This window comes from Phyllobates terribilis, unplaced genomic scaffold, assembly GCF_046119375.1.
Source record: "Phyllobates terribilis strain yellow unplaced genomic scaffold, ASM4611937v1 Scaffold_5__5_contigs__length_657084704, whole genome shotgun sequence".
NCBI classification, from domain to species: Eukaryota; Metazoa; Chordata; class Amphibia; order Anura; family Dendrobatidae; genus Phyllobates; species Phyllobates terribilis.
Window position 1 is genome coordinate 319395855 of NW_027362765.1, and position 144179 is coordinate 319540033.

Genomic DNA, 144179 nt, shown 5'->3' on the forward strand with positions numbered 1-144179 from the left:
ATGTTATGGTGGATTGAGAAAGATGTGGTGTGCTCGGTAAAACAAAAACAGCAGGCATATCCACTTCAGTAACACCTGACAGGCTCTCACTCACCCCGACTGTAGCAGATAAACAAGTTAGGATTCTGTGGCCAGAGACCTGTGTGAGAACACTTGACATGGTGACAGAGAAGGAAGAAGCAGCAAATGCGGTTGATGGGGCAGCCGGTGGTTGGCAAGGTCCGCTAGTCCACTTTTTATCGCAATGAGATTCCCAGACTAAAGCATGTTGATCGCGTATGTGTCAGTTTATGCATGTAGTAGTCAAATTATAGAATTTTTTGCCTTTACTGAATTGTTGGCAGATAACGTGAGTTGGGTCATCCTTTGCAGTTTCAAAAAAGGCCCAGGCTCGGCAACCCTTGCCGCCCCTGCGAACTTCAAACCTGTGATCGCTGCTGGCCACAGCCAGAGTTGTGCTTGAGGATGCAGTGCTTGTCGTGGTTGCATCACTCAGTGTCTGTGCGGGAGGCCGCAACGTAACCTCCTCGTCCCCCCCCCTCCTCTGCTGAGCTATTCAGCTGCATGCCTCTGGGTTCACATCAAGTGGGATTTACAACCTCATCTTCATCCTCTTTGTTCTCCCACTCCTCGCCCTAAGAGTCACCCTCCTCCTCTTCCTGCCCTGACAGGATCACCTACCCCCTGGGGGTTAACATCTGGTCATGAGGGCATGGACTCTGCTGGTACTCTACTTCGTCCAGCCCCAGTCCAACAGAAAAATTTTGGGCATCAGTGAAGTTGCTTTCCTCCCCTTGAGTCTGTGAATCTTTGGTGCAGACCTCTGATGCCTATGGAATAGAATGTGTGAACAGCTCTGCAGACTCGCCCATCTGTGGTTCACTACAGTCAGTTGGGCAGTTGGAGAGTTGTGATGTGGGGGGAAACAAGGGTAATTGGTCTGCCACGTCTGAGGACTGTACTGTGTGTGATGTTGAGGTGGAGGAAGAGGAGGAGAGGCCACTTGATGCAGCGCTTGCCATCCATTGGAGCACATACTCTTACTGGCCCTCATCTACAAGGCGTTCCACTGTGTGACTGCCAAAGAAAGGTAGTGGAGTAGCCCATCCAGAAACAGAAGTGGTCAGTTGTCTTTGATTAGGAGGAGACAGTGTTTGTTCAGTAGAGCTTTCACTAACATTACCACCTACCCCACATATACCTTGAAAACCAAGTCTATTCCCCCTTCCACCATGACCTCACTTTTTCCAACTAATGTTGGATGTACCCTTGCCCACTTTTAACCATCTGTTTCAGAATGATAGGCCGAGACCTGTCAGTCACCTGTCACTAAATTACCAATCAGTATTTATTTGCTCAGATAGTGTGTCTGTAGCACACTATGGCAACAAAAAATCAGATTTTTAATGTGAACTCTTGGATGGAGCAGAAGATCAGCACAAAACAATTACAATTACAAGCTCAGATGTGGCCTGGTTTATGTAGGATGGTAGTACCAGAAAAACATTAGAATTTCAAGGGTGTACTCCTGCATGGAGCACAATATCAGCACAACAGAGTTCTATGCTGAAATGTGGCCTGGTGTCTGTCTGGACCACACTATTAGCAAAAACAATTTTTCTGCTGGAAGGTCGATTTCACAGCCACACTGGATTCTATCTAAACTATCTGACTTACAAGCAACCACCTAGCTAGCTATCTCACTCTCCCACTTTGCTAACCACTGAGCAACCATGCTGCCCTACCTCTTCCACCTATACTGCCACGTCCACCTCCTCTACATGGACCTGTTCCTCCTGATTCAAGGTTCTTGCTTTTTATTTCTGTTCTGCTTCGCGTACGGACAGGAAGCAGCTGTAGTGAGGGATAGTATTTGGCTTTGTGTGTGTGCAGTTTTCCAAAAACACTCTCTATGTGTACTCTGCTCCCGTGTCTGTGAAAGTAATGTGCATGACCAAAGGTTTTTAGAATCTTCAACTTTGTCGGTGGGAGTGATGTTTGTCTAAACATATTTTTCTACTCTTATGCAACCATGTGTAGGATAGCACAGTGCCAAAAGCAGCTGTGTGTATTCTTTAACCTACATCCGTGGGAGCACTGTGCCTTTAAGCCGCTGTGTGTACTCTGCAACTCTGCCTGTGGGGGTACTGTACCCCATTGTCTGGGTGTTAAATTTTTAATCAGCTTCTCTGGGGAAAACGTGAAAACATGCTCTGGGTGTGAAATTTGTTATTAGCTTCTGTGGGGGAAATGTGAAAACATGCTCTGTGGGTGAAATTTTTAACTGGACTGCTGGTAGCAACCCTCGCAGCGGACCGCCAGCTCGATCCATGATCATACTACCAGCTTTTCATCGGCAGCATTTGTAACGTACACTATTGGAGCTGACATTTTGGTGGTGTGGGGGTACTGTACCCCATGCTCTATGAGTGGATTTTTTTAAGCTGCTTCTGTAGGGGTACCGTGTCCCATGCTCTGTGGGTGAAATTTTTAACTGGACTGGTGGTAGCAAGCCTCAGTCTCTGTGAGGGCACTGTTAAAATTTTTATGTTATTCATTTACTTCCTATTTTACCATGATTGCTATGAACCCCTTTAAGTCATTTCCCTATCCACATTTGTTTGCAGGGCAATTGTCCTGCTCTTACCCCCATTTTCTTCCTTTTACAGCCCCTTAGTCCTTACTCCGACCAATATACAGCCATTTTAGAGCACTGAAGTTCAGGTCCCCATTAACTTATATAGGGTTCGGTGTCGTGTCCGAGGTCAAGTTCGGGTCCTGAACAGGACTTTTTAAAAAGTCTTGCGAACCCGGCGAGCTTGAACATCCATGGGTTAGCTCATCACTACCGAATACTTAATGTGTGCACATACTCTAAAGGTCGTATATGCTTCTGCCTAATTGGGTATCCAATGTTCAATGATAGCAGCCAGTCTTCTTGTTATTAGGAGGCAGATAAAGAAAATGAATTTCTGGCATGTAGTAGTCTTGATTTACCATGTTATCGACACAAGATGGTCTAACAGGGACAAATATTTTAATACCTTAATGACAGATAAGGGGTACATTCATCACAAGCAGGTTCTAATTTCCACGTTATGATGGTATATTGCAGTGTAAGTAAGCTGTGTCATGGAGCTCCATTACGCTCATAAATGCTACAACTTAACATACAGTAATAAGGCCATACCATAGACATGACATAGTAGGTTGCCTGTGCAACGGGCACAGGATGTTGTGATGATGATGAGTTACTGTACTGTGTTCATGCATTTTCAGCTGTATTACTGTTACATTTTTGCCTTGGACCGAACAGAAAGATATACTCATAAAGACTTTAGATGTGGTAAGTCATGAGTGTTAGGGAGGCATCTGACATGTTAGAGGCTGTATGATAAGTAGCGAATCACTGCCATTGTTCCCACAGGTGAACACTCGATGGGCCCTTGTGCAGGAGTGAGCCTGCCACCCCACTATATAAGCAGTGGTTGGCACAATACACTTGATTCACTATATATAGACAAGGGAAGCATCTTCATCATTCTCTTAACAAACTACTTTTGTTTATTGTTGTACAGTGGGGAAAATAAGTATTTGATACACTGCCCATTTTGCAAGGTTTCCCACCTACAAAGAATGGAGAGGTCTGTCATTTTTATTGTAGGTACACAGAATCTAAAAATAAAAAAAAGAAAATCACATTGTATGATTTTTAAATAATTAAATTGCATTTTATTGCAGGAAATAAGTACTTGATCACCTACCAACCATAAAGAATTCTGTCTCTCACAAACCAGTTAGTGTTTCTTTAAGAGGCCCTCCTACTCTGCACTCATTGCCTTTATTAATTGCACCTGTTTGAATTCATTATCTGTATAAAATACACCTGTCGACACACTCAATCAATCACACTCCAACCTCTCCACCATGGCCAAGACCAAAGAGCTGTCTAAGGACAGCAGGGAAAAATCGTAGACCTGCATAAGGCTAGGGTGGGCTACAGGACAATAGGCAAGCAGCTTGTTGAGAAGGCAACAGCTGTTGGCGCAATTATTAGAAAATGAATGAAAGACAATATGACTGTCAGTCTTCCTTGGTCTGGGGCTCCATGCAAGATCTCGCCTCGTGGGATAAGGATTATTCTGAGAAAGGTCAGGAATCAGTCCAGGACTACACAGGAGGACTTGGTCAATGACCTGAAGAGAGCTGGGACCATAGTCTGAAATATTACCATTAGTAACACACTACGCTGTTGTAGCGCCCCGAGGGTTCGGTCGCTACAGAGGTATTGCATCTCACCCAGAGGTGTGATATCTCACTTCCAGGTAAGGATGGAGCGTGGCTCAGGACCCTAACACCCACATGCACTGCACCACATTTCCGGGGGGCAGGGCGACAATGCTGCCAAGAGTGAGCACAACTGCCCCTGTCCCTGGCTGGAGTGGGGGGAGGGAACACCTAGAAAGGGGGAACCCGGTAGTGTGTTGGTGGGGAGAGTAGATTCTGGGTGCACTGTAAAGTAGGAGTATATAAGGTGGGCACCATCTTGTAGTCAGGAAGTGAAAGTGGGAGAGAGAGAGAGAAGAAGACTGGGAGCAGGGGCTCTGTATGGGCTCTGCTCCGCAGGCAGGCCAAATCTCAAGGCCTGAGCCTGGAGGAGAAGAAAGGAGAGGAGAGGAACGGAGGAGGCTCCAGGAGGGAGTGAAGGGACCCCAGGGGTGCGGACCGGCCAGCCGCCACCGCACGCCCGCCGCTACCACAGTAGGGGGGTCAGGCCAAGAAAGGGAACCGGATCCCTCATCTAGTGGAGGAGAGCAACTACCCTCAGCTAGTAACCGGAGGCCGTGGCACTGCACGTGTACGGCCCCTCACTACACCCGTTACGAAGGCACCATATAGGACCCAGGGAAACGAAACAGACGTTTGCCCGCCAAGGCCCAAGGCAGCTGGACAGAAACGTGGTCAATTGTGGTTTACGACAGGCCAGAGAAAGGACACACGAAGGGGGTCCTGAAAAGCACTCCAAAGGTACCTGGGAGTTGGCCGAGCCCCTCACCTGGTGAGCACAGTACGACGTTGGCAGCCATCATCTGCAGAAGCGGCTTGGAGTGTAAAACTGTGAGTAAAGACCCTGTACTGCATCACTGGACTCAGAGTCATTACTGTTGCTCCCGCACACCATCACCCCCACCATCTGCACTCACTGCCCTGAGGCTATACTCCTCCCGTGGGGAGTTATACTACCCCCTGCTGCGCACACAACATCAGCCTCAGCGGTCTGCCCCGCAGCGGCGGTTCTCAGTGACCGCAATCCACGGGTGGCGTAGTCGTACATTTAAACATTACAAAACCAAATAAACAGATCCGCCACTGGTTTGACCGCCCTGAGCCATGGGACCGGGTCGCCGCCACGGAGACTACAATCCCTAGCATTACACAGAGAGACCCGGCTCCGGGTATTCCCCCACACACGGCCCAGGGGGCGCGTCACTGTCATGTATTAAAACCCTGCATGGCACACAAGGTCCCCTGCTCACGCCACCACATGTCCAGGCCCGTTTGAAGTTCACCAATGATCATCATGATGATCCAGAGGAGGCATGGAGAAGGTCATGTGGTCTGATGATCAACTCCACTCGCTGTGTTTGGAGGAAGATGAAGGATGAGTACAACCTAAAGAAAACCGTTCGAACCGTGAAGCATGGTAAGGGAAAAATCATATTTTGGGGTGCTTTTCGGCAAAGGGGACAGGAGGTTGGATGGGGTCATGTATCGCAAGATTTTGTCCAACAACCTCCTTCCCTCAGTAAGAGCATTGAAGATGGGTCGTGGCTAGGTCTTCCAGCATCACAATGACCCAAAACACACAGCCAGGGCAACTAAGGAGTAGCTCAATAAGAAGCATTTCACGGTCCTGGAGTGGCCTAGCCAGTCTCCAAACCTGAATCCAATAGAAAATCTGTGGAGGGAGCTGAAACTCAATGTTGCTCAGCAACAGCCCCGAAACCTGAAAAACCTGGAGAAGATCTGTATGGAGGAGTGAGCCAAAATCCCTGCTGCAGTGTGTGCAAACTTGGTCAAGAACTACAGGAAACGTCTGAACTCTGTAACTGCAAACAAAGGTTTCTGAACCAAATATTAAGTTCTGTTTTCCGATTGTATCAAATACTTATTTCATGCAATAAAATGCAGATTAATTATGTAAAAATCATACAATGTGATTTTCTGGATTTTTGTTTTAGAGTCTGCCTATAACAGTTGAAGTGTACCTACGATAAAAATTACAGATCTCTCCATTTTTTTTTATAGGTGATGTGGTAAGACGACTCACTCAGCTGCTTCCAGAAGTAGACACAGGAATGTTTTCATCTGCATGTTTATTTACAACAGCATAAAGCACTGCAGGTTCCACACAGTCTGGAGATTTCCTACTCCAAACTCACAACAGAAAAAAGCCCCTCAGTGCTAGAGATTTAACTCCTCTAGCCACACCCTTGAGATGGAGATATGGTGAGTAGGTGTCCCACCCATCTCACACCTACTCACAAAGGATCCATCCCAAAATGTCTGATTAACCTCTTTAGCACCTAACATGCTGAAGAAAAACTTCTAGGTTCAGTTCGCTGAAGCAAACAGCCGCAGTGAAACATATCTTCCCTCACATATATCACCAGTGACTCTGTGGGCTCTTTCACATGTCCGTGTTTCCAGTACGTGTGGTGACTAGTGTTGAGCGATACCTTCCGATATCAGGAAATATCGTATCGGATTGGATCGGACCGATACTCAAAAAGTATCGGATATCGCCGATTCCGATACCGGAAACCAATGCAAGTCAATGGGACACTAATATCGGAATGAAAATAAACCCTTTCTTTCCTTGTAGGTTAATTCTACATGAAGTAAAACAACTAAGAATAACGTAGAATGTATTATGCGAAAAGCCGGCAATTCAGCAGCGGCATACACAGTACTCGACAATTTACAACAGAAAGAATAGAGCATCACACATAGATTAGATAGATAGAAACATGTCAGCCACATATATATGAAGTACAGTGACAGTGTTGCTTACTGTACTTGTCATTTAGTGTAAAGGATTTATTAAAAAAAATAATAGTGTTTTCATGCACCGTCTCTTTAAAAAAGCCGGCCGGCAATTCAGCATCTGTACCCGACAATTTAGAATAGAAGGAATAGAGCTTCACACATAGATTAGATAGATAGAAACAAGTCAGTCACATATATATGAAGTACAGTGACAGTGTTGGTTACTGTACTTGTCATTTAGTGTAAAGGATTTATTTAAAAAAATAATAGTGTTTTCATGCACCGTCTCTTTAAAAAAGCCGGCCGGCAATTCAGCATCTGTACCCGACAATTTAGAATAGAAGGAATAGAGAATCATACATAGATTAGATAGATAGAAACATGTCAGTCACATATATATGAAGTACAGTGACAGTGTTGCTTACTGTACTTGTCATTTAGTGTAAAGGATTTATTTAAAAAAATAATAGTGTTTTCATGCACCGTCTCTTTAAGAAAGCTGGCCGGCAATTCAGCATCTGTACCCGACAATTTAGAATAGAAGGAATAGAGAATCATACATAGATTAGATAGATAGCAACATGTCAGTCACATATATATGAAGTACAGTGACAGTGTTGATTACTGTACTTGTCATTTAGTGTTAAAATAAAGGATTTATTTAAAAAAAAATTGGCGTGGGGTTCCCCTTAATTTTAGTCTCTAGCGGAGGTTAAGCAGACAGCTGGGGCAGATGTTTGAAGCCTGGGAAGGGGTTAATACCCACGGAGCTTCCCAGGCTACTAATATCAGCCCCCAGCTGAATACCTAGCCTTTACTAGCTATTAAAATGGGACCCCCCCCCCAAAAAAAAAAAATGACGTGGGGTCCCCCCTAATTTAATAGCTAGCAAAGGCTAGGCAGACAGCTGGGGGCTGATATTAATAGCCCAGGAAGGGTGCCATGAATATTGGCCCCCTCCCAGGCTAGAAACACCAGCCGTCAGCCGCCCCAGAAATGGCGCATCCATAGGATGCGCCAATTCTGGCACTTAGCCTCGCTCTTCCACGCTGCCCTGGTGCGGTGGCATGGGGTAATAGGGCTGGGGTTGATGTCAGCTTATAATGCCAGCTGACATCAAGCCCAGGTTAGTAATGGAGAGGCGTCTATAAGACACCCCCATTACTAACCCCATAGTGAAAGTTAAAAAAAAAACACAACACCCAGAATAAAGTCCTTTAATTGAAATAAAGACACAATTCTTTATTGTTCTAAATTAAACCATACTTACCGTCACGCCCATTCCAGCTGAAGCCAACGATCTCCTGCAATAAAAGTAAAATAATAAAGCAACCTCATCCTTACCTTTCCATGGTTCCCACGATGGCTCCAGCTCTGCTACATCGAGATGACAGGCTGGACCGCAGCAGAACGCTGCCATCCAGCCTGTCATCCCGCGGACACTGAGAAGCGCAGGAATGCTTCCGCTCCTCAGCGTCTCTCTGTGACGGCATCCAGATGAGCCGACAATGAACTCAGCTCACCTCGTGCACGTCACTGACAGCGTGGGAGAATTCTCCTGCACTCAGCGCTTCAGCGTGAGAATTCTCCCACGCTGTCAGTGACGTGCATGAGGTGAGCTGAGTTCATTGTCGGCTCATCTGGATGCCGTCACAGAGAGACGCTGAGGAGCGGAAGCATTCCTGCGCTTCTCAGTGTCCGCGGGATGACAGGCTGGATGGCAGCGTTCTGCTGCGGTCCAGCCTGTCATCTCGATGTAGCAGAGCTGGAGCCATCGTGGGAACCATGGAAAGGTAAGTATGAGGTTGCTTTATTATTTTACTTTTATTGCAGGAGATCGTTGGCTTCAGCTGGAATGGGCGTGACGGTAAGTATGGTTTAATTTAGAACAATAAAGAATTGTGTCTTTATTTCAATTAAAGGACTTTATTCTGGGTGTTGTGTTTTTTTTAAATACTTTACTAGAAATTCATGGTGGTCATGTCTAATATTGGCGTGACCCCATGAATTTCGGGCTTAGGGCCAGCTGATAATGCCAAGCTGGCCTTAACCCCTTTATTACCCAGTGAGCCACCGCACCAGGGCCCTGGATGAGTTGGGTACAGCGCCAGAAGATGGCGGTTCTATGAACGCGCCATTTTCCGGGGCGGCTGCGGACTGCAATTTGCAGCGGGTGGGGCCCAGAAAGCTTGTGCCTCCCTGCGCTGCGGATTCCAGCCCCCAGCTGCCTAGTTGTACCTGGCTGGACACAAAAATAGGGCGAAGCCCCACGTATTTTTTTTTTTAATTATTTCATGAAATTCATGAAATAATTAAGAAAAAAAGGGCTTCCCTATATTGTTGTGTCCGGCCAGGTACAAATAGGCAGCTGGTGGTTGGGGGCAGCCCGTTCCTGCCTGCTGTACCTGGCTGGACACAAATATAGGGCGAAGCCCCACATCAATTTTTTTTTAATTATTTCATGAATTTCCTGAAATAATTAAAAAAAAATTGATGTGGGGCTTCGCATTATATTTGTGTCCAGCCAGGTACAGCAGGCAGGAACGGGCTGCCCCCAACCACCAGATGCCTATTTGTACCTGGCCGGACACAACAATATAGGGAAGCCCTTTTTTCTTTATTATTTCATGAATTTCATGAAATAATTAAAAAAAAAAATACGTGGGGCTTCTCCCTATTTTTGTGTCCAGCCAGGTACAACTAGGCAGCTGGGGGATGGAATCTGCAGTGCAGGGAGACCCAAGCTTTCTGGGCCCCCCCCCCCGCTGCAAATTGCAGTCCGCAGCCACCCCGGAAAATGGCGCGTTCATAGAAGCTGGATGCTGTACCTGGCTGGCATACAAAAATATGGCAAAGCCCACGTCAAAATTTTTGGGAAAAATTAATTAAAAAATAAATAATAATTTAGGGACTGCATCTTTATTAACTCCTCAAATGTCATTTAGTGTTAAAATAAAGGATTTATTTTAAAAAAAAATTGGCGTGGGATCCCCCATAATTTTAGTCTCTAGCGGAGGTTAAGCAGACGGCTGGGGCAGATGTTTGAAGCCTGGGAAGGGGGTAATACCCACGGAGCTTCCCAGACTACTAATATCAGCCCCCAGCTGAATACCTAGCCTTTACTAGCTATTAAAATGGGGGACCCCCCCAAAAAAATGACGTGGGGTCCCCCCTATTTTAATAGCTAGCAAAGGCTAGGCAGACAGCTGGGGGCTGATATTAATAGCCCAGGAAGGGTGCCATGAATATTGGCCCCCTCCCAGGCTAGAAACACCAGCCGTCAGCCGCCCCAGAAATGGTGCATCCATATGATGCGCCAATTCTGGCACTTAGCCTCGCTCTTCCACGCTGCCCTGGTGCGGTGGCAGGGGGTAATAGGGCTGGGGTTCATGTCAGCGCCAGCTGCCATGAAGCCCAGGTTAGTAATGATGGGCGTCTATAAGACCCCCCCATTACTAACCTACAAAGTGTTAAAAAGAAAAAACACACTACACCCAGAAAAAAATAATTTATTTGAAATAAAACACACCATTTTATTTAATTCTTAGTTTACTAAAAAAAAAAAATAGTTACCTGTCCACGTTCCTGCGCTGATCTCCCATGCACAGCTGTCACATCTGGAGATGGTGACAGCTGTGCATGGCTGCTGTAAGCTCACACTGCCGGGAACACGTCCGCTCCCGGCAGCGGGAGCCACTGACTGAGGTCACCGGAGTGCATTCAGGCAGCGCAGCTCCGGAGACCTCCTTTACGGCACTGCTGTACCGTGGGAATTTCTCACGATACAGCGGGGCCGTAAAGCAGCTAACTGGAGCAGCGCTGCCTGAACTCCGGTGAACCCGCTTATGCAATGACGGGGCTGCTTTACGGCCCCATCATTCTAGCGGCGGCAGCGGTTCAGAGCGGTCACATTCTATCTGGCTGCTCTGAACTGGAGATCATCGTGGGACACTCGTGGACTACTACGGAGGGGTAAGGATAAGGTTGTGGTTTATTATTTTATATTTTATTACAGGAGATCGATGGCTTCGGGGAATTAAGTGTCTAGGTGAGTATAGGTGTAGTTTTTTATTTTTTACTTTATTTTAGGTGGCGATCGGCGGGGACAGGTAATGTATGAACTAATTTATTGCAGGCAACCACTGGCCACCAATGACATGTATTTAACATTTATTGGGGACACAGTAGGGCAATTTATATAGCAGGATCAGGCTGATGGGAACTACTGCTCCCATCGAGCTGATCCTGCTGGCACGAGTGGATGGGGGACAGACATAGGCCGATGGGAGTAGTAGTGTCACATCGGCCTATGTCTGCCTGCACGCACACACCCGCACACATCGCACAGACACCGCGCAAAACCGCAGACATCGCACACACCCGCAGACATCGCACAGACACCGCACACACCCGCACACATCGCACAGACACCCCACACACCCGCACACATCGCACAGACACCGCACACACCCGCACACATCGCACAGACATCGCACACACCCGCACACATCGCACAGACACCCACACACACCAATCAAGACGGGTCTGGGAGGTGAGGCTGACCTGTGCGACCGTGGGAAAGTTCATGTGAGTTCATGCAGTCAAGCATGAACTCACATGAACCCTCCGAGGGCACCGCGGCTACTTCAAATGAACAGCTGATCGGCATCAGCTGATACCTCAGCTGTTCATTTGAAATAACCGGCGGGAAAGCGCAGCACAGAACGGGAAAGCCGGCGGTGAAGTCTTTTCACTGCCGGCTTCCCCGCCCGGGTCCTTCGCTCCCCGCTCCTTGGTGCTGCACTCCCCGCCTGGTCCTAACTTACGATCGGGATGGGAGGTGGCGAGGGGAGCGGAGGATCGGGGTGGGAGGCTGCGGGGAAGCAGTATGGGGCTGTGTGATTGTTTAAAAGCCGGCGGCTTTTTACCGCCCGCCGGCTTTTAAACAATCAGGAGAATTCTCCCACGCTGGGATGGCATTCTGATGACAGGCTGGATCGCAGCTGAGCGCTGCCACCCTGCTTGTCATCGTTCAGAGACACTGCAGAGCGCAGGCATTATGGGAACTTCCGATTCCGGTATTCGATATTGTAAAAGTATCGGAATTAAGTATCGGAATTCCGATACCGCGAATATCGGCCGATACCAGATATTTCATTATCGGAATGCTCAACACTAGTGGTGACAGTTTCCACACGTACTGGAGACACTGACACACGCAGACCCATTCAAATCTATGGGTCTGCGCACATTTCAGTGTGTTTCCACAGACAGCGTGTCCATGTGCTCCACACGCTGACATGTCTGTTTTTTTTAAAGATGCACAGTCTGCAAAACATCCAACATGGATGACATCCATGTGTCATCCGTGTAACACGTACTGGCGCCTGGGAATCAGCGCTACAGTTAGCGCTGTTCTCAAGTGCTGGGTGCTAAACGCTGGCCTCATCATGGTTCCCTGCCGAGGCTGCGATCAGCACCAGCAGGGACAATGATGAGGGTAGTAGTAGTCTGCTCCCGCAGTGTGTCTGTGTAAAAAGATTAATATAATAAAATCCTTATACTCACCTGTCCGGAGTGTTCCCTGCTGTAATCCTCTGACCGCTGACGCCAATGAGCTGGGGAGAATGAGCCACTCCAGCAAGCGAACCCCGGAGCCGAGCTCAGGAGTGTTGTCCTGTCACTTACTAAGCGCAGCTCCGGAGCCACTCGCTGGAGCGGCTCATTCTCCCCGGCTCCTCTGCTGAGCGGTCAGAGGATTACAGTGGGGCACATCTCCAGACAGGTGATTGCAGCAACGTCAGGGAACCATGATGAGGGTAGTGTTCAGCACCCGGTGCTTGGGAACAGCGCTAACTGTACACTGAAATATACGGACGTGTGAAACCGGCCTGTCACAGTCGGAAAACTTGCAAAATCGGAAATTTCTCCACTGTAAAGAAGCATCTGTAAATTTGTGAATGAGGGTAATGTAATATTTGCATGTAGCTGTACAATGGACCCTGGAGTCAATGTTACTGTTAGGCCCTTGGCACACAGTCAGACACTGGTCGTAAGTAGAGATGAGCGTTGTTCTACTCGAACTGTTCGCCAATCTCAAATTCGAGCTGTTTTGGGCGGTGTTCGAGCCGGTCGGCGAACACGAACAATTTGAGAAAAATTCGGCTGTTCGAGGTTATGTTCGATAACTGTTCGTGCACCAAAATCATAACTGGATTTTTTCTCAGTAATGATGAAAATTAATGTTAATACGCAGTTTGAGTGTACAGCGGGGCGGGGGGAGGGGCAGGGGATGGATCTCTGCAGGAACAATGAAGATCTCCATTTTTTTTTCTCTTTCCCGCATTTGCAGTGGGGAGGTGCAATCTGTCAGCCTATCAGCAGCGCACACACGGAGCGAAGTGCTTTTTTTCACACAAGCAAGGGCATGTGTGATTGGCAGTGTATGTCACATGTCCTTGCCCTATAAGACCAAGCCATTTTCCCCGTCGCCACCATTTTCTCACTGCTGCAGCTGCGTGTTAGACGGCACCGCTGTTGCTGTGTGCGCTATACCTTGTTAATTTCAAGCCAATTTTCGCACAAATATACAGATAGCTTGGGAGTAGGGAATAGTTGTGATTGCAGTCCTTTTAAGGACTAGGTTACAGCATTTCCTACGACTTTTATCAGGCAGGTCTGTGCTCTTAAATAGATAGATTGTGGGAGTAAAGACTAATTGTAATTGGAGTCTTTTTCAGGACTAGGTTACATCAGTTCCTATCAGTTTTTGCCAGGCAGGTCTGTGCCAGTGCTGTGCAAGTTTTTTTCACAGCATTTGGCTGAATCTAGCAAAGCTAATCCTTTTTGGCCTATTGCAGAGTGTGTTAGTCAGTGGAGTAGCCTATCTGTGTTGCAAGATATACCACCTGTGTATAGAATACCAATTTTTTTACTGCACCTAGTGAAGTAAAATCTTTTGGGCATAGCATCATTCTATTAGTCCATCTATACTGACCTCCATCAGGTTGCAAACTGAATATAATTTTTTTCTGCATCTAGCTCTGAAAAAATATTTGGGCTTCTAGCGGTGTGTGGGACTTGGTCTATTAGTCCATCTATACTGACCTCCATCAGGTTGCAAATTAAAAATAATTTTTTTCTGCATCTAGCTCTGAAAAAATATTTGGGCTTCTAGCAGTGTGTGGGACTTGGTCTATTAGTCCATCTATACTGACCTCCATCAGGTTGCAAATTAAAAATAATTTTTTTCTTCATTTATCTCTGAAAAAATATTTGGGCTTCTAGCAGCGTGTGGGACTTGTTCTATTAGTCCATCTATACTGACCTCCATCAGGTTGCAAATTAAAAATAATTTTTTTCTGCATCTAGCTCTGAAAAAATATTTGGGCTTCTAGCAGTGTGTGGGACTTGGTCTATTAGTCCATCTATACTGACCTCCATCAGGTTGCAAATTAAAAATAATTTTTTTCTTCATTTAGCTCTGAAAAAATATTTGGGCTTCTAGCAGTGTGTGGGACTTGTTCTATTAGTCCTTCTATACTGACGTCCAGCAGGTTGCAAATTGAATATAATTTTTTTCTGCATCTAGCTCTGAAAAAATATTTGGGCTTCTAGCGGTGTGTGGGACTTAGTCTATTAGTCCATCTATACTGACCTCCATCAGGTTGCAAATTAAAAATAATTTTTTTCTGCATCTAGCTCTGAAAAAATATTTGGGCTTCTAGCAGTGTGTGGGACTTGGTCTATTAGTCCATCTATACTGACCTCCATCAGGTTGCAAATTGAATAAAAAAAATTTCTGCATCTAGCTCTGAAAAAATATTTGGGCTTCTAGCGGTGTGTGGGACTTGGTCTATTAGTCCATCTATACTGACCTCCATCAGGTTGCAAATTAAAAATAATTTTTTTCTTCATTTATCTCTGAAAAAATATTTGGGCTTCTAGCAGCGTGTGGGACTTGTTCTATTAGTCCATCTATACTGACCTCCATCAGGTTGCAAATTAAAAATAATTTTTTTCTGCATCTAGCTCTGAAAAAATATTTGGGCTTCTAGCAGTGTGTGGGACTTGGTCTATTAGTCCATCTATACTGACCTCCATCAGGTTGCAAATTAAAAATAATTTTTTTCTGCATCTAGCTCTGAAAAAATATTTGGGCTTCTAGCAGTGTGTGGGACTTGGTCTATTAGTCCATCTATACTGACCTCCATCAGGTTGCAAATTAAAAATAATTTTTTTCTGCATCTAGCTCTGAAAAAATATTTGGGCTTCTAGCGGTGTGTGGGACTTGGTCTATTAGTCCATCTATACTGACCTCCATCAGGTTGCAAATTAAAAATAATTTTTTTCTTCATTTATCTCTGAAAAAATATTTGGGCTTCTAGCAGCGTGTGGGACTTGTTCTATTAGTCCATCTATACTGACCTCCATCAGGTTGCAAATTAAAAATAATTTTTTTCTGCATCTAGCTCTGAAAAAATATTTGGGCTTCTAGCAGTGTGTGGGACTTGGTCTATTAGTCCATCTATACTGACCTCCATCAGGTTGCAAATTAAAAATAATTTTTTTCTTCATTTAGCTCTGAAAAAATATTTGGGCTTCTAGCAGTGTGTGGGACTTGTTCTATTAGTCCTTCTATACTGACGTCCAGCAGGTTGCAAATTGAATATAATTTTTTTCTGCATCTAGCTCTGAAAAAATATTTGGGCTTCTAGCGGTGTGTGGGACTTAGTCTATTAGTCCATCTATACTGACCTCCATCAGGTTGCAAATTAAAAATAATTTTTTTCTGCATCTAGCTCTGAAAAAATATTTGGGCTTCTAGCAGTGTGTGGGACTTGGTCTATTAGTCCATCTATACTGACCTCCATCAGGTTGCAAATTGAATAAAAAAAATTTCTGCATCTAGCTCTGAAAAAATATTTGGGCTTCTAGCGGTGTGTGGGACTTGGTCTATTAGTCCATCTATACTGACCTCCATCAGGTTGCAAATTAAAAATAATTTTTTTCTTCATTTATCTCTGAAAAAATATTTGGGCTTCTAGCAGCGTGTGGGACTTGTTCTATTAGTCCATCTATACTGACCTCCATCAGGTTGCAAATTAAAAATAATTTTTTTCTGCATCTAGCTCTGAAAAAATATTTGGGCTTCTAGCAGTGTGTGGGACTTGGTCTATTAGTCCATCTATACTGACCTCCATCAGGTTGCAAATTAAAAATAATTTTTTTCTGCATCTAGCTCTGAAAAAATATTTGGGCTTCTAGCAGTGTGTGGGACTTGGTCTATTAGTCCATCTATACTGACCTCCATCAGGTTGCAAATTAAAAATAATTTTTTTCTGCATCTAGCTCTGAAAAAATATTTGGGCTTCTAGCGGTGTGTGGGACTTGGTCTATTAGTCCATCTATACTGACCTCCATCAGGTTGCAAATTAAAAATAATTTTTTTCTTCATTTATCTCTGAAAAAATATTTGGGCTTCTAGCAGCGTGTGGGACTTGTTCTATTAGTCCATCTATACTGACCTCCATCAGGTTGCAAATTAAAAATAATTTTTTTCTGCATCTAGCTCTGAAAAAATATTTGGGCTTCTAGCAGTGTGTGGGACTTGGTCTATTAGTCCATCTATACTGACCTCCATCAGGTTGCAAATTAAAAATAATTTTTTTCTTCATTTAGCTCTGAAAAAATATTTGGGCTTCTAGCAGTGTGTGGGACTTGTTCTATTAGTCCTTCTATACTGACGTCCAGCAGGTTGCAAATTGAATATAATTTTTTTCTGCATCTAGCTCTGAAAAAATATTTGGGCTTCTAGCGGTGTGTGGGACTTAGTCTATTAGTCCATCTATACTGACCTCCATCAGGTTGCAAATTAAAAATAATTTTTTTCTGCATCTAGCTCTGAAAAAATATTTGGGCTTCTAGCAGTGTGTGGGACTTGGTCTATTAGTCCATCTATACTGACCTCCATCAGGTTGCAAATTGAATAAAAAAAATTTCTGCATCTAGCTCTGAAAAAATATTTGGGCTTCTAGCGGTGTGTGGGACTTGGTCTATTAGTCCATCTATACTGACCTCCATCAGGTTGCAAATTAAAAATAATTTTTTTCTTCATTTATCTCTGAAAAAATATTTGGGCTTCTAGCAGCGTGTGGGACTTGTTCTATTAGTCCATCTATACTGACCTCCATCAGGTTGCAAATTAAAAATAATTTTTTTCTGCATCTAGCTCTGAAAAAATATTTGGGCTTCTAGCAGTGTGTGGGACTTGGTCTATTAGTCCATCTATACTGACCTCCATCAGGTTGCAAATTAAAAATAATTTTTTTCTGCATCTAGCTCTGAAAAAATATTTGGGCTTCTAGCAGTGTGTGGGACTTGGTCTATTAGTCCATCTATACTGACCTCCATCAGGTTGCAAATTAAAAATAATTTTTTTCTGCATCTAGCTCTGAAAAAATATTTGGGCTTCTAGCGGTGTGTGGGACTTGGTCTATTAGTCCATCTATACTGACCTCCATCAGGTTGCAAATTAAAAATAATTTTTTTCTTCATTTATCTCTGAAAAAATATTTGGGCTTCTAGCAGCGTGTGGGACTTGTTCTATTAGTCCATCTATACTGACCTCCATCAGGTTGCAAATTAAAAATAATTTTTTTCTGCATCTAGCTCTGAAAAAATATTTGGGCTTCTAGCAGTGTGTGGGACTTGGTCTATTAGTCCATCTATACTGACCTCCATCAGGTTGCAAATTGAATAAAAAAAATTTCTGCATCTAGCTCTGAAAAAATATTTGGGCTTCTAGCGGTGTGTGGGACTTGGTCTATTAGTCCATCTATACTGACCTCCATCAGGTTGCAAATTAAAAATAATTTTTTTCTGCATCTAACCCAGCCAATAGTTTTGGCCTAATACCACAGTTTGGCCACTCAGCTCTGCTCGGTTACCATCCATTGTTTTTTTGTGCAAACAACTCCAGAGTTGTGAATTAGTTAACCACCAAAATGAGTGGAAAAAGGCCTGCTGCTGGTGGAAAGGGGAATAGGCGTGTTGGTAAGGGGAAAAAAGGTTGTGTCCGTGGGGTAGGTGCAGAAGAAAGACCATCTTCCAGCCAAACTAAAATGTCTACTTCTTTTAGCGGACAATGTGATAAGATCCCTTTCTTACGGCCACGCCAATCGCTACAAATTCCAGATGAGGCACAAAAACAGCAGGTGCTTCAACGGATATCAAGTGCTCCTTTAAGTGGGCTCTCCTCCACATCAACTTCAACATCACAAATACTCCAGTCCTCAAAGGTGTCACCCAAATCGCACTTGCTTCCTCACAGCTCCCAAATCTCCAGCTGCCCGTCTGAGTATGAGGTAGAACAGATGGTTGAGTCTGCAGAGCTGTTTACTCATACTATAGCCTGGGAATCAGAGGTCGACTCCAGCGCTTCTGTGAATCCAGACGAGGAAATGATCTGCACTGATGCCCAGAATCTTTATGAGTCGGATCCAGGACCAGACGCAGAAGGTTCTGACCATAATGTAGACCCTCATTCCCAAACTGTAACTCCTGTTGGTGGAGACAATGAGGAAGACGATGATAAGACTCAAATACCTGATTGGAGCGACAACTTTAGTTTTTTGTCAGGACAGGAACAGGTTGGCTCTGAGGACGACGGGTGTGATAACGCACAGGGTGATGATGATGAGGTCGGAGATCCCACTTACTGTCAACCCACAGTCAGCCAAGAGATGAGGTCAGCAGAGGAGGTGGAGGAAGATGCTAGTGACGACGAGGTCAGGTTGCGCCTTCCTGGACAGAGACGTAGTACTGGAAGCACGTCAACAACTGCATCCTCAAACACAACTCTGCCTCTCACCACAAGTCGTGGTGGCTCTTCAGGTCGCATGGGTGCTAAGCCTTGCATAGCCTGGGCATTTTTTCAGATCGATAAAGATGACCCAACTCGTGTTATCTGTAACATTTGTCAGCAAAAGCTAAGTAGAGGCCAAAAAATACATAGTTTGAGTACTTCATGCATGAACCGGCACATGGACATGAAGCATAAGTTGCAGTGGGAAGCTCAGTGTGCTACAATGCGGTCTAGCCGGCCGGGCCAACCACCGTCTGCCATATCTTGTGCATCCGCGGCCTCTTCATCCTCTGTGACTGGGTGGACAGCAGTCACACCTGTTTTGGGGCGCAGACCTGCCACCTCTTTACCCGCAACAGCCAGCGTGATTGGCAGGTCATCATTTTCTTTGGAGGTGGTAACACCAGCTGGTCTTGAGCGCTGTCCGACATCGATAGCACCACCTTTGGATCAAGGCAACCTAACATGTCCGCCTGCATCTTCCTCACAGACCGGCAGTTTGCCGGGGACACCCTTATCAACCCCGTCTAAGCACCATAGCCAGCCCTCGGTCCCTCAGATGTGGACAAGTAAAAGACCATTTCCTCCTAGCCATGAGAAAGCTAAGAGGTTGAATTTCACCATCTGCAAGCTCTTGGCTACAGAAATGCTGCCTTTCCGCCTGGTGGACACAGAGGATTTTCAAGACCTTATGTCCGTCGCAGTGCCCCAGTACCAGATGCCCAGTCGGCACTACTTCTCAAAGAAAGGTGTGCCTGCGCTCCACCAGCATGTCGCACACAACATCACCGCTTCTTTGAGAAACTCTGTGTGTGACAGGGTGCATTTCACCACAGACACTTGGACGAGTAGGCATGGACAGGGGCGTTACATGTCGCTGACTGGGCACTGGGTAACTATGGTGACAGCAGGACAAGGGGCTGCTGTCCAAGTCTTGCCGTCCCCACGAGTTGTGCGTCAATCCTCTTTATGTCATTTTTCCTCCACTGCTTCTGCCTCCTCAACCTCCTCTCGGTCTTCCACCTGCACCCAAAGCCTGTCTGGTCATGCCACAAGCTTTCTAACTGCGCAGAAGGGATCCTGCACACCTCCTTACTATGCTGGCAGTAGGGCTCAACGTCATCAGGCGGTTTTTACATTGAAATGTCTGGGAAATGTGAGTCACACAGCTGAGGAGTTGTGGTCAGCTCTGGAGAGCCAATTTCATGAATGGTTGTCTCCACTGGACCTGAAACCAGGGAAGGCCGTGTGCGACAATGCTGCAAACCTGGGTGCGGCCCTTCGCCGGGGCAATGTCACACACGTGCCTTGTATGGCTCACGTGTTGAACCTGGTTGTCCAGCAATTTTTAGCCCACTATCCCAGACTAGATGGCCTTCTGCAGAGGGCACGGTCGCTGTGTGCTCACTTCCGCCGTTCGCATCCCGCAGCTCAGCGACTTACATCTCTACAGAAGTCGTTGGGCCTGCCACTTCACCGGCTAAAATGCGATGTGCCTACCCGGTGGAATTCAACTCTGCACATGTTGCAGCGACTGTGGCAGCACCGACAAGCCCTGGTGCAATACGTTCTGACGTATAGCCTGGGCCAACGAGATTCAGAGGTGGGGCAAATCACGCTGGAGGAGTGGTCTCAGATCAGGGACCTATGCACCCTTCTGCACAGTTTTGAAATGGCGATGAAGATGTTTAGTGCTGACGATGCCATTATCAGCATGACTATTCCGGTGATTTACATGCTGGAGCACATGTTAAACAGAATTCGGAGTCAGGTGGTGGCACAAGAGGAGGTGGAGGAAGTAGAGGAGGAGGAGTTGTATGCGGAAGGGCTAACATCTGCAAGGTCCAGAAGGTCGGCAGCACCAAGGCGGCAGGCATGTGAGGGTGGGGGAGATGGTTTTACCAGGGCGCATGGTAGCAGCCAAACTAGTGAGGAAGGTGCAGGAGCCCAGGAAGAAGTGGAGGACGAACTGATGGAAGACTCATCAGATGAGGGAGACCTTGATCACATTTCTGTTGTGCGAGGTTGGGGGGAGAGGACAGAGGAAGGAAGCATGATTGTTACCTCGCCACCAACACAACAGGGACTTGGTGCTCCTGGATGCGCAACACACATGAGTGCCTTCTTGCTGCACTACCTGCAACATGACCCTCGAATTGTGAGAATTAGAAATAATCCTGACTACTGGGTTGCCACACTGTTAGATCCCCGGTACAAAAGTAAATTTGCAGAAATTATTCCTGCCATAGAAAGGGATGCACGCATGCAGGAGTATCAGCAGAGACTGTTGCAGAATCTTACATGTGCTTTTCCACAAAATACCAGTGGTGCACGTAGTGAATCTCACAGTTCCAACTTGCCAACCGTGGGACCGTCAAGTGTTCAGCACTCAAACCGTAACAGAACCACAGTATCTGCTGGTAACATCAATTTTGCGGAATCATTTCACCACTTTTTTAGCCCATCCTTTGCAAGGCCACAGGAGACAAGAAGTCTGACACATAGTCAACGCCTAGAGACGATGGTACAGGAGTATCTCCAAGTAAACATTGAAGCCACGACTGTGTCACTGGACCCTTGCTCTTTTTGGGCTTCCAATCTGGATAAATGGCCGGAGCTAGCCACTTACGCCTTGGAGATCTTGTCATGCCCCGCAGCCAGCGTTCTGTCTGAACGTGTGTTCAGCGCTGCTGGTGGTGTGCTGACAGATAAGCGCACGCGGCTCTCCACTGATAATGTAGACAGACTCACGTTCATAAAGATGAACAAATCATGGATCCGAAACGACTTTTCTACCCCTGTGTCATCCTGGGGAGAGTAAAAGCTTGATGATTGGTTAAAATCACCCTACCAACCGTTTTAAGCTTTCAAATTACTAATCATGTTTATCTGTATCTTGACTGGAAAATAATTTGGGCTTTGTAGCAGTGTGCAGCACTGATCCTATTAGGCCATCTATAATAAGCTTCACCAGATTTAAAATTAAAAATAATTTTTAGCTGCATCTAGCCCGGAAAATAATTTTGGGGCTCCGAGATGCGCAAGACACATAAGTGCCTTCTTGCTGCACTACCTGCAGCATGACCCTCATATTGTCAGAATTCGAAGTAATCATGACTACTGGGTTGCCACACTCTTAGATCCCCCAAACTTTTCGATCAACCTTTTCATTTTAATAAAGACCAAAAAAATGGTCATTTTTGAAATTATAAGCATTAGCAGGTTGTTAGAAACTGAAATCAAACAGTTTTCAACTCAAAACTTTATTCTAGGTGATGTTACATTTTCACATAGGACCCCTTGTTCGAAAGGAGCTTCTGAACTCTCTCGTCCATTGAATTTGTCAGGTTTTGGATGGTTTCTGCTTCAATTGTTTTGCATGAGGACAGAATACCCTCCCAGAGCTGTTGCTTAGATGTGAACTGCCTCCCGCCATCATAGACACTCCTTTTAATGATGCTCCAAAGGTTCTGAATGGGGTAGAGGTCAGGGGAGCATGGGGGTCACACCATAAGTTTGTCCCCTTTTATGCCTATATCAGCCAGAGATGCAGATGTTTTATGTGCAGCATGAGATGGTGCATTATCATGCAGAAAAATGATCTTGCTGTGAAATACACGGTTCTTCTTCTTGAACCATGGCAGGAAGTGCTGTTTGAGAAAATCCACATACATTATGGAGTTCATCTTTAGCGCCTTCAGGGATCCTAAAGGGGCCGACAATCTCTCTCCCCATGATTCCAGCCCAAAACATTACTCCACCTCCTCCTTGTTGGCGCTGTAGCCGTGTTTGCGTGGGGTGTCCATCAACCAGCCATCCTCCACTCCATTCATCTGGACCATCGAGCGCTGCACGGCACTCATCCGTGAACAAAACAGTTTTGAAATCAGTCTTCATGTAATGTTTGGCCCACTGGAGCCGTTTCTGCTTGTGTGAAGTGGATAGAGGAGGTCGACAGGATGGCGTATGCACAGCTGCAAACCTCTGAAGGACCCTGCATCTTGTTGTTCGGGGGACGTTGGAGGCACAAGCAGCTTCAAAAACTTGTCTGCTGCTATGACAAGGCTTTTTTGCCGCTGCTCTTTCAACCTGACGTAATTGCCTGTAGGAAAGAGTCCTCAATTTGCCCTTATCAGCACGCACACGTGTGTACTGTGAATCAGCTACATACTTCTTGATTGCCAAGACACTTCATCCTGATCATCGCACAATGTTGATTGTAGTCATGCCTTGACCTAAACACTCCACAATTTGTTGCTTCTCAGCAGCCGACACATCCTTTTTCTTTCCCATTTTGGCAGAAAATGTAGGCTGCTTAATAATGTGAGAGAGCCTTCTTAAGTAGTCTTGCCTTTATTGGACACACCTGCCAAACTAATTAGCACAGGTGTCTGCAATTGCTTACAGTGATATAAAGAGCCCTGACACACATCACCATCAATGAGTTTAACTGACAAACAAACAAATTCTTCCCTTATCACTCCTAAACACTTTTTGCATAATAATTTGGAACGCGGTGTACATGTGCTTTTCCACAAAACACCAGTGGTTCACGTAGTGAATCTTACAGTTCTAACTTGCCAACCGTGGTCTGTATGGAATTGTTCAATAAAGGGCCCAAAATTAAGATAACATAGATGGGAGAGGTCTCTATGAATAGGAATTCCTAAGTATTTGATACCCTGTGAGGGCCAGGCAAAGGGAAAGTTGGACTGGATGGAATCCTATATGGATTTAGGGAGGGAGACATCGAGGGCCTCAGACTTCGCTGCATTGATTTTAAAATTTTACCATGTAACAAAGTGATCTATTTCAGCCATAACAGCAGGGATGGATATATGTGATTGAGTGATATATACTAGGACATCATCAGCAAATAGAGAGCACTTGTACTCGGTGCCTCCCACCTCAATCCACCTAATATTGGGGTTATGACGAATTGATGAGAGCAGGTGCTCCGTCACTAGGATGTATAAGAGAGGGGACAGAGGACATCCCTGCCTTGTCCCATTGGTGATTGTGAAAGGTGATGAAAATGTTCTGACGCACCCCCTGGGCCTTGGGACACCCGGAGCCGGACCCTTTTTGGTGGATGCTGGTGGTTGTAGTCTTCGTGGCGGCGATCCGGTTCCGTGGCTCAGGGCGGTCAAACCAGTGGCGGAACTATTTATGTGGTTTTGATGTTTAAATGTCCGACTACGCCACCTGTGGATTGCGGTCAGAGTGAACCGCCGCTACAGGGCAGACCGCTAAGGCTGGTGTTGTGGGTGCAGCAGAGCGTAGCATAACTCCCCACGGGAGGAGTATAGCCTCAGGGCAGTGTATGCGGAGGATGGGGGTGATGGTGCAGGGCAGCAGCAGTAACGACACGGAGTCAGTGATGCAGTTCAGGGCCTTTACTCACAGTTCTTATTATCCAGACCACGTCTGCAGGTAACGGCTGCCCACGTCGTACTGTGCTCACCAGGTGAGGGGCTCAGACAACTCCCAGATAACTTTGGAGCGCTTCACAGGACCCCCTTTGTGTGTCCTTTGTCTGGCCTTTCTTACCAACACTTCTGTCCGGCTGCCTCGGGCCTCCTCTTGGTAAACTTGGCGCCAGTTTCCCTGACCCTATGTGGTGCCTTCCTAGCGGGTGGAGCAAGGGGCTGCGCCACATAAAATGTCAGAGCCTCCGGTTTCTAGCTGAGGGTCGTTTCCTGCCTCCACTAGTTCGGGGACTGGTCTCCCCCTTTGGCCTGACCCCTCCACGCAGGTGGATTCGGGCGTGTGGTGGCGACTCGCCCGTCCGCACCCCTGGGATCCCTTCATTCCTCGTTCCTGGAGCCTTCTCCGCTCCTCTTCCTTCCTTCTCCCTCTTGCAGGCCTGGGCCTCTGTTACTAGGCCCGCCTCCGGAGCAGAGCTCATGCAGAGCCCCTGCTCCCTGCCACTTCTGCTCAGACTTCTCTGCACTGAACTAAGATGGTGCCCACCTTTTATACTCCCTTCTCAATGCACCCAGGAACTGCTTCCTCCCTGCTCCTGCACTGCAGGGTTCCCCTTCCTCAGTGTTCCCTCCCCCCACTCCAGCCAGGGACAGGGACTGTCGTGCCCATCTCAGGGGCATATTGGTCGCCCTGCCCCACGGCAATGTGGTGTAATGCATGCAGGTGTCGGGTCCTGATCCACACTCCATCCTTATCTGAGAGTGAGATATCACACCTCTGGGTGAGGTGCAATACGTCTGTAGCAACCGAGCCCTCGGTGCTACAGTTCCATTTATCTTCAGCCTAGGTGACGTATTGTGATACAGGGCCGTGATTTTGGCTATAAAAGGGTCCCCTAGACCCCTACCCCAAGCTTTTTAAGAGAATCATATATGGCGTGCCAGGAGACTCTATGGAATGCTTTCTCAGCATCCAACGAGAGTATCTACTTACAAATTTTTAACTGCATCTAGCCCAGGAAATACTTTGTGCCTAGTAGCAGTGTCTGCTAGTCAGCGGATTATCCCGGCTGTTAAGCAAGCTACACCACCTGTAGTTTGGACACTTAATTTTTTCAAAGGAAATGCTTCGGGACCACGGGATACTTAGTGAAGAGCATCAGGAGGCACCCCAAGGCATAGGGGCTGGGACTGGCACTAGGATGCCTTGCGGTGGACAGCCGAGCTCGATCCTTATAAAAGCTTTTTAACTGCAGCAGCTTTAGTGGACGCTACTGGAGCTGGAATTACGCGGCTGCTGGCATGAGACTTGCCCTCCAATAGATCCTTGTAAATGGATTTAAAGTGTATTCATTCAAATTAGAGGGACAATTTAAATTAAAAAGCTTAGAGCTGCCTCCACCACAGGGGGGCTCTCTCGACCCACCAGCGGACAGGCACCAGTATTGGGAGAGGGGGGCTGGCCGTCAGGGTTCACCGCGGCTCTGGCACAAACCCGGCGACACGGAGGTGGCACAGGCAGGAGCGGACTGGCCGTCTCGGCTTCTCACTTTTTGGATTTTAGAAGGGCATGACATGCCTATATCTGTGTCTCCCCCTCCTTTTACTCCTCCACCTCTTTTCTTTTCGCATGACTATATGTACTTGTCACTTTTCCATGTGTTAGTTGTGTCTTCTGAGCAGTTTGTCAGCTTTTGGACACCTTTGAAGGTGTTTTCTATGTGTTTCTATGTGTTTTTGTTTGCCTGCCATTGGTTTTAACGGTGTTCGAAGGTGTTCGACGAACAGTTCGACGAACTGTTCGGCGAACACACGGGAGTTCGACGAACCGAACCGAACTCGAACACTACGGGGGTGGCTCAACACTAGTCGTAAGCCTTACAAATCTGGTACAAACTGGTAAAATCAACCCCTGCCAGAGTGAAACTCAGGCAGTTGCTCATACTGTTATTTTACCAGGTAGTGTTAGCAGCAAAAAGGACGTATTCTGTTGCTGCTTGCTGTAACTAAGTTTGACTCCGCTTGGATATTTCTGCCAACCTTTGAGCCTCATGTTAGCTAAAACCATTAGGCACCATCAGTAGCGCTACAAATAGTCACAGTGTAACCTAGACCTTAAGTGTCATTCCTCTGTGTGAAAACCATCTTTAAAGATTTTGTTAATAGGGATAAGTGAACGTGCTCGGTGATACTCGGATATCACTCGAGTATCTGGGTGCTTGGCTGTGCTTGTTACTCGGTGAGCACCGGGCGGTGCTCGATTTCAAACTCGAATTCCCACCTTGCATTTTTGGCGCCTGCTACACAGCCAATAAGAAGGTGGGGATTGCCTGTGTGTCACTATAATGCCCTGGTCATCTTGGTAGTGGCATTACTGTGATTGGCTGGCCGTATGACATCATCAGGGATTTTAAAAGAACAGGCAGTGCCAGGCTCGGAACACTGACGTCATTGTGCATGTGTGCGCACAGTATAAAGAATCTGAGCTAAGCCATCATACTAAGAGCCCTTGTCAGGGCTAATCCTTTGCTTTGATGTTTGCATCACATACATTCTGCATTTACTTTAGTGAGGGAGAGAGAGTTGTAGGAGCAGGGAGAGTGATAGAATACAGTCTATAGATAGGGATTAGGGCTGTGCAGTCCCTTGCAAAATAAATAGCTGCAGCTTTTTTAGGGGGCATGAAAAAATTGAATATAGTTTGATCCATCGAGTATTACGTGCTTTGTGGTACAATTTTGTGTTATATAACAATCCAAAAAAGTGTTAACAATTTTTGGCTGGATTAAATTGCTCACCTATAGAGTATTCCGTGGTCTGGGTACATTTCTAAGCAATATAACACTCCCAAAAAGTGTTGAAATTTCAGTGATATATATTACTCCGAAAAAGCATTAAAAAAATATTCCTTATATTCCTTGGTTAAATTTCTCACCCATACAGTATTATGTGCTTTATGATACATTTCTGTGGCATATAATATTCCCAAAAAATGTTGAATCATTTTCTGGATTGAATTTGTGATCCATACACTTTTGCGTGCTTTTCTTATGGTATTAAATTCCCCAAAACCTCTGACTGCTTCAGGTGACCATTTTTTTTCTTTTATTAAAAATAAACTTGGTTTCAAGAGACCTAGCAATTACAAAATGCGTAAGGCTTGCGGTAAGGGACGGAGAAGTTTAAGTGCTGATGATGGTGCACACAGATGCTGAATAAGTGGGGCATGCGCACCTGTTATTATTGTTATCATTTATTATTATAGCATCATGCTTTACATGTGAAAAAGGGTTCATAACCCAAAAGAAAAAACCGAACACCCAGGTCATAGTATACAGAAGATAAAGAATTAGCCAAACAATGTGGTAGACTAAAAAACCTGTATTAAACACATCAATTGGTTCTTGGTGGCACTAAAGAAAAAGTACACACACGGATCTATAGTAAACACATACTGCCTTCCTGTGAAGTACAATTATAGAAAAACAGGACCAAACTCCACCATAGTATATTAACCCCTTCGCAACCTTGGGTTTTGTTTTTTTTGCTTTTTCGTTTTTTGCTCCCCTTGTTCCCAGAGCCATAGCGTTTTTATTTTTTGGACAATATGGCCGTGTGAGGGCTTATTTTTTGCGGGACAAGTTGTACTTTTCAACGCCATTACTAGTTTTACCATATCATGTACAGGAAAACGGGAAAAAAATTCCAAGTGCGGTAAAATTGCAAAAAAAGTGCAATACCACAGTTGTTTTTTATTTATTTTTTTACCACGTTCACTGAATGCTAAAACTGACCTGCCATTCTTATTCTCCAGGTCATTACGAGTTCGTAGACACCAAACATGTATAGGTTATTTTATATTTAAGTGGTGAAAAAAAATTCCAAAATTTGGTAAAAAAAAACTAAAAAAAAATAGCGCCATTTTCCGAGACCTGTAGCGTCTCCATTTTTCGTGATCCGGGGCTGGGTGAGGGCTTATTTTTTGCGCGCTGGGCTGACGTTTTTATTGATAACATTTTGAGGTAGATCCGATGTTTTGATCGCCCGTTATTGCATTTTATTGAAATTTTGCGGCGACCAAAAAACGTAATTCTGGCGTTTAGAATTTTTTTCTCATTACACTGTTTACCGATCGGATTAATTCTTTTTTTATATTGATAGATGGGGCGATTCTGAACGCGGCAATACCAAATATGTGTATGTGGTTTTTTTTTTTATATTTTATTTTGAATGGGGCGAAAGGGGGGTGATTTAAACTTTTATATTTTTTTTATATTTTTAAAAACATTTTTTTTTCACTTACTGCATACTTCAATAGTCTCCATAGGAGACTAGAAGCAGCAGTTGTCTGATCGGCTCTGCTACATACAGGGGACCAGCAGATCCCCTGCATGCAGCAGAAATGGTCCTGTGCTATGAGCGCCGACCACTAGGTGGCGCTCATAGCAACCAGATCATGACAACCACAGGCGTCTGCTGCAGACCCTGGGTTGTCATGCCCACCCATCGGTGACCCGCGATCACGTGACGGGGTCGCCGATGGGCGGGGCTTATGATGCGCAACCCGGAAGCGCTCGTTAAATGCTGCTGTCGAAGATTGACAGCGGCATTTAACATGTTAACAGCCGCGGGTGGATCGCGATTCCACCCGCGGCTGTTGCGGGCACATGTCAGCTGTAAGAATCAGCTGACATGTGCTCGGTTCAGTGAGGGCTTAGCGCAGCAGCCCTCACTGAACCAGAGGTACGCAAATGTGCGTACTAATACGGCAAGGGTTGGAAAATATGTGATATATATTGTGTTGAATCCACATACTTAGCATATAAGAGTACAAAAATGCAGAACAGTGCAACGTAGCCCTATCAAAATTTAATTGTATATAAGGTCAATGACCAAATAAGGCTACAAATCTCATATACCTAAACCATTGCTGATGCAGGTACAATTACTCAGAGTGAAGCTAAAGTTTATACATCTTAACGAATTGGAAAATCCAAAGAGTATACATACAGACTACTAGATACATCAGCCCTCTAGTTCAATCATGCACAGCATGAAATACAGATATCTCAATACCTAGTGGTCCGTCACTCCGTGTGCTGCACGCCGACCCCGATGCGCGTTTCGGCACACCTTCGTCAGGGGGTGGCGTCCAAAACACCGGTGATCACTTAAGAAGAGGAGTGTGCCCAATGGGAAGAGACCTGGTCAAATTGACGCATCCGAGGTCAGGAGGACCTGCGCGTCAAACCACACCCCCGCGTCATGTGACCCGTGATGCACTAGCATGCTGGACCGCGTGATTATGCACCACAGGACCCATAGAGATACGGGGACTGGGAGGGCACACAGGATGCGCATGCGTGCCAGGCCGATCTCATCGCATCAGGCAGGCACGTAATTACAACATACAAACAACAAAGGGCTGTATGGTCAATTGTTTTAACTACCCCAGAAGAATATCAGTCCGGTGTACACATAAATTGCTCATGTTTTTCACCTCAACTATGCAACAATATTATCTTACTGTGTACCTCATACATCATACAGATAATTAAAATAATTACAAAAATAATAAATAGAAGATACATAAAAACTAAATTAGAAAAGTATATAGAATATACAAATCACAACGAAAGAAAAAGAGAGGAAAAGGAAAAAATAAAATAAATATGCATGTGTAGTACAGCCATATAAACAATATATATAGAATAATAAAAAAAAATAATAAATAAATATAATAAATCCATGATATGGAGCTATATGGACACCAAAAACGATATTAATATAGAAAACATAATGTAGAAAAATATGTGCATCAATGATGAAAATGTGCCAGTAACACAATACAAAAATTTTAACCATTATAATCATAAATATTAAACATACACTGAAAAAGGAAAAGAGGGGAAAAGAGGGGAGGAGGGGAAAGGAGTAGGAGGGAGAGAAGAATTGGGCGGGGAGGGTGAGAGATGGAAAAGGAGGGGGAGAGGAAAAAACGGGGAGTGAAAGGGGGGAGGAGCTTTGGTCAAGGGGGGGGGAGATTAATATAATATTCATTGGGATTATAGTGCATGTGTATAAAAGATTTTACTATATTATAATATAAAAACTAATGAAAAAACCTGGGTGACCGTGCTGAACTACTCTGAATGTGAAAAAAATGCATGAAACAAAAGAAGGGAAAGGAAGGAGGGGAGGTGGGGAAGGGGGGGGAGAAGGAGGAGGGGGGAGGGAAGAATAGGGGAGGGAGGGGAGGGAAAGAAAGAGAAGAAGGGAAAGGGGGGCAAAGGGGAAAGAGGAAGGGAGAAAAGAAGGGAGGGGAAAAGAAGGGGAGGAAAGGGGGAAGAAAGGGGAATGAATGCTCAAGGGATAATGAAAAGATAATAAAAGGAAGAAAACATGTAATACTGCAATGTGCAAAAATACTATATATATATATATACACCTAAAAAATTCAATACACTGTGCACTAATGTAGACATAACATTAATAATATCTCCACAATATATAAATGCAGCAAATTACAATAAGTATCAAAAATAAAGTGCAAACGTGCTTAATTTTATGTTTATCCACCCAAGGAGAAAAGGAAGGAGAGGGGGAGTGTGAATAAAAACATAGCAGTAATATTGTTCTTGATTGTGTTCCAAACTCCATCAAACCGAAACTTCCTCTCAGAAGGGTACCAGCCATAGACAGCCCAAACAGGATCAACCGAAACAATCACTGCAAAAAAACTACAAAGAAAATACAAATAAGTGATCACTGTACACAAAAAGGATAAAAACAATAAAACTGAATAAAACCAGAATAAAATAGGAGAACAAAGACTATGTTTAAATGAACGGAGCAAAGCTAATATTCTCATTCAACCCCAAGGGGGGAAACCGTGTTTAGTAACCATATCCAGTGTGTCTCTGGTCCGGGTGTAAAACAATGCAGAAATAGGAAGAAATCTCCAGCGATCAGGAAATAAAATGTCCAAAAATGTATTTATGAAAAGCCAATAAAACCAAAGATATGGAAATTAGCAACCACCAAATGCCCAATATTAGGATTGACGCACAACAAGCACCCACATCATTTCGACCTAGCTTCCTGTCTCACTTTCTAGGGGGCCACGGAACACCACTGGAAGCCAGACCAGTGTGAAAAGGTTGTTGGTTGGATAACAGATAATGGTTCAAGTCAGTTTGCCACCACCACCCTGCCTTCCACACGGTCAGTTCTCAGTAGCCATGAGTCTGGACCACATAATCTTCACCCTGGTCCTCCTTCCCACCATGCCAAGTGCCCAGAGACAATTGATTCCACACTTGGACACTCCGAAGAGCTGTTCACATTTCCATTTATAGATTCTGGCCTTTCGCCCTGCCCACTTCAAGCGGGACATGAGAAGGTTGCATGTAGCGATGTTTGAGCAGCCACGGTCACAAGAAGGCAACGGTGGGAAACTGCAATTACTGTCGCAAGAGGTGGATGATGATGATGAGACACAATTGCCAGAAAGTCAGGAGGAGGACCAGGGTGTGTACGTAGAATTTGAGGTGGTGGATAATGAAGTCACTGACCCAACCTGGAAAGGTGACATGCATAGCGAGGACAACAGCACAGAAGGGGAGGGAGCCGTAGCATCATAACAGGCAGGAAGAAGCAGTGGGATGGCTACAGACACAAGGCGGGCAACTGTTCACCAGACCACCAGTCTAACTGTTAGGTCTTCCCGAGTCTGGCTCTTTTTTAAAGACTGTCCAGATAATCAAAAATGGTAATTTGCAACATCTGCCATGCCAGCATCAGCAGGGGCAGCAAAACTACCAACCTGACTACCACCAGCATGCTCAGGCACATGACAGCAAAGCACCCGACTAGTTGTGCCGAACACCAGGGTCCAGAAATTGTGTCTGCGGGTGACACCACTGCCTATTTCACTGTTGCGCGTGTATGCCAATCCTATGTCCATGACGCAGGTGAAGATGCCTGCCACCCTGCACCTAGTGTTGCACATTTTCAAACACCTCCAGCAACCATGTCCACGGCCTTGTCCCAGTGCAGCATTAAGTTGTTTCTACCCCAGTCCTTGGAATGCAAGCGCAAGTACGCAGCCACCAACCCACATGCCACAACACTAAACTGCCACATTTCCAGACTGTTTGCACTGGAATGTTGCCTTTTAGGCTTGTGGAGACGGAAGCTTTCCGCAACCTCACGGTGGCAGTTGTCCCTCGGTACTCGGTCCACAGCCACCACTGTCTCCTGGTGTGCCATCCCCGCCTTACACAAGCACATGTTCCAGAACATTTCCTGTGCCCTCACCAACACAGTTACTGGGAAGGTCCACCTAACCACGAACACGTGGACGAGTGCTTGTGGCCAGAGATGCTACATTTCACTGAAGGCACACTGGATGAATATTGTGGAAGCCGGGACCCAATCAGACCCTGGGACGGAACACGTGCTATCGACACTGCGGATTGCAAGCCCTGGTTCAATCTGGGTTGCCCCCATCTTCTACAGTAGCTCCTGCACCTCCTTTTCAGCCTCCATCTCTGAAATGACCCCATCCATCGCAAGCTGGAAGCACTGAGGCTGCCTCGGCCAGGCGGCAACAGGCTCTGCTGAAGCTAATCTACTTAGGTGACAAACCGCACACTGCTGCAGAGTTGTTGAAAGCTGTAACAGAGCAGGCAGATCTGTGGCTATCACCCCTGAACCAGGCATGGTTGTGTGTGATAATGGCCGGAACCTGGTGATGGCTCTGAAGCTTGGCAACCTTGCACATGTACCATGCCTGGCCCATGTGTTCAACTTAGTGGTTCAGCGGTTTCTCAACACCTGCCCTGATCGACTTGTGAAAGTACGCCGTGTAGGCCCATTTACGAAAGTCAGCTACAGCTTCCGCCACCCTAACAGTGCTTCGGCAGCGTTTACAGCTTCCAGCTCACCGACTAGTGTGTGATGTCACCACACATTGGAACTCAATGTTGCATATATTGGGAAGGATTTGTGAGCAGCAGAGGGAAGTTGTTGAGTACCAGCTTCAACACGCCCATCTGTATTCTGGTCAGCCTCTGCACATAAGAGCTGATGAGTGGGCATGGATGTCTGACATCAGTGCGGTTCTCCAAAAATTTGAGGACTCCACCAAGATGGTGAGTGGCGATGACGCCATAATTAGCGTCACCATCCCGCTTCTCTGCCTACTGAAACGATTGCTGCTTACAATTAAAGAAGAGGCTTTGCAGGCGGAGCATGATGAGATGGAGCAAGGAACTAAACAGGGTGATGCTATACTGCCCAACCTCATTTCATCTTAACGCGGATTGGGTGATAATGAGGAGGACAAGGAGCTGGTTTCCTGCGCTACAAACGCTACTACCGACACAACATTCATACCATCTGTTCAGTGTGGATGGCCTGAAGAGGGGGAGGAGAGGGAGAACTAATGAGGACCAGGAGGAGGATGAGGAGAACATAGACAGTTGTCACTTTGGTGGGGACAGGGAATTCCTGGCTGTTGGCAGCCTGGCACACTTGGCTGAGTTTATGTTCTGCTGCCTTTCCTGTGACCCTCGCGTTGTATGCATTTTGGGCAACAGTATTTACTGGTTGATCACACTTCTAGACCCACGCTACAAGGAGAATTTTCTATCTCTCTTTCCCGTGGCGAAGAGGTCTAATAAAATGTTGCAGTACCAGAAGGCCCTTGTTGAAGAATTATTAAAAAAATTTCCCATCTGACAACGCTGGCAGCAGAGGTCACAGTTTCTTGGACAACCAAGGAGAACAGGCGAGGGAGACATAAACCAGATGCAGCAGAGGAAGAGGAACACTGTCAAAGGTCTGGGACAGTTTTCTCAGACCCTCCCAGCGCCCAGGTCCTGATGCGCAGGGTACTATGACAAGGAGGGAAACGTTTTGGAAGATGCTGAAGGAGTACCTTGGTGACAGTACCAGCGTCCTCTGTGATTCCTCTGTGCCTTACAACTATTGGGTATCCAACCTGGACACATGGCATGAACTGTTTCTCTACACTTTGGAGGTCTTGGCTTGCCCTATCAATAGCGGTTTGTCAGAGCGGGCTTTTAGTGCCGCCAGGGATATTATAACTGATAGGTGCATCCGTCTGTCAACTGAAAATGCTGACAGGCTGACTCCTATCAAAATGAACAAGGGCTGGATTGGGCCAGATTTCTCAACCACTGGATAATAGCAGTGGAACATAAATTCAAATCCAGTGTTTTTTGGGGGGTTCTATTCCCATGCACTCCTTCACACCCAGACATGGGTATACGCTTCAGGATTTCGTCTATTTTATGTCGTCCTCTTCCTTCTCCTCATCCTCCACCACCATATCAGCAGGGTGACCATCATGCAACACCCACATTATTTTTTTAAGGGTGTTTATAATGCCAGTAGGAACTATTTTTAGAGGCCTACCTCTAAAATTCTATAAAATATATATGTATCCCCCAGGGGTAAACATTTTTCAGCCCATGCACCATGTGCATGGGCACTACCAGTCTGGGAGACCCACTCCTTAACAAATTTTAATACAATTTTTCTGATGCCCTTCACTATGTCTCTTCAAAGTGCTATTGGATTGCATCCTAATTTTTAGCAGCCCTTGCACTTACTGCATAAGCATTAACAGTATAGGAGACCCACTCCTTAATAATGGGAAGGCCAATTCAAATGGATTCTATATTCTACAATATTACCTCTTATCTGCAATTCATGTATAGATGAGTTATCGCACTATGGATAGCGTATTACACACATCCAGACAGGGATTATTGCATTATACTCCTTGCTGCTGCAAGCAAACCAAAAAAAAAATTATATTCCTTATGAATACCGCTGTTAGCTGCATTTAGAATAGGGATAGGTGCTAGGTTGTAACATCAGCTGGAAATGAGTGTTCATTCTGGTCACATACATATCTTTCACAGTGCATAACTTTATTTTTTCCATGCACTCATTGACCGATTCATAACTTTTAACCGTGATCTGTACTCAGAAGTTCATCAAAGTTGACTGAAATTTATCATAGTTGACGGAAATGCAGTGAAGTTGTAGAAAGAAATTTTTCAAATGTGACAGATTAATCAACGTTAAAATTTTATGATTTAATGTGCAATTTGCCTCTTCAGAGAAAAAGAGGACTTGAACTCTATAGCGCCACCTATTGGAAGAAGCAATCCTACATGTCATTCGCAGTCTCTCTACAGATTCTGTATGTAAGAGATAGTGGTGGGAGACTTGACGCTACTGGAGCTGGAATTACCACTTCAGAACTCTACAGTGCTTTGTTTCCATCCATTTCTGGGTGCTTCTTGATGTATGTTTAGGGTCATATGACACTGGCATTACATTACGACCCAAAATCCTTTGAGAATCTTCACATTTCTTGATGGCTTGCACACAATCAAGGCACCTAGTGCCAGAGGAAGCAAATCAATCCCTAAATATCGTTGAACTTCCACCATATTTAACTGTAAGTAAGATTAAAGTAAAGTAAAGTAAAATTAAAGAACTGTAAGTTCTTTAATTTGTAGGCCTAATTCCATTTACAGTAAACAGTGGAATGATGTGCTTTACAAAAAGCTCTATCTTGGTCTCATTTGTCCCCAAAACGCCTACTGGCCCTCTAAAAATAGTGGAGGCCGCCTGCTGGCACTCTATAAATTGTGAGGGCCGCCTGCTGGACATCCAAGTTTCAAACTTTACAGAATATATAAGAAAAATAAAATTTGACCACCTCAGATGGATACGTTATATTGCATTGGCAATATACGGCTATGCAAAGCATAGCCGGTTGACAGCCCTCTAACAATAGTAAGGGCCACCTGATGGCCCTCTACGAATAGTGAGGGCCACCTGCTGGCCATGTAAAAATGGGCGTTGTGACTTTCAGATTCCCTCCTTCATGAATGAAACAGGATGTGTCTCATAATGTCTCACACGCCACATGGCCAGATAAGGTAGTAAAACGTTAAAATTACATTTACTGGTGAATGTATTTTTCAATGTTAAAAGCAATGCGAACGTGCAAAAACACTACATGTGAATATAGCCCAAGGTGTGGAGGAGCATTTTTTTCTGTTATTTATTTTGCCTTATATACAAATCATTATACTGGAAGGATGTTTCTTAACATTTTTTCCAGGAAAATCCATTTTATCTTCTTTTTTGTTTGTTTCATTGTCAGTCTGTAATACTGGCCTAATACTCTTGACAACATTGTTCACAGCAGCGACTTGTGATTCAGAGATGCTTCCAGGGGTCTTCCCCATGCTGTTCTAAGGCCATTTTAGCGCTGTTTCCATCGATTTGAACAATTTTTAGACCGTCTCTTGCCCTCCAGGGGTGGGGGAGGGGCGCTGGAAAAGTATTTTAGTGTCTTCGCTCATCACTACTTAAGTAGTAGTAAAAGCTAATCAATCAGTTCAAAATTAAATCCGTTGGTATTACTTTGTCATGATTAATGCTAAGCTATACAGAATATGATGACATTTTTTTCCTGATGAGCACTTAGTGCAATTGTGAGATATAGAGTCTGTCCTATCTTAAAGCTGAAGGTAAGGCAAATTTGATGTAGTACTCAAGAGAAATTTCCCTTTGCTGGATAGAAAGCTTTATTGTGGGTGAATGAAAAAGAAAAGCACTTCTTGAATTTGAACTCAGGATCTCTTTTTATCAAGAAAGGCACATTAACCCAGCAAGCTACAGGAACATCATGATTGATGACTTTTGTCAGGAAGGATAGTGAACACTGATTCACTAATCGGTCAGTCCAAAATGGAATCCATTGGTGTTACTTTCGCCCTGCTTAATGGCAACCTAAACAGCATATGATGACATTTTGTTCCTTACGAGTACTTAGTACAGACTCTATATCTCACAATTGCACTATGTTAAAGCCATAGATAAGGCAAAATTGATGTAGTACTCAAAGAGAAATTTCCCTTTGCTGGATATAAAGTTTTACTGTGAGTAGATGAAAAACATGAGCTCTCTGGAATCAAACTCAAAAGCTCCTGTTTACATGATAGGTGAACATCACAACAAATGACTATCGTCAGGAAGGGCAGTGAACATTGAATCACTAATAGGTAAGCTCAAAATGGAATCCATTGGTTTTACTTTGTCATGCTTAATGCTAAGTTATACAGCATAGGATGACATTTTGTTCCTTATGAGCACTTAGTACAGACTTTATATCTCACAATTACTCTATCTTTAAGCTGAAGGTAAGGCAAATTTGATGCAGAACTCAAGAGAAATTCCATTTACTGGCTATAAATCTCTATTGTGAGTAGAAGAAAAAGAAAAGCACTTCCTTGATTTGAACTCAAGATTTACTTGTTTACAAGATAGGTGCATTAACTCAGTAAGACATAAGAATATCACAAGACTGTAGTCAGGAAGGACTGTGAACATTGAATCGCTAATCGTTAAGTTCAAAATGGAATTCATTAGTTTAATTTGTCATGTTAATGCTAAGCTGTACAGCATACAATGACATTTTGTTTCTTATGAGCACTTAGTACAGACTCTGTATCTCACAATTGCACTTAAAGTCGAACACAAGGCAAATTTTATGTATTGTAGCTTCATTGTGAGATGAAAAATAGGCTCTCCTTGTATTTGAACTCAGGGTCTCTTGCTCACAAGACAGGGAATTTAACCCACTAAGCCACAGGAACATAACCACAAAACAGTGAATCGAATCGCTAATCAGATGTCGTTTTCAGTCATGACCATTAAGAAACCAAATAATTTTTTGAAAGCATTCTTAAAGCTGAAAGTAAGGCAAAGTTGATGTAGTACGCAAGAGAAATTTCCCTTTGCTGGATACAAAGCTTTATTGTGAGTGAATGAAAAGGAAAATCACTTCTTAGATTTGAACTCAGGATCTCCTCTTTTCAAGAAAGGCGCATTAACCCAGTAAGCCACAGGAACATGACAAGCGAAGACTATTGTCAGGAAGGGCAGTGAACAGTGAATCGCTAATTGGCAAGTTAAAAATGGAATCCATTGGTTTTACTTTGTCATGCTTAATGCTAAGCTATATAGCATACAATGGAAAACAAAAGCAGTTGGAGCACCAATGGTGAAGAGCCTGAGGTTTGGGGGGGGTAATGAAGGGGGAGGATGTTGTGACCACTCACCTGGTCCTGTTGTGCAAAGGAGCCCCGCACAACAAGGGAAAACACTTCCAGGTGGGAGTCTGTAAGATGACCGCAGCTTAGCAGGAACTGCTGTAGGGAGTTTCTGTCTGCTTCAGCGGTCACATGACCAGGACCGTGTGACCGAAGTGGGAGTTCCACAATGACATCACGGCAGGTCCTGTAGTAGGCTAGTTGTAAACAGAGCAGCTTCCACCGCTCTCCACAGGGGAGATTAGCAATCAAGAAAGAAGGAATTGTGCGGTGTTAGTGAAGCGCTAGAGCAACTAGACAGGGGATTAGGTTATAACACACAAACCTTTTATGGTTTAATATGCTCTCTAACGCCACGACGCGTTTCGATAGCAGAAGCTATCTTCCTCAGGTAGATTAGAGAGCAGATGAAAGAGCAACCATTATATAGGGTAGGTGCACCAATCAAAGGACACTAACAATTATGACAACACAGGAAATACAAAACAGGAAGTAAAAAAAAAAAGGAAGTAAAAGAAATGAATATCATATAAATATGAATATAAAAACTACATTAGATCAAAAGATTAAAAAAAGAGGATAAAAGATGCCACAGTATACCCAATAGTGTCATGATGTACTAAAAGCAGGGATTATAAATAAAATATAAAATGAATAAAAACTAGTAATGCGTGAATAAGAACCAAGAGAGAAATAGGGTTAATGAATCACATTCTCAATCGTTAAATTAAGGCCTTCAGGGGACAGAGTGCCCAATCTAAAAATCCAATAACTCTCACGATTAATTAAACGACCCAAGTGGTCAGTCATGGTTTCAGCAATGTGATCAATAATTTTAAGTCTTAAGTCAGTAGGATCCTTATTATGCGCCACAGAAAAATGTTTAGAAAAGCTATGTAGAAGGAAACCACTACGAATGTTAGACCTATGCTTATTCATCCGTGCATGCATGGCCTGTATCGTACGGCCCATGTATTGTAGGCCGCACGTACATTCAAGAAGATATACCACGAACATGGAGTGACAGTTTAAAAATTGTCTAATGGTATTTGTTTTGCCATTGGTATTCGAGGAGAAAGTCTTTGAACCACTCAAGATGCTCTGGCAACACATGCATTTTGGGGACCCACAAGAGAAACAACCACTGATCAAATTGCCCATACAGATAGGTTGGGTTGGAGAGGATTCACATAGCGTGTTGCTAGGAGCCACCATATTGCTTAGGTTCTTACCCCTTCTGAACACCACCCTTGGTTTATCAGGAAGGTGCCTAGAGAGGACCAGATCGCTCTTAAGGATAAACCAGAATTTGTCTAGTAACTTCTGGATGTTCCTGTGAGACTGGTTATAAGTAGTCACCAGGCTCCAGTTACTCAACTCAGTAGCGTCATCAGGGTTTTTACCACTGGCCGAAGTCATACTCTTAACAATACTGTCTTGGGAACGGAGCTGGAGTTTTTTAATACAGGACTCTTGAGATAATGCTCTACATTTCTGAAAGGGATTTAAGAACAAAGAGGAAACTTCGGATACACGTCCCAAGTATGTGAAATATGTAAACTCTTTATTGACAAAAAAGATATGGAAACATATATGGATCACTCAGAGACAATTAAAAACAATAAAAGAGCTAGGGATCAGGAACAGCATTACATGTGCAGTCATATACAAATAAATCAGATGTAAATATAATAGGAGCACTTACAGCTTAAGTGAAGAAGGGACAGCTTACACATCTATTGCATATTATAAACTCCACAATGGGAGCAAGTTAGAATTGTAGTGCCCTATACATATCAATGATAAATACATACATATTTTGAGGGCACAACACATAGTGAAACATGAAAATGACAACTCACATGTATACCACTAATCACTATGTTCAATAAGATATTATAAATGCAAGACATATGCTTAGAATTTGGTAAATGACTATTAGTGAAAACTTCATTCATCTCTGTGGAGGCTTGCCCCTAAAAAGACTCACAGGGTGATACACCCTTCTATCTGTGCTATTTAAGGAACACATGGGGCTAAAGTAGTAGGTGACCATAAAAAAGTATTTCATTGGTAGATGCTAGCCAATGGAGAGAATAACAGGGTGATTCACCCATCTGCTTATGTTGTATGGAGGAATAGCATACTCACAGTGACTGCAGCGAGAACACCAGGACCTGCTTCCTGCTGTGCCCTACGCGCATTTCGGCTTCACTTGCCTTCATCAGGGGGTGGTGCACAGAACGGAGTAGCCGAGTTTAAAAGGACAGAATAGCCAATAGGATAAGGGTGTGTGTAAGTAATTGACCAATCAGTGTGGGGAGGGCGTGGTGTGACGCATGTCCGTCACCGCCCCACCGCCGCATCCACGGCAACCACGTCATGTGATCCCCAGTCGCACGGTCACGTGGAGAACCACGTGACCACGCATCACAGACCACATAAAGATACGGCCAACGAGGAAGCGACGGCAGACAGCGGAGACATGCGTGCAGCCCCCCCCCGCAGTCATGGACACAAAGAGGTAGTCAATCATAACGGAGGAAGGATACACCTACTGATTAATCTGAAATGATTATATTACTAATGACAGATGTGAGGATACCTGTATTCTGCCAATAAATTGCAGCACACATGACCTAAGCAAAAAGGAGATTAAAACATAATATCCCTATCCAATATCTAGAAATCTCTCCATTATAATCCTATATTAAACAGGTCAAAAAATAACATGTGCGCAGATAGTATAATTAGCAGAAGATTGACATCATACAGTGACATGAAGATGAAAATATGTATCTAGATGAATATCATCATAACAACATAAAAGATAAGAGTATATGTCTAAGTGGATGTCATCATATCATTATTTGACCTCATGTCCCGACAAGACCGAAGGGGGAATCACCAACAGCCATCAATGATGTTCATCAATCTCATATATCCAGAGTTTGCGGAGATAAACACATCTAACATATAAACCCAATATGATAATTAGACAACATTTGACATATAATCAAAGTTTCTCAGCAGGTGCATATTAACTAATAATTAAAGCTCCATGGCTAGCACCTAATGACATTTACTGTAGACAAATCGCTAATCATAAATATACAGCGAAGGGAAAGATGCGATCAAAGCTACACGGCAGGTGATTAATCATAAAATATAGCTTTTATTAAATATATAATTAAGAAAAAATACACCACATAATATGGCAGAGACAGTGCAAGACATACATATCAAAAATATCTAAAATACCATCATGCTCAATGGACACAGAGGTCCACATATAAAACACCCACCAGGACTATAATATAGACCCTAATGCACCTGATCAACGGATCTCTAATATATATATCCAAGTAGTGTATCACTAGTGGTCAGCTCATACAACCTAGCTGTGTAGCGACATAACCATGAAAATGAGCATTTAATGTAATAATAGAGTCTACCTGGACAGAGGGCTGACAACGGGGATGCTTACATGTGGACCGCGCGTCCACCCCGACGCGCATTTCGGCGTTACCTTCTTCAGGGGGCGTGGTTGCAAACTGGGGGTGTGTCCTTATAAACCTATCGCCAGCCAATAGGGAGGTGTGGGCGGACATCTAATGACGCGCCCAGCGTCTCCGCTGCCTCAGCAACCCGCGATGCCGGCGTCATGCGAAGGACCTCCCAACAGTCACGCGGGCCCACGTGACCCGCAGGTCCTAGCAGGAAGACGCCGGGCAGCGCGAGCCAGCCTCAGCAACCGAGAACGCCTGCACGTACCTGTCCAAGTGCCGCACCTATAGAGTTAGAATTGGGTAAGGCATTCCTTAACATAACTAGAGGTCCATCTTAAGACTGCCCTCAGATACCTCGGGGATTGCAAAATAGGGATGTATGTGATGAAATGTCCAATTATAAGTATATAGCTACCCACAACCATCTAGTGGTAGGGCATAGTACTAAAAGTCTCCCAGAGGGAAAGAATGCAAATATACATAGCAATATACATCAATATGGAGACAATCTCACACATATAACGGACCTCATCACATGTGTCAAATCATATCTGACATTAGTACAACATTACCACACCAAAGGTACTTATTAAATGTACATGATCATAATAGTCATAATAATATTATGTAATGTAATGTAATAATTAAAGACATATGATCACAGTAATATTGTGTAGATAAATTACAATAATAATGTTGTCCAATAGCCAGGACCAATAACCACACGTATGGAAGTCCCAACCACATACATCACAATATACAATCACCTCAAAGATGGAAGTGATACAAAATGCAATACTTCATTTAGACAAAGTTCACAATATGAGCAAAGAGGTTTATAGGCATTTGGCGATTGCTGTGCGACAATATCACGAATCCTTCTTCTCCTCCACAAACACTCATCCATAATGGAACGGATATAGTACGGACACAACCCTCCAGAAAGAAAGTTCACAGACCAATAATGATGGATAGAACTGTAAGTAATATATGATAAAAAAGTAAATAAAACATTAAAAAACATTAAAAAACACAGCAATGATATGTACTAGGTAGAATGGAAATCAAAGGAACGGAGCAAAGCTGAGACTCTCATTCAGTCCATGCGGGTGTACAGTACCCAATTTCCAGATCCATCTGGATTCTAGCTGAGCTAGACGTTGGCTAAGTTTACCTCCACGAATACCAATCTTCAAGGCGTCAATCCCCCTCACCCTCAATAGTGAACTGTCACAATTATGGCAGAGTTTGAAATGTCGTGGTATCGTCCTGAGTGTGGAAGGATCCATACAGTCGACTGCCACCGTCGGGGTGGACGCGCGGTCCACATGTAAGCATCCCCGTTGTCAGCCCTCTGTCCAGGTAGACTCTATTATTACATTAAATGCTCATTTACATGGTTATGTCGCTACACAGCTAGGTTGTATGAGCTGACCACTAGTGATACACTACTTGGATATATATATTAGAGATCCGTTGATCAGGTGCATTAGGGTCTATATTATAGTCCTGGTGGGTGTTTTATATGTGGACCTCTGTGTCCATTGAGCATGATGGTATTTTAGATATTTTTGATATGTATGTCTTGCACTGTCTCTGCCATATTATGTGGTGTATTTTTTCTTAATTATATATTTAATAAAAGCTATATTTTATGATTAATCACCTGCCGTGTAGCTTTGATCGCATCTTTCCCTTCGCTGAACATTTGACATATCAGATAACCATCGGATGTGAGCAAAAAGATGTGTCCTTATATCAAGAAGACTAAGTGTAAATAAAGCTGACTCGCCCCCTGGGCCGTGGGGCACTCGGATCCGGGCAATAGGGAAACGGTGGGAGTAGTACTGGCAACCCGGTTCCGTGGCTCAGGGTGATCAGGCCAGTGGTAGTCCATTATGTGTTATTAATTATGTCCGACTACGCCACCCGTGGATTGCGGTTATTAGGAACCGCCGCTGCATGCAGACCGCTGGGGCTGATGAGGTGTGCAGCTAGGGTAGTGTGACTCCCCACGGGAAGAGTGCGGCCCCAGGGCAGTATAGTGGATGGTGGGAGTGATGGTAGTGAGAGTCCCAGTGATGATAGTGCTGGAGGAGCAAGGAGCACACAGACAACAGGTTGCAGTCCAGGGTCTTTACTAAACAGGTAAACTGACCCACAAACAGTCCCGGCTAGGAGGGGACCTGGATGTCTGAGAGCAACGGGGAAATTGGCCCTGGTCAGGGTGAGGGTGTAGGCCTACCGTGCTTTCTGCGCTCCTTCTGACTATCTCCTCCTCATAGGATAACAGCCCACGTTTCCGAGCTTTCCGTGCTTTCTCGCCTGTATGGCCTGCGACGTGGGTTCCTTTTTGCTCCCAGCCTTGTACGGCTTTACTGGTCCCTTCGGTTGTGGCAGGGCCTCCAGGCTTCTTAGGCCAAGGAATGTACAGTCCCTTGCGGACTGGTTCTCTGCTGGGGGATGTGGAATCCTTCCAGCCTCAGACACCAAAGTCTGGTAAAGCTAAGTCTTTCTCTGCCAAGACAGGCTCTCTTCGCCTCTTGTCTCTGGCTTGTGGCTCTCCTACTGCCACACTTCCTCTTAGGTGCAATCAACTTTCTGTCCCTGCTCCACTCTGGGACACGTCTCAGTGCTGAGACAGGCTTTCCAGTTCTCCCTAACCCTGTCCCCAGTACCAGCTTTTATAGGGGCAGCCTGCTCCCCCTACTGGCCTGAGACAGGAGGCATTGCATGCTAATGTTCCCCTGACCAGAGAACCTCCCCCTTGCTCTCAGACACAGCTTTATTACACTTGTGGCATCCAGGTAGGGTGACACATTCCCCCCTAGTGAAATTTAGTACTCCGGGACTAAACAAAAAAACAAAGACAATATGCATAACAATAAAACATTAATAGACAGACGGCGCACAAATTGAGTTCTTTAGGTCACAGTGTGGCCTGTGACCGGGTGTCCATATCACCAAAACAACGGGGAGCCTTAACCAGGTGGGGGTCTGTCCTACCCCAAGTCCTTCACAGTCTTAGTTCATTCCTGGGTTAGGCTCCGAACGCAGTCCATACAAGGTCCCGGTTATAAAAAGTCCATAACCCTTGAGTCCTTATGGTAGCTGCAAGAAACTGAAACACAGAATTACCAAACATGCATGTAACTTGGCAAACAATTCAACATTTGGCAACAAGGTTATTTACAATTTAGTACACTCTATATTCTCCAGCGAGCGGGTATCTGCCCCTTTGTGCTCCTGGTTGACCTACGTAGCCCACTGTCTGGTGGTGGACCAACCTGGTTTTCCCCACTAGCGTTAGGGGTACAGCTACCAGCTGGGTGTACAGGTAGGGCAGGCAGCTGTCTGCGGGTCCTTTGGCTTACCGCAGGCATGGCAGGCTCACTGTCAGCTGAGGGTTGACTCTCCTGGGCTGCTGGTACAGGCTCTTCTGCCTCTGGAACCGCTTGCTCCTCTTCACCTTCCGGCTCTGGTGTTGGTTGTTGCTGTGCCGGTTGCAGGAAATGCAGGACAGGTACCACTATGGCATCATTTATGCGAGTCCAGGACTGAGGGAACTCTCCGAGAACGGTGCTGATCATTTCTTCCTTGTCCTCTGCGGGTTCAAGGTCACTCTGATCCTCTTCTGCACTACGGAGTTGCTCGGGGCATCTTTTGAGGTGGTCTCTGGAGACGACACTAGTGGTTTCTCCTCCGTCCTTGGTGATTACGCACACCTTTGGGTTGTCGTGGTCAGACTGCAGTACGGTGTAGGGTTCCCTTTCCCACTGGTTGTCCAACTTATGTAGCCTTCTTTGTCGCTTTAGGACTTGCTCACCAGGTTCTAGGGGACTAGCAGGGGCGTGTTGATTGAAGAGTCTTTCTTGCTTCTCTCTCACCTGGGCCAGGCTCTTCTCCACACTCTCCTGTACCTTCTTGTACTGCAGTTGCCTTTCCGTATCCCAGTCCGCATCCGGGGAGGTGTCCTCAGGTATTAGGACTCCCATCTCCAGGTCTACGGGCAGCTTACCCGGTCTGGCTCGCATCAGGTAAGCTGGGGTGCAGTTTGTAGCGTTCACCGGGATATTGTTGTACATGTCTACCAGGTCCGGCAGTTTTTCTGGCCACAGGCTGCGTTCCTCCAGGGGCAACGTCTTCAGGAGATCAATGACTATATTGTTCATCTTCTCACACATCCCGTTGGTTTGGGGGTGGTAAGGCGTTGTCCGAATTTTCTTACAGCCATAGAGGTTGCAGAACTCCTGGAAGATTTCAGCCTCGAACGCTGGACCCTGGTCTGTCAGGACCTGTTCCGGATACCCGTGTGGACGGCAGAAGTATTGCTGGAAGGCTCTGGCCGCTGTTTGGGCTGTCAAGTCCTTTACCGGGACCACCACTAGAAAACGGGAATAGTGGTCCACGATTGTCAGGGCATAGATGTATCCTGACCGGCTTGGAGCCAATTTGACGTGGTCCAGAGATACCAGCTCAAGAGACTGCGTGGTGTCGATGGGCCTCAAGGGTGTCTTCTGGCTGGTGCGGTCCTTCCTCCTCAGGTGACAAGGGCCACAGTCTCTGCACCACTTTTCTACTGCTCCTCTCATGCCGACCCAAAAGAACCTTCCTCTTAGTAGGAACTCCAGTTTCTTCCAACCGAAGTGTCCCGCTCTGTCATGGTAAGCTCCCAGGACCATAGCTGCATCTCGCCTTGGGACCACGACTTGCCAGGTCAGCTCGTGCGTCCGGTGGTTGACAATCCTTCTGCACAACTTGCCTTCGTAGAGGAACAGCTTGCTCTTCTCCTTCCATAGCTGCTTGGCTTCCTCTGGGGCATCTGGATCTAGGCGGGCGTCTTCCCGGGTCAGCAGATCTTTCACCAGGCGGACAGCAGGGTCACTATCTTGGGTTTCGGCCCAGCTGTGGTGAGGTAGGGGATTCATCATCACAGTTGTTAGATCCTCCTCCTTCACGCGGTGAGAGTGTTGAGCGGCTCCATACCGGTGAAACGCGGGGAGTTCTACCTCTTCCAGCTCTTCTGGGTCTTCGTCACCTTCAGGTGAGTGAGGCATTCTTGATAGGGCGTCCGCGTTGGCGTTGGTTTTGCCTGCCCGGTACTTGATCAAGAAGTCATAGTTGGAGAGACGGGCCATCCACCGCTGTTCCAGGGCACCCAGTCTTGCATTGTCCAGGTGTGTCAACGGGTTGTTGTCCGTGTACACGGTGAACTTTGCAGGGGCCAGGTAATGCTTGAAGCGTTCCGTCACGGCCCACACCACCGCCAAGAATTCTAGCTTGAAGGAGCTGTAATTCTCCGGGTTCCTCTCGGTGGGCCTCAGCTTCCGGCTGGCGTATGCGATCACCCGTTCTCTGCCCTGTTGGTTTTGGGACAGTACGGCTCCCAGTCCCACATTACTGGCATCTGTGTGGAGAATGAAAGGCTGGCCGTAATCAGGGTAGGCCAGGATCTCATCCCCCGTGAGGGCCATCTTTAGCTGGCGGAAGGACTCCTCTTCCGGTTTATCCCACTTGAAAGGTGGCTTTTGACTCCTGGACTTAGACTGTCCGATCAGGAGGTCCTGCATAGGAGCTGCCATCTTAGTGAACCCGGGGATGAACCTTCGGTAGTAGCCTACCAACCCGAGAAACTGTCTCACCTCTTTGATGTTCGAGGGGCTTGGCCAGCTCTTGATTGCCGTGACCTTGTCAGGGTCGGGGGCCACTCCTTCCGCGCTTACCACGTGCCCTAGGTACTGGACCTTTGGTTTCAGCAGGTGGCACTTCGATGGTTTCACCTTCAGGCCATAGCCTGCCAGGGCTTCGAACACCTCAGCCAGGTGCTTGAGATGGTCCTCGTAGGTCTTCGAATAGACGATCACGTCGTCCAGGTAAAGGAGGACCGTCTCGAAGTTTCGGTGCCCTAGACAGCATTCCATCAGCCGCTGGAAGGTCCCTGGTGCGTTGCAGAGCCCGAAAGGCATACAGTTGAATTCGCTCAGTCCCATCGGGGTGGTGAAGGCGGTCTTCTCCTTGTCAGCCTCTGCCACAGGAACCTGCCAGTACCCGCTAGTAAGGTCCAAAGTAGAAAAGAAGTTAGCAGATTTTTGTGCGGCTAAAGACTCTTCTATTCTAGGCAGCGGATATGCGTCTTTGTGGGTGATACGGTTGATTTGTCTATAGTCCACGCACATTCTCATGGTGCCGTCTTTCTTTTTGACCAGAACCAAGGGGGCTGCCCAGGGGCTACAGCTGTCTCTAATGACCCCAGCTTCTTTCATCTCCCTTAGCATACCCTTGGCGTTCTAATAATGTGCAGGGTGTACAGGTCTGTGCCTCTCTTTTATTGGTGGGTGGCTCCCTGTGGGGATGTGTTGTTCTATCCCTTTTACTCTGCCGAAGTCTAGCGGGTGCTTACTAAAGACTCTCTCGTACTCCCGTACCACCCGGTAGACTCCTTGTTTTTGGTGCAGGGGAGTGGAGTCAGCACCCACGTGGAGTTTCTGGCACCAGTCCTCCTTTTGTTTCTGGGAGCCATTACCCTCCGCCTGTGGAGATGGAGGCAAGGGTTCCACGGCCCTGATAGCTTGGTGTTCGACGACAAACAGTTTGGCGAGTGTAGCGTACCTGGGTAAGTGTACTTCCCTCTCCCCAATGTTGAGGATGCGGACGGGCACCCTCCCATGACGGACATCAACCACCCCCCGGGCTGTCAAAATGGTGGGCCTGCTGTCTGAGTACACGGGTTCTACCATGGCTTGGTAGTCTCTACCTCTCAACCCGATTGCAGTCCGACACCAGATCATCATTTCACTTTTGGGAGGCATGGAAATGGGGAATGGATCACTGAGTCTTACGCTACCGATCTCACCACCAGACAGTTCTACCTGCTGCCGTCTCATCAGGGCTTTTATCTCCTTGTTGAGGACTCTCTGTTGGCTGGAACAAGCATTCACCGCCACCTGTTGTAGAATTACAATTACTTCTGAAAGACAATTTTCAATTATGTTAGTACCCACAGTTATTTTAGGGTGACTTTCATGATGGTCAATGTCCACAATAATCACTCCCTGTGCCGGCAGTTCAACTTTACCAATTTTAATGGTCATCTCCTTGAACCCCATCTGCGGCACGGGTAAGCCATTACTGGCGATGATGCTCAAGTTACTGTCTGGATACCGTGTGATATCAGCATCAGTCCAATACTGCTTAAAAAGTACATAAGGGATTGTGGTTACTTGCGACCCAGTATCCAGCAAGGCGCTCATGGGGATACCGTCCAGCACCACGGGTAAACCGGGCGCCCCCCAACGTACTTATCACGCCAATTATAAGGGCCTGGTGATCTTATGCCTGGGGGTCGGCCCTCTGCCCCAGGTTGGACCCGTTTAAATTACAGTACCTGGAAATGTGTCCGGGCTGGTTGCATCGACGGCAAATGGGCTGTCCATCCTCTGCGTAGCGGTCTGTGGGCCTCCCTCGGAACGACGGGATCCTCCTCTGTCGACGCCACGGGACATCCTCCGGACTTGAAGCCAGCTTGATGGGTCTTGACGGGTCCACTTGCAACGCCTGGACCGTCCTGGTCAACCCCGCGACGCTCCTGGTCAGCTCCTGGACTTGGTGGTGCAGGCCTTTCGACGGGGCTTGGTTCAGGACCTGTGCATCAGCCTCCACGGGGTCCATAGAGGAGGGCGCCGCCTCCTGGTGGTAGGTGATAGCAGGGCGCCGGGGGTTTATAGCGCCACTGGTTGCAGATTCACGGAGCACCCTTATGGCCCTGTCCTTAAATTGGGCAAAGGTCAGGTCGGGGTTCTGGAAGAACATGAGGCGCAGCTGGGCCCTGTGGGCACTGGACAGCAGACCCTCTATGAATTGTTCTGTTAGCAGCTTATTGGTTTCCTGCACACTGCCAGGGTCAGTTTGTTGAATAGCCCTCAAGGCTTCCTGCAGATTTAGGGCATAGTCTCTGATGCTGTCCTGTGCCCGCTGCTTACATCCATAGAACCTCATTTTAATTTCAGCGGAGGTACGTGTATCAAAGGTACCCCGCAGCCGGGCCAGAATACCCTTCACAGTCCCTTTCTCCTCAATGGGCCATGATTTTACCTCCCTTTGGGCTGTGCCAGTTAACTGCCCTGTCAATATGCTGACCTTCTGTTCCTCTGTCAGGGGGTAAACTTGGAACAAACTATACAGTCTTTCCTTGAAGTCAGTTAGGGCATGGGGCTCCCCTGAGTATTTGGGCAGCCAGGCCGCTCCAGGGATGTAGGGCAAGGAAAAGGGCATCACCGCTGCTGCAGCTGGTTTGGTGGTAGTGGGCGCCTCTGTGTCCGACATCTTCCTCCCCCCCTAGTGAAGTGTGGCCTACCTTCCGACGATCCTCTTCTGTAGGCCGCGGCTCCGCTGCTGCTCTGGACGAGGACCTGGCGTCGCACTCCGATGACGTCAGCGTCGCTCTCTCTCCCTTCCAGGACCTTGCGCAGCGTCGGTGCGTGGGGCGGAGCTTCGGATCTCGCGCGGTTTTGACGTCCACGCCCCTCTTCTTCCCGCGCGGCGTCCTGAAGATGGCGTCCGATGGCGGGAAGACGGCAGAAGACGGCGGGAAACGGTCCAATATGGCGTCTGATGGCGGGAATCGGCTCCGGATGGCGGGAAACGACTCCGGACGGCGGGAAACGGTCCGAGATGGCGTCTGATGGCGGGAAACTTCTCCACAGGTAAGTTTACAACAGTCTTTTTCAGGCACGCAGTACCCGGTGGTTGCGGGCACGAAATCCTGCCGACTACGCCAAAGCTGACTCGCCCCCTGGGCCGTGGGGCACTCGGATCCGGGCAATAGGGAAACGGTGGGAGTAGTAGTGGCAACCCGGTTCCGTGGCTCAGGGTGGTCAGGCCAGTGGTAGTCCATTATGTGTTATTAATTATGTCCGACTACGCCACCCGTGGATTGCGGTTATTAGGAACCGCCGCTGCATGCAGACCGCTGGGGCTGATGAGGTGTGCAGCTAGGGTAGTGTGACTCCCCACGGGAAGAGTGCGGCCCCAGGGCAGTATAGTGGATGGTGGGAGTGATGGTAGTGAGAGTCCCAGTGATGATAGTGCTGGAGGAGCAAGGAGCACACAGACAACAGGTTGCAGTCCAGGGTCTTTACTAAACAGGTAAACTGACCCACAAACAGTCCCGGCTAGGAGGGGACCTGGATGTCTGAGAGCAACGGGGAAATTGGCCCTGGTCAGGGTGAGGGTGTAGGCCTACCGTGCTTTCTGCGCTCCTTCTGGCTATCTCCTCCTCATAGGATAACAGCCCACATTTCTGAGCTTTCCGTGCTTTCTCGCCTGTATGGCCTGCGACGTGGGTTCCTTTTTGCTCCCAGCCTTGTACGGCTTTACTGGTCCCTTCGGTTGTGGCAGGGCCTCCAGGCTTCTTAGGCCAAGGAATGTACAGTCCCTTGCGGACTGGTTCTCTGCTGGGGGATGTGGAATCCTTCCAGCCTCAGACACCAAAGTCTGGTAAAGCTAAGTCTTTCTCTGCCAAGACAGGCTCTCTTCGCCTCTTGTCTCTGGCTTGTGGCTCTCTCCTACTGCCACACTTCCTCTTAGGTGCAATCAACTTTCTGTCCCTGCTCCACTCTGGGACACGTCTCAGTGCTGAGACAGGCTTTCCAGTTCTCCCTAACCCTGTCCCCAGTACCAGCTTTTATAGGGGCAGCCTGCTCCCCCTACTGGCCTGAGACAGGAGGCATTGCATGCTAATGTTCCCCTGACCAGAGAACCTCCCCCTTGCTCTCAGACACAGCTTTATTACACTTGTGGCATCCAGGTAGGGTGACACACAACATCAGAATATAAATCAAAAAATGCAACATATGGCAAAAGACAATCATCATATAACATAATATGTCAACAAAATAATCTTTGTATACATCCATCAACACGTATGTAACTTGACATTCACCATCCAGTTTAGGTGTATCTTCATATCACACCCAAAGGGGATAAGGAGAAGTTACTTCAACAAAGGAACTAAAATAAGAAACAACAATTAGTAAAGGAAACACAAAACACCACTTAAAATCACTTTAGAACCATAACAGGGCGATCAGAGCAAAGGCACATAGCTGATATTCTCATTAAGGCCTGAAGGATGTAGGGTTTTAAGTATCCAGATCCATTAGCTCTCTTTTTGGGCCAACCTTTGACTTACAATGCCCCCCCTAATGTTGCTAGTAACCATGTCTATGCCACGAACTTTGAATTTGGATGCATCACATCCATGGTACAATTTAAAGTGTTTCGGTAATGTTTTAAGTAAGGAAATATCAGTCTCTGCCGCGGCAGCTTCAATGCCCAGTAGGTGTTTGCGTACTCTTTTTTTTAATTGCCTGGTGGTTAGTCCAATATAAATTTTTTGGCATGGGCATGTTGCATAATATACTACTGCTTTTGAAACACAGGTAATGGATTTGACAATAGAATAGGTCTTAGCTTGATTTTAATCTGTAAATGAATCAATGCGTTCAATGTTTGGACAAGCCAAACACTTGCCACATGGTGAACAACCATTAGTGGACATAGACCTACTCAAAAAATTAGGAGGGGCAGTGCAATGATAATGGCTCCTTGTGAGATGGTCACGAAGGTTTTTGGCCTTTCTAAAGGTAATCTGTGGTTTGGATGGTAAGTAATTAGACAATACAGGGTCTGCCAGTAAAATTGGCCATGATTTAGTAAGGCTATCACGGACCTTTGATGCCCCTGAATTAAATGTCGTAATAAAACATATGATGTTACTGTCTTTAGCCGGTTTAGCGGTATATAAGGAGTCATGCCGTCTAGTGTGTTGGCACGATGGAAGGCCCTCTTCAAAGCTCGATGACTGTAGCCCCTTTCTCTGAATCTTGTCATAAGTTTGTGTGACTCAGTCAAGAATTCAGGTTCAGAGGAGCACAACCGTCTTAGACGTAAAAATTGTCCCGTAGGAACTGCATTGATCATGTGCTGGGGATGAGCAGATGATGCATGTAGAAGTGAATTCACCGCAGATGGTTTGCGATAGACCGTAGTCTGAAGCATATCTTTCTCATCCCTTATAACTTTTACATCCAGGAACTCAATACTTGAAGTATTAGCCTGATAGGTTAGATGAATATTGTAATCGTTATTATTGAGTTCCCCCATGAAGGAATGCAGCATTTCCAGGGAGCCCTGCCAGATCAGAAAGATGTCATCGATGTACCGCGTCCAAAAAAGGACGCGGTCCATCGACGCCAGCCCATCTGACTGAAATAGGTCTCTTTCCCACAGCCCCAGGAACAGGTTGGCATAGGATGGGGCAAAAGGGGCCCCCATTGTTGTACCCTGGAGCTGCAGGAAGTACGACCCTTTAAATACAAAGAAATTATGGGAAAGGCTAAATTCTAACAGTTCCAAGATGAAGGAGATCATGTTTTTAGAATGATTGCTCTTTGTTCTTACATGTTATATCACTTCGGTAGTCCTCATCATACTATAGAACAAGTTGTATTATGGGGTGGTATTAATTCCTATTATTGTTCACCCCAATTTTTCCATGTTGTTGATTATTTCTGAAAGGCATCACTCAGTAATTTCCGTGGATATCCTTTTTGCCTGCACCGTTTGTTGAGGATTTTGACCTCCAGGGCAAAATCAGAATTATTAGTACAGTTTTTTCTGATCCTCCAGTATTGGCCATATGGTACGTTTCTGACCCATCTAGGGAGGTGTCCACTGTCAAAGCAAAGATAGCTGTTAACATCAACCTGTTTAAAATGGGTGGACGTGGACAACCTCCCCGACGGGTCAACCCGCACCAAAAGGTCCAAATAATGGTGGGCTGTTTCTGACACAGTTGCTGTAAAGGTAAGACCCCATGTATTCAAATTTAATTCTTCCACAAACATAGATGCCTCCTCTTTAGTCCCTGACCACAAAAAGAAGAGATCATCAATTAAACGCTTGTAGAGGAGAACATGCCCAGCTGCAGAGGGGGACTGCGCGATGAAGACAGACTCAAACACCCCCATAAACAAGTTAGCGTAACTGGGGGCGAATCTCGTCCCCATCGCGCAGCCCCTCAACTGCCTGTAAACAGATGTCCCAAAAGTAAATACATTGTTGTTCAAAATGAATAGGATCCCCATCTTAAGAAATTCCTTCTGGTCCTCCAAGATAGTATCATCCAAGGACAGAAAATGATCTACCGCAGATACGGCCTACAATACGTGGGCTGTACAATACAGGCCATGCATGCACGGGTGAATAAGCATAGGTCTAACATTCGTAGTGGTTTCCTTCTACATAGCATTTCTAAACATTTTTCTGTGGCGCATAATAAGGATCCTACTGACTTAAGGCTTAAAATTATTGATCACATTGCTGAAACCACGACTGACCGCTTGGGTCGTTTAATTAATCGTGAGAGTTATTGGATTTTTAGATTGGGCACTCTGTCCCCTAAGGGCCTTAATTTAACGATTGAGAATGCGATTCATTAACCCTATTTCTCTCTTGGTTCTTATTCACGCATTACTAGTTTTTATTCATTTTATATTTTATTTATAATCCCTGCTTTTAGTACATCATGACTCTATTGGGTATACTGTGGCATCTTTTATCCTCTTTTTTAATCTTTTGATCTAATGTAGTTTTTATATTCATATTTATATGATATTCATTTCTTTTACTTCCTTTTTTTTTTTTTTAACTTCCTGTTTTGTATTTCCTGTGTTGTCATAATTGTTAGTGTCCTTTGATTGGTGCACCTACCCTATATAATGGTTGCACTTTCATTTGCTCTCTAATCTACCTGAGGAAGATAGCTTCTGCTATCGAAATGCTTCGTGGCGTTAGAGAGCGTATTAAACAATAAAAGGTTTGTGTGTTATAACCTAATCCCCTGTCTAGTTGTTCTAGCACTTCACTAACACCACACAATTCCTTCTTTCTTGATATAGCATACAATGACATTTTGTTCCTTATGAGAACTTAGTTCGAACTCTATATCTACAGTATATCTCACAATTGCTCTTAAAGCCGAACTCAAGGCAAATTTGATGTTGTACTGTAGCTTCATTGTGAGATGAAAAATATGCTATCCTTGTATTTGAACTCAGGATCTCCCGTTTACAAGACAGGGGATTTAACACACTAAGCCACAGGAACATCACTACAAAACAGTGAATTTAATCGCTAATCAGTAAGTTCAAGTGCTTAACTGAGCAAAACATTGATCCTGAGTTACATGTGGGACCATGGAATAAGATGTCGTTTTCAGTCATTACAATTATGAAACCAAATAATTTTTTGAAAGGCATTCTTAAAAAGAAAAAATTGTAGATTGCTTTAGAAGCTGGTTTGAGGTCAAGTGCTACAGATCTGAAGTTCCACAATTCATTGATCTGCGTTTTTGTTTTTTTTCCCCCCAACATCATTTTTATTTGATTTTTCAAGACACAAATACATAACATACATCTAATCTGGTACATAGAGAGGTAATAGTGCCCATACGCAGACTGGGTCTATAACAACTCTATTCACATATTTAATTGGTATAACAGATATAACAAACAACAAAATGAATTAGTTGACAGTATGCATTATATCTCATTGAAGCCATCATGGATAATTAATGCATTTATATCTATGCCAGAAGTCCTGGCCCACTGATTGTTCTCCTCACCATTCTCTCCTTCATTTTAAGTTAAGTGAAGTGGACCTAAGTTATTTTTGAGATCTTCTAGTATATACCATGCTGTACATGTAAAGGGTTCTACCATTTTCCTTTTGTACTCTATTGAACAGCAATTTATAATAAACTGTTTCCATTTTAGAAGGAATTTGCCTGCTGGCTTCTCTTTATTACATAGGACATCTTGTTGTTCTACTTCCATGTAATGCTTCATTTGTGCTATTAGTTCCGTAATGGGGGGGTATTGGGATCTAGCCAATGTTTTAGGAGCTGTTTTTTCACCAATATAAGCCAGGTATGTAGTAACTTGGGGGGACTCCCTATTAATTTGTTAGGGTTGTTTATGTTAGTCCAAACATGCAGCAGGGCTAGACATGGAGAAATAATAATAATTTTTATTTATATAGCGCCAACATATTCCGCAGCACTTTACAATTAAGGGGGGACATGTACAAACAATAAATTCAATGCAAGGTGAGACAGTTTAACAGTTACATCAGGAGTGAGGTCCCTGCTCGCAAGCTTACATTCTACAAGGAAAGGACATATCTTGGTCCCCATGTGGTGTTAATCATGTCAGCTACCTGGTCCCAATAGGAAACCGGTGCAGGACAGGACCAAAGGCCATGTAGGAGTTCAGAGTGTGGATATTGGCACTTGGGACATGCAATTAGTCTATTAGAAAGTGGGTATTTTATTGGTAGATTAAAGGCATACAATACAGACCAAAAGTTTGGACGCACCTTCTCATTTAAAGATTTTTCTGTATTTTCATGACTATGAAAATTGTACATTCACACTGAAGGCATCAAAACTATGAATTAACACATGTGGAATTATATACTTAACAAAAAAGTGTGAAACAACTGAAAATATGTCTTATATTCTAGGTTCTTCAAAGTAGCCACCTTTTGCTTTGACGACTGCTTTGCACACTCTTGGCATTTTCTTGATGAGCTTCAAGAGGTAGTCACCGGAAATGGTCTTCCAACAATCTTGAAGGAGTTCCCAGAGATGCTTAGCACTTGTTGGCCCTTTTGCCTTCACTCTGCGGTCCAACTCACCCCAAACCATCTCGATTGGGTTCAGGTCTGGTGACTGTGGAGGTCAGGTCATCTGGTGTAGCACCCAATCACTCTCCGTCTTGGTCAAATAGCCCTTACACAGTCTGGAGGTGTGTTTGGGGTCATTGTCCTGTTGAAAAATAAATGATGGTCCAACTAAACGCAAACTGGATGGAATAGCATGCCGCTGCAAGATGCTGTGGTAGCCATGCTGGTTCAGTATACCTTCAATTTTGAATAAATCCCCAACAGTGTCACCAGCAAAGCACCCCCACACCATCACACCTCCTCCTCCATGCTTCACGGTGGGAACCAGGCATGTAGAGTCCATCCGTTCACCTTTTCTGCGTCGCACAAAGACACAGTGGTTGGAACCAAAGATCTCAAATTTGGACTCATCAGTCCAAAGCACAGATTTCCACTGGTCTAATGTCCATTCCTTGTGTTCTTTAGCCCAAACAAGTCTCTTCTGCTTGTTGCCTGTCCTTAGCAGTGGTTTCCTAGCAGCTATTTTACCATGAAGGCCTGCTGCACAAAGTGTCCATCTTGAAGAGATGTGTCTGCTGCTAGAACTCTGTGTGGCATTGACCTGATCTCTAATCTGAGCTGCTGTTAACCCTAGAACGCATGACCATAAAAATCTACACTTTCACATACCTGGGACCTTTTAGGCCCGTGTGCAAATAGCATGGAAAAACTCAAACAAAAATGAGAAACAACTATATACCTGAGGAATACCTAGAGTTTCAAAATTCTAACTAAAGTAATCTTGCAGAAAATAGAAAACAATTAACAGGGCGGGTCTGCGAGGCCCCAGGTATGCGTTCTAGGGTTAACCTGCGATTTCTGAGGCTGGTGACTCGGATAAACTTATCCTCAAAAGCAGAGGTGACTCTTGGTCTTCCTTTCCTGGGGCGGTACTCATGTGAGCCAGTTTCTTTGTAGCGCTTGATGGCTTTTGCATCTGCACTTGGGGACACTTTCAAAGTTTTCCCAATTTTTCGGACTGACTGACCTTCATTTCTTAAAGTAATGATGGCCACTCGTTTTTCTTTACTTAGCTGCTTTTTTCTTGCCATAATACAAATTCTAACAGTCTATTCAGTAGGACTATCAGCTGTGTATACACCAGACTTCTGCACAACACAACTGATGGTCCCAACCCCATCTATAAGGCAAGAAATCCCACTTATTAAACCTGACAGGGCACACCTGTGAAGTGAAAAACATTTCCGGTGACTACCTCTTGAAGCTCATCAAGAGAATGCCAAGAGTGTGCAAAGCAGTCATCAAAGCAAAAGGTGGCTACTTTGAAGAACCTAGAATATAAGACATATTTTCAGTTGTTTCACACTTTTTTGTTAAGTATATAATTCCACATGTGTTAATTCATAGTTTTGATGCCTTCAGTGTGAATGTACAATTTTCAAAGTCATGAAAATACAGAAAAATCTTTAAATCAGAAGGTGGGTCCAAACTTTTGGTCTGTACTGTATATCGCACCATGCATGATTTTGTACTGAGTTTCTCTCCACGACTCAATGTTTCCTGAATAACCAACCCGTTCTAATCTTCTCGGGGATATCTACATCAGCAAATTGTTGTTTCCAGTACTTAAAAAAGGTATCTGGGTGTTTTGCCACAAGGTTAGGTTTCATTGATGAATAGTGTTGAGCATTCCGATACTGAAATATCGGGTATCGGCCGATATTCGCGGTATCGGAATTCCGATACTTAATTACGATACTTTTGCAATATCGTATACCGGAATCGGAAGTTCCCATAATGCAATGAGCCAGTTTCCTTTTATTCAGCCAATGAGGATCCTAAGAAGTGTGGGCACATCCTGTTAGGCATGTAGGCATCTTAACTAATGGCATGGCTGTGATTGGCTGCTGAAATGATGTCATGATGCACTATAAAAGCCGCCGCCGCCATTTTGAGCTCACTCTGCTGTGAATTCAGTTAGGGATAGGACGCTGTTGTTCTGAGGGACAGTTTTAGCTACCTATTTGCTCTATTCTGCTTTACCCAAGCTACTTTATAAATCGCTGTGCCTTGCAGCGCTAGTGCACAGTTCTCTGTGCTGTTCACCGCTGTCTGCAAGGTCTGTGTGTGTGAGTGCAGCTCACCCTGTAGTGTGTGCTTCAGCCACGTCTGATTGTAGTGCACTCAGTGTGTGTCACTGCCTCATACATTGTCCTTTTTTGCCAATTCATAATTTTTCCTGATATCTCCTATTAGTGTGGTGGTTCCATCCGTATTCAGCTAAATTGGTTCCAAACACACTATATAGAAGTAGATAGAGAAATTTTTTTGGTCTTGCAGCGCTAGTGCACAGTGCTCTGCATCTGCACTGTTCACCGCTGTCTGCAAGGTCTGTGTGTGTGAGTGCAGCTCACCCTGTAGTGTGTACTTCAGTCACGTCTGGTTGTAGTGCACTCAGCGTGTGTCACTGCCTCATACATTGTCCTTTTTTGCCAATTCATAATTTTTCCTGATTTCTCCTATTAGTGTGGTGGTTCCATCCATATTCAGCTACATTGGTTCCAAACACACTATATAGGAGTAGTTAGAGGAGCCTTTCTGCAGCATTGTGCCCTGCAGCCCCAGCCAGATTAGTATTAGCCTATTTTTTGTAGCCTCATCTATTGCATTGTAGGTTACCTTTCTACATTGTAATAGCTCCAAAAAGTTTGTGATACTATCGGTATTACATCTTTGGGCACATCCAGTGTCTTTTTGTGACAAAAAAAACCTAAATAAAGTTCACCAAACACTCCACTTTACAGTTGTGTAGGCCACATTAGCTCATATTAAAGTCTAGTCCACACTTTATAAAATCAGTGTTTCTTATACCTGTTAGCAGCTGTTCAGGAATAAGCACACTAAGCCCTTAGTACTTTTCTGCCTATCTTTATCAGTCTACCCAGATGAAGAAGGCAGGGAGTAAGGCATGTGGTCGTGGGCGTGGGCGTGGAGTTTCTGCAAGGAGAGGACGTGAGGATTCCGTGCCTGCAGGGAGAGGACGTGGGGATTCTGTGCCTGCTGCGGGCACCAGTGACTCAGCATCCCCCAGTTTTACCAGGGAACAGTCCTTTATGCACAGCATTGTAGGGGCTAGCCGTACCCCACTGCTGCGGGAGGACCAAATTGAAGCCGTTGTCGGATGGATGGCAGCTAACGCATCGACTTCAATTAGTTCCAGATCCTCTCAGGTCCTGAGCACTGAAGAGCACCCATCTGTCTTTTCACCACCTGCCAAATTGCCCAGGCAGTCAGCGAGCCCTGGACAGGAGCCATCTCTACTTCTGTTCTCTGAATCTCTTGGCTTGGAAAGAGGGGACCAGCCAAGCAGAATTCGAGAATTTGAAGAAGAGGTAATATGCAGTGATGCGCAACCGTTTTGTCTCTCTGAATCTGAAGAGGCGGGTGGGCCAGTGCCTATGGTCAGCAGCACACCTCAGTACGCATCTGATAATGAGACTCAGGTGCCACTTTCTGGTGCGTACTGTGCTGTCGAGACTACCCAGGAGAAGCAGTTGTTTGAAGAGGGTGGTGTAGGTGATGAGGTCCTTGACCCATCATGGCGTGAGGGACAGGAAGGTGGTGGGAGCAGCTCTGAGGAAGAGATTCCCCGAACAGCCCAAAAAGGAGGGAGGGGGCAGACTTGGTTGCCTGTAGCCTCCACTTCGGCACCCATTAGGAGCATGGCTCTTCCAAAATCCAAAGCGGGCGCTCTCAAGACTTGCAGTGCCTGGTCCTTTTTTGACACAGTTGCAGATGACATTTGCTTTGTCAAATGCAAGCTGTGTAATCAGAAGGTGAAAAGAGGGAAAAGTGTCGCAACCTCAATACCACAAATATGTGGAAACATGTGCGGACCAAGCACGTGGTGGAGTTACAAAAAACACACTGAAGACCTAGGCCAACCTACAGCGCCACCTACCACCTCTTCAGTTCGTGTTGTAGCCTCTTCCTCCAGCTCACACACAGCTGGTTCGGCTTCCTCACAGGATCGCCATGGAAGAATCTCTGGCACTGTTGTACAGAGACACAGTGTAATTCCACCCACAGCACCACTTTACCAGTCATCCTCACACTCCCAGGCCAGTCTACAGCCATCGTTAGCACAGGCATGGGAGAAAAGGCGCCCATACTCGGCAAACCACCCCCGAGCACAGGCTCTGAATGCTGGCATTGCTAAACTACTGGCTCTTGAAATGCTATCATTCAGGCTGGTGGAGACTGACACCTTCCGTAACTTTATGGCATTGGCAGTCCCACAATACAACGTGCCCAGCCGCTTTTATTTCAGCAGGCAAGCCGTCCCTGCCCTGCAACATCATGTGGAGGGAAAAATTAAACATGCGCTACAAAACGCCGTCAGTAGCAAGGTCCACCTGACCACCGATGCGTGGACCAGTAAGCATGGACAGGGACGATACCTTTCCCTCACTGCCCATTGGGTAAATGTTGTGGAGCCGGGTACAGATCTTGACAGTGGCGCTGTACGTGTTCTGCCAACTCCAAGGATTGCAGGAATCCAGTCTGTACACATTGACTCCTCCTCATACTCCAGTTCCTCTGAATCAGCGCTGCAGGAGCCGTCACGGTCTACCTCCACATCGACCCGTGAACGGTTACCTGTTATGATGACCGATATGAGCACAGCCGTGGCCAAACGTCAACAGGCCGTATTAAAATTAATTTCTTTGGGGAATCGAAGCCACACAGCGCAGGAGCTCTGGAATGCCATCAAGCAGCAGAGCGACGTGTGGTTTGTGCCAGCGAATCTCCAGCCAGGCATGGTAGTGTGTGACAATGGCCGAAATCTGGTGGCAGCTCTGGGCCTAGGCAACCTCACTCACATCCCATGTCTGGCACATGTGCTCAACTTGGTCGTGCAGAGTTTTTTGAGGGACTATCCGGATCTTGATGCACTGCTTCACAAGGTCCGCATAGAGTACGCTCACTTGCGGCGTTCCAGCAACGCAAGATCACGCATTGCAGCTCTGCAGCGCCGATTACGTCTTCCGGAACATCGCATCATATGTGACCTACCCACCAGGTGGAATTCAACGTTACATATGTTGGAGAGGTTGTGTGAGCAGCAGGCAGCAGTAATGGAGTACCAGCTGCAGCAGGCGCAAACAAGTCGCAGTGCGCGCCGTTCACACTTCACCACCACTGAGTGGGCCTCTATGAAGGACATTTGCCATGTTTTGCGTGCCTTCGATTATTCCACGCGGATGGCGAGTGCAGATGATGCACTAGTCAGCATGACTATCCCCCTTATCTGCCTGCTTGAAAAAACACTGCAAGCACTAAGGGATGAGGTTTTGGAAGAGGTGGAGGATGAGGAGTCACAAATGCCATCTGCTTCTCTACAGTCTGCGCAACGTGGTTCCTCACAAAGGCCTAGGCAGGGGACACTTTGTGAGGAGGATGAGGAGGAGTCAATGGATGAGGAAGACATCTGTCCAGAGGAGAGAGGTACACAATGCTCTAGTAGTCAGTATCTAGAGCGAGAGTGGGGTGATGCAGAGCAGGCAGAGATCACGCCTCAAGCAGGGGACAGCGTTTCTTGGCCAGTTGGCAGTCTGCAGCACATGGTTGATTTCATGCTGCACTGCCTGAGAAACGACCGCCGCATCGCCCACATTCTCAACACGGCTGATTATTGGGTGTCCACCCTCCTAGATCCTCGCTACCGGGACAACTTACAAAGCCTCATAACACCGTTGAACCGGGAGCGTAAAATGCGGGAGTACCAAGACGCACTGGTGCATTCCATCATGTTCTCCATTCCAACCGAGAGCAGTGCTGCTAGTGCTTTACAAAGCAGCTCAGTGCGTCGAGGCAGTGGAGGAAGCTCTGCTCAAAGAGGGAGCAGAAGCAGTGCCTCAGCACAAGGCAAGACCAGTATGGCCGAAATGTGGCAAAGTTTTGTGTCCCTGCCGCCACAAATGTCTACACCATCACAGATGGCTCCAGTCAGCAGGAGGCAACGTTTCCGTCAGATGGTGACAGACTACAGGTCTTGCCCTCTTAGTGTACTCCCAGACGGCTCTTCTCCCTTCAAGTTTTTGGTCTGTAAGCTGGATACATGGCCAGAGCTTAGTCAGTATGCATTGGAGGTGCTAGCTTGCCCTGCTTCTAGTGTATTATCGGAACGCGTCTTTAGTGCCGCAGGTGGTGTACTAACAGACCGTCGCATGCGACTATCCTCCGATAACGTTGACCGGCTTACTTTTCTCAAAATGAACAAGGCCTGGATCTCTCATGAATTTGCCAGTCCTCTTCCAGAATAAATAATTGGTTGGCAACAGTATCCAGGTCTCCTGTTGTGTTCATGTTTCTACCACCTGAACTGTAATCCCTGAGCTCCAACACCGCCAGTTGGCGCTCGGAAGTGCACGTTCTCACCACTACAGATTTTAAAGTTGCTCCAATTACACCTCTGGCTCCTTTGTTTTCAGTATTATCCCCGAGCTCCAACACCGCCAGTTGACGCTCGGAAGTGCCGTCTGCACAGTCAACACTTGCTGCCGTGTTATTGGGGTTCAGTAACGTCAGCTGTTCCCCTGCTGTGCGGACGGCAATTTCTCCTGCTCTGTCCACATTCTCACTACTGCAGATTTTAAAGTTGCTCCAATTACACCTCTGGCTCCTCTGTTTTCAGTATTATCCCTGAGCTCCAACACCGCCAGTTGGCACTCGGAAGTGCCGTCTGCACAGTCAACACTTGCTCCAGTGTTATTGGGGTTCGGTAACGTCAGCTGTTCCCCTGCTGTGCAGACGGCAAATTCTCCTGCTTTGTCCACATCCACTGTACTACTGATTTAAAACTTGCTCCAATTACACCTCTGGCTCCTCTGTTTTTAGTATTTACCTTGGGCTCCAATACCACTAGTTGCTGCTCTGAAGTGCCGTCTGCACAGTGAACGCTTGCTCCAGTGTTATTGGGGTTCAGTAACGTCAGCTGTTCCCCAGATGTGTGTCCAGCAAATTCTCCTGCTTTGTCCACATCCACTCTACTACTGATTTAAAACTTGCTCCAATTACACCTCTGGCTCCTCTGTTTTTAGTATTTACCCTTGGCTCCAATACCGCTAGTTGCTGCTCAGAAGTGCCGTCTGCACAGTCAACGCTTGCTCCAGTGTTATTGGGGTTCAGTAACGTCAGCTGTTCCCCAGCTGTGTGTCCGGCAAATTCTCCTGCTCTGTCCACATTCACACTACTACAGATTTTAAAGTTGCTCCAATTACGCCTCTGGCTCCACTCTGTTTTTAGTATTTACCCTGGGTTCCAGCACCGCCAGCTGTTTCCCAGCAGTGTCTTTGGCATAGGTACTCCCTCCTGCCCAGCCTGGTTACAGCACGCCAGCTGTTTCCGGGTAGTGTCAACGTCACTTTGCCTCCAATGCGTTGTCCTGTCGTGTTGCGGTCGGGTTAGCCGACTCTATGGTGCCTGTAGTTTAGGTGACTCCTATGTGGGCTGCGGGATCTGGCAATGAAGGCTGGTTCCATAGTGCCAATAGGACAAGCACCCCCTGTAGGACTGTGGGTTTTGGTAACTGCGGCCGGCTCGCGGCCTTGAAACTTTTTTTTACATGGGTACCTTCTGCTACCCATCCGGGTTCCAGTACCATCAGCTGGTTCTCGGCAGTGCCTTTGGATTAGGTGCCTCCTTCTCGGTATCCAAGTTCCACCAACGTCTGCTGGTCCTTGGTAGTGCTTTCTGGCACAGGTACCTCCTGCTTAGTAACCGAGTTCCAGTACCGTCAGCTGGTCTTCGGTAGTTCCATTGGCTCTTGTACCTTCTGCTACGCATCCGGGTTCCAGTACCGTCAGCTGGTCCTCGGTAGTTCCATTTGCTCTTGTACCTTCTACTACCCATCCGGGTTCCAGTACCGTCAGCTGGTTCTCGGCAGTGCCTTTGGATTAGGTGCCTCCTTCTCGGTATCCAAGTTCCACCAACGTCTGCTGGTCCTTGGTAGTGCTTTCTGGCACAGGTACTTCCTGCTTAGTAACCGAGTTCCAGTACCGTCAGCTGGTCTTCGGTACTTCCATTGGCTCTTGTACCATCTGCTACGCATCCGGGTTCCAGTACCGTCAGCTGGTCCTCGGTAGTTCCATTTGCTCTTGTACCTTCTACTACCCATCCGGGTTCCAGTACCGTCAGCTGGTTCTCGGCAGTGTCTTTGGCACGGGTACTCCCTCCTGCCCAGCCTGGTTCCTGCACGCCAGCTGTTTCCGGGTAGTGTCAACGTCACTTTGCCTCCAATGCATTGTCCTGTCGTGTTGCGGTCGGGTTAGCCGACTCTATGGTGCCTGCAGTTTAGGTGACTCCTATGTGGGCTGCGGGATCTGGCAATGAAGGCTGTTTCCATAATGCCAATAGGACAAGCACCCCCTGTAGGACTGTGGGTTTCGGTTACTGCGGCCGGCTCGCGGCCTTGAAACTTTTTTTTACATGGGTACCTTCTGCTACCCATCCGGGTTCCAGTACCATCAGCTGGTTCTCGGCAGTGCCTTTGGATTAGGTGCCTCCTTCTCGGTATCCAAGTTCCACCAACGTCTGCTGGTCCTTGGTAGTGCTTTCTGGCACAGGTACCTCCTGCTTAGTAACCAAGTTCCAGTACCGTCAGCTGGTCTTCGGTAGTTCCATTGGCTCTTGTACCTTCTGCTACCCATCCGGGTTCCAGTACCGTTAGCTGGTCCTCGGTAGTTCCTCAGCCTTCTTGTACCTTGTACCTTCTCCTACATTTCCAAGTTCGAGCTTTTTGAAATGGTTCTTGGTAATCACTCTGGATCTCCCTGACGAGGACCCTGAAGATGAGGACCGTGAAGACCAACCCGAAGAAGACGAGGACCCCGAAGACGACGACCCTGAAGATGAGGACCCTGAAGACCACCCCGAAGAAGACGAGGACCCTGAAGACCACCCCGAAGAAGACGAGGACCCCGAAGACAAGGACCCTGAAGACGAGGACCCTGAAGACCAACCCGAAGAAGACGAGGACCCCGAAGACGAGGACCTCCGAAGACGACGACCCTGAAGACGAGGACCGCGAAGACGACGACCCTGAAGACCACCCCGAAGAAGACCAAGAAGATGACCCTGAAAAAGTTGACCAAGAGGACAAAGAAGAGAAGACAACCACCAAGATACAGAAGAACAAGAGACAGAAAACCAAGAAGCAGAAGTACAAGAAGCTGCAGAACAAAAAGCGGAAGAACATTAAGCATAAGACTAAAAATCAGAGCAAAAGATAATATCTAAATTATAAGCAGAAGATGACTAAGCAGTGTATGGGGGTGAGTCCGTTCCTCCTAATGGTGCCCATGGAAAAGACCTGCTGCTGCAGGCCAAACTGAACGCGGACAAATCCTGTTGTAAATCTTTTGTGACGGGGAGAACGAAAGGTGTAATGTCCAAACTTTTATAGATAACAACTACAGGAATGCCTGTCACAAATAAGAATATGATGAAGAAGAAGAATATGAAGAAGATGAAGAAGTAGAATATGAAGAAGAATAATAGTTGAATAAGAAGAATATGAAGAATGTAAAAAAAAAGAATAATACGAAGAAGGTGAAGAAGAAGAAGATGAAGAAGGTGAAGAAGAAGTGGATGAAAAAGATGCTGATGCTGAGGATGATGAAGGAGAAAGTGTGGGAGAAGTAAAAAAGAAGGTGAAGTGCATGGAAGTAGTGAAACATAAATATATGACAAAATATAAAAATACTTAACATAGTCAATATTTCCGTAACTCAGAACGTCTTAAAAAAAATATTAATTCCTGCTATTCCATTTGATTGGGCTAAACCTCTATGCCTTTATTGTCTCCCCCACCTCCCCCAATACATTCTACGTTATTCTTAGTTGTTTTCCTTCATGTAGAATTAACCTACAAGGAAAGAAAGGGTTTATTTTCATTCCGATATTTCTGTCCCATTGACTTGCATTGGTTTCCGGTATCGGAATCGGCGATATCCGATACTTTTTGGGTATCGGTCCGATCCAATCCGATCCGATATTTGCCGATATCGGAAGGTATCGCTCAACACTATTGATGAATAAAGTGTAGATTTTGAGGGGGTACCCATTGGAGATGACAGGATATTATCCAGTTAATTTCGGGAAGATTCAAAGGTAACATCTCTTAAGTTAGCCATGACGGAGAGTTTGATCTGTCCATATTGGAGATAGTGCTGTGCGGGTAGTTCATATTTTCCTAAAGTTTCTGCACATGTTAGCCATCTCTGTTCAATGGGTTGAAGAAGGTGAGATATGTTCACAACACCTGATTGTTGCCATTTTATAAAGAATTTATTTTCACTACCTTGGGGGAATTCTGGGTTGTGGCACAATGGAAGGTGTTTTGAGATTCTGAATGAAAGGTCATATTTTTCCTGACTGCTTTCCATGTAGAGATAGTTATCTCTAAAGATCACGGATTTCTTGATTACTAAGAGAAGCGAGGTAAAACGTGAGTGGAGGAGAGCTGTTAAGTTACATGGGGATGCATAGTCAGAATCTAGCGAGTAGTCCAAATATGTATGTCTTTTATGAAGCCAATCTATTATATATCAAAAAAGGCAAGCTAGGCTGTAATTTCTAATGCATGGAAAGTTGATACCTCTCTCTTCCTTGGAGGCTATCAGTTTATTCATACTAATTCTAGGACGTTTTCCCTTCCAAATGAACTGACTAAAAGCTCTATTAAGTATAGTAACGTCTGAGTGTTTTAAAAGTAATGGTAAGGTTTGTAGATGATACATGAGCTTTGCCGCGCTTATCATCTTCACCAAGTGTGCCCTATCCATAAAGGATAAGGGTAGATCTTGCCAGGTCTTTAGCCGAATAATAATTTTATTAATAAGGGGGGGATAGTTTACAATGTATAAAGACGAGGGTGAGTGACCTGACCTATCTTGATACCCAAGTATGTAATATATGAGGGGGCAAACGTTATGCCACCGAAAGATCCACTCGGGAATAATTGTATTCCTCTCTCGGTTAGGGGGAGTATTTCGCATTTTTTACATTTATTTTGAACCCGGAGTAAGTGCCAAAGTTTTTAAGTAGTTCAAGAACTTTACGCAAATGCTGAATGGGATCAGACATAAATAAAATGACGTTGTCAGCAAAAAAGGCTGTACCTTATTAGTATACCTATGTATTAGTACCTTATACAGCCATTCCCAATTTATGTTGTCAAAGGCCTTTTTCGCATCTAATGAGATGATTGCTGGGGAATTTTTTTAAGTTAGGTGAGGTGTGGATTTTATCTAGAACCAAGAGTACTTTTCTTATATTCAAAGTAGCCGAGCGGCCCTTAATAAAACCCGCTTGAGCAGGAGATATCAGGTTGGGCAATATGGAGGCCAGTCTATCGGCCATTATTTTGGACATGATTTTGATATCCAAATTAATGAGATAAATTGGCCTATAAGAACTGGAGGACAAAGGGTCTTTATCTGGCTTTAATAATAGTTTAATGTATGCCGTGTTTGCGGAAGGAAAAATGGGATCACCTTGAGATATTTTTTTAAAGATCGGCACCAACATTGGGGAGATTTCTACCACCAGAGATTTAAAGAATTTGTTAGTATAGCCATCAGGGCCGGGTGCTTATTGATCTACGTTTTAGCACAGATGGAATTTGGGACTTCCTTTGCTTTACAGTCATGAAACAGAATAGACAGATTGAAAAATAACTGAAGGATTGGCAGTGGCAAAAGGAGGAAGAATTAGGAATGATTAATGTTGTTGGTATTAAATGACTGAGCATTGGCTCATTTCTGATAGACCTTGCACTAGTCTAACTTCAGACACTGCAGGAGATGAGGTAAGTAGTGATGAGCGAGTATGTTCTGTTAACCCTTTCGCCGAGTATGCTCGGGCCGAGCTTCGAGTATTTATAGCTGCTCGGTGTTATGTTTGAATCACTCCCGTGTGCATGATTTGCGACTATTTGACAGCTTTATTACATGTGAGGAATGTCTATTTCTTACACATTCCTCACATGTATTAAAACTGTCAAACAGTCGCAAATCATGCACACGGGAGTGATTCAAACATAAAACCGAGCAGCTGTAACTACTCGGTGCTAGCCCGAGCATACTCAGCGAAAGGGTTAACAGAACATACTCGCTCATCACTAGAGGTAAGACCCACTCCAACTGAGTCGATATACCGCCCTTAGGGAAAATTTAAGACGCATCAAAATCCTCATCAGATCTGATAGGACTGGGTTCTATATTTTTATGCAGACAAGTTGTCTGTGTTCTTAAGGTGATGCGTTAGCGATGCAGTCAATGGACTGGGCTATGCATGCATGGCTTTGAATTTCATCTTTGTTGTCTTATTGGATTCGAACGCAGGATCTCTTCTTTACAAGACAGAGGCTTTAACCCACTAAGCCACAGGAACATCACCACAAAACACAGCAGTCAGGAAGGTCAGTGAAAACAGAATCGCTAAATCAGTAAGTTCAAGTGGTTAACTGAGAAAAAACATTGATCTTGAGTTCCATTACATGCAGGGGTATGGAATAAGTTGTTTTTTTCAATCATGACAATTAAGATACCAAATAAGTGTCTGTGTTTATCGCAGTATCTGTCTAGCATGTTGTGTGCAAGGGAAGCATGTTGTGTTAGACTGGCGTTACTTGACAGTGGAGAACGTTAAATCTGTGTAACGTGTTGCGTGCCACTGGAGCACGCAATATCTGTCTTATGTCTGCAGTGTTGCATGCCACAAAAGCACAAAATGTCTTTCATGCCACTGGAGCACCCTTTGTGAGCCTGGCTTGTTGCGTGCCACAAGAGTATCAAGCGTCTTGCTTGTTGTATGCCAACTGAGAATTCGGTGTTTAACTGACGTGCAGTGAGCCATCAGAGCATATTGTATTTGTCTGGCGTGTTGCGTTCAACCAAAGCATGTAGTGTTGTGTGCCACTGGAGCATGTTGTGTTTGTATGTTTTCATTTTTTTTTCAAAGGTTGAAAGTAGACATAGGTTATAGGTTGAAATAGGTAAACTTAGTATATTGATCCAGAGGAAGGCAAAACCCTCATGAGGCAGAGGCTATCTGGCCCATTTAGGGGAAAAATTCCTGTATATTTTAATAAGATCACCCCTAAGGCCTCATTTTTTCCAAACTGAAAAGCACCAAGTTTCATAACTTGTATTAGTATTGCAGTTCTCCCATTCCCTTAATCTCAGTCGCTCTTCTCAACACCCGCTCTAGCTCATCTGTATCCTTCTTATACAATGGGGCCCAAAAATACAGTATTCGAAGTGTGGCAACACATTTTTTAACACATCTAATGATTTTATTTGACTTGGCACCAGCTGCCTAGCACTGGTCACATAAAGGGAACCTGTCAGGTTCCTCATGCCCTCCAACTCAGCAACATTTAACTAAGTATAATAAAACTTCCTGCCTAACCAGCCCTGTATAACGTAATTCAGTTAAATAAATGCTTTAAAAAAACATTTATAATGTCCCCGTTTCCTATGCTAATGAGGGCTTTGACTACTGGATAGGGCATTAGTTCCCCAGACTACGCATGACCGGAAGCCATCTTCTGAACTTCTTGTCACACGCAGTGCACCTCTGAGGCCGGGAAGCGTACACCCAGCTAAAGAAATGCAGTGACGCTGCCAAAATCAGCGGAGTGCGTGCACAGATTTCCATGAGCTGGCGATAAAGCAGACTTGTGCAAATTATGTTATCACACCCACAGGCGCGTGATAACATGGAATGAGGGCTGACTAGTCCGTGGTACTAACTCCCCATTGACTCGTCAAGAATAGTGTTGAGCCACCCCCGTAGTGTTCGAGTTCGGTTCGGTTCGTCGAACACCCTGTTCGTCGAACTGTTCGTCGAACACCTTTGAACACCGTTAAAACCAATGGCAGGCAAACAAAAACACAGAAACACATAGAAAACACCTTCAAAGGTGTCCAAAAGCTGACAAACTGCTCAGAAGACATAACTAACACATGGAAAAGTGACAAGTACATATAGTCATGCGAAAATAAAAGAGGTGGAGGAGTAAAAGGAGGGGGAGACACAGATATAGGCATGTCATGCCCTTCTAAAATCCAAAAAGTGAGAAGCCGACACGGCCAGTCCGTTCCTGCCCGTGCCACCTCCGTGTCGCCGGGTTTGTGCCAGAGCCGCGGTGGACCCTGACGGCCAGCCCCCCTCTCCTAATACTGGTGCCTGTCCGCTGGTGGGTCGAGCCCCCCGCGGTGGGGGGGGAGTAACATCTGCAGAAGAAAGACCATCTTCCAGCCAAACTAACATGTCGACTTCTTTTCGTGGACAATGTGATACGATCCCTTTGTTACGGACACGCCCATCGCTACAAATTCCAGATGAGGCACAAAAACAGCAGGTGCTTCAGCGGATATCAAGTGCTCCTTCAAGTGGGCTCTCCTCCACCTTAACTTCAACATCACAAATACTCCAGTCCTCAGAGGTGTCACCCCAATCGCACTTGCTTCCTCACAGCTCCCAAGTCTCCAGCTGCCCGTCTGAGTATGGGGTAACACAGATGGTTGAGTCTGCACAGCTGTTTACTCATACTATAGCCTGGGAAACGGAGGTCTGCTCCAGAGCTTCTGTTAATCCAGACGAGGAAATGATCTGCACTGATGCCCAGAATCTTATAAGTCGGATCCAGGACCAGATGAAGAAGGTTCTGAGCATAATGTAGACCCTCGTTCCCAAACTGTAACTCCTGTTGGTGGAGACGATGATGAGACTCAAATACCTGATTGGAGCGACAACTTGACTTTTCGGTCAGGGCAGGAAGAGGTTGGCTTTGAGGACGACGGGTGTGATAACACACAGGGTGATGATGACAAGGTTGGAGATCCCACTTACTGTCAACCCACAGTCAGCCAGTCGATGAGGTCACCCGGGCCTTTGCCTGGCCTTTGGGATGTCGCGGTGGTCGGCTCCCTGGCCCGTACCCTGGGGTCACTCTTTAAAAGGGTGGATAATTGTTAATTTTATAAGAGTTTGTGACACCACCTGTGGTATCTGGTGAGAAGCACCAGCGCTGCAGCAGTCCACTGAGGCCCGTGATAAGGCAGCTCGATGGTATAGCTCCCCACAGGTGGAGCTAGGTCTCAGGGCAGCGTATGCAGGGGGAATGCAGGACAGGCGAGACCCAGCTGGGTCAGAGCAAGAACGGAAACGGACACGGTAGTCACTTCAGTACCTTTTACTGGAGGAAATTCAGGCACATCCTGGAGCACTGTAGGGTGAAGGTTGCATATCAGGATCCTCCCCAATGAGCGGGTGTAGGGCCTCCTGTTTCATGCCTCTGCGCAGTAAGTTTCTGACCTGCCTGGAGCTAGGCCTAACTTTGTCTCTGTCCTGTGCTGGCTGACCTTGTGGTAGGGCCTTCTCTTGAAGTTCACGCTCCCAGTATGCGGGGCCTAAGCGTCTCCTGGCTCTGTTACGTATCAGCACCTTAGCGATCCTGGGACTTGTAGTTCTCCAGGGATTCCGGTTATGCCTTACTGGGTCATAGAGATCCCGGTAAGCTCGGATCCGGTGTCCGGTAAATGCTTCGGGGTGAGCTGGTTAAGCTCCTCTGCCCCTTATGTACTAACTCGCCACTCGCCTTCGGCCTACTCGGGCCCTCAATAGGCTATACACACTAACGGCAGCTTGCCGCGCTTCACCGATCTTATGACGCCGGCACACCTTAAGCTCTATCTGGGCTCCCTGAATCTAGCTAGCAGGAGCCACGTGCTCCACTGCTGAACTATTAACTGAGTTCTCTAGACTAGACTGAGCTCCACTGCAGACTGACCTCTCTTAGGCTTCTCTACTGCAGGAACTCTTGAGAGGAACTGAACTGCCTAGCTCCACCTTCCCTATTTATATCCCTAACGGGCTCCCTCTGCTGGTCTGAGGTGGAAGGTGGAGATGTGTAAATGTTTATGGGGGCCTCTTGTGGAGGATTCCATCAATACACTCTTCTAGGATCTGTGATACCAAGCGCAGCGGGGCGTCACAGATGCTATTGACGACGAGGTTAGGTTGCGCCTTCCTGGACAGAGACGGAGTACTGGAAGCACGTCAACAACTGCATCCTCAACCACAACTCCGCCTCTGACCACAAGTCGTAGTGGCTCTTCAGGTCGCATGGGCTCTAAGCCTTGCATAGCCTGGGCATTTATTCAGATCGATAAGGATGACCCAACTCGTGTTATCTGTAATATTTGTCACCAAAAGCTAAGTAGAGGCCAAAAAATCCATAGTTTGAGTACTTCATGCATGTACCGTCACATGGATATGAAGCATAAGTTGCAGTGGGAAGCTCACTGTGCTACAATGCGGCCTAGCAGGCTGGGCCAACCACCGTCTGCCCCATCTTGTGCATCCGCGGCCTCTTCATCCTCTGTGACTGGGGGGACAGCAGTCACAAATGTTTTTGGACGCAGACCTGCCACCTCTTTACCTGCAACAGCCAGTGTGATTGGCAGGTCGTCAGTTCATTGGGAAGTGGAAACACCTGCTGGTGTTGAGAGCTCTCTGACATCGAGAGCACCACCTTTGGATCAAGGCAACCTAACATGTCCGCCTGCATCTTCCTCATAGACCGGCAGTTTGCCAGGGACACCCTACTCAACCCCGTCAAAGCACAACAGCCAGCCCTCGGTCCCTCAGATGTGGACAAGTAAAAGACCATTTCCTCCTAGCCATGAGAAAGCTAAGAGGTTGAATTTCACGATCTGCAAGCTGTTGGCTACAGAAATGCTGCCTTTCCGCCTGGAGGACACAGTGGATTTTTGAGACCTTATGTCCGTCGCAGTGCCCCAGTACCAGATGCCCAGTCGGCACTACTTCTCAAAGAAAGGTGTGCCTGCGCTCCACCAGCATGTCGCACACAACATCACCACTTCTTTGAGAAACTCTGTGTGTGACAGGGTGCATTTCACCACAGACACTTGGACGAGTAGGCATGGACAGGGGCGTTACATGTCGCTGACAGGGCACTGGGTAACTATGGTGACAGCAGGACAAGGGGCTGCTGTCCAAGTCTTGCCGTCCCCGCGAGTTGTACGTCAATCCTCTTTATCTAGAAGTTCCTCCACTGCTTCTGCCTCCTCAACCTCCTCTCGGTCCTCCACCTGCACCCAAAGCCTGTCTGGTAATGCCACCTGCTTTCTAACTGCGCACCTCCTTACTATGCTGGCAGCAGGGCTCAACGGCATCAGTGTTTACTTTGAAATGTCTGGGAAATGTGAGTCACACAGCTGAGGACTTGTGGTCAGCTCTGGAGACCCAGTTTCATGAATGGTTGTCTCCACTGGACCTGCAACCAGGGAAGGCCGTGTGCGACAATGCTGCAAACCTGGGTGCGGCCCTTCGCCGGGGCAATGTTACACACGTGCCTTGTATGGCTCACGTATTGAACCTGGTTGTCCATAAATTTTTAGCCCACTATCCCGGACTAGATGGCCTTCTGCAGAGGGCACGGTCGCTGTGTGCACACTTCCGCCGTTCGCATCCCGCAGCTCAACGACTTACATCTCTACAGAAGTCGTTGGGCCTGCCAGTTCACCGGCTGAAATGCGATGTGCCGACACGGTGGAATTCAACTCTGCACATGTTGCAGCGAATGTGGCAGCACCGACAAGCCCTGGTGCAATACTTTCTGACGTATAGCCTGGGCCAACGAGATCCAGAGGTGGGGCAAATCACACAGCAGGAGTGGTCTCAGATCAGGGACCTATGAAGTTGACGCGCCCCCTGGGCCGTGGGGTACCCGGAGCCGGGCCGGTAGACGCTGGGGGTTGTAGTCACTGTGGCGGTGACCCGGTCCGTGACCCAGGGCGGTCAATCCAACGGTAATTTGTATATATGGATTTTATAATGTCCGACTACGCCACCTGTGGAGTGCGGCCAAAGGGGCCGCCGCTGCGGAACAGTCCTCTGAAGCTGGTGGTTTTGCTGCAATGGTATTATTACTCACCACAGGAAGAGTGTAGCTTCAGGGCAGTGTGGGTGGATGATGGTGGTTGTAGTGCAGGGAGTCAGTAATGAACACAGAGTCCGTGTGATGCAGTCCCAAGATCTTTACTCACAGTTGTTGCAGTCCAGATTACAGGTACCAGAGCTATCTCACCCGTCGTGCTGTGCGTACTCAGTGAGGGGCTCAGTACACCCCCAGATAGCTCCGGAGTACTTAGCAGGACCCCCTTCTGTGTGTCCTTTCTCTGGCCTTCTCCCTGCACCTCACACCCAGTGACACTTCTATCCGGTATCCTCGGGCCTTGGCGGGCGACTTGTGTTCCGTCCCCTGGGTCCTATGTGGCTACCTTCTTAGTGAGACTGGTGTGGACTTTTGCCTGCAGTACATTAAATGCTGCAGCCTCCGGTTTCTAGTTGAGCCTTGCTGTTTCTCCTCTAGTTGAGGGACCGGTTCCCCTTATCTGGCCTGACCCCTCTACCTCCTGGTAGCAGCGGGAGTACAGGTGGCCTTCTGCACGGCCCGTAGCCCTAGGGTCCCTTCGGTTCCTGGAGCCTTCCTGCTCCCACTCCTCTCTTCTCTCCTTCAGTCCTGGGCCTCCCAGGCTAGGCCCGCCTCCGGAGCAGAGCTCATGCCGAGCCTCTGCTCCTGTCACTTTTCCTCCTCTGACTGGCTTGCTCTTTCTAAGATGGCTTCCTATTTATACTCTCCCTGTCATGTGCTCCCCTAAGCTGCTCCCCTAAGCACCCACTACATAGGATCCTCCCACCAGCTAGGGACCTGGGACTGTGCTCTCCCTTAGGAGCAATCTCCCCCTAACCCCACTGCGGGTATGTGTTGGATGCAGGTGTTAGGGTCCCGAGCCATACGCCTTCCTTACCTGAGGGTGAGATACCACACCTCTGGGTGAGATGTAGTAACTCTGTGGTGACTGCACCCTCAGGGGCGCCACACACCTTTCTGCACAGTTTTGAAATGGCGACGAAGATGTTTAGTGCTGACGACGATGCCATTATCAGCATAACTATTCCGGTGATTTACATGCTGGAGCACACATTAAACAGAATTCAGAGTCAGGTGGTCGGACAAGAGGAGGTGGAGGAAGTAGAGGAGGAGTCGTATGCGGAAGGGATAACATCTCCAAGGTCCAGACGGTTGGCAGCACCAAGGAGGCAGGCATGGGAGGGTGGGGGAGAGGGATTAAACAGGGCGCATGGTAGCAGCCAAACTGTTGAGGAAGGTGCAGGAGCCGAAGAAGAAGTGGAGGATGAACTGGCGATGGGCATTGAAGACTCATCAGATGAGGGAGACCTTGATCACATTTCTGTTGTGCGAGGTTGGGGGGAGAGGGCAGAGGAAAGAAGCATGATTCTTACCTCGCTACCAACACAACAAGGACTTGGTCCTCCTGGATGCGCAAGACACATGAGTGCCTTCTTGCTGCACTACCTGCAACATGACCCTCAGATTGCAGAATTCGAAGTAATCTCGACTACTGGGTTGCCACACTCTTAGATCCCCGGTACAAAAGTAAATTTGCCGAAATAATTCCTGCCATAAAAAGGGATTGACGCATGCAGGAGTATCTGCAGACGCTGTTGCAGAATCTTACATGTGCTTTTCCACAAAACACCAGTGGTGCACAAAGTGAATCTCACAGTTCTAACTTGCCAACCGCGGGACTGTCGAGTCTTCATCACTCAAACCGTAACAGTAACACAGTATCTGCTGGTAACAGCAATTTTGTGAAATCGTTTCACCACTTTTTTAGACCATCCTTTGCAAGGCCACAGGAGACAAGAAGTCTGACACATAGTCAATGCCTAGAGAGGATGGTGCAGGAGTATCTCCAAGTGAACATCGAAGCCATGACTGTGTCACTGGACCCTTGCTCATTTTGGTATTCCAATCTGGAAAAATGGCCGGAGCTCGCCACTCACGCCTTGGAGATCTTGTCATGCCCTGCAGCCAGTGTTCTCTCTGAACGTGTGTTCAGCGCTGCTGATGGTGTGCTGACAGATAAGCGCACGCGGCTGTCCACTGAGAATGTAGACAGACTCCCGTTCATAAAGATGAACAAATCATGGATTCGCAAGGACTTTTCTAATCCTGTGTTATCCTTGGGAGGCTAAAAGCTTGAGGATTTGGTAATATCACCTCACCAACCGTTTTAAGCAACTGTGGGGCAATTGATGCCACTTAACCCTAGAACGCATGACCATAAAAATCTACACTTTCATATACCTGGGGCCTTTTAGGCCCGTGTGCAAATAACATTGAATAACTCAAACTCAAATGACAAACAACTATATACATGAAGAATACCTAGAGTTTCAAAATTCTAACTAAAGTAATCTTGCAGAAAATAGAAAACAATTAACAGGGCGGGACTGCGAGGCCCCAGGTATGCGTTCTAGGGTTAAGTGGTGTCTGTGCCACAATTTTGGGAAAAAATGGAAACTCTTTTTGGAGTCCCCTTGCTGTGTCTTACGTGACGTTGGCATCGTCAATTCCAGGTGGGTTGGGTCGCTCCCCCCCCCCTTTTAACTGTAAGAAACTACATACACTATGGCTTGGGGTAACACAGATGATTGAGTCTGAAGAGCTGTTTACTCAGAGGTCTGCTCCAAATCTTCAGTGTCTGCTAGTCAGCGTAGAATTTTTAACTGCATCTAGCCTAGGCAATACTTTGGGCGTAGTAGCCCAGCTGCGAAGCAAGCTGCACCGCCTGTGTATCTAATAAGAATTTTTAAATGCATCTAGCCTAGGCAGACTGTGGGGACCCCCAACCAAACCCAGACGCTCAGCCCCCCTACCGCCCCCCTTTCCTTGACAATACAATAATGTAACTCTTACAACTGGATGGGTGAGGATCGGTCACAGCTTTATTAACTCTTTATACTCATTCCATTAGAAAGACATTTTATTTCTAAAATAATTCAGCTTGTTGCAGCATGCCCTGGGTCTCCACTCCGGCAACTTGGCCAACAAGTGTAACTCTCCAACATGTCCTTTCTATTTCCAGGCCACGGAGGATCCTGCGTACTCGTATGCAGGACTCTGACCCCCACCCATCACTCTTAACGCTTGTTCCACTCCGTCCTGGAGTCCTGACAGGAATATGTCCAGTCCAATATCCATTAAGTGAACACCGTCGGGCCGTATGAGGCCTGCTTTATCTCCTTCCAGTTGTCGGTGTCGTACCACTACTCCGCCTCTGTCTCTTCTAAATTTTGCCATCCGAATATTTATTACCCGCCTTGTCCGTTCGATGGCCGTGATGTCTCGCGCACCTTGCCATACCGCTATCGGCACAATCTCTGACCATACTATAGCTAGTTTTGTGAAAAATTCTCTGATGCGCTCAGTGTCTAGTTTCATTATTGCCATTAGTTATGCGCTCTTGTGATGACCTAGGTTGTTTCCCCCGGCCTGTATAACTAAGATGACCAGACATCTTGCCTCTCTCCCTACCTTGATTACCTCCATTAGTACCTGTGGCCATAGCAGGCCTCTAATACCTCTCCAGTTGAAATATGTGTTATGAAACTCTAATTTCCTCCCGCCTGGGCGGACTTTCGCCCTTTAATCTGCCCAATATATATACGAGTGGCCTATCACCCACACTGTTGGCTTAGCGTCACCTGTAAAAGAAACAAACCACGTTAGGATAACAAGTCCGGTCTTATGTATCTTGCCAAACACGTGGATCACCATCTCTCTATCCTCTGAACTTCCGTTTCTGACAGTCCTGCTCTTGCTGCTTCTGTGGCCGCGCCTATGCGGAATGAGTGTGTCCCGTAATCTTTGGGGTGGTTCCCTGCCGATGTTATGCATTTATTAAAGATAGCTTGGAACTGGTATCTTGCTAATGGCGTCCCATCAATGTGTGATAGGAACAAATTACTTTGTGATCTGATGGTTAGATATGGTTTTACTATTGTTACCCGACTCAGTGTACCGTTTGTGGGTTGTAGAAGTACCCAAGTGCCCCTGCCCGCTGGAACCATTTTCGATTTGTGTATGCGAAGACGTATTGCATTATTGGCTATGACTACGTCCTGGTGTAATAAGCCTCCACTGGTGCTAATTTTGGATTGAGGGACTAATTCGCTTATGCATAGCGCCCCGAAGAAGGCGATCACAAATGCAGTAGACAGTAGTGTTGCTTCAAATTGTGAGTGTCATGTTAATGGTGTTAGGGATATGATGTGAGAAATCAGTTTTAGTGACACGGGACGGGACGTCTACACTCCTGACTTGGCTGACCCCTTTTCCACCCTTTTATGGATTGTCTGATGATGAATCTTTGTCACATCTCCCCAATTCAGTAGTTGGAAGTGAAATGCAACTCCGGTCAGACACCGCTGCGCTGACGCCCCTGATATGCCCCTCATCATTAGCTGGTGGAGAAATTCTATGGTGACTTGTGATCTGGCTTGTTCACATTGGTCAACCCGTCTGCCTGCTACTAGTCGTGTCCACTCTTCCCATGCCTTACCGTATGCTTGCCACGTCGACGGGGCAACTGACGCTCTGATTAATGGCATCAACTATTCGCCACTAGATCCCATAGGGAAGGTGGGCAACTGTTGTCCCGATGGGTGGGCATTGTGGAAGAGCTCTGTGAAAATCTGCCAATTGAATTGTTATAAAGCGTTAGCAGCAGCTTTAGACCCCTCAGCATAGTGGCTAGCGCGGACCCATACATTGTGTTTTAGGCACAGGAATGCTAGCCTGGGTAGTAGGCCTAGCACTGGGAGAGACGATGATGCCATCTTATTAATGCAGTGCGCTAAGCTGGTGTTTTTTGTTATGAAGCGTATATTTTTGTAAGCCAGGAGCTCGCCCCATATTTCTATTGCTACCACTATTGGGAAGAAAAATTATTTTCAGGGCTAGATGCAGCGAAAAATTATTATTAATTGAAATGCTGGTGGAGCTTGGTATAGATGGCCTAATACAATGAGACCCACACACTGCTAGAAGGCCAAATATTTTTTCAGAGGTAGATGCAGAAAAAAATTATATTCAGTTTGCAACCTTATGGAGGTCAGTATAGATGGACTAATAGAACAAGTCCCACACACAGCTAGAAGGCCAAATATTTTTTCAGAGGTAGATGCAGAAAAAAATTATATTCAGTTTGCAACCTTATGGAGGTCAGTATAGATGGACTAATAGAACAAGTCCCACACACAGCTAGAAGGCCAAATATTTTTTCAGAGGTAGATGCAGACAAAAAATTATTTTGAATTTGCAACCTGATGGAGGTCAGTATAGATGACTAATAGAACAAGTCCCACACACAGCTAGAAGGCCAAATATTTTTTCAGAGCTAGATGCAGAAAAAAATTATATTCAGTTTGCAACTTTATGGAGGTCAGTATAGATGGACTAATAGAACAAGTCCCACACACAGCTAGAAGCCCAAATATTTTTTCAGAGGTAGATGCAGAAAAAAATTATATTCAGTTTGCAACCTTATGGAGGTCAGTATAGATGGACTAAAACAACAAGTCCCACACACAGCTAGAAGCCCAATATTTTTTCAGAGCTAGATGCAGAAAAAAATTATATTCAATTTGCAACCTGATGGAGGTCAGTATAGATGGACTAATAGAATGATGCTATGCCCAAAAGATTTTACTTCACTAGGTGCAGTAAAAAAATTGGTATTCTATACACAGGTGGTATATCTTGCAACACAGATAGGCTACTCCACTGACTAACACACTCTGCAATAGGCCAAAAAGGATTAGCTTTGCTAGATTCAGCCAAATGCTGTGAAAAAAACTTGCACAGCACTGGCACAGACCTGCCTGGCAAAAACTGATAGGAACTGATGTAACCTAGTCCTGAAAAGGACTCCAATTACAATTAGTCTTTACTCCCACAATCTATCTATTTAAGAGCACAGACCTGCCTGATAAAAGTCGTAGGAAATGCTGTAACCTAGTTCTTAAAAGGACTGCAATCACAACTATTCCCTACTCCCAAGCTATCTGTAGATTTGTGCGAAAATTGGCTTGAAATTAACAAGGTATAGCGCACACAGCAACAGCGGTGCCGTCTAACACGCAGCTGCAGCAGTGAGAAAATGGTGGCGACAGGGAAAATGGCTGGGTCTTATAGGGCAAGGACATGTGACATACACTGCCAATGACACATGCCCTTGCTTGTGTGAAAAAAAGCACTTCGCTCCGTGTGTGCGCTGCTGATAGGCTGACAGATTGCACCTCCCCACTGTAAATGCGGGAAAGAGAAAAAAAAATGGAGATCTTCATTGTTCCTGCAGAGATCCATCCCCTGCCCCTCCCCCCACCCCGCTGTACACTCAAACTGCGTATTAACATTAATTTTCATCATTACTGAGAAAAAATCCAGTTATGATTTTGGTGCACGAACAGTTATCGAACATAACCTCGAACAGCCGAATTTTTCTCAAATTGTTCGTGTTCGCCGAACGGCTCGAACACCGCCCAAAACAGCTCGAATTTGAGATTGGCGAACAGTTCGAGTAGAACAACGCTCATCTCTAGTCAAGAATTCTAGCAAGTTTATTCTCATAGGGAATACATAGTGCACAGGTCCTTTTCAGTGTGTTTATAAATGATTTCTATTTGCCTGTATATTTTTATTTTCATGGACATTGTCCCAGTTCACGGCACTAAGATCATCTCTTAGCAGGTGGAAATTAGTACTCAAGTATTGTGTCCGTGTAGCTCCTCTACTATACATCTTACCAAAAGGACCTGCTGGACCTGCAGGTTTCAGCTCCTAAGTTTATATTAAGGTAGAAGTTGTAAATAGTACATTCTTTATATAGGCTAAAGCCAGCAGTGGGGTACCACAAAGACTTGGGTTAGGACTAGTGTTGAGCCACCCCCGTAGTGTTCGAGTGCGGTTCGGTTCGTCGAACACCCGTGTGTTCGTCGAACTGTTCGTCGAACTGTTCGTCGAACACCTTCGAACACCGTTAAAACCAATGGCAGGCAAACAAAAACACATAGAAACACATAGAAAACACCTTCAAAGGTGTCCAAAAGCTGACAAACTGCTCAGAAGACACAACTAACACATGGAAAAGTGACAAGTACATATAGTCATGCGAAAATAAAAGAGGTGCAGGAGTAAAAGGAGGGGGAGACACAGATATAGGCATGTCATGCCCTTCTAAAATCCAAAAAGTGAGAAGCCGACACGGCCATTCCGCTCCTGCCCGTGCCACCTCCATGTCGCCGGGTTTGTGCCAGAGCCGCGGTGAACCCTGATGGCCAGCCCCCCTCTCCCAATACTGGTGCCTGTCCGCTGGTGGGTCGAGCGAGCCCCCATGTGGTGGAGGCAGCTCTAAGCTTTTTAATTTAAATTGTCTCTCTAATTTGAATGAATACACTTTAAATCCATTTACAAGGATCTATTGGAGGGCAAGTCTCATGCCAGCAGCCGCGTAATTCCAGCTCCAGTAGCGTCCACTAAAGCTGCTGCAGTTAAAAAGCTTTTATAAGGATCGAGCTCGGCTGTCCACCGCAAGGCATCCTACTGCCAGTCCCAGCCCCTATGCCTTGGGGTGCCTCCTGATGCTCTTCACTGAGTATCCCATGGTCCCGAAGCATTTCCTTTGAAAAAATTAAGTGTCTAAACTACAGGTGGTGTAGCTTGCTTAACAGCCGGGATAATCCGCTGACTAGCAGACACTGCTACTAGGCACAAAGTATTTCCTGGGCTAGATGCAGTTAAAAATTTGTAATTAGATACTCTCGTTGGATGCTGAGAAAGCATTCCATAGAGTCTCCTGGCACGCCATATATGATTCTCTTAAAAAGCTTGGGGTAGGGGTCTAGGGGACCCTTTTATAGCCAAAATCACGGCCCTGTATCGCAATACGTCACCTAGGCTGAAGATAAATGGAACTGTAGCACCCTGAGGGCTCGGTTGCTACAGATGTATTGCACCTCACCCAGAGGTGTGATATCTCACTCTCAGGTAAGGATGGAGTGTGGATCAGGACCCGACACCTGCATGCATTACACCACATTGCCGTGGGGCAGGGCGACCAATATGCCCCTGAGATGGGCACGACAGTCCCTGTCCCTGGCTGGAGTGGGGGGAGGGAACACTGAGGAAGGGGAACCCTGTAGTGCAGGAGCAGGGAGGAAGCAGTTCCTGGGTGCATTGAGAAGGGAGTATAAAAGGTGGGCACCATCTTAGTTCAGTGCAGAGAAGTCTGAGCAGAAGTGGCAGGGAGCAGGGGCTCTGCATGAGCTCTGCTCCGGAGGCGGGCCTAGTAACAGAGGCCCAGGCCTGGAAGAGGGAGAAGGAAGGAAGAGGAGCGGAGAAGGCTCCAGGAACGAGGAATGAAGGGATCCCAGGGGTGCGGACGGGCGAGTCGCCACCGCACGCCCGAATCCACCTGCGTGGAGGGGTCAGGCCAAAGGGGGAGACCGGTCCCCGAACTAGTGGAGGCAGGAAACGACCCTCAGCTAGAAACCGGAGGCTCTGACATTTTATGTGGCGCAGCCCCTCGCTACACCCGCTAGGAAGGCACCACATAGGGTCAGGGAAACTGGCGCCAAGTTTACCAAGAGGAGGCCCGAGGCAGCCGGACAGAAGTGTTGGTAAGAAAGGCCAGACAAAGGACACACAAAGGGGGTCCTGTGAAGTGCTCCAAAGTTATCTGGGAGTTGTCTGAGCCCCTCACCTGGTGAGCACAGTACGACGTGGGCAGCCGTTACCTGCAGACGTGGTCTGGATAATAAGAACTGTGAGTAAAGGCCCTGGACTGCATCACTGACTCCGTGTCGTTACTGCTGCTGCCCTGCACCATCACCCCCATCCTCCGCATACACTGCCCTGAGGCTATACTCCTCCCGTGGGGAGTTATGCTACGCTCTGCTGCACCCACAACACCAGCCTCAGCGGTCTGCCCTGTAGCGGCGGTTCACTCTGACCGCAATCCACGGGTGGCGTAGTCGGACATTTAAACATCAAAACCACATAAATAGTTCCGCCACTGGTTTGACTGCCCTGAGCCACGGAACCGGGTCGCCGCCACGAAGACTACAACCACCAGCATCCACCAAAAAGGGTCCGGCTCCGGGTGTCCCAAGGCCCAGGGGGTGCGTCAGAACATTTTCATCACCTTTCACAATCACCAATGGGACAAGGCAGGGATGTCCTCTGTCCCCTCTCTTATACATCCTAGTGACGGAGCACCTGCTCTCATCAATTCGCCATAACCCCAATATTAGGTGGATTGAGGTGGGAGGCACCGAGTACAAGTGCTCTCTATTTGCTGATGATGTCCTAGTATATATCACTCAATCACATATATCCATCCATGCTGTTATGGCTGAAATAGATCACTTTGTTACATGGTAAAATTTTAAAATCAATGCAGCGAAGTCTGAGGCCCTCGATGTCTCCCTCCCCAAATCCATATAGGATTCCATCCAGTCCAACTTTCCCTTTGCCTGGCCCTCACAGGGTATCAAATACTTAGGAATTCCTATTCATAGAGACCTCTCCCATCTATGTTATCTTAATTTTGGGCCCTTTATTGAACAATTCCATACAGACCACGGTTGGCAAGTTAGAACTGTAAGATTCACTACGTGAACCGCTGGTGTTTTGTGGAAAAGCACATGTACACTGCATTCCAAATTATTATGCAAAAAGTGTTTAGGAGTGATAAGGGAAGAATTTGTTTGTTTGTCAGTTAAACTCATTGATGGTGATGTGTGTCAGGGCTCTTTATATCACTGTAAGCAATTGCAGACACCTGTGCTAATTAGTTTGGCAGGTGTGTCCAATGAAAGGCAAGACTACTTAAGAAGGCTCTCTCACATTATTAAGCAGCCTACATTTTCTGCCAAAATGGGAAAGAAAAAGGATGTGTCGGCTGCTGAGAAGCAACAAATTGTGGAGTGTTTAGGTCAAGGCATGACTACAATCAACATTGTGCGATGATCAGGATGAAGTGTCTTGGCAATCAAGAAGTATGTAGCTGATTCACAGTACACACGTGTGCGTGCTGATAAGGGCAAATTGAGGACTCTTTCCTACAGGCAATTACGTCAGGTTGAAAGAGCAGCGGCAAAAAAGCCTTGTCATAGCAGCAGACAAGTTTTTGAAGCTGCTTGTGCCTCCAACGTCCCCCGAACAACAAGATGCAGGGTCCTTCAGAGGTTTGCAGCTGTGCATATGCCATCCTGTCGACCTCCTCTATCCACTTCACACAAGCAGAAACGGCTCCAGTGGGCCAAACATTACATGAAGACTGATTTCAAAATTGTTTTGTTCACGGATGAGTGCCGTGCAGCGCTCGATGGTCCAGATGGATGGAGTGGAGGATGGCTGGTTGATGGACACCCCACGCAAACACGGCTACAGCGCCAACAAGGAGGAGGTGGAGTAATGTTTTGGGCTGGAATCATGGGGAGAGAGATTGTCGGCCCCTTTAGGATCCCTGAAGGCGCTAAAGATGAACTCCATAATGTATGTGGATTTTCTCAAACAGCACTTCCTGCCATGGTTCAAGAAGAAGAACCGTGTATTTCACAGCAAGATCATTTTTCTGCATGATAATGCACCATCTCATGCTGCACATAAAACATCTGCATCTCTGGCTGATATGGGCATAAAAGGGGACAAACTTATGGTGTGACCCCCATGCTCCCCTGACCTCTACCCCATTCAGAACCTTTGGAGCATCATTAAAAGGAGTGTCTATGATGGCGGGAGGCAGTTCACATCTAAGCAACAGCTCTGGGAGGGTATTCTGTCCTCATGCAAAACAATTGAAGCAGAAACCATCCAAAACCTGACAAATTCAATGGACGAGAGAGTTCAGAAGCTCCTTTCGAACAAGGGGTCCTATGTGAAAATGTAACATCACCTAGAATAAAGTTTTGAGTTGAAAACTGTTTGATTTCAGTTTCTAACAACCTGCTAATGCTTATAATTTCAAAAATGACCATTTTTTTGGTCTTTATTAAAATGAAAAGGTTGATCGAAAAGTTTGGGGGATCTAAGAGTGTGGCAACCCAGTAGTCATGATTACTTGGAATTCTGACAATATGAGGGTCATGCTGCAGGTAGTGCAGCAAGAAGGCACTTATGTGTCTTGCGCATCTCGGAGCCCCAAAATTATTTTCCGGGCTAGATGCAGCTAAAAATTATTTTTAATTTTAAATCTGGTGGAGCTTATTATAGATGGCCTAATAGGATCAGTGCTGCACACTGCTACAAAGCCCAAATTATTTTCCAGTCAAGATACAGATAAACATGATTAGTAATTTGAAAGCTTAAAACGTTTGGTAGGGTGATTTTAACCAATCATCAAGCTTTTACTCTCCCCAGGATGACACAGGGGTAGAAAAGTCGTTTCGGATCCATGATTTGTTCATCTTTATGAACGTGAGTCTGTCTACATTATCAGTGGAGAGCCGCGTGCGCTTATCTGTCAGCACACCACCAGCAGCGCTGAACACACGTTCAGACAGAACGCTGGCTGCGTGGCATGACAAGATCTCCAAGGCGTAAGTGGCTAGCTCCGGCCATTTATCCAGATTGGAAGCCCAAAAAGAGCAAGGGTCCAGTGACACAGTCGTGGCTTCAATGTTTACTTGGAGATACTCCTGTACCATCGTCTCTAGGCGTTGACTATGTGTCAGACTTCTTGTCTCCTGTGGCCTTGCAAAGGATGGGCTAAAAAAGTGGTGAAATGATTCCGCAAAATTGATGTTACCAGCAGATACTGTGGTTCTGTTACGGTTTGAGTGCTGAACACTTGACGGTCCCACGGTTGGCAAGTTGGAACTGTGAGATTCACTACGTGCACCACTGGTATTTTGTGGAAAAGCACATGTAAGATTCTGCAACAGTCTCTGCTGATACTCCTGCATGCGTGCATCCCTTTCTATGGCAGGAATAATTTCTGCAAATTTACTTTTGTACCGGGGATCTAACAGTGTGGCAACCCAGTAGTCAGGATTATTTCTAATTCTCACAATTCGAGGGTCATGTTGCAGGTAGTGCAGCAAGAAGGCACTCATGTGTGTTGCGCATCCAGGAGCACCAAGTCCCTGTTGTGTTGGTGGCGAGGTAACAATCATGCTTCCTTCCTCTGTCCTCTCCCCCCAACCTCGCACAACAGAAATGTGATCAAGGTCTCCCTCATCTGATGAGTCTTCCATCAGTTCGTCCTCCACTTCTTCCTGGGCTCCTGCACCTTCCTCACTAGTTTGGCTGCTACCATGCGCCCTGGTAAAACCATCTCCCCCACCCTCACATGCCTGCCGCCTTGGTGCTGCCGACCTTCTGGACCTTGCAGATGTTAGCCCTTCCGCATACAACTCCTCCTCCTCTACTTCCTCCACCTCCTCTTGTGCCACCACCTGACTCCGAATTCTGTTTAACATGTGCTCCAGCATGTAAATCACCGGAATAGTCATGCTGATAATGGCATCGTCAGCACTAAACATCTTCATCGCCATTTCAAAACTGTGCAGAAGGGTGCATAGGTCCCTGATCTGAGACCACTCCTCCAGCGTGATTTGCCCCACCTCTGAATCTCGTTGGCCCAGGCTATACGTCAGAACGTATTGCACCAGGGCTTGTCGGTGCTGCCACAGTCGCTGCAACATGTGCAGAGTTGAATTCCACCGGGTAGGCACATCGCATTTTAGCCGGTGAAGTGGCAGGCCCAACGACTTCTGTAGAGATGTAAGTCGCTGAGCTGCGGGATGCGAACGGCGGAAGTGAGCACACAGCGACCGTGCCCTCTGCAGAAGGCCATCTAGTCTGGGATAGTGGGCTAAAAATTGCTGGACAACCAGGTTCAACACGTGAGCCATACAAGGCACGTGTGTGACATTGCCCCGGCGAAGGGCCGCACCCAGGTTTGCAGCATTGTCGCACACGGCCTTCCCTGGTTTCAGGTCCAGTGGAGACAACCATTCATGAAATTGGTTCTCCAGAGCTGACCACAACTCCTCAGCTGTGTGACTCACATTTCCCAGACATTTCAATGTAAAAAGCGCCTGATGACGTTGAGCCCTACTGCCAGCATAGTAAGGAGGTGTGCAGGATCCCTTCTGCGCAGTTAGAAAGCTTGTGGCATGACCAGACAGGCTTTGGGTGCAGGTGGAAGACCGAGAGGAGGTTGAGGAGGCAGAAGCAGTGGAGGAACTTTGACATAAAGAGGATTGACGCACAACTCGTGGGGACGGCAAGACTTGGACAGCAGCCCCTTGTCCTGCTGTCACCATAGTTACCCAGTGCCCAGTCAGCGACATGTAACGCCCCTGTCCATGCCTACTCGTCCAAGTGTCTGTGGTGAAATGCACCCTGTCACACACAGAGTTTCTCAAAGAAGCGGTGATGTTGTGTGCGACATGCTGTTGGAGCGCAGGCACACCTTTCTTTGAGAAGTAGTGCCGACTGGGCATCTGGTACTGGGGCACTGCGACGGACATAAGGTCTCGAAAATCCTCTGTGTCCACCAGGCGGAAAGGCAGCATTTCTGTAGCCAAGAGCTTGCAGATGGTGAAATTCAACCTCTTAGCTTTCTCATGGCTAGGAGGAAATGGTCTTTTACTTGTCCACATCTGAGGGACCGAGGGCTGGCTATTGTGCTTAGACGGGGTTGATAAGGGTGTCCCCGGCAAACTGCCGGTCTGTGAGGAAGATGCAGGCGGACATGTTAGGTTGTCTTCATCCAAAGGTGGTGCTATCGATGTCGGACAGCGCTCAACACCAGCTGGTGTTACCACCTCCAAAGAAAATGATGACCTGCCAATCACGCTGGCTGTTGCGGGTAAAGAGGTGGCAGGTCTGCGCCCCAAAACAGGTGTGACTGCTGTCCCCCCAGTCACAGAGGATGAAGAGGCCGCGGATGCACAAGATATGGCAGACGGTGGTTGGCCCGGCCGGCTAGGCCGCATTGTAGCACACTGAGCTTCCCACTGCAACTTATGCTTCATGTCCATGTGCCGGTTCATGCATGAAGTACTCAAACTATGTATTTTTTGGCCTCTACTTAGCTTTTGCTGACAAATGTTACAGATAACACGAGTTGGGTCATCTTTATCGATCTGAAAAAATGCCCAGGCTATGCAAGGCTTAGCACCCATGCGACCTGAAGAGCCACCACGACTTGTGGTGAGAGGCAGAGTTGTGTTTGAGGATGCAGTTGTTGACGTGCTTCCAGTACTACGTCTCTGTCCAGGAAGGCGCAACCTGACCTCGTCGTCACTAGCATCTTCCTCCACCTCCTCTGCTGACCTCATCTCTTGGCTGACTGTGGGTTGACAGTAAGTGGGATCTCCGACCTCATCATCATCACCCTGTGCGTTATCACACCCGTCGTCCTCAGAGCCAACCTGTTCCTGCCCTGACAAAAAACTAAAGTTGTCGCTCCAATCAGGTATTTGAGTCTTATCATCGTCTTCCTCATTGTCTCCACCAACAGGAGTTACAGTTTGGGAATGAGGGTCTACATTATGGTCAGAACCTTCTGCGTCTGGTCCTGGATCCGACTCATAAAGATTCTGGGCATCAGTGCAGATCATTTCCTCGTCTGGATTCACAGAAGCGCTGGAGTCGACCTCTGATTCCCAGGCTATAGTATGAGTAAACAGCTCTGCAGACTCAACCATCTGTTCTACCTCATACTCAGACGGGCAGCTGGAGATTTGGGAGCTGTGAGGAAGCAAGTGCGATTTGGGTGACACCTTTGAGGACTGGAGTATTTGTGATGTTGAAGTTGATGTGGAGGAGAGCCCACTTAAAGGAGCACTTGATATCCGTTGAAGCACCTGCTGTTTTTGTGCCTCATATGGAATTTGTAGCGATTGGCGTGGCCGTAAGAAAGGGATCTTATCACATTGTCCGCTAAAAGAAGTAGACATTTTAGTTTGGCTGGAAGATGGTCTTTCTTCTGCAGATGTTACTGTTGCTTTAACACCTACCCCATGGACACAACCTTTTTTCCCCTTCCCAACACGCCTATTCCCCTTTCCACCAGCAGCAGGCCTTTTTCCACTCATTTTGGTGGTTAACTAATTCACAACTCTGGAGTTGTTTGCACAAAAAAACAATGGATGGTAACCGAGCAGAGCTGAGTGGCCAAACTGTGGTATTAGGCCAAAACTATTGGCTGGGTTAGATGCAGAAAAAAATTATTTTGAATTTGCAAACTGATGGAGGTCAGTATAGATGGACTAATAGAGAAAGTCCGACACACTACTAGAAGGCCAAATATTTTTTCAGAGGTAGATGCAGAAAAAAATATATTCAGTTTGCAACCTGATGGAGGTCAGTATAGATGGACTAATACAACAAGTCCCGCACACAGCTAGAAGCCCAAATATTTTTTCAGAGGTACTGTAGATGCAGATAAAAATTAGTTTTAATTTGCAACCTGATGGAGGTCAGTATAGATGGACTAATAGAGAAAGTCCAACACACTACTAGAAGGCCAAATATTTTTTCAGAGGTAGATGCAGAAAAAAATATATTCAGTTTGCAACCTGATGGAGGTCAGTATAGATGGACTAATACAACAAGTCCCACACACAGCTAGAAGCCCAAATATTTTTTCAGAGGTACTGTAGATGCAGATAAAAATTAGATTTAATTTGCAACCTGATGGAGGTCAGTATAGATGGACTAATAGAGAAAGTCCGACACACTACTAGAAGGCCAAACATTTTTTCAGAGCTAGATGCAGAAAAAAATTATATTCAGTTTGCAACCTGATGGAGGTCAGTATAGATGGATTAATAGAACAAGACCCACACACAGCTAGAAGCCCAATATTTTTTCAGAGGTAGATGCAGAAAAAAATATATTCAGTTTGCAACCTGATGGAGGTCAGTATAGATGGACTAATAGAACAAGTCCCACACACTGCTAGAAGCCCAAATATTTTTTCAGAGGTACTGTAGATGCAGATAAAAATTAGTTTTAATTTGCAACCTGATGGAGGTCAGTATAGATGGACTAATAGAGAAAGTCCGACACACTACTAGAAGGCCAAATATTTTTTCAGAGCTAGATGCAGAAAAAAATTATATTCAGTTTGCAACCTGATGGAGGTCAGTATAGATGAACTAATAGAGAAAGTCCGACACACTACTGGAAGGCCAAATATTTTTTCAGAGGTAGATGCAGAAAAAAATATATTCAGTTTGCAACCTGCTGGAGGTCAGTATAGATGGATTAATAGAACAAGACCCACACACAGCTAGAAGCCCAATATTTTTTCAGAGGTAGATGCAGAAAAAACTATATTCAGTTTGCAACCTGATGGAGGTCAGTATAGATGGACTAATAGAACAAGTCCCACACACTGCTAGAAGCCCAAATATTTTTTCAGAGGTACTGTAGATGCAGATAAAAATTAGTTTTAATTTGCAACCTGATGGAGGTCAGTATAGATGGACTAATAGAATGATGCTATGCCCAAAAGATTTTACTTCACTAGGTGCAGTAAAAAAATTGGTATTCTATACACAGGTGGTATATCTTGCAACACAGATAGGCTACTCCACTGACTAACACACTCTGCAATAGGCCAAAAAGGATTAGCTTTGCTAGATTCAGCCAAATGCTGTGAAAAAAACTTGCACAGCACTGGCACAGACCTGCCTGGCAAAAACTGATAGGAACTGATGTAACCTAGTCCTGAAAAGGACTCCAATTACAATTAGTCTTTACTCCCACAACCTATCTATTTAAGAGCACAGACCTGCCTGATAAAAGTCGTAGGAAATGCTGTAACCTAGTCCTTAAAAGGACTGCAATCACAACTATTCCCTACTCCCAAGCTATCTGTATATTTGTGCGAAAATTGCCTTGAAATTAACAAGGTATAGCGCACACAGCAACAGCGGTGCCGTCTAACACGCAGCTGCAGCAGTGAGAAAATGGTGGTGACGGGGAAAATGGCTTGGTCTTATAGGGCAAGGACATGTGACATACACTGCCAATGACACATGCCCTTGCTTGTGTGAAAAACAGCAGTTCGCTCCGTGTGTGCGCTGCTGATAGGCTGACAGATTGCACCTCCCCACTGTAAATGCGGGAAAGAGAAAAAAAAATGGAGATCTTCATTGTTCCTGCAGAGATCCATCCCCTGCCCCTCCCCCCACCCCGCTGTACACTCAAACTGCGTATTAACATTAATTTTCATCATTACTGAGAAAAAATCCAGTTATGATTTTGGTGCACGAACAGTTATCGAACATAACCTCGAACAGCCGAATTTTTCTCAAATTGTTCGTGTTCGCCGACCGGCTCGAACACCGCCCAAAACAGCTCGAATTTGAGATTGGCGAACAGTTCGAGTAGAACAACGCTCATCTCTAGTTAGGACCAATTCGTTGTAATATCTTTATTATTACCCTTGTGGATGGGATTGAGAGAAAAATGTCATTCTATGCTGATGACATAAAACTATGTGGGATAATAAAAGCTGAGCTCAACAGTATATCACAAAACAATCTGGATAAGATGTCTGGATGGGAAGATGAATTGTAATGTCGACAAATGTAGAGTAATGCACATAGGCCGGAGTAATAGTATTGCTGCATATACAATGAATGGAATTATACTAGGAACTATAAAACAGCAGGACATGGTTTTGTGCTTACAAGCAAGTTAAGCAAGCAGTAATTAATGTAAAGCAGCTGCAAAAGCAAACAAGGTTTTAGGGTGTATAAAAAGACAAAACCTTTAGATAATATTTTTACCCCTGTATAAATGACTTGTAAGGACATATCTTGATTATGGCATCGTTTTGTGCTCCACATTTTAAAAAGGAAAATGAGAAGTTAGAGTCAGTTCAATGGCAGGAAACTAGATTATTAAGAGGGATTAAGGCTATGTGCCCACGATGCAGAAATGCTGCATATTTTTTCCGCTTCCCCCTGGCAGGAAAAAGGCATGCGGATTGTACATGCGTTTTTCCCGCCAGAAGCGTTTGTCAAGCGTTTTTGCACGCATTTCCGCATGTGGGTTATCAAGCGCTTTTCCAAGCAATTTTAGCATCACTTGGAAAATTGCTTGACAATTGGTCACACTTTATAAATCCATGCAACCGGCATGGATTTATACAGTGTGACCAAGTAATAGTTAAAAAAAATAAGAATGGTAAAAAATAACGATTATACTTACCTTCCGATGGCCCCCGGTATTTTTTCCGCTCCGTCCTGTCTCCCCAGTGTCTCGCGGTTGTGTGAAAGGAGCTGCAATGACGTCATTGAGTCATGTGACAGGTCACGCGACCGCCGACGTCAGGCGTCGCGTGACCTGTCACATGACTAAATGATGTCATGACAGGTCCTCACACCACCGCAAGCCGAACCAGAGACCGGACGCATCGCTGAGGAGGCCAGGGGACATGAGAAGGTAAGTATAATCTTTCTTTTTTATTTTAAATTCTTTTTTTTACTGGTTCTATGGTACCCGGGTCTGGATGAGAGTCTCCTCTTATCCAGCCCCGGGTACCATTCGCACATTGAAACGCTTAACATCCGTGTGTGCAAATGTGCTGACACGGAAATTAAGCGTTTCAATGCAAGTCAATGGCGGCAATTAATCTGCGTGTCCACAAAATTATTGGACATGCTGCGTATTTTTCCGCAATGATAATCCACAGCAGAAATTTCCGCAGCATGTGCACAGCACATGCAAATTATCATTGGGGATCATGGGGCACGTATTACCAAGTGTTTTTTAAGCGCTTTCACTGTGGAAATCCCGCGGCAAAAACGCTTGAAAAACGCATAGTGGGCACGCAGCTTAAAGGAATCTCCTAGTTTAGCTTAGAAAAATGAAACCAGAGAGGCGATCTCATTGATATGTACAAATACATGTATGGTAAATAAATGATTTATTCCTTCCAAATTCCTTATAAAAAAAGACAAGGGGCATTCATTACATGTGGAGGAAAGGCAATTCCGGCATCTAAATTGGAAAGGGACCTTTTCATTTAGAGTTGACAGACTGGAATGCCCTACCACAAGAGGTAGTGATGGCAGACACTATATCAGCATTCAAAAACGTACTAGATCCCACAACAAATGACATTGTGGGTTATAAATAATATAAATAATCTAGCAACAGAATGTATAACTGGTGGAGAAAAGTGGAACTTGATGGACCTATCCCTTTTTCAACCCTTGTAGTAACTGTTTATGTTGCATGCTGCGTGTTACAGAATTAGGCTGTGTGTGTCTGGGGATCTGCGCACCATCAAAGCATGTGACGCGCCCCCTGGGCCATATTCTTTAGGGGGAATATCCGGAGCCGGATCAGATGGGAGTTGTAGTCTTCCGAGTGGCTGTGACCCGGTCACTCCAGCTTCAAGTGACCTCCCGAGCCGTGCTGCATCCACCAGGTCCTGGATCCAGCCAACCCCCAAGCAAGTCCGGAGCGTGACCCTGAGCTCTCCTTCTGTCCTTTCTCTGGCCGTCCCCACTAGTGATCCACCCAGGTCCAGCTCCCTCGGGCCTTCTGTTGGGAGACCCTTGGCCTTGGGTTCCCTGACCCTCCACGTGGTATGCCTTCGTGGTGGATGTGGTGGGTGGCCGTGGCAGACGCTGCCCACGGCCTCCGGTCTCTGGCTGGGGTGTGTTTTTGCCCCCACCAGCTTGGGTTCCGGTACCCTGATGCCGACTCTTCACCCGTGGATTGGATTTGGGGTCTCAGAGTCCTCTCTTCTGTTTCCCCCTCTGGGTCTCTCTTTCTTTCTCCTCTCTCTCTCTCTAGGGCTTCTCTGCTCCTCTGACTTCTCTCTGCAAAGACTCACAGCCTAACTGACTGTGGCTGACTGACTGACTGACCCTGTTCTTTGATGGTGCCCACCTTATATACACCCTCTATGTGTGAGCTCAGGTGACCAGCACCCAATGAGCTCCTATCTTTACCCAGGCTGCTCCCCCTATCTGCCCCTACACTACTTGGGATGTACCACCCCCCTCCCACTCCAGCCAGGAACAGACTCGGTCGTACCTGCACATTTCCAAGTGGGAGTACCGTTGGTCTGTTCCCCGGAAATGGGATGTGTGTAGTGCATGCAGCCTACCGAGCTCAGTTCCACACTCCATCCTTACCCGGGAGTGGAATATCACACCTCTGGGTTGAGGTGCAATACCCCTGTAGCAGCCGAATCCTCAGGGTGCTACACATGCAGTGACTGTCAGACGTTATATGTGCCACCTGAGAACATTGTGTCTTTCTGGTATTTATCGTACCCGCGGTACATGCATTTTTTTCTGGTGAATCACGTGACATTGGAACATGCAGTATCTGTCTGATGTGTCACGTGAGAATAAAGCATGCAGTGTCTGTCTGGCGAATTGAGTGCATCTGAAGTGTTGCGTGGCACCGGAACATGCTGTCAGTCTTGTGAGTTGCATGCCACGGGAGCAAACTGTCAGTCCGGCATGTTGTGTGCCACCAGAGCACTGCCAAAGGTGTGTCAGGTTTCAAAGACATTCATAAAGAGTCGAGCTGTAGAAGGTCGCTGCGTTTGGCCTTGTAAACATCTTCCTGATACTTTTATGATCCCTCTCCCTTTAGGACCCAGCGGTCCTCACCTTCTGCTGCTAATTAGCACACTCGTGCTGTATCCTTAAATACACTCAGTTTCTCCAGAGATTTGCTGCTGATAGAATGTTCTGATCTATTCAGGCCTGGAATTTTAGTAGTCAGCTATAATTTTCTTGGAGCTCCTTTGTGGATTGCTGCCGTGATTCCAATGGTGTCATCTTTAATCTTAAGCCCCCATCACACTAAGCGAGATCGCTGATGAGTCACAAGTTCTGTGATGCAACAGCGACCCTAGTAGCGATCTCGCTTAGTGTGACACGTAGCAGTGACCAGGCCCCTGCTGTGAAATCGCTGGTCGTGTCGGAAAGGTCTGGACTTTTTTTTGATCGTCGAAATCCCGCTGGGTAGCATGCATCGGTGCGTTTGATACCTTACCAACAACCTAGTAAGCGACTCAGAATTGAGACACATAGGCGTGCATTTGCGTTGCCTTTTCCGCACCCCTCAGCTCCGATTGGTGGTCGCTACTGCGTTCTGATTGGGTGGCCTTGCCATAAACAGAAGGCAACATAGTAGCGCTTCCGTCCTTTGTTCCTGACTGCGTTGTGGATTGCAGATTGTTGAGTTCTCTGGGCTGTGCTCCACATCGATTCTTCAACGGTTCTTCTGACACCTATCTCTGTGCACGGTAGGTATCGTTTGGGGTCTCAAATGCGTTCCCATTGCCTTCTTAAATTATAGGACACCTACTAATTATCTGCTATCATTGCTCTGGAGGGAGGGAGGGCTTGGCTTCTATCTGTGTACATATGCTTTTGCATGGGCAGTCATTTCAGGGGGTCTCGTGTGCACAAACCCATACAGCATGTTTTCTGGCACGCGCGCTAACTGAATGGAATGCATTTATTGCTTTATTTTTTTTTTTTTACTTTTCTCATGTTTTCATTTTATATTTTTCAGTTTGCAGCATCATGAACAATGCGCAGCGTGCTGTTGTGTTTGCTGCATTGCTGGTTGAGGAAGCAAAGCATCTAGATGAGGCACGGATGCTATAGAGGCGTTCCAAACGAAAGCGTCGCATGTAGACCAGAGAGTGGCTGCAGAAGAGGTCCAATTTGTCCCACAAGCAACTTGTAAGAGAGCTTCAGGAGAAGAATCCTCATGATTTCCGCAACTATCTGCGGATGTCAGAGGAATCCTTCATATATTTACTGGAAAGAATTACTCCACTGATTCAAAGGAAGGATACAGCGATGCGTGCTGCCATCCCGGCAGATGAAAGATTGGCAGTCACGCTGCGATTCCTGGCCACCGGGCGCTCACTGCAAGACTTGCATTTTTCTGCAGCCATTTCAAGGTCCCTGCTCAGCGTTCTTATTCCGGAGACATGTAATGCGATTTTCCACAGTCTACGTAGCTACATACAGTTTCCCAACATGGAGGAGGAATGGAAAAAGATTGCCTCCGATTTTGAGCAGCTTTGGCAGTTCCCTAACTGTGGTGGGGCTTTGGACGGGAAACATGTCCGGATCACTCAACCACCAAACAGCGGATCATATTTCTTTAATTATAAGGGCTATTTCAGCATCATCCTGATGGCCCTTGTTAACGCCAATTACGAATTTATAAATGTAGATGTTGGCATGAACGGAAGGGTTTCTGATGGTGGTGTTTTAGAGCACACACTCTTTGGAGAGCGTTTGAACAACTGTGACCTTCACTTGCCTCCCAACTCTGAGACTAGAGGCAACCTTAATTTTGTTTTTGTCGGTGATGAGGCCTTCCCGCTTCATCCCAATCTTATCAAACCGTTCCCCCAAAAAAGTCTGACGGAGGAAAGAAGAATTTTCAATTACCGCTTGTCAAGGGCACGTCGGGTTGTAGAAAATGCCTTTGGTATCATGGCCAACCGCTTCAGAGTTTTCCACACGCCTATTAACATGAAGCTTGAATCAATAGACTCAGTTGTTTTGGCTTGTTGCGTGCTTCACAACTTCCTTCGCCGGCGCGATGCATTGGCATACTGTCCACCTGGCTTCGTGGACTCTGTGGGCCTAACAAATGGGGAAGTGTAGCTCGGTGAATGGCGTGCAAACGATCCCGCAATAGCAGGCCTTCAACCATTGGGACCCGGCAGAAACACCCACGATGCGAAGACCTGCCGAGACCAATACTGCCAATATTTTAACAAGGGCTTTGACTAACTGATGGGGTGTTAGTTCCCCCAGACTAGTCAGCCCTTTGACTGCGCATGACTGGAAGCCATCTTCTGAATTTCTGGTCACGCGGAGTGATCCTCTGAAGCCAGTAAGTGTACACCTAGCTTCAGATACACAGTGAAGCTGACAAAATGAGCGGCACGCAGTGCGCAGATTTGCATTAGCTGCCGATGAGGCAGACTCATACAAACTATGTTATCATACCCACAGGGGCGTAATAACATGGAAAGCGGTCTGACTAGTCTGGGTAACTAACGCCCCATCGACTAATCAAAGCCTCATTAGCATAGGAAACAGGGACATTATAAATGCTTTTTTAAAGCATTTAACTGAATTACGTTATATAGGGCTGGTTAGGCAGGGAGTTTAATCATACATAGATGAATGCTGCTGGGTTGGAGGCCATGGGCGACCTGACAGGTTCCCTTTAATTTGTGTTTACTGTTCAGCAATACGCTATAGACTTTTTCAGTGAGTTTTATACAATGTTTTGCCATCTAGTACATAACTAAACATTTTATTTCCTCTGCCTAAGTGCATGATCGTACATTTATCTACATGTAACTTAAATTGCCACTTCTCAGCCCAAGCATCCAGCCTACAAATCCCTAATATTAAATTAATCTCTTTTGTTGATTACGTTAGTTTAGTATCGTCTGCAAATATTGAAAATATACTCTGTATGCCCTCTATAAGGTCACTAATAAATATGTTAAAAAGAAGAAGGCCCACTACTGTGCCATGTACCCCATTGTCATCTGTGACCCAACCAGGGTGTTCCATTAAAAGTCACCCTCTGTTTCCAATCAATGAGCCAGCGCTTAATCCAAGCACACATTATTCCCTGATCCCACTGCTCTCATTTAATGTCCTCCTTACCTTTTATGTAGCACTTTGAAAAATCCAGATAAGAGGACATCCATGAGGTTATCCTGGTCCATTCTGGAACTTACCTCATCACTCTAGTTGAACAGTTTATTTTACAGGACCGATCACTCATAAACCCATGTTGACAGAAGAAAATAATCTCTTACAAAAGTCTCAAAGATTTTTCCTAATTTTTTTCCCTATAATTATTTAATGCCTCATCACTACCCTCTTACTTTAATTGTCTAAACGCTTTCTTTTTGTCATTCATTGCACCCCTTACAGCTCTATTTAGCCATTGTGGTTTTCTCCTATTTTTATTATTATAGCGCCATTTGTTCCATGGCGCTTTACATGTGAAAAGGGGTATACATAATAAAAAACAAGAACAATCATCATGAACAAAACAAGTCACCTACTGGTACAGGAGGAGAGAGGACCCTGCTCACGAGAGCTCAGTCTACAAGGGATGGGTGAGGATACAGTAGGATTCTAGCAAGTGTATTCTGATAGAGAATACATAGTGCACAGGTCCTATTCAGGGTGTTTATAAATTATTTCTATTTGCTTGCAAATTTTTATTTTCACAGACATTGTCACAACTTCATGGCACTAAGATCATCTCTTAGTAGGTGGAAATTAGTCCTCAAGTTTAGTGTCTTTGAGGACACTATACATCTTAGACCTCTTTCACACATCCGTGTTTTGAGTACGTGTGGTGTCCGTTTCCACATGTACTGGAGACACTGACACACGTAGACCCATTATAATCTATGGGGCTGCGCACAGGTACGCGTGTTCAAACGAACCATGTGTCCATGTGCAAAACACGTAGACATGTCCATTTTTTTCAGCACGGGCCGCACAGGGATGTCTTAATTTGTGACTTCCGTGTGCATTTTTCAAAACATTGTTTCTTTATTATAGGCAGGTGTCCAGAATTTCATTGGCAAAACCAGAATTTAAACTCTGTTTGGCCTTTTCATTGCTGGGGTGAAGTAGTAGTTGCTGTAAGCATGTGTGTAGGAATTGTCCTGTTTCATAACTATATCATGGCCTCACGAGTTGATACAGAACGCCTCATATCTCTTGTGGAACAACACCCAGAACTTTGGGACTCGAGTGGAGGGATACCATGACCGGCTGGCAACAGAGTGCGCATGGCTTGCAGTAGCGAAAGAATTGTTTCCACGAAGTGATTGGGCTATGGCATATTGGCCATCCAAGTTTGGTAAGTTCCTTTGTCTTTAATAAATGTACGTACTTACTTACACTAATAGTGTTGTCTGATGTGTTTGTGAATGTGTATATACTACTATAAAATGACATTACATATTAATAGTCATTTTTTGGTAAGGTACATTGCCATCTGTACTTCAAGCCGAACACTTGTTAAATGTGATCATTCTTTAGGCTAAACTTTTAGTGTTTGCCACTTCAGTAATAGTAAAATTGATTCTCCACCTAACTTTAGTAGCCATCATTTCTGTGACTACGGCAGTATGTATGTTATGTGATTGTAAAGCTGGATAATGATCTCCTTCAATAGACGGCTACAACTATAAATGTGTTGATTTAGGACTGCAGCTGCATTCCTAAAGTGATACACATTGGCTGTTTTTTTATTTTTACATTACAATGGAACCATTGTTTGGCTTTTAATTTTAATTGCATTTAAATGTAGTGTTATCATGGTATGTACTGATGTTTTTTGGCTAACGTATGTGTAGTTTTGCATGTGAATGAGTGCCAATTTGACTAATTTTGTTTTTAAACTTGGTTGGTGGTGTAACATACCTGGTGGCGTCCTTGCATAGTGGTCCATCTCCCACTGTGCAAGAGCGCGCACTTGATCTCCAGTCCAGTCTGCTAGCCTGGCTTCCCTCCATGCTGTCTGCTTGCCTCTGTGTCTGCTGCTTAAGGGTGGCGCCCGATCACTTCCTGTTTCTTGTACCTGCTGCGGGCACACCCTTTGAGCGTCCTCAGCCTATTGCTGTCTGTCACCTGGTATTTAACCCAGCTGCTCCACTGAATCCCTGCCTGAGCATTGTGTTTCATTCAGTGTGCTCTTTCACTCTGAATGTGCCAGGTCCCTTTCTGTGTTTGCTTGCCTTTCTTGTAGGCTGTATTTCCAGGCCTGTCTGAACACGCTCCTTGCCTGTTCATTCCGCCTTCTAGGGGCCGCATACCTAGACCCGCTCCCATATCTTGTCTGTCCTGTCTGAACACGCTCCTAGCCTGTTCCTCCCGCCTTCTAGGGGCTGCATACCTAGACCCGCTCCTGTATCTTGCTACTGTGTCTGTTCTTGTCTGTATACTCTTCTAGCCTGTTTCCTGTGTTTCTCTATGTCCGTACCTTTCCTTTTTCTGCAGAGTCTGAACTCGTACCTAACTCCTGCTCGTTGTCACTGTACTTCCGTTTGTGAGTTTGTGGTCCACTCGCTACTTCACTGCAAGTACCCTGTGGGTATCTGGTTCTGCCTTTCCCTTCCTGCCTGTTCCGTGTGTACAGAGCCCTGTCCCCCCTGCTCTGCCTTGCTCACCGCTCTGGCGGTTCTAGCCTGCTTTGCCTTGCTCACCGCTCCGGCGGTTCTAGCCTGCTCTGCCTTGCTCACCGCTCCGGCGGTTCTAGCCTGCTCTGCCTTTGCTCACCGCTCCGGCGGTTCTGGCCTGCTCTGACCCTTTGCTCACTGCTCCGGCAGTCTTACCCCGCTCTGAGCCTTTGCTCACTGCTCTGGCAGTCTTGCTCCGCTCTGACCCTTTGCACACTACTCCGGCAGTCTCGCTCCGCTCTGAACCTTTGCTCACTGCTCCGGCAGTCTCGCTCCGCTCTGACCCTTAGCTCACTGCTCCGGCAGTCTCGCTCTGCTCTGACCCTTTGCTCACTGCTCCGGCAGTCTCGCTCTGCTCTGACCCTTTGCTCACTGCTCCAGCAGTCTCGCTCTGCTCTGACTCCTTTGCTCACTGCTCCGGCAGTCTCGCTCCGCTCTGACCCTTTGCTCACTGCTCTGGCAGTCTCGCTCTGCTCTGACCCTTTGCTCACTGCTCCGGCAGTCTCGCTCCGCTCTGAACCTTTGCTCACTGCTCCGGCAGTCTCGCTCCGCTCTGACCCTTTGCTCACTGCTCTGGCAGTCTCGCTCTGCTCTGACCCTTTGCTCACTACTCCGGCAGTCTCGCTCCGCTCTGAACCTTTGCTCACTGCTCCGGCAGTCTCGCTCCGCTCTGATCCTTAGCGCACTGCTCCGGCAGTCTCGCTCTGCTCTGACCCTTTGCTCACTGCTCTGGCAGTCTCGCTCTGCTCTGACCCTTTGCTCACTACTCCGGCAGTCTCGCTCCGCTCTGAACCTTTGCTCACTGCTCCGGCAGTCTCGCTCCGCTCTGATCCTTAGCGCACTGCTCCGGCAGTCTCGCTCTGCTCTGACCCTTTGCTCACTGCTCCGGCAGTCTCGCTCTGCTCTGACCCTTTGCTCACTGCTCCAGCAGTCTCGCTCTGCTCTGACCCTTTGCTCACTACTCCGGCAGTCTCGCTCCGCTCTGAACCTTTGCTCACTGCTCCGGCAGTCTCGCTCCGCTCTGATCCTTAGCGCACTGCTCCGGCAGTCTCGCTCTGCTCTGACCCTTTGCTCACTGCTCCGGCAGTCTCGCTCTGCTCTGACCCTTTGCTCACTGCTCCAGCAGTCTCGCTCAGCTCTGACCCTTTGCTCACCGCTCCAGGTGGCCTCGTCCTACTCTACTCTTGCTCACCGCTCCAGGCGGCCTCGTCCTTCTCTACTCTCACTCACCGCTCCAGGCGGTCTCGTCCCGCTCTACTCTCGCTCACCGCTCTAGGCGGTCTCGTCTTGCCCTGCTCTCGCTCACCACTCTGGGTGGCCTTACTCTGCTGTGTTTGTCCGCCACATCTGTGGTTCTGTTCCTGAGTCCCAGTGTGTACTGGGTCCTATCCCACCTGTGTTCCTACCTGCTAGTGCCTCCCTGTCTGCACTCTAGCCGTGCTTGCCTGTACCCCCCTGCCTGCATATCCGCCTGCCTGCATACCAGTCGTGCCTGCCTATACCCACCAGTCTGTGTGCCAGCCTAACCTGTCTGTTCCTGTATTCCCCTGTGTGGGTCAACAGCCGTGTCTGGGGTCTGTCCTGGAGTAGCACCTGGTCCCTCTGCTCGGTTCCTCCTTTGTGCACTGGCGTCGTATGCCGTCGTGCGACCCTGGTCGGATCGGGTGAATACCTAGTTACGCCCCTCCAGGCATTCACTCTCCGGCAAGGTCCAGTGGAATCACACGCACACGCCGCTCAGCCCGGGCGTGTGCATTACAGCATGCTCAGGCCATGGTTCCCGTTGAGCCCCACGGCCTTCGCTCTCTGAGACGTTTTCCAGCGAATACCTGCATTAAAAATAAATAAATAAAAAAAAATTTTCTTTAGCTGAGTTCCAGGCGAAGTATGCAAACGTCCAGATGGATCTATCAGCACTCGTTCCTGCGGATCCGCCACGGTACTTTGGGGATCCAAAACAAAGTCGTGCATTTGTGGAGCAATGCATGCTACATTTCAAGGCCTACCCTCTCTATTTTCCTTCCGAATGGGCTAAAGTGGCCTTTATGATTCACTACCTAGCGGGTGATGCCTTGAAATGGGTCACCCCCCTATGGGAAGCATGGGATCCTGTCATCCTTGACCTGCAGGCCTTCCTGGTGGCCTTTCGTATGGTCTTCGAGGACCCTAACCCTGAAGCCCCTGCTGAAGGTTCACTTCCCAATATCCCGGAGCGGCCCCGACGGGTAATGTGTGTGGTTAGCGCACTAGTCCTCCTGCCCGAAGAGACTACTGCCCACCCAGAATCCACACAGGATGACTACGCTCTCCGGAATACTTCTCACGACCTCAAGAGGCAGTCCAGACGTGCTAGGTGTAGAGGCAAGCCGTCACGCCAGGGTCTGTTCTCCCAAAGACCTCCTGATTCCAACCTTGAGGTTCCTGCTGAAGCTTCATTTCCCAGTATCCCGGAGCAGCCCCGACGGGTAATGTGCGTGGGTAGCGCACCAGTTCTCCTGCCGGAAGAGACGACTGCCTACCCAGAATCCACACAGGAGGACTTCCTGCACCCGGTATCTGATGCTTCACCCACTTTAACCGGTGAGCCTGTCCAAGGGTACTCTGAAGCAGTGATTATCTCCGAGTCTGTGCATCTCTGCTACCTGGCGAAGGACCCCCTGTTGCCTTCTGAATCCTCCGGGATACCACCTGATGACAAATGGAGAGACTTCCCTATACTCGGTACCCGATACTTCGTCCGCTCCGTCCTGTGAGCTTCACAATGAGTACCTTAAAGCGGTAGTTACCCCCGAGTATCTACACTCCTCCGACCAGGCGGAGGACCTCCAGTTGTCTCCAGAACCCTTTGGGGTGCTACCTGGTAGCGAATGGACAGAGTCTTCCCTATACTCTGTACCTGATACCTCGGCCGCTTCGTTCAGTGAGTCCGACCTAGTGTACTCCGAAGCAGAGGTTATCCCCGAGTCCCTACACCCCTCCGACCAGGCGGAGGACCTCCAGTTGTCTCCTGAACCCTTCGGGGTGCTACCTGATAGCGAATGGACAGAGACTCTCCTATACTCGGTACCTGATACCTCGCCCACTTCTTACAGTGAGTCCGACCTAGTGTACTCCGAAGCAGAGGTTATCCCCCGAGTCTCTGCACTCTTCCGACCCGGCGGAGGACCCCCAGCTGTTTCCTGAATCCTCCGGGGTACCACCTGATAACAAAGAGACCGTGACTTTTCTAGACCTTGTACCTGATACCTCGCCCATCTCATCCTTTGAGCTTGACAAGATGTACCCCGAAGCAGAGGTTACCCCCGAGTCTCTGCACCCCTCCAACCCGGCGGAGGGCCTCCAGTTGTCTCCTGAACCCTCTGGGGTGCTACCTGAAAATAAGTGGAGAGAGACTTCCTTGTGTGCTGTTCCTGGTACTCCACCCGTTTCGTCTGTTGCTGAGGATGGCTGGATAGGAGGTAGCATCCTAGCTACCCAGAGGAGACCAGTTTTTCTGGTGGACAGTGGAAGTGATCTCCTTGAAGTGAAGGATTGGCTCTCGAATTCCCTGCGGAACATTCTGGCAGGCCTGAAGAAGAGGGGGCGTGTACTGTAACATACCTGGTGGCGTCCTTGCATAGTGGTCCATCTCCCACTGTGCAAGAGCGCGCACTTGATCTCCACTCCAGTCTGCTAGCCTGGCTTCCCTCCATGCTGTCTGCTTGCCTCTGTGTCTGCTGCTTAAGGGCGGCGCCCGATCACTTCCTGTTTCTTGTACCTGCTGCGGGCACACCCCTTGTGCGTCCTCAGCCTATTGCTGTCTGTCACCTGGCATTTAACCCAGCTGCTCCAATGAATCCCTGCCTGAGCATTGTGTTTCATTCAGTGTGCTCTTTCACTCTGAATGTGCCAGGTCCCTTTCTGTGTTTGCTTGCCTTTCTTGTAGGCTGTATTTCCAGGTCTGTCTGAACACGCTCCTAGCCTGTTCCTCCCGCCTTCTAGGGGCTGCATACCTAGACCCGCTCCTGTATCTTGCTACTGTATCTGTTCTTGTCTGTATACTCTTCTAGCCTGTTTCCTGTTTCTCTATGTCCGTACCTTTCCTTTTTCTGCAGTCTGAACTCGTACCTAACTCCTGCTCGTTATCACTGTACTTCCGTTTGTGAGTTTGTGGTCCACTCGCTACTTCACTGCAAGTACCCTGTGGGTATCTGGTTCTGCCTTTCCCTTCCTGCCTGTTCCGTGTGTACAGAGTCCTGTCCCCCCTGCTCTGCCTTGATCACCGCTCTGGCGGTTCTAGCCTGCTCAGCCTTGCTCACCGCTCCGGCGGTTCTAGCCTGCTCAGCCTTGCTCACCGCTCCGGCGGTTCTAGCCTGCTCTGCCTTTGCTCACCGCTCCGGCGGTTCTGGCCTGCTCTGACCCTTTGCTCACTGCTCCGGCAGTTTTGCCCCGCTCTGACCCTTTGCTCACTGCTCCGGCAGTCTTGCTCCGCTCTGACCGTTTGCTCACTGCTCCGGCAGTCTTGCTCCCCTCTGACCCTTTGCTCACTGCGCCGGCAGTCTTGCTCCGCTCTGACCTTTTGCTCACTGCTCCGGCAGTCTTACCCCGCTCTGACCCTTTGCTCACTGTTCCGGCAGTCTCGCTCCGCTCTGACCCTTTGCTCACTGCTCCGGCAGTCTCGCTCCACTCTGACCCTTTGCTCACTGCTCTGGCAGTCTCTTTCCGCTCTGACCCTTTGCTCACTGCTCCGGCAGTCTCATTCCGCTCTGACCCTTTGCTCACTGCTCCGGCAGTCTCGCTCTGCTCTGACCCTTTGCTCACTGCTCCGGCAGTCTCGCTCTGCTCTGAACCTTTGCTCACTGCTCCGGCAGTCTTGCTCTGCACTGACTCCTTTGCTCACTGCTCCGGCAGTCTCGCTCAGCTCTGACCCTTTGCTCACCGCTCCAGGCGGCCTTGTCCTGCTCTACTCTTGCTCACCGCTCCAGGCGGCCTCGTCCTGCTCTACTCTTGCTCACCGCTCTAGGCGGTCTCGTCTTGCCCTGCTCTCGCTCACCACTCTGGGCGGCCTTACTCTGCTGTGTTTGTCCGCCACATTTGTGGTTCTGTTCCTGAGTCCCAGTGTGTACTGGGTCCTATCCCGCCTGTGTTCCTACCTGCTAGTGCCTCCCTGTCTGCACTCTAGCCGTGCTTGCCTGTACCCCCCTGCCTGCATACTCGCCTGCCTGTATACCAGTCGTGCCTGCCTATACCCACCAGTCTGTGTGCCAGCCTAACCTGTCTGTTCCTGTATTCCCCTGTGTGGGTTAACAGCCGTGTCTGGGGTCTGTCCTGGAGTAGCACCTGGTCCCTCTGCTCGGTTCCTCCTTGGTGCACTGGCGTCGTATGCCGTCGTGCGACCCTGGTTGGATCGGGTGAATACCTAGTTACGCCCCTCCAGGCATTCACTCTCCGGCACGGTCCAGTGGAATCACACGCACACGCCGCTCAGCCCGGGCGTGTGCATTACAGGTGGTTGTTTGTGGTTGGTGATTGGCAAACATAACCTACATAGTTTACATTGAAAGTGTATGTAAAAGAATGATTGACCATAAGTCAGTTAAATGTGTAGAATCACAATGTTTTAAAACATTATGACAGCATGTTGCACATGGTCGTGACAACCCTGTGGGCACAAGCCAACAAAACATAGTCTTCACTGTTTAGTGTTGATTATACTCAAGTTGTAGTGGAGCCAGCACTGTTTTCCTCTTCACTTGTTCTTAATTTCAACAGCCTGTGCTTTATAAGCAATACCCCACCTAATAGCTTCCTGCAGGCCAGGCCTTACAGATGTCTGTGAATCATTGTGAAGGCTATGTATAGTTACTCTGCTCTCCACACAAATATATGTCAAGGAAAGGTTGCTGCTGACAACTATAGCACTACATACATAATGGTGCTGTTTCCATTCACAATTTTCTATTGGCGACAAGAGGTATCTAGGTGGCCCTAAACCAAGTAGTAATCACACCATTCATATGTGAAGTTAAGCCATATGTGGTGGTAAACTGTGTTTACGTATAGATCAATTACCTATAAAGCCATGTTACTTTTCATATATTATGTTGGTGTTTATTACATATGATACATTCTTCTTGACAGATACCCTGTTTTTAAAGAACCCTTTAAGATATTTCACAGTAACAGTTCAGCTTGTTAGCCTTGTACTTTCTGTAATTTCCCAACACCTGGACCGCATAGCTCTATTATCACCCACTACCACATAGCTCTTTTATCAATGTTTAGTGAGAACGATTCATGTTTATATTTGTTAGCAATATTTGGTGAGAATATGCTGTGTTTATAGAATGGTAAAACATCTGGTACCAGGAGCCTTTGCCATGTTTCATCTCCGGGGGTATATTTGTTTGGTGTTAATTGACATCTGAAAAGCTGGCCACTCAGAAGAAAGATACTATATCGAACAAATAGAACCTGTCAGAATTTGTGTAACATTTGGTTACGCAAGCATTTGTTTTCAAACAAGATATTAGCTAGTGAAGTTTTCAGCTAAGTTTTCACCTGTGGACTAAAACGGGACGCCCTGACGTCGCAGTGTGGATTCATCCCAGGACTTTTCTCTGTCTTCGCTGTTTTGCTTCTCACGGCTGATGTTTCCCAGACAGATGATGTATGTTGCTCCTGGTGAAGTTTTTCCTGTATAGTGTGCGCTGTAAGTACTTTACCTTTGTGATTTATATTATGCAAAAGTATATGCAATATCACACTATTTCCTATTTTCTGTAATCATTTAATTATAATAAAAATTAATCGCCTTCTTTAAAGCCATATCCGAGCCCTTTAAATACTTGGTAAAACATTTGATGTCAGAAGTGGGATACGCAGGAGGCTTAAAATTTCAATTTTATCTAAATTCCGATAATCTGGAATTTAGAGACCAAATTTAAATAGTCATGAAAACTGTGTGAAATTGTGTAAAACATGTCACTCTTTAAGAAAAGAGGTTGTAAATATATCTGTTGATAGTCCAGGCTGGGAGCAGGCTCCCTACTGTGTTTTGGCCAATGAGTGGTCGCAATGGTTTGGATTAAGTGAATCATGGGATAAGTGTATGAAAGATGCTGAACCAGTTTGCAAAGGGTGAAAGTTGAAATGAACAAGGAGCTGAATGCAGTGAGCAGAAGAGGTTGGATCTTGTTACATGCTTATAGGAAGCAGCATGAAGAACATATTCAGCTGTTGCAAAAAATGCATGCATTAGAACAGCAAGTGTGTGAGATGCAGAGTAGAGATGAGCGTTGTTCTACTCGAACTGTTCGCCAATCTCAAATTCGAGCTGTTTTGGGCGGTGTTCGAGCCGTTCGGCGAACACGAACAATTTGAGAAAAATTCGGCTGTTCGAGGTTATGTTCGATAACTGTTCGTGCACCAAAATCATAACTGGATTTTTTCTCAGTAATGATGAAAATTAATGTTAATACGCAGTTTGAGTGTACAGCGGGGTGGGGGGAGGGGCAGGGGATGGATCTCTGCAGGAACAATGAAGATCTCCATTTTTTTTTTTTCTTTCCCGCATTTACAGTGGGGAGGTGCAATCTGTCAGCCTATCAGCAGCGCACAAACGGAGCGAAGTGCTTTTTTTCACACAAGCAAGGGCATGTGTCATTGGCAGTGTATGTCACATGTCCTTGCCCTATAAGACCAAGCCATTTTCCCCGTCGCCACCATTTTCTCACTGCTGCAGCTGCGTGTTAGACGGCACCGCTGTTGCTGTGTGCGCTATACCTTGTTAATTTCAAGCCAATTTTCGCACAAATCTACAGATAGCTTGGGAGTAGGGAATAGTTGTGATTGCAGTCCTTTTAAGGACTAGGTTACAGCATTTCCTACGACTTTTATCAGGCAGGTCTGTGCTCTTAAATAGATAGATTGTGGGAGTAAAGACTAATTGTAATTGGAGTCCATTTCAGGACTAGGTTACATCAGTTCCTATCAGTTTTTGCCAGGCAGGTCTGTGCCAGTGCTGTGCAAGTTTTTTTCACAGCATTTGGCTGAATCTAGCAAAGCTAATCCTTTTTGGCCTATTGCAGAGTGTGTTAGTCAGTGGAGTAGCCTATCTGTGTTGCAAGATATACCACCTGTGTATAGAATACCAATTTTTTTACTGCACCTAGTGAAGTAAAATCTTTTGGGCATAGCATCATTCTATTAGTCCATCTATACTGACCTCCATCAGGTTGCAAATTGAATATAATTTTTTTCTGCATCTAGCTCTGAAAAAATATTTGGGCTTCTAGCTGTGAGTGGGACTTGTTCTATTAGTCCATCTATACTGACCTCCATAAGGTTGCAAATTCAAAATAATTTTTTGTCTGCATCTACCTCTGAAAAAATATTTGGCCTTCTAGCTGTGTGTGGGACTTGTTCTATTAGTCCATCTATACTGACCTCCATAAGGTTGCAAACTGAATATAATTTTTTTCTGCATCTACCTCTGAAAAAATATTTGGCCTTCTAGCTGTGTGTGGGACTTGTTCTATTAGTCCATCTATACTGACCTCCATAAGGTTGCAAACTGAATATAATTTTTTTCTGCATCTACCTCTGAAAAAATATTTGGCCTTCTAGCAGTGTGTGGGTCTCATTGTATTAGGCCATTTATACCAAGCTCCACCAGCTTTTCAATTAATAATAATTTTTCGCTGCATCTAGCCCTGAAAATAATTTTTCTTCCCAATAGTGGTAGCAATAGAAATATGGGGCGCGCTCCTGGCTTACAAAAATATACGCTTCATAACAAAAAACACCAGCTTAGCGCACTGCATTAATAAGATGGCATCATCGTCTCTCCCAGTGCTAGGCCTACTACCCAGGCTAGCATTCCTGTGCCTAAAACACAATGTATGGGTCCGCGCTAGCCACTATGCTGAGGGGTCTAAAGCTGCTGCCAACGCTTTATAACAATTCAATTGGCAGATTTTCACAGAGCTCTTCCACAATGCCCACCCATCGGGACAACAGTTGCCCACCTTCCCTATGGGATCTAGTGGCGAATAGTTGATGCCATTAATCAGAGCGTCAGTTGCCCCGTCGACGTGGCAAGCATACGGTAAGGCATGGGAAGAGTGGACACGACTAGTAGCAGGCAGACGGGTTGACCAATGTGAACAAGCCAGATCACAAGTCACCATAGAATTTCTCCACCAGCTAATGATGAGGGGCATATCAGGGGCGTCAGCGCAGCGGTGTCTGACCGGAGTAGCATTTCACTTCCAACTACTGAATTGGGGAGATGTGACAAAGATTCATCATCAGACAATCCATAAAAGGGTGGAAAAGGGGTCAGCCAAGTCAGGAGTGTAGACGTCCCGTCCCGTGTCACTAAAACTGATTTCTCACATCATATCCCTAACACCATTAACATGACACTCACAATTTGAAGCAACACTACTGTCTACTGCATTTGTGATCGCCTTCTTCGGGGCGCTATGCATAAGCGAATTAGTCCCTCAATCCAAAATTAGCACCAGTGGAGGCTTATTACACCAGGACGTAGTCATAGCCAATAATGCAATACGTCTACGCATACACAAATCGAAAATGGTTCCAGCGGGCAGGGGCACTTTTACAACCCACAAACGGTACACTGAGTCGGGTAACAATAGTAAAACCATATCTAACCATCAGATCACAAAGTAATTTGTTCCTATCACACATTGATGGGACGCCATTAGCAAGATACCAGTTCCAAGCTATATTTAATAAATGCATAACATCGGCAGGGAACCACCCCAAAGATTACGGGACACACTCATTCCGCATAGGCGCGGCCACAGAAGCAGCAAGAGCAGGACTGTCAGAAACGGAAGTTCAGAGGATAGAGAGATGGTGATCGACGTGTTTGGCAAGATACATAAGACCGGACTTGTTATCCTAACGTGGTTTATTTCTTTTACAGGTGACGCTAAGCCAACAGTGTGGGTGATAGGCCACTCGTATATATATATTGGGCAGATTAAAGGGCGAAAGTCCGCCCAGGCGGGAGGAAATTAGAGTTTCATAACACATATTTCAACTGGAGAGGTATTAGAGGCCTGCTATGGCCACAGGTACTAATGGAGGTAATCAAGGTAGGGAGAGAGGCAAGATGTCTGGTCATCTTAGTTACACAGGCCGGGGGAAACAACCTAGGTCATCACAAGAGCGCATAACTAATGGCAATAATGAAACTAGACACTGAGCGCTTCAGAGAATTTTTCACAAAACTAGCTATAGTATGGTCAGAGATTGTGCCGATAGCGGTATGGCAAGGTGCGCGAGACATCACGGCCATCGAACGGACAAGGCGGGTAATAAATATTCGGATGGCAAAATTTAGAAGAGACAGAGGCGGTGTAGTGGTACGACACCGACAACTGGAAGGAGATAAAGCAGGCCTCATACGGCCCGACGGTGTTCACTTAATGGATATTGGACTGGACATATTCCTGTCAGGACTCCAGGACGGAGTGGAACAAGCGTTAAGAGTGATGGGTGGGGGTCAGAGTCCTGCATACGAGTACACAGGATCCTCCGTGGCCTGGAAATAGAAAGGACATGTTGGAGAGTTACACTTGTTGGCCAAGTTGCCGGAGTGGAGACCCAGGGCATGCTGCAACAAGCTGAATTATTTTAGAAATAAAATGTCTTTCTAATGGAATGAGTATAAAGAGTTAATAAAGCTGTGACCGATCCTCACCCATCCAGTTGTAAGAGTTACATTATTGTATTGTCAAGGAAAGGGGGGCGGTAGGGGGGCTGAGCGTCTGGGTTTGGTTGGGGGTCCCCACAGTCTGCCTAGGCTAGATGCATTTAAAAATTCTTATTAGATACACAGGCGGCGCAGCTTGCTTCGCAGCTGGGCTACTACGCCCGAAGTATTGCCTAAGCTAGATGCAGTTAAAAATTCTACGCTGACTAGCAGACACTGAAGATTTGGAGCAGACCTCTGAGTAAACAGCTCTTCAGACTCAATCATCTGTGTTACCCCAAGCCATAGTGTATGTAGTTTCTTACAGTTAAAAGGGGGGGGGAGCGACCCAACCCACTTGGAATTGACGATGCCAACGTCACGTAAGACACAGCAAGGGGACTCCAAAAAGAGTTTCCATTTTTTCCCAAAATTGTGGCACAGACACCACTTAACCCTAGAACGCATACCTGGGGCCTCGCAGTCCCGCCCTGTTAATTGTTTTCTATTTTCTGCAAGATTACTTTAGTTAGAATTTTGAAACTCTAGGTATTCTTCATGTATATAGTTGTTTGTCATTTGAGTTTGAGTTATTCAATGTTATTTGCACACGGGCCTAAAAGGCCCCAGGTATATGAAAGTGTAGATTTTTATGGTCATGCGTTCTAGGGTTAAGTGGCATCAATTGCCCCACAGTTGCTTAAAACGGTTGGTGAGGTGATATTACCAAATCCTCAAGCTTTTAGCCTCCCAAGGATAACACAGGATTAGAAAAGTCCTTGCGAATCCATGATTTGTTCATCTTTATGAACGTGAGTCTGTCTACATTCTCAGTGGACAGCCGCGTGCGCTTATCTGTCAGCACACCATCAGCAGCGCTGAACACACGTTCAGAGAGAACACTGGCTGCAGGGCATGACAAGATCTCCAAGGCGTGAGTGGCGAGCTCCGGCCATTTTTCCAGATTGGAATACCAAAATGAGCAAGGGTCCAGTGACACAGTCATGGCTTCGATGTTCACTTGGAGATACTCCTGCACCATCCTCTCTAGGCATTGACTATGTGTCAGACTTCTTGTCTCCTGTGGCCTTGCAAAGGATGGTCTAAAAAAGTGGTGAAACGATTTCACAAAATTGCTGTTACCAGCAGATACTGTGTTACTGTTACGGTTTGAGTGATGAAGACTCGACAGTCCCGCGGTTGGCAAGTTAGAACTGTGAGATTCACTTTGTGCACCACTGGTGTTTTGTGGAAAAGCACATGTAAGATTCTGCAACAGCGTCTGCAGATACTCCTGCATGCGTCAATCCCTTTTTATGGCAGGAATTATTTCGGCAAATTTACTTTTGTACCGGGGATCTAAGAGTGTGGCAACCCAGTAGTCGAGATTACTTCGAATTCTGCAATCTGAGGGTCATGTTGCAGGTAGTGCAGCAAGAAGGCACTCATGTGTCTTGCGCATCCAGGAGGACCAAGTCCTTGTTGTGTTGGTAGCGAGGTAAGAATCATGCCCTCTCCCCCCAACCTCGCACAACAGAAATGTGATCAAGGTCTCCCTCATCTGATGAGTCTTCCATGCCCATCGCCAATTCATCCTCCACTTCTTCCTCGGCTCCTGCACCTTCCTCAACAGTTTGGCTGCTACCATGCGCCCTGTTTAATCCCTCTCCCCCACCCTCCCATGCCTGCCTCCTTGGTGCTGCCAACCGTCTGGACCTTGGAGATGTTATCCCTTCCGCATACGACTCCTCCTCTACTTCCTCCACCTCCTCTTGTCCGACCACCTGACTCTGAATTCTGTTTAATGTGTGCTCCAGCATGTAAATCACCGGAATAGTTATGCTGATAATGGCATCGTCGTCAGCACTAAACATCTTCGTCGCCATTTCAAAACTGTGCAGAAAGGTGTGTGGCGCCCCTGAGGGTGCAGTCACCACAGAGTTACTGCATCTCACCCAGAGGTGCGGTATCTCACCCTCAGGTAAGGAAGGCGTATGGCTCGGGACCCTAACACCTGCATCCAACACATACCCGCAGTGGGGTTAGGGCGAGATTGCTCCTAAGGGAGAGCACAGTCCCAGGTCCCTAGCTGGTGGGAGGATCCTATGTAGTGGGTGCTTAGGGGAGCAGCTTAGGGGAGCACATGACAGGGAGAGTATAAATAGAAAGCCATCTTAGAAAGAGCAAGCCAGTCAGAGGAGGAAAAGTGACAGGAGCAGAGGCTCGGCATGAGCTCTGCTCCGGAGGCGGGCCTAGCCTGGGAGGCCCAGGACTGAAGTAGAGAAGAGAGGAGTGGGAGCAGGAAGGCTCCAGGAACCGAAGGGACGCTGGGGCTACGGGCCGTGCAGAAGGCCACCTGTACTCCCGCTGCTACCAGGAGGTAGAGGGGTCAGGCCAGATAAGGGGAACCGGTCCCTCAACTAGAGGAGAAACAGCAAGGCTCAACTAGAAACCGGAGGCTGCAGCATTTCATGTACTGCAGGCAAAAGTCCACACCAGTCTCACTAAGAAGGTAGCCACATAGGACCCAGGGGACGGAACACAAGTCGCCCGCCAAGGCCCGAGGATACCGGATAGAAGTGTCACTGGGTGTGAGGTGCAGGGAGAAGGCCAGAGAAAGGACACACAGAAGGGGGTCCTGCTAAGTACTCCGGAGCTATCTGGGGGTGGACTGAGCCCCTCACTGAGTACGCACAGCACGACGGGTGAGATAGCTCTGGTACCTGTAATCTGGACTGCAACAACTGTGAGTAAAGATCTTGGGACTGCATCACACGGACTCTGTGTTCATTACTGACTCCCTGCACTACAACCACCATCATCCACCCACACTGCCCTGAAGCTACACTCTTCCTGTGGTGAGTAATAATACCATTGCAGCAAAACCACCAGCTTCAGAGGACTGTTCCGCAGCGGCGGCCCCTTTGGCCGCACTCCACAGGTGGCGTAGTCGGACATTATAAAATCCATATATACAAATTACCGTTGGATTGATCGCCCTGGGTCACGGACCGGGTCACCGCCACAGTGACTACAACCCCCAGCGTCTACCGGCCCGGCTCCGGGTACCCCACGGCCCAGGGGGCGCGTCAACTTCATAGGTCCCTGATCTGAGACCACTCCTGCTGTGTGATTTGCCCCACCTCTGGATCTCGTTGGCCCAGGCTATACGTCAGAAAGTATTGCACCAGGGCTTGTCGGTGCTGCCACAGTCGCTGCAACATGTGCAGAGTTGAATTCCACCGTGTCGGCACATCGCATTTCAGCCGGTGAACTGGCAGGCCCAACGACTTCTGTAGAGATGTAAGTCGTTGAGCTGCGGGATGCGAACGGCGGAAGTGAGCACACAGCGACCGTGCCCTCTGCAGAAGGCCATCTAGTCCGGGATAGTGGGCTAAAAATTTATGGACAACCAGGTTCAACACGTGAGCCATACAAGGCACGTGTGTAACATTGCCCCGGCGAAGGGCCGCACCCAGGTTTGCAGCATTGTCGCACACGGCCTTCCCTGGTTGCAGGTCCAGTGGAGACAACCATTCATGAAACTGGGTCTCCAGAGCTGACCACAAGTCCTCAGCTGTGTGACTCACATTTCCCAGACATTTCAAAGTAAACACTAATGCCGTTGAGCCCTGCTGCCAGCATAGTAAGGAGGTGCGCAGTTAGAAAGCAGGTGGCATTACCAGACAGGCTTTGGGTGCAGGTGGAGGACCGAGAGGAGGTTGAGGAGGCAGAAGCAGTGGAGGAACTTCTAGATAAAGAGGATTGACGTACAACTCGCGGGGACGGCAAGACTTGGACAGCAGCCCCTTGTCCTGCTGTCACCATAGTTACCCAGTGTCCTGTCAGCGACATGTAACGCCCCTGTCCATGCCTACTCGTCCAAGTGTCTGTGGTGAAATGCACCCTGTCACACACAGAGTTTCTCAAAGAAGCGGTGATGTTGTGTGCAACATGCTGGTGGAGCGCAGGCACACCTTTCTTTGAGAAGTAGTGCCGACTGGGCATCTGGTACTGGGGCACTGCGACGGACATAAGGTCTCAAAAATCCACTGTGTCCTCCAGGCGGAAAGGCAGCATTTCTGTAGCCAACAGCTTGCAGATGGTGAAATTCAACCTCTTAGCTTTCTCATGGCTAGGAGGAAATGGTCTTTTACTTGTCCACATCTGAGGGACCGAGGGCTGGCTGTTGTGCTTTGACGGGGTTGAGTAGGGTGTCCCTGGCAAACTGCCGGTCTGTGAGGAAGATGCAGGCGGACATGTTAGGTTGCCTTTATCCAAAGGTGGTGCTCTCGATGTCAGAGAGCTCTCAACACCAGCAGGTGTTTCCACTTCCCAATGAACTGACGACCTGCCAATCACACTGGCTGTTGCAGGTAAAGAGGTGGCAGGTCTGCGTCCAAAAACATGTGTGACTGCTGTCCCCCCAGTCACAGAGGATGAAGAGGCCGCGGATGCACAAGATGGGGCAGACGGTGGTTGGCCCAGCCTGCTAGGCCGCATTGTAGCAGTGAGCTTCCCACTGCAACTTATGCTTCATATCCATGTGACGGTACATGCATGAAGTACTCAAACTATGGATTTTTTGGCCTCTACTTAGCTTTTGGTGACAAATATTACAGATAACACGAGTTGGGTCATCCTTATCGATCTGAATAAATGCCCAGGCTATGCAAGGCTTAGAGCCCATGCGACCTGAAGAGCCACTACGACTTGTGGTCAGAGGCGGAGTTGTGGTTGAGGATGCAGTTGTTGATGTGCTTCCAGTACTCCGTCTCTGTCCAGGAAGGCGCAACCTAACCTCGTCGTCAATAGCATCTGTGACGCCCCGCTGCGCTTGGTATCACAGATCCTAGAAGAGTGTATTGATGGAATCCTCCACAAGAGGCCCCCATAAACATTCACACATCTCCACCTTCCACCTCAGACCAGCAGAGGGAGCCCGTTAGGGATATAAATAGGGAAGGTGGAGCTAGGCAGTTCAGTTCCTCTCAAGAGTTCCTGCAGTAGAGAAGCCTAAGAGAGGTCAGTCTGCAGTGGAGCTCAGTCTAGTCTAGAGAACTCAGTTAATAGTTCAGCAGTGGAGCACGAGGCTCCTGCTAGCTAGATTCAGGGAGCCCAGATAGAGCTTAAGGTGTGCCAGCGTCATAAGATCGGTGAAGCGCGGCAAGCTGCCGTTAGTGTGTATAGCCTATTGAGGGCCCGAGTAGGCCGAAGTCGAGTGGCGAGTTAGTACATAAGGGGCAGAGGAGCTTAACCAGCTCACCCCGAAGCATTTACCGGACACCGGATCCGAGCTTACCGGGATCTCTATGACCCAGTAAGGCATAACCGGAATCCCTGGAGAACTACAAGTCCCAGGATCGCTAAGGTGCTGATACGTAACAGAGCCAGGAGACGCTTAGGCCCCGCATACTGGGAGCGTGAACTTCAAGAGAAGGCCCTACCACAAGGTCAGCCAGCGCAGGACAGAGACAAAGTTAGGCCTAGCTCCAGGCAGGTCAGAAACTTACTGCGCAGAGGCAAGAAACAGGAGGCCCTACACCCGCTCATTGGGGAGGATCCTGATATGCACCCTTCACCCTACAGTGCTCCAGGATGTGCCTGAATTTCCTCCAGTAAAAGGTACTGAAGTGACTACCGTGTCCGTTTCCGTTCTTGCTCTGACCCAGCTGGGTCTCGCCTGTCCTGCATTCCCCCTGCATACGCTGCCCTGAGACCTAGCTCCACCTGTGGGGAGCTATACCATCGAGCTGCCTTATCACGGGCCTCAGTGGACTGCTGCAGCGCTGGTGCTTCTCACCAGATACCACAGGTGGTGTCACAAACTCTTATAAAATTAACAATTATCCACCCTTTTAAAGAGTGACCCCAGGGTACGGGCCAGGGAGCCGACCACCGCGACATCCCAAAGGCCAGGCAAAGGCCCGGGTGACCTCATCGACTGGCTGACTGTGGGTTGACAGTAAGTGGGATCTCCAACCTTGTCATCATCACCCTGTGTGTTATCACACCCGTCGTCCTCAAAGCCAACCTCTTCCTGCCCTGACCGAAAAGTCAAGTTGTCGCTCCAATCAGGTATTTGAGTCTCATCATCGTCTTCATCATTGTCTCCATCAACAGGAGTTACAGTTTGGGAACGAGGGTCTACATTATGCTCAGAACCTTCTTCATCTGGTCCTGGATCCGACTTATAAAGATTCTGGGCATCAGTGCAGATCATTTCCTCGTCTGGATTAACAGAAGCTCTGGAGCAGACCTCCGTTTCCCAGGCTATAGTATGAGTAAACAGCTGTGCAGACTCAACCATCTGTGTTATCCCATACTCAGACGGGCAGCTGGAGACTTGGGAGCTGTGAGGAAGCAAGTGCGATTGGGGTGACACCTCTGAGGACTGGAGTATTTGTGATGTTGAAGTTAAGGTGGAGGAGAGCCCACTTGAAGGAGCACTTGATATCCGCTGAAGCACCTGCTGTTTTTGTGCCTCATCTGGAATTTGTAGCGATGGGCGTGTCCGTAACAAAGGGATCGTATCACATTGTCCACGAAAAGAAGTCGACATGTTAGTTTGGCTGGAAGATGGTCTTTCTTCTGCAGATGTTACTCCCCCCCCACCGCGGGGGGCTCGACCCACCAGCGGACAGGCACCAGTATTAGGAGAGAGGGGCTGGCCGTCAGGGTCCACCGCGGCTCTGGCACAAACCCGGCGACACGGAGGTGGCACGGGCAGGAAAGGACTGGCCGTGTCGGCTTCTCACTTTTTGGATTTTAGAAGGGCATGACATGCCTATATCTGTGTCTCCCCCTCCTTTTACTCCTCCACCTCTTTTATTTTCGCATGACTATATGTACTTGTCACTTTTCCATGTGTTAGTTATGTCTTCTGAGCAGTTTGTCAGCTTTTGGACACCTTTGAAGGTGTTTCTATGTGTTTTTGTTTGCCTGCCATTGGTTTTAACGGTGTTCAAAGGTGTTCGACGAACAGTTCGGCGAACACACGGGTGTTCGACGAACCGAACTCGAACACTACGGGGGTGGCTCAACACTAATGCAGAGTGCTCTGACAGTAGCACAATGCCAGAACAGGCAGTTTATGGATGAATGTGATGGGTATCAACATGTCGCAGAAAAAGCAGCCATACGAGTAGCACAGTAAAATTATAAAAAGAGACGTGGTAAAGTGAATAAGAAAAAAGTCGCTTTGGCCATAGCCAAAGCTGGGATTCAGTGGGATCCCGATGAATGGGATGGCGATGTGTGGGATTCCACTGATTCTGATCAGAAGGATGAGTGCTTTAATGAGGAAAGAGAGGTTAATTCCCCTACTGACTCAGTAAAAGCACATCTCATACATCGCAGGCGGATCATAGATACCCCTGTAGGTGCACAACAGAGAGATGTGTTGGAGGATTATCGTAAGCAAGAACTTAATGATCTTCATGATCGTTTTTCTCAAAAAGCCAATGAATCATTGATTACTTTGGCGGTAAGACTGTGGGAGATAGGGGCCAATGGAGTACAAGTGGATGCAGTAGATGGTCCCAAGTTTGTGCAACTGAGTCATGAACCTGTAGTGAAGGAAGCGTTCCGTACACTGCGGATTTGGTCGCAACATTCGACTTGCAGTATGCTGGATGTTGTGGCTATGGCATTACAACAGCATAAATATCCATCTGAAGCAGATTGCCCCCCTGATGAGAAGCCATGGTTTACTTTAGAAGATTGTTCCCAGAGGTTGAAGGAAGAGGTCATGAAAAATGCTATTTCTGCAAGGACCTATGATGACTACATGGCAGTCCTTGTTAGTGTGTCTGTCAGAAATCGCATAATCAGGGCTGCTCCCGCAGCTTATAAACATATAATGATGACCCTAATGGTAAACCAGACTGGGAAGACCATCTCCAACATCCTAGAGGCAATTCGGCAATTGGGGAATTTGGGCCCCAGGAATAGTGGTAATTTTGTTTGCGGAGAGCAGCGTAGAGAATCTAAAAACAATAACAATGGCTCCCGCATATTGCGCAAGGATATGTTTATTGCCTTGTTGAAAGATGTGGTTCCCAAAGTGGAAATTGATGGGATTGGTACAGATGAAATGTGGAAATTATACTAAAAGCGAGGGCATCATAATAAAAAAGGAAGTTCACAAAATAAATAGGTGACAGTGGAAGATTCTGGATCCCCACAGCATGGGCGTAGTATGATACGGAGAGAGAGAGGGCCCACTCCCTCTTCGTCCCCAGTGAAACCCACAGTGCCGGGGTTTGAGGATCTTTACGTTGAAGTAAAATCTTTGTTGCAGGAGGTCAAAACACAGCGACAGGGGTTGACTTTTTCTCCCAGAGAGGTTTCCCAGTCAGAGAGAGACACGAGTGATTGACTTCTTGGCCGAGTCCTCCACATGGATAGACACCCTCATGTAAATTTGGTCATTAATTGGCAAAATAAGAATAGGCAATGTGTAAAAGCCCTGGAGGATAATGGGGGTGGAGGCTAGCTTGATCTATGGTAATCCAAAACAATTTAAAGGAAGGAAAGTAATAATCACAGGATTAGGGGGCAAACAAATAGAATCAGTATAAACTAAAGTGTCATTAAAAACAGGGAAGGAACAAAGTACCCTTAGGGTAATGGAATAGAAAATTACCTGAAGCAGCTCAGCGTTATACTCCCTTTGAATGTCAGCTATTGGCATGTTACTGGGCATTAATTGATACAGAGCAATTAACAATAGGACATGAGGTAACAATCAGACCAGAGATCCCAATCATGCAGTGGATACGCAGCACTCCAAAAACCCACCGCATAGGGCATGCCCAGGAATCATCAGTAATAAAATGGAAATAGTATATTCAGGACAGGGCAAAACGAGGAGTAAGTGGGGTTACATCATTGCATGAGAAAATAGCTAAAGTTTTATATGACTTCAGCAGCAAGAATTGCAAAGGTCACATAAGGAATCACCGGTAACATGGGGGGTTCCTTTTGAACAATTGAGTCCTGAACAGCAAAAACATGCTTGGTTTACTGATGGGTCTGCCAGATATCAGGGTAATAATAGAGTGTGGAATGCGGTGGGGTATCAGCCAGCAACAGGATGCTAGTTACCACTGGTGAGGGAAAGAGTAGCCAATATGCAGAACTTTATGCAATCTACAGTGTCTTGAGACAGGAGTCACTGAGTGAATGTAATCTGTATACAGATTCATGGTCTGTGGCAAATGGGTTGACTACCTGGTTACCAGCTTGGGCTCAGAATGATTGGAAAATATACAGCAAAGATGTGTGGGGGAAAGAACTGTGGCAAGATATTTGGGCAATTGTGAAAAGAATTAAAGTGACTGCATTTCACGTTGATGATCATTGGGCTTCAGATAACCTGGAAAGACTCTTCGATTCAATAGCGGATAAACATTTCAAAATACCAGTTGCTGATGCCAGTGAAGAGCCTGATTCAGCAGAAAAGCTACTTGGATTGGCTCAATGGGCACATCAGAAATGTTGACATCTTGGAGAAAAAGCTACTTATCAATGGGACCAAACCAGAGCGGTGCCCCTCAGTTTAGATGTAATCAAGGAAACAATTATGAAATGTCCAGTGTGTCAACATTCACAACAGAGACCCATTCCCATGTGGTTAGGGGCCATATAGCCCGAGACAAATTGCCTGGACAAATTTGGCAGGTGGATTATTTTGGTCCCCTTCCACAAGATGGAGGATGTGTGTATGTATGCACGGCTGTGCCATTTTGCCTCTCCCTGTCTGGCTAAAGTACCAACAGAACGTCAGGAACATGTCCAGGCTGCTATTCTCACCCTCATTGCTGCTAGCCAGGGAGACCAGGAGCTTGCTCCCATAGAATAGTGGAGAACAGGCCAACATCAAACACAGCAGCCACTTGCAGCATCAACACACCAGGAGCAACAGGTGAAGGCACTCTCTTAAGGAGCGCAACAAGCAAAAAACAGCCAACACACACAAATGGATGCACACTCTTATGTCCATGAATCACCCCCTGCATCCAGCCAACACTTCCAACATAGGCCACTCTTGTCTGTGAGTGATCCTGCTAGTACATTTCATCAGCAACAGCAGTACATTCTGCCAGCAATAGATATGTGCAGCCACACCCTTTGCCAAAAACACAACAACTGGTCAAACCTATCTTGGGCAGATATCACGGTCGCAAAGGCAACCCCAACTTGTTGTGTAGGTGCACAATACTCTGGCAGTTCTAACTACTCCCAGCATCAACAACAACTACACCAATCGTTTTATGCTCCTTCCATTGAGCAACCACCATATCCCACAGCTACCTCTGGGTTTGGCCAAATGTATCGGCAAACCCCCGTTGAAAATCCGCCACACCAGCACCAAATCCTACACTCCCACTGTGTGAATAATAAAATACGTGTCGAGTAGTGTTGAGCATTCCGATACTGAAATATCGGGTATCGACTGATATTCGCTGTATCGGAGTTCCGATACTGAGTTCCAATACTTTTAGAATATCGAATACCGGAATCGGAAGTTCACATAGTGCAATGAGCCAGTTTCATTTTATTCAGCCAATGAGGATCCTAAGAAGTGTGGGCACATCCTGTTATACATGTTAGGCATGTTAACTAATGGCATGGCTGTGATTGGCTGCTGAAATGATGTCATGATGAACTATAAAAGCCGCCGCCGCCATTTTGGGTTTACTCTGCTGTGAATTCAGTTAGGGATAGGACGCTGCTGTTCTGAGGGACAGTTTGAGCTAGCGATTTGCTTTATTGTGCTTTACCCAGGCTACTTTATAAGCTTTCTTTTGCCTTGCAGCGCTAGTGCACAGTTCTCTGCACTGTTCACGTCTGTCTGCGAGGTCTCTGTGTGTGAGTGCAGCTGGTCCTGTAGTGTGTTCTGCAGCCACGTCCGGTTGTAGTCCGCTCAGCGTGCGTCACTGCCTCATACATTGTCCTTTTTTGATTGCTCATTTTTCTTGACTTCTCCTATTAGTGTGGTTCCATCCGTATCCAGCTAGATTGCTTCCAAACACACTATATAGGAGTAGATAGAGGAGCCTTTCTGCAGCCTTGTGCCCTGCAGCGCCAGCCAGATTAGTATTAGCCTATTTTTTGTAGCCTCATCTATTGCATTGTAGGTTACCTTCCTACATTGTAATAGCTCCAAAAAGTTTGTGATACTATCGGTTTTACATCTTTGGGCACATCCAGTGTCTTTTTGTGAAAAAAAAAAACGTAAATAAAGTTCACCAAACACTCCACTTTACAGTTGTGTAGGCCACATTAGCTCATATTAAAGTCTAGTCCACACTTTATAAAATTAGTGTTTCTTATACCTGTTAGCAGCTGTTCAGGAATAAGCACACTAAGCCCTTAGTACTTTTCTGCCTATCTTTATCAATCTACCAACATGAAGAAGGCAGGGAGTAAGGCTCGTGGGCGTGGAGTTTCTGCAGGGAGAGGACGTGGGGATTCTGTGCCTGCTGCGGGCACCAGTGACTCAGCATCCCCCAGTTTTACCAGGCAACAGTCCTTTATGTGCAGCTTTGTAGGAGCTTGCTCTACCCCACTGCTGCGGGAGGACCAAATTGAAGCCGTTGTCGGATAGATGGCAGCTAACACATTGACTTCAATTAGTTCCAGATCCTCTCAGGTCCTGAGCACTGAAGAGCACCCATCTGTCTCTTCACCACCTGCCAAATTGCCCAGGCAGACAGAGAGCCCTGGACAGGAGCCATCTCTACTTCTGTTCTCTGAATCTCTTGGCTTGGAAAGAGGGGGCCAGCCAAGCAGAATTCTAGAATTAGAAGAAGTAGTATGCAGTGATGCGCAACCGCTTTGTCTCTATGAATCTGAAGAGGCGGGTGGGCCAGTGCCTATGGTCAGCACACCTCAGTATGCATCTGATGATGAGACTCAGGTGCCACTTTCTGGTGCGTACTGTGCTCTCGAGACTACCCAGGAGAAGCAGTTGTTTGAAGAGGGTAGTGTAGATGATGAGGTCTTTGACCCATCATGGCGTGAGGTACAGGAAGGTGGTGGGAGCAGCTCTGAGGAAGAGATTCCCCAAACGGCCCAAAAAGGAGGGAGAGGGAGGGGGCAGACTTGGTTGCCTGTAGCCTCCACTTCGGCACCCATTAGGAGCATGCATCTTCCAAAACCCAAAACGGGCGCTCCCAAGACTTGCAGTGCCTGATCCTTTTTTGACACAGTTGCAGATGACATTTGCTTTGTCAAATGCAAGCTGTGTAATCAGAAAGTGAAAAGAGGGAAAAGTGTCGCAACCTCAATACCACAAATATGTGGAAACATGTGCGGAACAAGCACGTGGTGGTGTTACAAAAACACACTGAAGACCTAGGCCAACTTACAGCGCCACCTACCACCTCTTCAGCTCGTGTTGTAGCCTCTTTCTCCAGCTTACACACAGCTGGTTCGGCTTCCTCACAGGATCGCCATGGAAGAACCTCTGGCACTGTTGTACAGAGACACATTGTCATTCCACCCACAGCACTACGTTCCCTGTCATCCTCACACTCCCAGGCCAGTCTACAGCCATCGTTAGCACAGGCATGGGAGAAAAGGCACCCATAGTCTGCAAACCACCCCCGAGCACAGGCTCTGAATGCTGGCATTGCAAAACTACTGTCCCTTGAAATGCTATCATTCAGGCTGGTGGAGACTGACACCTTCCGTAACTTGATGGCATTGGCAGTCCCACAATACAATGTACCCAGCCGCTTTTATTTCAGCAGGCAAGCCGTCCCTGCCCTGCAACAGCATGTGGAGGGAAAAATTAAACATGCGCTACAAAACGCCGTCAGCAGCAAGGTCTACCTGACCACCGATGCGTGGACCAGTAAGCATGGACAGGGACGATACCTTTCCCTCACTGCCCATTGGGAAAATGCTGTGGAGCCGGGTACAGATCTTGAGAGTGGCGCTGTACGTGTTCGGCCAACTCCAAGGATTGCAGGAATCCAGTCTGTACACATTGACTCCTCCTCATACTCCAGTTCCTCTGAATCAGCGCTGCAGGGGCAGTCATGGTCTACCTCCACATCGACCCGTGAACGGTTACCTGTTATGATGACCGATATGAGCACAGCCCTGGACAAACGTCAACAGGCCATATTGAAATTAATTTCTTTGGGGAATCAAAGCCACACAGCGCAGGAGCTCTGGAATGCCATCAAGCAGCAGAGCGACGTGTGGTTTGTGCCAGCGAATCTCCAGCCAGGCATGGTAGTGTGTGACAATGGCCAAAATCTGGTGGCAGCTCTGGGCCTAGGCAACCTCACTCACATCCCATGTCTGGCACATGTGCTCAACTTGGTCATGCAGAGTTTTTTGAGGGACTATCCGGATCTTGATGCACTGCTGCACAAGGTCCGCATAGAGTGCGCTCACTTGCGGCGTTCCAGCATCGCAAGATCGCGCATTGCAGCTCTGCAGCGCCGATTACGCCTTCCGGAACATCGCATCATATGTGACCTACCCACCAGGTGGAATTCAACGTTACATATGTTGGAGAGGTTGTGTGAGCAGCAGGCAGCAGTAATGGAGTACAAGCTGCAGCAGGCGCAAACAAGTCGCACTGCGCGCCGTTCACACTTCACCACCACTGAGTGGGCCTCTATGAAGGACATCTGCCACGTTTTGCGTGCCTTTGATTCTTCCACGAGGATGGTGAGTGCAGATAATGCACTAGTCAGCATGACTATCCCCCTTATCTGCCTGCTTGAAAAAACACTGCAAGCACTAAGGGAGGAGGTTTTGGAAGAGGTGGAGGATGAGGAGTCACAAATGCCATCTGCTTCTGTACAGGCTGCGCAACGTGGTTCCTCACAAAGGCCTAGGCAGGGGACACTTTGTGAGGAGGATGAGGAGGAGTCAATGGAGGAGGAAGACATCCATCCAGAGGAGGGAGGTACACAATGCTCTAGTAGTCAGTATCTAAAGCGACGGTGGGGTGATGCAGAGCAGGCAGAGATCACGCCTCAAGCAGGGGATAGCGTTTCTTGGCCAGTTGACAGTCGGCAGCATATGGTTGATTTCATGCTGCAGTGCCTGAGAAACGACCGCCGCATCGCCCACATTCTCAACACGGCTGATTATTGGGTGTCCACCCTCCTAGATCCTCGCTACCAGGACAACTTACAAAGCCTCATAACACCATTGAACCAGGAGCGTAAAATGCGGGAGTACCAAGACACACTGGTGCATTCCCTCATGTTCTCCATTCCACCCGAGAGCAGTGCTGCTAGTGCTTTACAAAGCAGCTCAGTGCGTCGAGGCAGTGGAGGAAGCTCTGCACAAAGAGGGAGCAGAAGCAGAGCCTCAGCACAAGGCAAGAACAGTATGGCCCAAATGTGGCAAAGTTTTGTGTCCCCGCCACAAATGTCTACACCATCAGAGATGGCTCCAGTCAGCAGAAGGCAACGTTTCCGTCAGATGGTGACAGACTATATGTCTTGCGCTCTCAGTGTACTCCCAGACTGCTCTTCCCCCTCCAGTTTTGGGTCTCTAAGCTGGATACATGGCCAGAGCTTAGCCAGTATGCACTGGAGGTGCTGGCTTGCCCTGCTGCTAGTGTATTATCGGAACGCGTCTTTAGTGCCACAGGTGGTGTACTAACAGAACGTCGCATACGACTATCCTCCGATAACGTTGACCGGCTTACTTTTCTGAAAATGAACAAGGCCTGGATCTCGCATGACTTTGCCAGTCTTCTTCCAGATTAAATAGTTGGTTGTCAACAGTATCCAGGTCTCCTGTTGTGTTCATGATTCTACCACCTGAACTGTAATCCCTGGGCTCCAACACCGCCAGTTGCTGCTCAGAAGTGCCGTCTGCACAATCAACACTTGCTCCAGTGTTAGCAGGGGAACAGCTGACATTACTGAACCCCAATGTGTGTCCGGCAATTTCTCCTGCTCTGTCCGCATTCACACTACTCCTGATTTTAAACTTGCTCTAATTAGACCTCTGGCTCCTCTCTGTTTTCAGTATTTACCCTGGGCTCCAACACCGCCAGCTGTTTCCCCAGCAGTGTCTTTGGCACGGGTACTCCCTCCTGCCCAGCCTGGTTCCAGCACGCCAGCTGTTTCCGGGTAGTGTTAACGTCACTTTGCCTCCAATACGTTGTCCTGTCGTGTTGCGGTCGGGTTAGCCGACTCTATGGTGCCTGCAGTTTAGGTGACTCCTATGTTGGCTGCGGGATCTCGCAATGAAGGCTGGTTCCATAGTGCCAGTTGGACAAGCACCCCCTGTAGGACTGTGGGTTTCGGTAACTCCGGCCGGCTCGCGGCCTTGCAACTTTTTTTTTCATGTGTACCTTCTGCTGCCTGAGTTCCAGTACCATTAGCTGGTTCTTTGGAAGTCAATCTTAAATATGTCCCCCTGGGTTCCAGTAACATCAGCTGGTTCAAGGCAGTGCCTTTGGCTTAGGTGCATCCTTCTCGGTATCCGAGTTCCACCAACGTCTGCTGGTCCTTGGTAGTGCTTTCTGGCACAGGTACCTCCTGCTTAGTAACCGGGTTCCAGTACCATCAGCTGGTCCTCGGCAGTTCCATTGGCTGTTGTACCTTCTGCTACCCATCCGGGTTCCAGTACCGTCAGCTGGTTCCAGGCAGTGCCTCAGCCTTCTTGTACCTTCTGCTACATTTACAAGTTCAAACTTTTTGAAATGGTTTTTGGTAATCACTCTGGATCTGCCTGACGACGACCATGAAGACGAGGACCCTGAAGACCACCCCGAAGACGAGGACCCCGAAAACGACGACCCTCAAGACCACCCCTAAGAAGACGGGGACACCGAAGACGACGACCCTGAAGACCACCCCGAAGAAGACGAGGACCCCGAAGACGAGGACCCTGAAGACCACCCCGAAGACCACCCCAAAGAAGACGAGGACCCTGAAGACAGCCCCAAAGAAGACCAAGAAGATGAGCCTGAAGATGACCAAAAGGACAAAGAACAAGAAGACAACCACCAAGATACAGAAGAACAAGAGAGAGAAGACCAAGAAGCAGAAGAACAAGAAGCTGCAGAACAAAAAGCAGAGGAACATTAAGCATAAGACTAAAAATCAGAGCAAAATATATTATCTAAATTATAAGCAGAAGAAGACTAAGCAGTGTATGGGGGTGAGTCCGTTCGTCCTTGTGGTGCCCCTGGAAAATACCTGCTGCTGCAGGCCAAACTGAACGCGGACAAATCCTGTTGTAAATCTTTTGTGACAGGCAGAACGGAAGGTGTAATCTTCAAACTTTTATAGATAACAACTACAGGAATGCCTGTCACAAATAAGAATATGATGAAGAAGAAGAATATGAAGAAGTAGAATATGAAGAAGAATAATAGTTGAATAAGAAGAATATGAAGAATGTAAAAAAAAAAGAATAATAGGAAGAAGGTGAAGAAGAAGAAGATGAATAAGGTGAAGAAGTTGATGAAAAAGATGCTGCTGCTGAGGATGATGAAGGAGAAAGTGTGGGAGAAGTAAAAAAGAAGGTGAAGAGTATGGAAGTAGTGAAACAAATATCTGACAAAATATAAAAAAGCTTAACATAGTCAATATCTTTAACTCTGAACGTCTTAAAAAAATATTAATTCCTGCTATTCCATTTGATTGGGCTAAACCTCTATGCCTTTAATGTCCCCTCCACCTCCCCCAATACATTCTACATTATTCTTAGTTGTTTTCCTTCATGTAGAATTAACCTACAAGGAAAGAAAGGGTTTATTTTCATTCCGATATTTGTGTCCCATTGACATGCATTGGTTTCCGGTATCAGAATCGGCGATATCCGATATTTTTTGGGTATCGGTCCGATCCGATATTTCCCGATATCGGAAGGTATCGCTCAACACTAGTTTTAAGTTGAATGTTTTATTTTTTGGCTTGTAATGTTCTCCCACCAAATAATATTTTGTCCTTGGTGTCTTAGGTTGTTGACCATTAAGACAGTTGTATAAGCTGCATTGCATCATGTGATCAATGTTAACATATAATAGGCTTCATATTGTCAAGAATAAAAAAAAACATAATGAGGAATTAGTTTTTTGGTCTGGGAAAGAATAAGACTTTAGCATCGCTGTGTAACAGTTCCGCAAACCAAAATTAAGCTCGCAACCCACGTCAAGGGTCCTCATTGTCTTGCGAGTCCCTAACTAAATGATTTTTTTTTTTTTGGAAAATAAGCCAATAAAAATGTTTTTAATAAAAAAAACTATCTAATGCTAACATTAGTTGCTCCCCTCCATTTGCCATGGGACACTACCCTCTGGTGTCAAAACATAATCAGTAAAAATATTCATGACTTGAAGGCCAGAGGGAGCAGCCTGGAGACCATGCTCAATGTCCTGTGGTAATGGCACATTGAACACTGTCCCATTCTCAACATCATACAAGGATGGTTCATATGTTCGGGGAAAATTATGCAGAATTAGGGCAGCTTGAATGGCTGCCTGGACATTGGCCGGATGCATTTGTATTGCGCTGTCAAATATACGCCACATAGAGGTTAACACTCCAAAGGCACACTCAACAAATCGACGGGCTTTTGTCAGTCGATTGTTAAAAATGCGCATCCGGATGTCTAAACCTCGCCGCGGAAATGGGCAAAGAAGATAAGTTGATAGCATAAAACCCTCATCAGCAACCATAATAAATGGTGCAGGCGGACAAGAGGCTCATGGAAAAGCACTTGGCTGTGGAAGGTTTAGATTCATGTCAGAAAGCCTCCTAGCAAATCTGGAAGAGCAAAAGATGCGAGCATCCGACGCACTCCCATGGGCCCCAATTTCAGTAATGACAAAACATTAATAAATTATTACCAGATAAAGCCAGCAGCACTAATGAGAAAAATCTTTTGTAATTAAAGAAACGTGAGCATAAGTTGGTGGCTTCTTGACACGAATGTGCTTCCCATCCAGTGCACCAATACAATTGGGAAACTGGGCTGCTTCCATGAACCCCTGGGCAATCCTCACCCCACAGCTACCTCTGGGTTTGGCCAAATGTATCGGCAAACCCCCGTTGAAAATCCGCCACACCAGCACCAAATCCTACACTCCCACTGTGTGAATAATAAAATACGTGTTAAGTTGAATGTTTAATTTTTTGGCTTATAATGTTCTCCCACCAAATAATATTTTGTCCTTGGTGTCTTAGGTTGTTGACCATTAAGACATTTGTATAAGCAGCATAGCATCATGTCATCAATGTTAACATATAATAGGCTTCATATTGTCGAGAAATTAGTTTTTTGGTCTGGGAAAAAATAAAAGTTTTGCATGGCTTTGTAACAGTTCCGCAAACCAAAATTAAGCTTGCAACCCACGTCAAGGGCCTCATTGTCTTGAGAGTCCCTAACTAAATGATTTTTTGGGGGGGGGAAATAAGCCAATAAAAATGTTTTTAATAAAAAAAACTATCTAATGCTAACATTGGTTGCTCCCCTCCATTTGCCATGGGACACTACCCTCTGGTGTCAAAACATAATCAGTAAAAATATTCACGACTCGAAGGCCAGAGGGAGCAGCCTGGAGACCATGCTGAATGTCCTGTGGTAATGGCACACTGATCACTGTCCCATCCTCAACATCATACAAGGATGGTTCATATGTTCGGGAAAAATTATGCAGAATTAATAACTAATAACTCAGCATATGGTGGGCAGTGAGGGGGCACTGCCAGTGTGATGCTGCACCCAGCTCTGGAAGATACCTTGTGGGCCCAGTTTTCGGCCCGGTCTCTCATGACTTGGGCACAGACCTTGCAGTCTCCGACACACACCTATGGCTGCATGCGGCTAATATTAGACCTACATGTTAGTTTTCTGTCTGACCATATGATGTTATAATTTTCAGTATCAACCTGTTCTATACCTTAGAGTTTACAAGTAACATATCTACTTACATGGTGGAGGGTTTATTAGTGAAAGATATCTACATTTAAACTTCAGAACAAGCTGTTGTAAAGATACAGTTTCTAGTCATCATACGGATCTATAATATAATACATATACAAAGAAAATGTATATGTATGTGTGTATATGTATATATGTGTGTATGTGTATATTTTATATAAATATACACACACACACATTTGGTTTTCCTTTTAGTGGGTCCTTGAAGTTGTGGAGGGGTAACCATCTCAGGTATGGCCCCCTGGGCTCCAGAAGTATTTATATCTTATAAGATCCTGTTAGAGTAATGTACCTGGGGTCATGGCAATCATAATTTGCATGTCTATAGAATAAATTGGCTCCTCCGAGCCAGAAATAGCAGCTGAAGGGGAGAATAGAAAGAGGTAGACATGTTTGCCAATACAATCAGTAGCTTTAAAGACCTTCTGTTTTACATGTGACTTAATAATTCTGAGGTACGGATCGTAAGGGTTTATATTAATAATCTCTTGATCGGGACAATGCAATAATCCAGTGCATTAACACGAACAGCAATGTACCTAATCTGGGTGCCCTTGAGTCGGTGGGAGTGACCAAGTGTAAAGTAATCAAGTGCATCAACAAGTGCAATATGCCTATTCCCAGTGCCCTCGAGCTAGTGAGAGCGGCTGAAGAAAAAAAGGCACCAAGTGAACTACAAACTTACAGCAATAAGTTATTTAATGGTTATTTATTAATGCTAAATGTACCGTATATATCCTATAAGTACTCTCTCTTTAAAATATCTTTCTCTTTATATATACTCATCACTTTTCAGTTAATAGAGAGTGGGTTTAAGAAATGATTACTGCACAGAGGCTAAATATGGTTTCTACACGGCAGAGGCCATTATACAGGTATTCACACTGTGGCTACAATACCAGCAGTATAATAGTTATTGAGGCATGATAGAAGCCATTATACAGGTATTCACACTGTGGCTACAATACCTTCAGTATAATAGTTATTGAGGCATGGCAGAAGCCATTATACAGGTATTCACGCTGTGGCTACAATACCTGCAGTATAATAGTTATTGAGGCATGATAGAAGCCATTATACAGGTATTCACACTGTGGCTACAATACCTTCAGTATAATAGTTATTGAGGCATGACAGAAGCCATTATACAGGTATTCACACTGTGGCTACAATACCTTCAGTATAATAGTTATTGAGGCATGGCAGAAGCCATTATACAGGTATTCACGCTGTGGCTACAATACCTGCAGTATAATAGTTATTGAGGCATGATAGAAGCCATTATACAGGTATTCACACTGTGGCTACAATACCTTCAGTATAATAGTTATTGAGGCATGGCAGAGGCCATTATACAGGTATTCACACTGTGGCTACAATACCCACAGTATAATAGTTATTGAGGCATGGCAGAAGCCATTATACAGGTATTCACACTGTGGCTGCAATACCTGCAGTATAATAGTTATTGAGGCACGGCAGAAGCCATTATACAGGTATTCACACTGTGGCTACAATACCTGCAGTATAATAGTTATTGAGGCACAGAAGAAGCCATTATACAGGTATTCACACTGTGGCTACAATACCTGCAGTATAATAGTTATTGAGGCACAGAAGAAGCCATTATACAGGTATTCACACTATGGCTACAATACCTGCAGTATAATAGTTATTGAGGCACGGCAGAAGCCATTATACAGGAATTCACACTGCGGCTACAATACCAGCAGTATAATAGTTATTGATGCATGATAGAAGCCATTATACAGGCATTCACACTGTGGTTACAATACCAGCAGTATAATAGTTATTGAGGCACGGCAGAGGCCATTATACAGGTATTCACACTGTGGCTACAATACCTGCAGTATAATAGTTATTGAGGCACGGCAGAGGCCATTATACAGGTATTCACACTGTGGCTACAATACCTGCAGTATAATAGTTATTGAGGCACGGCAGAAGCCATTATACAGGTATTCACACTGTGGCTACAATACCCACAGTATAATAGTTATTGAGGCATGGCAGAAGCCATTATACAGGTATTCACACTGTGGCTACAATACCTGCAGTATAATAGTTATTGAGGCACGGCAGAGGCCATTATACAGGTATTCACACTATGGCTACAATACCTGCAGTATAATAGTTATTGAGGCACAGCAGAAGCCATTATACAGGTATTCACACTGTGGCTACAATACCTGCAGTATAATAGTTATTGAGGCACAGAAGAAGCCATTATACAGGTATTCACACTGTGGCTACAATACCTGCAGTATAATAGTTATTGAGGCACAGAAGAAGCCATTATACAGGTATTCACACTATGGCTACAATACCTGCAGTATAATAGTTATTGAGGCACGGCAGAAGCCATTATACAGGTATTCACACTGTGGCTACAATACCAGCAGTATAATAGTTAATGATGCATGATAGAAGCCATTATACAGGTATTCACACTGTGGTTACAATACCAGCAGTATAATAGTTATTGAGGCACGGCAGAGGCCATTATACAGGTATTCACACTGTGGCTACAATACCTGCAGTATAATAGTTATTGAGGCACGGCAGAAGCCATTATACAGGTATTCACACTGTGGCTACAATACCTGCAGTATAATAGTTATTGAGGCATGATAGAAGCCATTATACAGGTATTCACACTGTGGCTACAATACCTGCAGTATAATAGTTATTGAGGCACGGCAGAGGCCATTATACAGGTATTCACACTGTGGCTACAATACCCGCAGTATAATAGTTATTGATGCACGGCAGAGGCCATTATACAGGTATTCACACTGTGGCTACAATACCCACAGTATAATAGTTATTGAGGCATGGCAGAAGCCATTATACAGGTATTCACACTGTGGCTACAATACCTGCAGTATAATAGTTATTGAGGCATGGCAGAAGCCATTATACAGGTATTCACACTGTGGCTATAATACCAGCAGTATAATAGTTATTGAGGCACGGAAGAAGCCATTATACAGGTATTCACACTGTGGCTACAATACCTGCAGTATAATAGTTATTGAGGCACGGCAGAGGCCATTATACAGGTATTCACATTGTGGCTACAATACCTGCAGTATAATAGTTATTGAGGCACGGAAGAAGCCATTATACAGGTATTCACACTGTGGCTACAATACCTGCAGTATAATAGTTATTGAGGCACGGCAGAGGCCATTATACAGGTATTCACACTGTGGCTACAATACCTGCATTATAATAGTTATTGAGGCACGGAAGAAGCCATTATACAGGTATTCACACTGTGGCTACAATACCTGCAGTATGACAGTTATTGAGGCATGGCAGAGGCCATTATACAGGTATTCACACTGTGGCTACAATACCAGCAGTATAATAGTTATTGAGGCATGGCAGAGGCCATTATACAGGTATTCACGCTGTGGCTACAATACCAGCAGTATAATAGTTATTGAGGCACGGAAGAAGCCATTATACAGGTATTCACACTGTGGCTACAATACCTGCAGTATAATAGTTATTGAGGCATGGCAGAAGCCATTATACAGGTATTCACACTGTGGCTACAATACCTGCAGTATAATAGTTATTGAGGCATGATAGAAGCCATTATACAGGTATTCACACTGTGGCTACAATAACCGCAGTATAATAGTTATTGATGCATGGCAGAAGCCATTATACAGGTATTCACACTGTGGCTACAATACCTGCAGTATAATAGTTATTGATGCATGGCAGAAGCCATTATACAGGTATTCACACTGTGGCTACAATACCTGCAGTATAATAGTTATTGAGGCATGATAGAAGCCATTATACAGGTATTCACACTGTGGCTACAATACCTGCAGTATAATAGTTATTGAGGCACGGCAGAGGCCATTATACAGGTATTCACACTGTGGCTACAATACCTGCAGTATAATAGTTATTGAGGCACAGAAGAAGCCATTATACAGGTATTCACACTGTGGCTACAATACCTGTAGTATAATAGTTATTGAGGCACAGAAGAAGCCATTATACAGGTATTCACACTGTGGCTACAATACCTGCAGTATAATAGTTATTGAGGCACAGAAGAAGCCATTATACAGGTATTCACACTATGGCTACAATACCTGCAGTATAATAGTTATTGAGGCACGGCAGAAGCCATTATACAGGTATTCACACTGTGGCTACAATACCAGCAGTATAATAGTTAATGATGCATGATAGAAGCCACTATACAGGTATTCACACTGTGGTTACAATACCAGCAGTATAATAGTTATTGATGCATGATAGAAGCCATTATACAGGTATTCAAACTGTGGCTACAATACCAGCAGTATAATAGTTATTGAGGCACGGCAGAAGCCATTATACAGGTATTCACACTGTGGCTACAATGCCTGCAGTATAATAGTTATTGAGGCATGATAGAAGCCATTATACAGGTATTCACACTGTGGCTACAATACCTGCAGTATATTGGTTTTGAGGCATGTCAGAGGCCATTATACAAGTATTCACACTGTGGCTACAATACCTGCAGTATAATAGTTATTGAGGCATGGCAGAAGCCATTATACAGGTATTCACACTATGGCTACAATACCTGCAGTATAATAGTTATTGAGGCACGGCAGAAGCCATTATACAGGTATTCACACTGTGGCTACAATACCCGCAGTATAATAGTTATTGAGGCACGGCAGAAGCCATTATACAGGTATTCACACTGTGGCTACAATACCTGCAGTATATTGGTTTTGAGGCATGTCAGAGGCCATTATACAGGTATTCACACTGTGGCTACAATACCCGCAGTATAGTAGTTACAGAGGCATGATAGAAGCCATTATACAGGTATTCACACTTTGGCTACAATACCTGCAGTATAATAGTTATTGAGGCACGGCAGAAGCCATTAAACAGGTATTCACACTTTGGCTACAATACCTGCAGTATAATAGTTATTGATGCATGGCAGAAGCCATTATACATGTATTCACACTTTGGCTACAATACATGCAGTATAATAGTTATTGAGGCACGGCAGAGGCCATTATACAGGTATTCACACTATGGCTACAATACATGCAGTATAACAGTTATTGAGGCACGGCAGAGGCCATTATACAGGTATTCACACTGTGGCTACAATACCTGCAGTATAATAGTTAATAAGGCACGGAAGAAGCCATTATACAGGTATTCACACTGTGGCTACAAAACCTTCAGTATATTGGTTTTGAGGCACGGCACAAGCCATTATACAGGTATTACCACTGTGGCTACAATACCCGCAGTATAATAGTTATTGATGCATGGCAGAGGCCATTATACAGGTATTACCACTGTGGCTACAATGCCTGCAGTATAATAGTTATTGAGGCATGATAGTAGACATTATACAGGTATTCACACTGTGGCTACAATACCTGCAGTATAATAGTTATTGAGGCACGGCAGAAGCCATTATACAGGTATTCACACTGTGGCTACAATACCTGCAGTATAATAGTTATTGAGGCATGGCAGAGGCCATTATACAGGTATTCACACTATGGCTACATTACCTGCAGTATAATAGTTATTGAGGCAAGATAGAAGCCATTATACAGGTATTCACACTATGGCTACATTACCTGCAGTATAATAGTTATTGAGGCAAGATAGAAGCCATTATACAGGTATTCACACTGTGGCTACAATACCCGCAGTATAATAGTTATTGAGGCATGGCAGAAGCCATTATACAGGTATTCACACTGTGGCTACAATACCTGCAGTATAATAGTTATTGAGGCAAGGCAGAAGCCATTATACAGGTATTCACACTGTGGCTACAATACCTGCAGTATAATAGTTATTGAGGCACGGAAGAAGCCATTATACAGGTATTCACACTATGGCTACAATACCTGCAGTATAATAGTTATTGAGGCATGGCAGAGGCCATTATACAGGTATTCACACTATGGCTACAATACCTGCAGTATAATAGTTATTGAGGCAAGATAGAAGCCATTATACAGGTATTCACACTGTGGCTACAATACCCGCAGTATAATAGTTATTGAGGCATGGCAGAAGCCATTATACAGGTATTCACACTATGGCTACAATACCTGCAGTATAATAGTTATTGAGGCACGGCAGAAGCCATTATACAGGTATTCACACTGTGGCTACAATACCTGCAGTATATTGGTTTTGAGGCATGTCAGAGGCCATTATACAGGTATTCACACTGTGGCTACAATACCCGCAGTATAGTAGTCACAGAGGCATGATAGAAGCCATTATACAGGTATTCACACTTTGGCTACAATACCTGCAGTATAATAGTTATTGAGGCACGGCAGAAGCCATTATACAGGTATTCACACTTTGGCTACAATACCTGCAGTATAATAGTTATTGAGGCATGGCAGAGGCCATTATACAGGTATTCACACTATGGCTACATTACCTGCAGTATAATAGTTATTGAGGCAAGATAGAAGCCATTATACAGGTATTCACACTGTGGCTACAATACCCGCAGTATAATAGTTATTGAGGCATGGCAGAAGCCATTATACAGGTATTCACACTGTGGCTACAATACCTGCAGTATAATAGTTATTGAGGCAAGGCAGAAGCCATTATACAGGTATTCACACTGTGGCTACAATACCTGCAGTATAATAGTTATTGAGGCACGGAAGAAGCCATTATACAGGTATTCACACTATGGCTACAATACCTGCAGTATAATAGTTATTGAGGCATGGCAGAGGCCATTATACAGGTATTCACACTGTGGCTACAATACCCGCAGTATAGTAGTCACAGAGGCATGATAGAAGCCATTATACAGGTATTCACACTTTGGCTACAATACCTGCAGTATAATAGTTATTGAGGCATGATAGAAGCCATTATACAGGTATTCACACTTTGGCTACAATACCTGCAGTATAATAGTTATTGAGGCACGGCAGAAGCCATTATACAGGTATTCACACTTTGGCTACAATACCTGCAGTATAATAGTTATTGAGGCATGATAGAAGTCATTATACAGGTATTCACGCTGTAGCTACAATACCAGCAGTATAATAGTTATTGATGCATGATAGAAGCCATTATACAGGTATTCACACTGTGGCTACAATACCAGCAGTATAATAGTTATTGAGGCACGGAAGAAGCCATTATACAGGTATTCACACTATGGCTATAATACCTGCAGTATAATAGTTATTGAGGCATGGCAGAGGCCATTATACAGGTATTCACACTGTGGCTACAATACCCGCAGTATAGTAGTCACAGAGGCATGATAGAAGCCATTATACAGGTATTCACACTTTGGCTACAATACCTGCAGTATAATAGTTATTGAGGCATGATAGAAGCCATTATACAGGTATTCACACTTTGGCTACAATACCTGCAGTATAATAGTTATTGAGGCACGGCAGAAGCCATTATACAGGTATTCACACTTTGGCTACAATACCTGCAGTATAATAGTTATTGAGGCATGATAGAAGTCATTATACAGGTATTCACGCTGTAGCTACAATACCAGCAGTATAATAGTTATTGATGCATGATAGAAGCCATTATACAGGTATTCACACTGTGGCTACAATACCAGAAGTATAATAGTTATTGAGGCACAGCAGAAGCCATTATACAGGTATTCACACTGTGGCTACAATACCTGCAGTATATTGGTTTTGAGGCATGTCAGAGGCCATTATACAGGTATTCACACTGTGGCTACAATACCCGCAGTATAGTAGTTACAGAGGCATGATAGAAGCCATTATACAGGTATTCACACTTTGGCTACAATACCTGCAGTATAATAGTTATTGAGGCACGGCAGAAGCCATTATACAGGTATTCACACTTTGGCTACAATACCTGCAGTATAATAGTTATTGATGCATGGCAGAAGCCATTATACATGTATTCACACTTTGGCTACAATACATGCAGTATAATAGTTATTGAGACACGGCAGAGGCCATTATACAGGTATTCACACTGTGGCTACAATACCTGCAGTATAATAGTTAATAAGGCACGGAAGAAGCCATTATACAGGTATTCACACTGTGGCTACAAAACCTTCAGTATATTGGTTTTGAGGCACGGCACAAGCCATTATACAGGTATTACCACTGTGGCTACAATACCCGCAGTATAATAGTTATTGATGCATGGCAGAGGCCATTATACAGGTATTACCACTGTGGCTACAATACCTGCAGTATAATAGTTATTGAGGCATGATAGTAGACATTATACAGGTATTCACACTGTGGCTACAATACCTGCAGTATAATAGTTATTGAGGCACGGCAGAAGCCATTATACAGGTATTCACACTGTGGCTACAATACCTGCAGTATAATAGTTATTGAGGCATGGCAGAGGCCATTATACAGGTATTCACACTATGGCTACATTACCTGCAGTATAATAGTTATTGAGGCAAGATAGAAGCCATTATACAGGTATTCACACTGTGGCTACAATACCCGCAGTATAATAGTTATTGAGGCATGGCAGAAGCCATTATACAGGTATTCACACTGTGGCTACAATACCTGCAGTATAGTAGTTATTGAGGCACGGAAGAAGCCATTATACAGGTATTCACACTATGGCTACAATACCTGCAGTATAATAGTTATTGAGGCATGGCAGAGGCCATTATACAGGTATTCACACTATGGCTACAATACCTGCAGTATAATAGTTATTGAGGCAAGATAGAAGCCATTATACAGGTATTCACACTGTGGCTACAATACCCGCAGTATAATAGTTATTGAGGCATGGCAGAAGCCATTATACAGGTATTCACACTGTGGCTACAATACCCGCAGTATAATAGTTATTGAGGCACGGCAGAAGCCATTATACAGATATTCACACTGTGGCTACAATACCAGCAGTATAATAGTTATTGAGGCACGGCAGAGGCCATTATACAGGTATTCACACTATGGCTACAATACCCACAGTATAACAGTTATTGAGGCACGGAAGAAGCCATTATACAGGTATTCACACTGTGGCTACAATACATGCAGTATAATAGTTATTGAGGTATGATAGAAGCCATTATACAGGTATTCACACTATGGCTACAATACCTGCAGTATAATAGTTATTGAGGCAAGGAAGAAGCCATTATACAGGTATTCACACTGTGGCTACAATACCTGCAGTATAATAGTTATTGAGGCACGGCAGAGGCCATTATACAGGTATTCACACTGTGGCTACAATACATGCAGTATAATAGTTATTGAGGCATGGCAGAAGCCATTATACAGGTATTCACACTATGGCTACAATACATGCAGTATAATAGTTATTGAGGCACGGCAGAGGCCATTATACAGGTATTCACACTGTGGCTACAATACCTGCAGTATAATAGTTATTGAGGCACGGCAGAGGCCATTATACAGGTATTCACACTATGGCTATAATACCTGCAGTATAATAGTTATTGAGGCATGGCAGAAGCCATTATACAGGTATTCACACTATGTCTACAATACATGCAGTATAATAGTTATTGAGGCACGGCAGAGGCCATTATACAGGTATTCACACTGTGGCTACAATACCTGCAGTATAATAGTTAATAAGGCACGGAAAAAGCCATTATACGGGTATTACCACTGTGGCTACAATACCCGCAGTATAATAGTTATTGATGCATGGCAGAGGCCATTATACAGGTATTCACACTGTGGCTACAATACCTGCAGTATAATAGTTATTGAGGCATGGCAGAAGCCATTATACAGGTATTCACACTGTGGCTACAATACCTGCAGTATATTGGTTTTGAGGCATGTCAGAGGCCATTATACAGGTATTCACACTGTGGCTACAATACCTGTAGTATAATAGTTATTGATGCATGGCAGAAGCCATTATACAGGTATTCACACTGTGGTTACAATACCTGCAGTATAATAGTTATTGAGGCACGGCAGAAGCCATTATACAGGTATTCACACTGTGGCTACAATACCTGCAGTATAATAGTTATTGAGGCATGATAGAAGCCATTATACAAGTATTACCACTGTGGCTACAATACCCGCAGTATAATAGTTATTGAGGCACGGCAGAAGCCATTATACAGGTATTCACACTGTGGCTACAATACCCGCAGTATAATAGTTATTGAGACACGGCAGAGGCCATTATACAGGTATTCACACTGTGGCTACAATACCTGCAGTATAATAGTTAATAAGGCACGGAAGAAGCCATTATACAGGTATTCACACTGTGGCTACAAAACCTTCAGTATATTGGTTTTGAGGCACGGCACAAGCCATTATACAGGTATTACCACTGTGGCTACAATACCCGCAGTATAATAGTTATTGATGCATGGCAGAGGCCATTATACAGGTATTACCACTGTGGCTACAATACCTGCAGTATAATAGTTATTGAGGCATGATAGTAGACATTATACAGGTATTCACACTGTGGCTACAATACCTGCAGTATAATAGTTATTGAGGCACGGCAGAAGCCATTATACAGGTATTCACACTGTGGCTACAATACCTGCAGTATAATAGTTATTGAGGCATGGCAGAGGCCATTATACAGGTATTCACACTATGGCTACATTACCTGCAGTATAATAGTTATTGAGGCAAGATAGAAGCCATTATACAGGTATTCACACTGTGGCTACAATACCCGCAGTATAATAGTTATTGAGGCATGGCAGAAGCCATTATACAGGTATTCACACTGTGGCTACAATACCTGCAGTATAGTAGTTATTGAGGCACGGAAGAAGCCATTATACAGGTATTCACACTATGGCTACAATACCTGCAGTATAATAGTTATTGAGGCACGGCAGAAGCCATTATACAGGTATTCACACTGTGGCTACAATACCTGCAGTATAATAGTTATTGAGGCATGGCAGAGGCCATTATACAGGTATTCACACTATGGCTACATTACCTGCAGTATAATAGTTATTGAGGCAAGATAGAAGCCATTATACAGGTATTCACACTGTGGCTACAATACCCGCAGTATAATAGTTATTGAGGCATGGCAGAAGCCATTATACAGGTATTCACACTGTGGCTACAATACCTGCAGTATAGTAGTTATTGAGGCACGGAAGAAGCCATTATACAGGTATTCACACTATGGCTACAATACCTGCAGTATAATAGTTATTGAGGCATGGCAGAGGCCATTATACAGGTATTCACACTATGGCTACAATACCTGCAGTATAATAGTTATTGAGGCAAGATAGAAGCCATTATACAGGTATTCACACTGTGGCTACAATACCCGCAGTATAATAGTTATTGAGGCATGGCAGAAGCCATTATACAGGTATTCACACTGTGGCTACAATACCCGCAGTATAATAGTTATTGAGGCACGGCAGAAGCCATTATACAGATATTCACACTGTGGCTACAATACCAGCAGTATAATAGTTATTGAGGCACGGCAGAGGCCATTATACAGGTATTCACACTATGGCTACAATACCCACAGTATAACAGTTATTGAGGCACGGAAGAAGCCATTATACAGGTATTCACACTGTGGCTACAATACATGCAGTATAATAGTTATTGAGGTATGATAGAAGCCATTATACAGGTATTCACACTATGGCTACAATACCTGCAGTATAATAGTTATTGAGGCAAGGAAGAAGCCATTATACAGGTATTCACACTGTGGCTACAATACCTGCAGTATAATAGTTATTGAGGCACGGCAGAGGCCATTATACAGGTATTCACACTGTGGCTACAATACATGCAGTATAATAGTTATTGAGGCATGGCAGAAGCCATTATACAGGTATTCACACTATGGCTACAATACATGCAGTATAATAGTTATTGAGGCACGGCAGAGGCCATTATACAGGTATTCACACTGTGGCTACAATACCTGCAGTATAATAGTTATTGAGGCACGGCAGAGGCCATTATACAGGTATTCACACTATGGCTATAATACCTGCAGTATAATAGTTATTGAGGCATGGCAGAAGCCATTATACAGGTATTCACACTATGTCTACAATACATGCAGTATAATAGTTATTGAGGCACGGCAGAGGCCATTATACAGGTATTCACACTGTGGCTACAATACCTGCAGTATAATAGTTAATAAGGCACGGAAAAAGCCATTATACGGGTATTACCACTGTGGCTACAATACCCGCAGTATAATAGTTATTGATGCATGGCAGAGGCCATTATACAGGTATTCACACTGTGGCTACAATACCTGCAGTATAATAGTTATTGAGGCATGGCAGAAGCCATTATACAGGTATTCACACTGTGGCTACAATACCTGCAGTATATTGGTTTTGAGGCATGTCAGAGGCCATTATACAGGTATTCACACTGTGGCTACAATACCTGTAGTATAATAGTTATTGATGCATGGCAGAAGCCATTATACAGGTATTCACACTGTGGTTACAATACCTGCAGTATAATAGTTATTGAGGCACGGCAGAAGCCATTATACAGGTATTCACACTGTGGCTACAATACCTGCAGTATAATAGTTATTGAGGCATGATAGAAGCCATTATACAAGTATTACCACTGTGGCTACAATACCCGCAGTATAATAGTTATTGAGGCACGGCAGAAGCCATTATACAGGTATTCACACTGTGGCTACAATACCCGCAGTATAATAGTTATTGAGACACGGCAGAGGCCATTATACAGGTATTCACACTGTGGCTACAATACCTGCAGTATAATAGTTAATAAGGCACGGAAGAAGCCATTATACAGGTATTCACACTGTGGCTACAAAACCTTCAGTATATTGGTTTTGAGGCACGGCACAAGCCATTATACAGGTATTACCACTGTGGCTACAATACCCGCAGTATAATAGTTATTGATGCATGGCAGAGGCCATTATACAGGTATTACCACTGTGGCTACAATACCTGCAGTATAATAGTTATTGAGGCATGATAGTAGACATTATACAGGTATTCACACTGTGGCTACAATACCTGCAGTATAATAGTTATTGAGGCACGGCAGAAGCCATTATACAGGTATTCACACTGTGGCTACAATACCTGCAGTATAATAGTTATTGAGGCATGGCAGAGGCCATTATACAGGTATTCACACTATGGCTACATTACCTGCAGTATAATAGTTATTGAGGCAAGATAGAAGCCATTATACAGGTATTCACACTGTGGCTACAATACCCGCAGTATAATAGTTATTGAGGCATGGCAGAAGCCATTATACAGGTATTCACACTGTGGCTACAATACCTGCAGTATAGTAGTTATTGAGGCACGGAAGAAGCCATTATACAGGTATTCACACTATGGCTACAATACCTGCAGTATAATAGTTATTGAGGCATGGCAGAGGCCATTATACAGGTATTCACACTATGGCTACAATACCTGCAGTATAATAGTTATTGAGGC